The sequence below is a fragment of the Archocentrus centrarchus genome, chromosome 14, assembly GCF_007364275.1.
Source record: "Archocentrus centrarchus isolate MPI-CPG fArcCen1 chromosome 14, fArcCen1, whole genome shotgun sequence".
NCBI classification, from domain to species: Eukaryota; Metazoa; Chordata; class Actinopteri; order Cichliformes; family Cichlidae; genus Archocentrus; species Archocentrus centrarchus.
In genome coordinates, this window is record NC_044359.1 from 324,166 (window position 1) to 468,344 (window position 144,179).

The window sequence follows — 144,179 nt, forward strand, 5'->3', positions numbered from 1 at the left end:
GTTGCAAGTCTCACCCAGACCGGTCTGTAACTTGTGTGATCTTTGGCTGATTAAATTCAAGTTATTGATTTTTATTCCGTTGTCATCTGAATCCTTTTCATTTAAAAGAACACGCACCTGCATCACAGATATAATAAATTACAACAACCTCCACCTGCCAAAGTTCAGCAGAGACTTCATGGAGCTGCCTAGGAGTTGCTTCATGGTCTGACCAACAGAACTTCACAGAGAAGACTCACTTTGGTGGCTCTTGAAACAGATGTTACTCTTTTATATGTTCAACAAAAACCAGCAGCAAAGGCTGCACTTCTGTAGAGACTCAGTTCAGGAGGTCAAATAGAGTCAAAAGCACAAAGTTTGAAAAAATGAAAACAAGTATACAGAATTATTCTCTCACTTTAAATGAAAATAGCATGAGTGGAAAAGTCTTTGTGCCTAAACCAAACATTATTATTATCATGATTATCAATACTCATCATGATGACTCGGGTTATTGTATTTCATTTTTTTTTGTGTAAACCAACAAGAACAGCTGAAGAAATTCTATAATCACAGTTTTTATCATTAATTTATGATTATTTTACTTTGTTACTGATAAAAATAAAAAGCTGAAAACTTCTTTTTGTTTTTTGTTGTTTAATCAAATTAATCCAGGTCCAGCTGCCACCTGCTGACAGATTTGGGTATTACAGCAAATACATTTTAAGATTAAAATCTTTTTTTTTTTTTCTTCACAGATTTGAATCATCAGATATTTCTCAGCTATTTTCTGGTTATTTTACTTAAATATTTTTTGCAACCTGTTATTTGAATGAATCAAAATTTATTGATTTAGAAGCTTTTGTGTTTCCATCCAGTCAGCTGACTCTGCTAGTGTGTCATGTGACTCATTTATAATCTGAACAGAGTTCACAGTGGCTCTTTGAAGTCTGAAGAGGAGGAGCGCCGGGTCTGAGCGATCCAGGAGTCGAAGGCTGAGACTCGAACATAGACGCCGGGTTTCTGAGGAAGTCCACAGCCCACCCCAAACGAGGTCACGCCTGGGAGGAACCAGTCAGAGCACAGCACTCCTTAAAACCTCATGTGAAGCTTACATCTTATATCATTGTTTGTGTGTGTGTGTGTGTGTGTGTGTGTGTGTGTGTGTGTGTGTGTGTGTGTGTGTGTGAGACCGACCAATCAGCGTCCAGCTCCCATCATCCAGACACATCAGAGGGCCGCCGGAATCACCCTGAAAAAAAAAAACACATTTAAACTTTATTTACACAAATCCAGAAACTGATGGACCAATGAGCACTCAGATCACAGCCTGAGCCTCGCCTGAAGTCTGCATTAGATCCATTTTACAGGTTCATTAACCTGACAATGATGTGCAAAAGTTTGGGTACCCCAGCACTCTCACTGATACAAGTACAGCAAACATCACCTCCCTCTGGTAAGATTTACCTGGCTTTAACTCCGGGGTTAATTATTGGACCTCCAGGCAACTATGAGCACCACTGAGGGCCAAAATCCATGTTCACGGTAAAAAGTCCATCATTAGCAGACATGCAGCAAAAAAGAAATCAGGTCCCAGGTTTTAAATGAAGAAAATCAAATACATTCTGACATGATTTAGCTGTTCCTGTCTCATATCGACAGCATAGACATGCAGAGGCTAAACTGTGGCCTCACAGGATGGAAAGTTCTGAGTTCAAACCTTCCTGCCTACTGGGGTTCCTCCTACAGTCCAAAGGCATGTTTGAGGTTTCAGCTTTGTGACTATTTTTAATAGTCTGCAGGACTAAAAACATTATATAAAATAAATTTCATTTCAGGGGAAGCAACCATACAAAGGTGATCTTTTTCCAGTTCGATGCGCAACCTCACAGCCATGGTAACCTCATGGTGTGCTGTGAGGTAAATCCAGGGGTGTCCTGGGATTTTACACCATGATTACTGCAAAACACAACTAGGTTACCTGACAGGAGTCAACCCCTCCCTCAGGGTACCCAGCGCACAGCATGCTGGAGGTAATGGTGTACTCAGGTAACTGATGCTGACACAGATCCTGATCCACCAGAGGAATCTCAGCCTCCTGCAGAACATTTGGGAGATAACCTGAGACAGAGACAGGTGGAGAGAGACTTTGATAACACCGAAAAATATTTAAATAAGATAAACACCGCAGACAGTGATACAGCCACAGTCATGTCATCCATTGTTTGTAAAGCTCAACATTAGGGTTCCACCATGTAGTTGGACATTGGCTGCTTTTTCACTAATTTTCAGTCCAGTCCTTGTACCTGACCATTTTCACAGGAATGATTTTGTTTGTTAAACCACTTAACTCTGTGATATGAATCATTAAGGCATAAAAAAGGCTCCTAACTTAGGGGATGAGCCAGTGTTGGGTCTACACACAACAGACAACTTAGCAAAGAACCCATTTTAAATTGCAGCTTTAAACTCTTTTTTAATAGCAGTCTGTCACAAAAACATAATTTGTATAGCTGTTCAGCTTAGTATAGTTTGTATAATAGTATATTTTGTTAGTCTATATTGATAGCATAGTTTGTATTATTTATATCTCTATTGTTTGTATTCTATTTATTGTGTGTATTAAGCTGCTGGATGCCCTAATTTCCTTCTGGATTGATCGATCTATCTATCTATCTGTCATGGAATGGCTGTGTGGCAGGCAGGAAGTGGACCCCAATGCAAAATACGGGAGACGAGGTATGATGATATTTAGCCTTTATTTGATGAGTGCAGAACAGAAACAGGAGCAAATGCAACAAAACAGGAAGATAATCCAGAACTGAATTCCAAGAATTACAGAGGGACACAGCGGGGGAGCAAATGACAACGACGTATCTATCTATCTAAAATGTTGGACAGTTGGACAGCAAAAAAATATCACTGGTAATCAGTGGCAAGGGGTCTAATGGAATGATCCACATCATCCTCAGTATGTAAGGAGGAGGTCCAACAGTGAGTGTCTGCAACCATCTGTGAACCACGGTGGTGGCTCTGTCATGGTTTGGGCTGCATATCAGCCAGTGGTGTAGGAGATCTTGTTAAAATTGATGGAATTCGGAACACAAAAAAGTAACATCAGATTTTGATCCACCATGCGGTACCATCTGGAAAACATCCAATTGGCATCAGCTACATTTTTCAGCATCACAATGATCCCAAACACACTGCCAGTGCAGTAAAAGCATACCTGGATAAAACAAACAAACAATGGATCTCTATCAGTCATGGACTGGCCTCCCCAGAGCTGGACCTCAGCCTTATTGAGGCAGTGTGGGACAGGGTTATAATAGTTTTGGATTTTACATTATACTTTAGTTTTATTTTGTGGTAACTTTTCCCCTCATTTTTATTTTTTGCTTAACGCTTAGTTTAAATTTAGTTTTCATTAGTTCTAGTATTAGTTTTAGTTTTTTCATATTTTATTTTTCAAGTGCAGGATTAAAGGTGCAAGAGCAACTATTGTGTAATAAGGACTCAACAAAAGATACCATTCCAAAAAAAAAAAAATTCCAGTTCACCCTGCGGGCGGTCTTTGTCCTCCAGGCTCAGGTCCTCTACCAGAGGCCTGGGAGTGTGAGGGTCCTGCAAAGTATCTTAGCTGTTCCCAGGACTGTGATCTTCTGGACAGAGATCTCAGACGTTGTTCCTGGAATCTGCTGGAGCCACTCTCCCAGTTTGGGGGTCACTGTCCCAGTTTTCCGATTACCACGGCGACCACGGTTACCTTCACCTTCCACATTCTCTCTAGTTCTGGCTTTCAAAAGTTCTGGCATAACAAAATTGTTGTTCTTATACAACCATGCTTCATTTTGTTGTGCCTTTTCCACATAGTTATTTTTCCAGGTATTGCTTGTTCTGTTTTGGTATGTTGTCTTTTTTCTGTTTTTTTTGCAGTTGCAGCATTTGAACTGTTTCGGTTAGTTTAGAGATGCTCTGTCCTCTTTTTCTGTTTTCTCCCCTTTCGCTCTCTCTTTTTCTTTTTCCCCAGCCTGTCAACTGGAATTAAATGTATATGTACACAAATAAATAAATAAAATAAAACAAACAAACAAACAAACAAACAAACAAACAAACAAACAAACAAACAAACCAAACCAAACCAAACCAAACCAAACCAAACCAAACAAAACACAAAACATTAACAAGAAAAGCTTATAGAGACTCTATAGAGCTTATCTTGAAAGAAAAAATATGTTTGGCACAACATTTTGTTATTTTCCAATTTGTTTTGATGTTCTTGTTCCCTTTGTCCCTGTCTCCCCTGCATCTATGGTCTTGTGTCTGTTTTGTCATTTTGTCTTGACTCTGACCTCCTGTGGTTTCATATTGAGTTTTATTCCTAGTGTTGTGACTAGTCTGCGTCTCTGTCCCGTGTCTGTGTGCCAGTCCCCCCTGTCTAGTCGGCATGTTCCTTGTTTAGTCACTTCCTGTTTTATTTTGCCAGTCTTGTGTTCCGTGTACTTTGTGTTTAGTGTTGCTTCCCCCTGTGTTATTAGTTTCATTTGCTTCACCTGCTGTGCCCTGCTATTTCCTCTTGCCCTGATTACCTATTGTGTATTTAAGTCCCCAGTTTTCATCTGTTCTTTGTCACGTCATCTTCAGTGTTCCCTCGCTGTGTGTGTCCCAGCACCATAGTTTTCAATTCAATTCAATTCAATTCAATTTTATTTATATAGCGCCAAATCACAACAAACTGTCGCCTCAAGGCGCTTTGTATTGTGGGTAAAGACCCTACAATAATACAGAGAAAACCCAACAGTCAAAACGACCCCCTATGAGCAGCACTTGGCGACAGTGGAAAGGAAAAACTCCCTTTTAACAGGAAGAAACCTCCAGCAGAACCAGGCTCAGAGAGGGGCAGTCATCTGCCGCGACCGGTTGGGCTGAGGGGAGAGAAAGACATGCTGTGGAAGAGAGCCAGAGATTAATATCAATTAATGATTAAATGCAGAGTGGAGTATAAACAAAGTAAATAAGGTGAATGAGAAACAGTGCATTATGTGAACCCCCCAGCAGACTAGGCCTATAGCAGCATAACTAAGGGATGGTTCAGGGTCACCTGATCCAGCCCTAACTATAAGCTTGATCATAAAGGAAAGTTTTAAGCCTAATCTTAAAAATAGAGAGGGTGTCTGTCTCCCGAATCCAAGCTGGAAGCTGGTTCCACAGAAGAGGCGCCTGAAAGCTGAAGGCTCTGCCTCCCATTCTACTCTTAAGTATCCTAGGAACCAGAAGTACTGTAAGCCAGCAGTCTGAGAGCGAAGTGCTCTGTTGGGGTGATATGGTACTATGAGGTCTTTGAGATAAGATGGTGCCTGATTATTCAAGACCTTGTATGTGAGGAGAAGAATTTTAAATTCTATTCTAGATTTAACAGGGAGCCAATGAAGAGAAGCCAATATGGGAGAAATATGCTCTCTCTTTCTAGTCCCTGTCAGTACTCTAGCTGCAGCATTTTGGATCAGCTGAAGGCTTTTCAGAAAGCTTTTAGGACAGCCTGATAATAATGAATTACAATAATCCAGCCTAGAAGTAATAAATGCATGAATGAGCTTTTCAGCATCACTCTGTGAAAGGATGTTTCTAATTTTAGAAATATTGCGCAAATGCAAAAAAGCGGTCCTACATATTTGTTTAATATGTGCATTGAAGGACATATCCTGGTCAAAAATGATTCCAAGATTTCTCACAGTGTTACTGGAGGCCAAAGTAATGCCATCCAGAGTAAGTATCTGGTTTGACACCATGTTTCTAAGATTTGTGGGGCCGAGAACAAGAACTTCAGTTTGATCTGAATTTAGAAGCAGGAAATTAGAGGTCATCCAGGCCTTAATATCTTTAAGACATTCCTGCAGTTTAACTCATTGATGTGTGTCATCTGGCTTCATTGATAGGTAAAGCTGAGTATCATCTGCATAACAATGAAAATTGATGCAGTGCTTTCTAATAATACTGCCTAAGGGAAGCATGTATAATGTAAATAAAATTGGTCCTAGCACAGAACCCTGTGGAACTCCATAATTAACCTTAGTGTGTGAAGAAGACTCCCCATTTACATGAACAAATTGGAGTCTATGAGATAAATATGACTCAAACCACTGCAGTGCAGTACCTTTCATACCTATAGCAAGCTCTAATCTCTGTAATAAAATGTTATGGTCAACAGTATCAAAAGCTGCACTGAGGTCCAACAGGACAAGAACAGAGATGAGTCCACTGTCAGAGGCTCTAAGAAGATCATTTGTAACCTTCACTAATGCTGTTTCTGTGCTGTGATGAATTCTGAAACCTGACTGAAACTCTTCAAATAAACCGTTCCTCTGCAGATGATCAGTTAGCTGTTTTACAACTACTCTTTCAAGAATCTTTGAGAGAAAAGGAAGGTTGGAGATTGGCCTATAATTAGCTAAGACAACTGGGTCAAGTGATGGCTTTTTAAGCAGAGGTTTAATTACAGCCACCTTGAAGGTCTGTGGTACATAGCCAACTAATAAAGACTGATTGATCATTTTTAAGATTGAAGCATCAATAATTGGAAAGACTTCTTTGAACAGTCTAGTAGGAATGGGATCTAACAAACATGTTGCTGGTTTGGAGGAAGTAACTATTGAAGTTAACTCTGAAAGATCAACTGGAGCAAAAGAGTCTAAACAAATACCAGCAGTGCTGAAAGCAGCCGAACATGAAGAATAATCTTTGAGATGGTTATGAATAATTTTTTCTCTAATGTCTAAAATTTTATTTGTAAAGAAATCCATGAAGTCACTACTAGTTAACGTGAAAGGAATACTTGGCTCTACAGAGCTCTGACTCTTTGTCAGCCTGGCTACAGTGCTGAAAACAAACCTGGGGTTGTTCTTATTTTCTTCAGATGTCCTAGCTTTACGGAGGACTTTTTTATAGAGCAACAAACTCTTTTTCCAGGCTAAATGAGCATCTTCTAATTTAGTGAGACGCCATTCCCTCTCCAGCTTTCGGGTTATCTGCTTTAAGCTGTGCGTTTGTGAATTATACCACGGAGTCAGGCACTTCTGATTTGAAGCTTTCCTTTTCAGAGGAGCCACAGTATCCAAAGTTATATGCAGTGAGGATGTAAAACTATTGACGAGATAATCGACCTCACTGGGAGCAGAGTTTAGGTAGCTGCTCTGCACTGTGTTGGCACTGAAGAGCATAACAATGAAGGAATTAGATCCTTAAACTTAGTTACAGCACTTTCAGAAAGACTTCTACTGTAATAAAACTTATTCCCCGCTGCTGTGTAATCCATTAAAGTAAATGTAAATGTTACTAAGAAATGATCAGACAGGAGGGGGCTTTCAGGGAATACTGTTAAGTCTTCAGTTTCTATGCCATATGTTAGGACAAGATCCAGAGTATGATTAAAGTGGTGGGTGGGCTCCTTTACATTTTGAGAGAAGCCAATTGAATCTAACAATAGATTAAATGCAGTGTTGAGGCTGTCATTCTCAGCATCTACATGGATGTTAAAATCACCCACTATAATTATTTTATCTGAACTGAGCACTAAATCAGATAAAAAGTCTGAGAAATCAGACAGAAACTCTGAGTAAGGACCAGGTGGACGATAGATAATAACAAATAAAACAGGTTTTTGATTTTCCCAATTAGGATGGACAAGACTAAGAGTCAGGCTTTCAAAAGAATGAAAACTTTGTCTGGGTCTGTGATTAATTAATAAGCTGGAATTGAAGATTGCAGCTACTCCTCCTCCTCGACCTGTGCTTCGAGCATTCTGACAGTTACTGTGACTCGGGGGTGTTGATTCATTTAAACTAACATATTCATCCTGCTGTAACCAGGTTTCTGTAAGGCAGAATAAATCAATACGTTGATCAATTATTAAATCATTTACTAATAGGGACTTGGAAGAGAGAGACCTAATGTTTAACAATCCACATTTAATTGTTTTATTTTTTGGTGCAGTTGATGAAGCTGTATTATTTATTGTTTTTGAATTTTTATGCTTAAATAGCTTTTTGCTGCTTTTAGCTTTGGTGTTTGGTGGTCTGGGAGCAGGCACCGACTCTATGGGGATGGGGGTTTGGGGGGATGGCAGGAGGAGAGAAGCTGCAGAGAGGCGTGTAAGACTGCAACTCTGCTTCCTGGTCTCAACCCTGGGTAGTCAGTTTTTAGGAGGGTTAATAAATTTGGCCAGATTTCTAGAAATGAGAGCTGCTCCATCCAAAGTGGGATGGATGCCGTCTCTCCTAACAAGACCAGGTTTTCCCCAGAAACTTTGCCAATTATCTATGAAGCCCACGTCATTTTTTGGACACCACTCAGACAGCCAGCGATTCAAGGAGAACATGCGGCTAAACATGTCGCTCCTGGTCTGATTGGGGAGGGGCCCAGAGAAAACTACAGAGTCCGACATCGTTTTAGCAAAGTTACACACCGAATCAATATTAATTTTAGTGACCTCCGATTGGCGTAACCGGGTGTCATTACTGCCGACGTGAATAACGATCTTACCAAATCTATGATTAGCCTTAGCCAGCAGTTTCAAATTTCCATGAATGTCGCCTGCTCTGGCCCCTGGAAGACATTTGACTATGGTCGCCGGTGTCTCTAGCTTCACGTTTCTCAAAACAGAGTCACCAATAACCAGAGTTTGTTCCTCGGCGGGTGTGTCGCCGAGTGGAGAAAAACGGTTAGAGACGTGAACAGGTTGGTGGTGTACCCGGGGCTTCTGCTTAGGACTACGCTTCCTCCTCACCGTCACCCAGCTGGCCTGTTTTCCCTGCTGCTCGGGATCTGCTGGGGGGGAGCTAATGGCGGCTAAGCTACCATGGTCCGCACCCGCTACGGGGCCCTGGCTAGATATAGGATTTTCCAGGGTGCGGAGCAGAGTCTCCAATTCAGAAAGCCTGGCCTCCAGAGCTACAAACAGACTACATTTATTACAAGTACCGTTACTGCTAAAGGAGGCCGAGGAGTAACTAAACATGTGACACCCAGAGCAGGAAAGTGCAGGAGAGACAGGAGAAGAAGCCATGCTGGTAGTGAGTCGGCTAAGGGCTAAGCTACTAGCTGAGCTAAGCTAGCGAATTTCTAAAAACAAATAAAGTGAGTAATGTGAATACAGGTGATTCAGCAAAGAGTATGCTATTTAAAGTAGGTGAAGATTACACTAAAATATGTTATTATCCAGATAAATCGAGTTATACAGATATAACAGCTAACAGACAGCAAAACACTGTGCTCCGAAACAGGAACAGGAAGTGATACAATACCGCAGTGAGAGCCAACACCAAGTGACCATTGTATTTAGTTCTGGCACCAGTCCAGCTCCAGTCTACCTGAGGTTTTGGTTTCTTGTGTTTTCTTAATAAAGCCACCATTAAGTCCTATTTTTGTGTGAGTCTGCATCCTGGGGTCCAATCCTGCCCGCCACACATAAGCCATGACAGAACAACGCGACCAATATAAAGACCCCCGCTTGTCATGATCCTGGGCCGGTGGCCCAGCGTTTTGAGTTCTTTTGTGTAGCTTTCTTTTGTTGTACTTTTCAGGTTGTTTTCTTGGTATTTCTTTTAGTTTCTCTGTTTGTTGTTTGAGTGTGTGGTTTGGTTTCCTTTTTTGTTTCATTTTGTAATGTTGCCTTTGTTACGTTTTCTGTGTTTAGGTTAGTATCTGTTATGTTTAGTCAGTTCCTGTTTTATTTTGACAGTCTCGTGTTCCTTGTGCTTTGTGTTTAGTTTGGCTTCCCCTTTGTCATTAGTCTCATTCATTTTCACCTGTTGTTCCCAGTTGTTTCCCCTCACCCCTCGTTTCCTTTGTGTATTTAAGTCTCAGTGTTGTTTAGTTCAGTGTTCAGGTCCTTGTCAGTTTTTGCCTGTGTGTTTTGTCTTTAAGTTTTCGAGTTTCTAGTTCCTGCTTTCAAGTTTAGAGTTTTGTAATCATTGCAGTTATCAATAAACTGCCCTCTAAACCTGCTCTCGCCGTGTCCTGCACTGGGGTCCTCCCTGCCTTGCCAGCACGCAGCCGTGACACCGCTGACTCAGACCTGTGGGAACGGCAGCGAGTTGTACCTGCAGGAAGAAGTGAGGTGGAAGCCGTGGCTCACCCCAGAGCGTGAGTCACGGTTCCAGGGCACTAGCTGGGGAAAGGAACCTCAGCGTCATCGCTCGCCACGCTCTCCTCCTCTGCAGCCTCAGCTCTGCTCGCTAGCCTCGCCACAGCAGCTGTGCCATGTGACAGCTGCACAGCAGCCACCCGAGCCTCTGGGGATTCGGCTCGGTGGCTTCTCGATATCACTGGACCCTCCACCTTCTGCTGCGTCACTTGCCTGCTCTGCTCCCCTTTCACATCCTACGGCGGGGGCGGAGCTCTCGGCGCAAGAGTAAAAGACGGAGTTAGCAAGCCATGACATGACTCCTGCATCAGCTATTGACAATGTAATCTTGAAGTCAGTTCCAGACACTTCACTTAACACGAACTCCTCCTCTAAATCTGTCCCTCCATACATCGGCTCTTCAGACGCCTCTCATATAGTGACTCACACTGTTTCACCCACCACGGAAACCAGGTTGGACATTTGTGATTTGGTGGCTAAGCTCCGTATCCTGTGGTTCTGGCTACCCTGTGAGGAGCTGGGGAAGACCATCACCCACAGGATACATGATATGTTAACTGAATACCCCTGGCTTATGGACTCCTTGCTCACTCTATCTCAGTGTTATGCTGAGGAAATTCTTCATTCAGCAGCCCCCACTTTTCCTTCTGAGTCTCCCAAGGTGACTGTTTCCAACAAACTGGCCAAGGAAACGACTGTGTGTTTTGAGATTGTGATAACCCCTGAGACTGTGTGATTCGCACCTGGGCTTAACCCCAGTAGGACTGCTGCTCCATCCTCTGTGCCTCATGCTCCGGCAACCGTTTCTGTTCCGCGGGTGGGAGTACCTAAGCCTCAGCAGTCCACGCTGCAGGCAGCAGCGCAGCAGTCGTCCACGCCGCCTGCAGCAGCCCCCGAGCCTCAGCCAGATCCCCCAGTGTCAGCAGTACCTGATTTTCATCAGTCACAGTCAGCTCCTGTAGCTCTCCCTTAGTCACTCCCGTCAGAGCCCCAGCACTCTCAGTCAGCTGTAGCTCGAGCCCCGCTCCACTCTCAGTCAAATCATGTTTATGAGATCCCATTCCTACTACACTGTTCAAATAAGTCTTTCCAATTATTGATGCTGCAATCTTAATAATGATCAATCTGTCTTTATTAGCTGGCTATGTACCACAGACCTTCAAGGTGGCTGTAATTAAAGGTACTTCACTGCAGTGGTTTGAATCATATTGATGTAAATGGGGGGTCTTCTTCACACACTAAGGTTAATTATGGAGTTCCACAGGGTTCTGTGCTAGGACCAGTTCTATTTACATTATACATGCTTCCCTTAGGCAGTATTATTAGAAAGCATTGCATTAATTTTCATTTTTATGCAGATGATACCCAGCTTTATCTATCGATTAAGCCAGATGACACACATCAATGAGTTAAACTGCAGGAATGTCTTAAAGACATTAAGGCCTGGATGACCTCTAATTTCCTGCTTCTAAATTCAGATCAAACTGAAATTCTTGTACTCGGCACCACAAATCTTAGAAACATGGTGTCTAACCAGATACTTACTCTGGATGGCATTACTTTGGCCTCCAGTAACACTGTGAGAAATCTTGGAGTCATTTTTGACCAGGATATGTCCTTCAATGCACATATTAAACAAATATGTAGGACTGCTTTTTTCTTGCATTTGTGCAATATTTCTAAAATTAGAAACATCCTTTCTCAGAGTGATGCTGAAAAGGTAATTCATGCATTTATTACTCCTAGGCTGGACTATTGTAATTCATTATTATCACTCCAATAGAGCACTTTGTTCTCAGCCTGCTGGCTTACTTGTGGTTCCTAGGATACTTAAGAGTAGAATGGGAGGCAGAGCCTTCAGCTTTCAGGCCCCTCTTCTGTGGAACCAGCTCCCAGCTTGGATTCAGGAGACAGACACCCTCTCTATTTTTAAGATTAGGCTTAAAACTTTCCTTTATGATCAAGCTTATAGTTAGGGCTGGATCAGGTGACCCTGAACCACCCCTTAGTTATGCTGCATGCTATACAGCATGTCTTTTGTCCTCTCTCTCTCTCCCCTCTTCCCTCAGCCCTCAGTTCTTGGTCCTCTTCTTTCTCGTGTTTCTGCTGCCTGAGGTACTCACTAAGCACATGATCCTTCGTGGCCATCTTCCTGATGTATGTTTGTTGTTTCATCACTAGTCCTCGGCCACCTTCCTTTCACTTAGCGTACAGTCTCAAGGCGCTTGATTTGGGGTGAAACCTTCCATACAGTGTAAGGAGCTTTCTTGTCTTGACATCAGTGGCTACTTTGTCCTCCTTTGGTCAGCTTATTATCCCAGCAGGGTATCTGACTGCCAGGTGGTAGGTGTTGATTGCCTGGATCTTGTTCTTACCATTCAGTGGTTAAAAAAAAAAAAAAAAAAAAATCCCAGCTCACCCCTACGGGCGGTCTATTTTGCCCCATAAGCTCGGGTCCTCTACCAGAGGCCTGGGAGCTTGAGGGTCCTGCGCAGTATCTTAGCTGTTCCCAGTATTGCGGTCTTCTGGACAGAGATCTCGGATGTTGTTCCAGGAATCTGCTGGAGCCACTCTCCCAGTTTGGGGGTCACTGCCCCGAGTGTTCCGATTATCACGGGGACCACTGTTACCTTCATCTTCGACATCCTTTCAGCTCCTCTTTGAGCCCTTGGTATTTGTCGAGCTTCTCGTGTTCCTTCTTCCTGATGTTCCAGTCACTTGGTATTCCAACGTCTATCACCACGACTTTCTTCCTTTGTTTGTCCACCACTACGATGTCCGGTTGGTTAGCTATCACAAGTTTGTCTGTCTGTATCTGGAACTCCCACAGGATCTTAGCTCTGTTGTTCTCAACCACCCATGGGGGTGTGTCCCATTTTGACCTCAGGACTTCCAGGTCATACTCGGCACAGATGTTCCTATATAGTATGCCGGCCACTTGGTTATGGCATTCCATGTTTGCCCTGCCTGCTAGCATCTTGTACCCTGCTGTTATGTGCTGGATTGTCTCAGGGGCATCTCTGCACAGCCTGCACCTGGGGTCTTGCCTGGTTTGGTAGACCCCAGCCTCTATTGCTCTTGTACTCAGAGCTTGTTCTTGTGCGGCCATGATTAGTGCCTCTGTGCTGTCTGTCAGTCCAGCCTTGTCCAGCCATTGGTAGGATTTCTCTGTCAGCCACTTCTTCTATTCAGGGAAAGTTCACTTTTCAGGGAAAAGTGCCCTCAGAACAGGGTTCACGAGGGGCACCGGCCGAAGTAACTTTCAGGGAAAGTTAGCTTTTCAGGGAAAAGCGTAGAAAACTAAAGTATAAAACGGTACCGTAGGTGTTCTCGCCGAAAGGAGAAAGTAAATTGGTAACTCTCGCCCAACAGAGAGGTTTTAATTTGGCCTTAATTCGGACTTTTGGTGTTCTCGCCGTAAACAAAGATTTAAAATAGGCATCATAAATACGCGTATGTGTGTGAATGTGAGTGACTGAGAGAGTGAAAGCCGTCATTGGAGTGGAAGCAGCAGCATGAAGAAAAACCTCACGGTTTTCACCTTCATGGTCTGTTGAAGTACACAGTGAAGGGTGGATTTGGGTTTAGGTCTCAATAAAGACACATGGTCTGTACGGGACAAAGCAAGGGGAGTAAAATGGGGATTATGCACAGCAAACCGAGCCTGCCCTACAAGCCTGCCCTAGCAGGGGATTTAAATTATATGGAGAGATACTCTCTGGGCAGCACAACATTTTGCAAAAAATGGAAGGAAAAGTATGTTGGAGCTAAGGTAATGTGAAGATTTGGTGAGAAATTTAAAAATAAGTGTGGCAACAAAGGAAGGGAAGAGGAAAGTTGAAAAAAAGACAGTTAATGGTGGCAAAAAACGTGGTTGGAACAGGCACAAAAACAGGGTCGCGGGTAGAGAACAAAAGAAGGGAAAACAAACTCCCTGCAATGTGCATGCTGCTTTGTTAAGGCCTGAGGATGAGACTGTAGGGCCTTTTAGGGTGCAACTCCCCACCTCAACCCCCTCTTCCAGACCAACCACCTCCCCCCGCAGCTACAGGGGGCAGTTGGTGGTTCACAGGTTGAGGAGGAGGGGGAGTCAATGCAGTAATTAAATTTAACACCAGGAAGGATGGGGTGACATCTAAGGATAATATCTATCTTTTTTAAAAAAAACTGTAGCATTATTGAGTCATGGGCCTTGCCATGCCTCAACAGGTGGGTGTCAAAGGGTATAAGGACATTGTGTTTCTGTGTAGAACGCAGAATTCACTCATGCCCTTCTTCTCCTTACATGAGTAATAAACCATGTAAAGGAATCTTGTCTTTCTCATTTAATAAATAGATTTCTATAACAATTTTGGTGATTGTTGGTAGGATCCAGTGTGTCTTCCACAAAGAAGTGATGAGTCACTGGCCAGCTGAAGAAAAAAAAATGCTTCAGTCCTCCTGCATTTGCAAATTATGGAGGAACTCGAATTTTCACTCTTTGCTGGACAGCTGCCTGGATTCAAGGACCCTGCCTTAGAGGCACGGCCATAACACATATCGAGTGAGAAAGATTCCAAATAATTTAGAATAGGAATTGGGGTAAAAGATAAATTTGACAAAAAAAAAAAAAAGGTAAATTACAATTGCAACTGTCACTGTCGGGGTCGAATAGACATTGGGAGTCTCCTTAAAAGGGTAACACCCATCGGCGAATGGGTGGCACGCAGACTGGGTCGCGTGTAAAAGAGGTTAAAGACAAATTGTGTTGTGTAACCTAAGGTGATTAGGCCTCCTTGAGCGTGTCCTTTTTCTCTGTTTTCTTACACATAGAAGAACCCGTGGGAGACGTCTCACTAGGAAAAAATGGAGATGGGAAAGCAGGAGTAGAAAATTAATAGTTAAAGTACTCAGTGGAGAGCGAGATCTTAGCGGAGTTTAGAGCAGCATAACAGCTGATGCCCTAATTAATGGAGTGGCAGTTTTGGGGCCACCTCCATTTGTTGTTACTTGTGATACCTCATCTCTCTATGCCCTTTTTGCAGGCAAATTTATAAGCGCTGAAAATCTCTGAGCCAGATCTGGACTCCTGCCCTCCGATCACACATCGTCCGCACCAGAATCATCGTGGCCAAATACGGGACCCATCACCTCCACCTTTTTATTGAGCCGCTGCTGCACTACAACCTGCAGACAAGCAGACAGCTCCACCCCAGAGGAACCCTCAATGCTGCTCTCCCCTGTGTGGGGACGGACGAGATCGGCTGCTCAGAAGAGAGGCCTGTAGTGTGACAGTCATCACGCTGAAGTGAGCGTCATGTGCGACATGCGCAGGAGACGGTTACTCAGAAGAAGAAGAAGAAGAAAAAGAAGACAAGATGCTGATAGAGGAAAGCAACATTGACTCTGTATTCAGCAGTCGCCACTGGGCAAAGTGTTGCCCATGGGAGAGGACGTGGACGGGGGCAAGGAAAGAGCGGGGTGACTTCTCTCGGATGTGCTGTCCGAGATGACAGATGACAACTGCAGCCTGACGGGTTATTGGCGAAATGAATGCCCATGAATGGTGAAGGGAACATGGACTAACCTGACTGTGTCACACTGATCGGAGAGGAGGACTCCAGACAAGTCAGATGAGGGCGAGTTACCTGATCAGCAGAGAAGGGAAGTGAGATATCACCTACAAACACACACACACACACACACAATTTACACTCATTACTGACGTATAGCGCCTGACACACACACACAGCCTAGCACACATACAACAACCCCATGGCAATGACAGATGTCATACAATGGACAGGAGAGGCTGGAGAAGCTTTCACAAAAGTAAAAGAAGCACTGGTAACAGACCTAGTGCTGCCTCTTCCAATTTACAAAACAGATTTTGTCCAGACTGTAGATTGCAAGGATGGGTTTATGACCTCAGCTCTGTTAAAGTCTTTTGCAGATAAATTGAGGCCAATTGCTTATTACTCCAAACGCCTAGATGCAGTCTCAGGAGCATTACCACATTGCATGCAAGCAGTATGTGCAGCAGCACTCACTGTTGAGGCCTCCAGAGAACTGGTGCTTTTCCACTCACTTACACTTAAAGTACCACATAAAAAGGAAAACCTGTACTTCCTAGGTCACTATTCAAAACAGCAGCCATATTGACACATGGTTTAACACATGTATCAACAGGGGGGGGTGGTGAGTAAGACCTATAAGTAAAAACATACATGCATGTGACCCCCAACAACACAGGGATAACCCCTTATGAGGCATTGTTTGGCTGACCTTTTAGACTCCCGGTGTACACAGAAGAACAACAAGCAGAGGAAGAGACAGACTTGAGTGATTGGATGAGAAAGTTGTTCCAAAGCAAAAAGGTTGTTGCTACAAATAAACGGCCGGAAGGTTTTCTGCTTCTCCACAGGAACATCCAGTAGCAGTGGGAGACTGGGTCCTGGTCAGAGTGATCAAGAAGAAGTGCTGGAACCAACCCCGGTGGGATGGACCCTACAAAGTACTACTGACTACACCAACTGCAGTCAAAATAGCAGATAGATCCATGTGGATACACCTCAGCCATTGCAAAAGTATTGAGCCAACCAACGCTGAGTAGGGGCGGAAGTCGGGGTACAAAGGGGGGGTGAGCCCTAGGCCACCTTCGTCTCAAACCCGTGAAGAAAACAACTGAACCCCCCACTAATTAGGGATGGCTCATTCATGTGCGATGACCACGTGGAACTGGATCTGCACCCTGGGCACATTGATGACCATCGCGACTGCAACATCACTGAACCACCTCAAGTACCCACATGCCTACGCAACTAACGAATGGTGGTGACTGATGAACGCAACAGCTTATAATAGAAACTACAGCAATTGCTATGTATGCTCCCACATGCCGGTAGCAGCCCATAATTCAGGCCTCAGGCCATATAATGTCAGGTGGACAAAGTCGTGGTGCCTGTACGGCCTGTCAACCCACCCAGGAAGTGGTAGACTGTGGCAGAACTCTAACTTCAGTCAACCATTAAAAATCAATTGGGCCAGAACACCGATCACTAGAGCTGAATGTACCCCAAACGAAGATTTGGTAGCATGGCCACAGCTGTCTGTAGCACTACCAGAAGTATTAATGCTAACCCTTCTTCCCGGAATGGCTTTTCCAGCATGCGTGGTTAACAATGGAACCCGAGAGGTGGGGAAGCTGCCTCACACATTGTGTAACAGTACGTTTTCCTACTGTCCACGACAGAACGAGATGAAGTGCATGTACTGCCTCCACAATCCCACGTGTGCAAAGAACAGTACGCTCCAAGAGGCAGCATGTGCGATGACCAACCGTTACCATTACCACTGGAAGATGGAAGTCAGAGTTACTGCTCCCGCATAGCCCCTGGGCCTAAAGGAACCCGGGTACTGACGGACTGGTATTTTGTATGTCGACACAAAGCATATGTCTCCTTACCACCCGACTGGAATGGACTGTGCAGCATAGCATCATTATCAGACCACGTGTTCTTTATGCAAAGAAGAAGAAGAAGAAAGAGCTTTATTTGTCACATACATTTACATGCAGTGAAATTCATTCTCTGCATTTAACCCATCACACACATGGAGTATGTAGTACACACAGCACAGCATGGAGCAGGGGGCAGCCAAAGGGCGCCCGGGGAGCAACCTGGGGGGGTGGGCTTGCTCAGGGACCCACAGTGATGCCAGCCCAAGGATTTGAACCAGGGTCCTCTCAGTGATGAACCCTCTTCTTCTCCCCTAGGCCACCACTCCAGGCCAGCAGGCACCGCCGTGAAGTGACTGAACGGGTCGAGGATGTTCCCAAGGAATGGAGAATATGGGGAACCGGGGAAAAGATAGGACAGAGCCTGTTTCCATGGGTCGGAGTCGGACTGGTTCGGGATCATGTCGAGATAAACAGATACGCCCTACTCCGTCTGATAAACGCCACAAGAACTTTAGGCAAAGGAACTTCACGGGAGTTGAGCGCCTTGCTTGCAATGGTGATGCAGAACAGAGTGGTTTTGGACTTGCTGGTCGCCCCGCAAGGAGGAGTATGTAAGATAATTGGACAGACTTGTTGCACCTTCATCCCCGATGAAAATGGTGATGGGGGGAGTATTCACACTGCTTTGTCTGACTTAGACACCCTGCAGCAGTATATGGAACGGCAGACACCTGGAGGGAGTCAGGACTGGCTCTCTTGGCTGACTACTGGAGCCTGGTGGCAAGTTCTGCTGAAGGTCTTAGTGCCACCAGGGGTCATTCTGCTACTGTTTTGTTTATTTTTCAGTTGTATTGTTCCATGTCTCAGGAAAATGATGATGAATGTTTTCATTTCAGCTTTCTACCAGTATACCCTTGTGCAGGGTGGGCAGGAGGGTGAAACAGAAGACCGAATATGAAACCCCCATTGAAAATGGGAGACCAAGTGATGGGGGTGGATGGAAACTGGTTTTCAAACTAATGTTTAAAATTTGCAAATGTATGTAGGTGTTTCCCCGAGTGAGACTGACTAGCAGTGGCTGCCGTGAGCGGCGGGGCCGTTGAGGAGTTTTCCTGTCTTGAAAGAATAGAGAGTGTGACTTTGGGTCAAAAGAAGGATAGACAGCCGCATGACAGGTTTTTCGCCTCAACCTCATTCAGGGTAGTATGTGCTATGTTCATGATAAACAGGGAGGAAATGTTAGAATAGATAAACGTTTAACTGTTTTTCTATGTATTACAATGTGTTTATCATAAACATGCACATGGAAAGCGGGTAATGCCTGTTTCCTGAGGACACACACACACACACACACACACACACACACATACATGATTACATCATGTGAAGTGAGTGATGTTGTTACCTGAGCTTTGTGTAAACTCATGTGATGCTAAAATAAAAGAGCCAAGCAGGAAGAAGGTTCAGACTCTCCCTCAGACATACACACACGCGTGTTGGCTGACGGAGACTCTCCCTGCAGGTACAAAGATCAGCTACGGGTTTCTGTGTCTTCCTTTATTTAACGGTGGTCTGAACCTAACAACAACCTTGGGTTCATCCTATAATAGCACAAAAATCCTCTCTATCCTTCTGTTTAAGGTCAGCCAACATGTTCCCATACGGCTGCCTTTTTATGTGTATCTTGATAATCACTGCATGAAGTGTCATATAATATAGGAAAGTCAAACACAGTTAAAATGATCCTTTCCTCCATGTTGAAAATGGTTGCAGACTCTCCGCTCATTGGTCAGTCAATGAAACCCTCGGTGAATGGTTTTAGTGGCACGCGACACCGATAAATGATGAACATTTTTCAACTTTGTTGTGTTGCGTCACTTGCTTGTGTGTACATGTCTACGTGTACAAGCTCAAAATTTCACATGCACGAATTTCGCTAGTCGCTTGGCTGGAGGAGGGCAAGCGATTGTCACCTCATCACACACGCTCCATAGGAAATGAATGAGAGGGAGCGAGGTCGCTCCCCGTGTGTCCAGCCCCTTACACACTTACCAGGTGGAAAAAAGAGTTCCCATCAACCCCGTCTCATTTAGGCAAGATCTCAATAATTCTGTTACTTTCTAATGTGTTCTTGTTAAGATACATTATCTCAAATGACTGAAGAATTTAAGCATTGATACTTGGATTTGAGAATTGATTTTAAATGATAAAGGTCTGGTACTGGAAGTATCGATATTTCAGTATCAATTTGCACATCATTACAGAGAGGAGGTGGAGGAGCTCAATTTTTTTCAAAGATTATCTGTCTCATACTGTTGTGACACGGTGACAGTTTTAATAAATATGTAAAAAACAGATTTTTTTTTAATAAAGTTACATACTGCAGCATTAACCTGTATAAGAGACAAACTTGTGGCTTTAGTTCTTGCTGTCGATAATTGTTTGCCATTTTTACACATTTAGCGATATGGTTTTGAAATAGCACCCGTTTTTGCAAAGATTGTTGTTGGTTTAAAAACAACATAATTTTATGTATTGTTTATGAAAGGCAGATTAAAGTTAAGACTACTGTGATGAACTATGAATAATTGTTTTACATTCTGTGATACGTGATGGAAGTCACCCAGGAGTATTAAATAAAGATGGTTAAATTTATTTCAGCTCTGAGTGTTTAATATCCAAGTGTTTTTATGGGAATGTGGATCTTTCAGATCAAATTGAGAAGTGATTTTTATCTTGTTTCACATTTTATTGTATCATTTAGAGTGGGGCACTGGTCTTGGTCTTGTATTGGTCTCAGGTTAGGTGGTCTTGACTACAACACTGATTTTAGGCATGCCAAATTTAATTACTGTGTGATAACTCCTTCTTAGTCAGCTTATCAACTTTTCAGCCCACCCTTGCACTGGAGCCCAACTGCAGTACCTGTGCAGCCCATCAGGGGGCCCCAGATAACACTTTGGGAATCACCGTTGTAAACAAAAACAAACTGAACTCTCAGCACTTGGGTCCGTGTACTTTTGGGTCATTCATTTTTCCGTTTTGAAAACCGACATCAAAAAACAAAAAATAGATCAGTTATTCATTTGATTGGTTATTTCTTATCTGTTCTGATTTCAAAGAGAAATATGATTCATTTGACATTGTTTATATTTACATAGTATAAAATGAAAATTAAAAAATCAATTTTGAAAACGAAAAACAAAATATAGTTAACAAAAAGGAATGAAATAAGGAAAACTGAAAATGAAAAAACATTTTTGTTGACTGAAATAAATAAAAACTATAATTAAAAGGAAAAAATGACAGCTAACCAAAACTGTATTGTGAATTTACAGAACTAACTGTAATCATATATAAAATGACCTTCGTTTTTGTTGTTTCGTTTAAAACCCTTGTGGACTGATATGAAATAATTTTTTTCCGCTCTAGCAGTTAAAGCTGGGAGCGCCATCGGGCAGCTGTGTGTGTGCTCACCGCGCTGGTCTGCAAGGAATTGGCAGAGTCCCACAAAGGGGTCTCCCACAGCGCTGTGATTAACCTGTTCAGTCCTTGTGCATTTCCAGCTACTTTTCACCGCAGTGTTTGAATTTACCAGTCAGAGAATAATGATCAGAAATAATAATCAATGCATCAATATAAGGACTCACAAATGTCAGCATATTCCTGGAGGGAGACTGCTGAAACTGTCGGGATGGATGTGAGGGAATGAAGAAAGTGTAAAAACAGGGACAAATATGTTTGCAGCCAATAAACTGAGCACAAAGGGCGAAAAAAAAAACAAAAAACACCAGCACCAAAAGGTAATTAACACACACAATCCAGCTACACAAGCATAAATGTGGACATGAGGTCAGCCACTTCTGTAGGTTGTACAGAGGCCGCAAAGACCCTGAAGGCTAATTAGAGCAGCTAACCAAGCTAGCTCTCTGAGCAGGTTCATGTGGTGGATAACATCAGGATGCAGCTGGATTTGACCTTTGACTCCTTCAAAGAGTTCAGTTTGTTTTATTTAATTTTTAAAACAATATCTTTTGACTAGTTTCTATTACACAATAGTCACTCTTGCACCTCAGAAAGTATGAAAAACTAAAAACTAACATAAACTAAACTAAAACTCATTCATTTTCATTTTAACCGGTTTAAAAAAGCATGAACACATTACCCCAGTCCTGTCATCCCTTCACTGGCTCCCTGTCCGTTTTAGAATCGATTTTAAGATTTTATTGCTTACTTTTAAAGCCTTAAACGGACTGGCACCTTTGTATCTGTCTGAGCTGCTTCACTGTCACACCCCTGTAAGAGCTCTGAGGTCATCGAACCAGCTGCTCTTACAGAGGCCTAAAACTAGACTAAAACAGAGAGGTGATCGAGCTTTTGCAGCAGCAGCACCAAAGCTATGGAACGATCTACCTCTCCATATCCGCACAGCTCAGACGATACACACATTTAAATCTCTATTAAAAACACATTTCTTTTCCTTGGCATTTGGCTGCAGTGCTACCTCCTTTTAGATGATTGTTTTATGGTATTTTTATGGTACTTGTTTTAAACGTTTTAATTTTTAATTTTCTTATGTTATTTATTGTTCTTAATGTTTTTATTTATTTATTTTTATTTTATTATTTTATTTATTTATTTATATATTTTTATTTTTATTTAGTATAGTCCTTGGGGTTACAGATCTTGTACAGCACTTTGGTCAACGTCGTTGTTTTAAATGTGCTTTATAAATAAACTTGACTTGACTAAAACTAAGCATGAAACCGAAAACCAAAATTAAAAAGTCATAAAAAGGAGCAAAACCATATATATATATATATATATATAACCCCAGCACTTACTGGGGTTAGGTTAATTGGCTACTCTAAATTGCCCATAGGTGTGAATGAGAGTGTGAAAGTGAGTGTGAAAGGTTGTTTGTCTTTGTGTGTTGGCCCTGTGACAGGCTGGCGACCTGTTCAGGGTGTACCCTGCCTCTCGCCCTATGACAGCTGGGATAGGCTCCAGCCCCCCCCGCGATCCTGAACAGGATAAGCGGAAGCGAATGGATGGATGGATGGATATATATATATATATATATATATATATATATATATATATATATATATATATATATGTATAAATCACATTAAATAATTGGACTTCCAGGCCTTGGCTTCATGAAATTTTGTCTGACTGGACCTCTTAAAATTTTATTTAAATACCACTGCCCTGTAGGAATTTGCTGACATTAATGCTTTGATTATTATTCCTTATAGTGAGATGATGATTATTTTTCTCTCACTGATAATTTCAAAAGCTGCAGTGTAACGTAGCTGGAAATGCATATGAGGAATCAGTGGTGCTGAACAGGCTCATTGCAATCGTTGCATGCACGTCAGGTTACATCGATGACATTTTGCCATCATCCACAACAAGACACTCGAGTCTGTGAAAGAAACCCCATATGGCACTCTGCGGCTTTCTCCCAACTTTTACAGCTGCCATTATTTTGCAGCCTGGCGTGGTAAGCAGACACACACACACACACACACAGCGAAGTGCCGGATGGCACTCCCACCTAAAACTGCTAGAGCTGAAAAAGTGATTTCATATCAGTCCACAAGGCTTTAAATAAACTGATAAACACGATCCAGTTTAAACAGGTGAGTTATAAAAAGTTATGAAGCGGACGATTATCCACAGAGACCAAAGCAGTTTCTGTATCAGCTGTAAACATGTTTATTTCTGCTGGTCTATGTGGACTGACTCACTGTCACCCTTGCTGGATGGCAGAGAAACTGCAGCTTTCATTGTAATGAACTTTATGATAAACTACAGGTGGTCCTGCACAGGAGTCTGTGGAGGTCAAAGGTCAAGCAGCATGGGGCTACATTACCTTCAGTGTCTCGTCCCCAGCCAGCAATGAAACATTTTCTTCCTGCTGTGAAACTCTGACCTTCAGGTGGTAAACACACTGGCTGAACCCACTCTGAAACACACACACACACATATGTTCATCAGCACTCTAGTCCAACTCCACTCACACCTTTGTGTTTATGCTGCTACTGACGGGTGAAGTTGATTGGCTGCTGAAGATGCATCATGGCGATGTCAGCCTGTTTGGTCTGTCTGTTGTACTGTTTGTTGAAGACAACGTGATCGACTCGTCGGGTTTGAACACCCTCTGAATTTTGGTCGCTCTGAGCATGAAGACCGAGAAGCACTGACCACGACTCCAGGTGGACGTTCTTCCTGCAGAGACAGAAGTGGGTCTATGTCTCCATGTCCAACATCAACACAACAACTTAGCACCCTCTGCAGGTGGCAGCTGTGGGCTAAGTCTCTCACCCGTAGACGCAGTGAGCAGCAGTCAGCAGCCAATCCCTGCCAATCACTGAAGCTCCGCAGACATGACGCCCCCTCCAATGAAGTGACACGATCCATGGCCATGCCCCCTCCATTGCATTAACCCCGCCCACCACGTAGACAGCGCCTGAGGGTTAGCACAAACACATCTGGCTACAGTCAGACTGACAAGGACCAGGATCATCTGGGATCAGGATATTTATGTTCTCACCTTCATCTCCAGGTGTCCTGTCTTCTGATTGGTTCACCTCCCTCGAGACATTTGTGACCTGACGGACTCCACACGCTGAAACACATCGCGTAAGGTAACAAAAAACCCATATTTACTGAGGCTGAAACATGTCAGTGTGATGCAACCATGAGTGTTTCTGAGAGTACTCACGCTGGTTATCACATGTCAGTGACATCACTTCTTCACTGCGGCAGGTTTCACTGTAACAAAATAACAGCATCAACATCCACACAGAACATCACGAAGAAGACCTGTACCAGGAGAGTGTTACTGAGCTCAGGGGTCAGGGTAGCAGGAGCAGAGTTACTGTACTTTATATTTCATAACATTTCTTTGGACCATTTAATAAACTTTTACTCATTTACAGCTCAGCATTTTCTGCCTTTATTTACATTTTACTCAGTGTTCACACTACTTTTTAAACACAGCTGTACATTTCATTGTAGTTCTTACTGTTTTTCTGCTTCTAGATCTGGTTCTAGTTGTAGTTCTAGTTATGCTTCTGATTCGTGGTACCTGATTTTGGTTTCCAATGTCCCATCACTGGTGACTGTGATAAGTGCAAATGGTGAGTCTTGTGGCCGAGCCGGCAGCACTGAGGCCTCCCCAGACCTGCAGGGGAACAAAAACCAGATCTGAGCCTGCAGAACCCTATAGTTCTTGTTTCTGCTGGAACCTTCAGTTCAGCTGGAACATTATGGGTAAGAAAAACATTCTTCTTGAGGATTTTTGCATTTAAAAGTCAAACTGTACTTATCACACAAACATTTTGGTTGAATTTCTAGAAGTCCAAAGGAAGTAGTTACCTGTATCCGAGATACTGACAGATGAAGTTAGACAGGTGAGACAGGTTCGAGGTGTCACCGCACACAGTGAATAGAGAGGAGACGATCTGAACCTGGAGCTGACTGGAACCATTTCCCTTCCACACAACTGACACACAAACAAAATCCAATGATGACATTCTTCTAATGTAACAAATTCGGATTGATTTACACTTGGCTGCCAGGGAAAAGTTGCTGGTCAATTAGTGTGATCACATGGTGCATCAATGAAAATGCTCTTGAGCAGATTGGTCTTAATTAAGTTTATTTCCTGTTCCACTTCGGGCTTAATGATATAGCCTCCAGACAGTAGCACCTCTAGGCCTTGTTGTTTGTGTGTGGTTCTACAACAATAAAATAAAAATAAGGATATAAACAATTAAACAATGTGCAACATTGTCTGCCATTTGCTGGTCTTACTTAACAGAAGATACTAGCATCTACATGGAATCTACATGCATAACCAACAGTAGCAACATATAGAATCTAAGGTTAATTATGGAGTTCCACAGGGTTCTGTGCTAGGACCGATTCTATTTACATTATACATGCTTCCCTTAGGCAGTATTATTAGAAAGCATTGCATCAATTTTCATTGTTATGCAGATGATACTCAGCTTTATCTATCAATGAAGCCAGATGACACACATCAATTAGTTAAACTGCAGGAATGTCTTGAAAACATTAAGGCCTGGATGACCTCTAATTTCCTGCTTCTAAATTCAGATCAAACTGAAATTCTTGTACTCGGCCCCACAAATCTTAGAAACATGGTGTCAAACCAGATACTTACTCTGGATGGCATTACTTTGGCCTCCAGTAACACTGTGAGAAATCTTGGAGTCATTTTTGACCAGGATATGTCCTTCAATGCACATATTAAACAAATATGTAGGACCGCTTTTTTTGCATTTGTGCAAGGCTGGATCAAGTGACCCTGAACCCTCCCTTAGTTATGCTGCTAACTAACCCTCCCTTAGTTATGCTGCTATAGGCCTAGGCTGCTGAGGGGTTCCCATAATGCACTGTTTCTTTTTATTCATCTTATTTATTTTGGTTATACTCCACTCTGTATTTAACCATTAATTATGATTAATCTCTGGCTCTCTTTCACAGCATGTCTTTTGTCCTGTCTCTCCCCCCTCAGCCCAACCAGTCCCAGCAGATGACCCCCCCTCCCTGAGCCTGGTTCTGCTGGAGGTTTCTTCTTGTTAAAGGGAGTTTTTCCTTCCCACTGTCGCCAAGTACTGCTCATAGGAGGTCGTTTTGACTGTTGGGTTTTCTCAGTAATTATTGCAGGCTTTTACAATACAAAGCACCTATATAATAAAACTGAACTGAATTGAATCAAGTCTGAGGGTCTGAACAGCACCATCAGCTGCTCCCTGTGTGCTCACATTTCTCAGAATCTTTTCATCAGATGACAAACAGCAGATGATGGAATCACTGATTCTTTCTCATTTCATGTTGAAAACCTCTCAAACTGTTTCCCCACACATTCTGTCACAGAGAGCTGAATCCTCCAGATCATTAACTCAGAAACTCTTTTAAGCCAGTCAGACATGACATTTTGAATTCATTTAAAAGGGCCATATCATGCTTTTAAATCCTTCCTTTTCATATGTAAATCATCCACTTGTGGTCTGTATAAAGTAGAACTGCAATGCTTTGGTCTGAATTCCTCGTTATTGCAGCTCCACAGACCCCTTTTTTACACCTGTTCTGAGGCGCGTCTTAGAGCAGCTCGTTTTGGTGCACTCTCTTTAAATGTGAATGAGACATTTCATGCCCCCACCCCTCCAGGTCACAGAGCGTTCCACTCCACCCCGTTCGGCCATTTTTGTAGTTTGATAGCAGCGATACTGTCATGGTGCCAGGCTGGTATGGGGGTTTTCAGCAGTCTGTTCACCTTCTAGGTGACAAGATGGGTGGGATTGGTATCCTCCAAGGCAGCTGGAGTTCACACCTGTGAGTGCTCTGCTCATTGACGGCGAGGTATTTAAGGACCAGCCGGGACAGTCATTCTCCGTCAGTTCGTTCGTCCTCCACGGTGCTCATTTTATTCTGTGCTCTCGTCCTTTTCTTTGAGCTGATTTATATTAAACACTGACTTTAAAAATATATAAAATATTTAAAAATCATTGGATTCTTTGTAGATTTACACAGTGAGAATTTAGGTGCAGTACAGGGGTGGCTGTAGCTCAGTAGGTAGAGCAGGTCACCTACTGATCGGAAGGTCAGCAGTTCGATTCCTGGCTACTCCAGGCTACATGCCAATGTATCCTTGGGCAAGATACTTAACCCCAAGTTGCTCTCCGACCGTCCCGTCGGAGTATGAATGCGTGTGAATGTTAGCCAATTAAAAGCACTTAGCTTAGTAAACATGGAAGTGCTTGTATGAATGGGAGTGCATGGGTGAATGTAAAACATGTTGTATAAGCGCTTTGAGTGCTCATACTGAGTAGAAAAGCGCTATATAAGAACTAGTCCGTTTACCATTTACAAACTCACAGTTGATTGTGTGTATTGATTATTGGCATTAATTATCAGTGACTCACCACATTTGGCTTCATCAGAGCCGTCGGGACAGTCGACCACACCGTCACATTGACTGTTACCATGGATACAACTTCCTATCTGACACTGGAACTGACCTTCAGCACACGGAGCTGTTTACATGTCACATAAACTGTCAGTAATCAATCAATACACCTTTAGTGTGTGTCTTCACTTGTGATGAGCTCACCTGGTGATCCAAGGTTGACCCCAGAGGTGAAGTTGGCTCTGAATCCTCGCCCATAAACTGAACTGTCTGTATAGAACCACACTGTCATCTGATTGGCTGTTGAGAACAAGTCATGGGTGGGGCCATTTCCTGTGAGGACCGCTGGAAAAGAAAAGAAAAGCTAATAACTGGCTCAAAGTTAATCCACCTGCACATTTTCAGGTGAGTATAAAGCTGCAGAAGATTGTGGGTAGCACACATCCTCACCCAGTAAGGTGGAGTTAGGCCCTGCCCCATCCCGCACCTCCACCATGTCACTGGCTGCTTCAGTGTCAAAGTCCAGGAAGTGGAGCTGAATATTGTGACCTTCTACAGCATGCAGAGTCCACAGACCTGCAGCAGCACAGCATCATGGGTAGTTACCACCTACTACCAGGTAAAATGTCACATCTTCTCAGATGAAATCAGGGATCGTGTGTAAATAAAAGGCTTAAAACAGACAGGTGTACGCACATTCTGCATTATTCCCATAGGACTGTGGATAATTTGGTGAGCTGAATGTGGAGTTTGGCTCCCAGAGGTCAAAGGGCCCTCCGCAGTCAGCTGGGGCAAACAGACAACAGAGGGGGAGGAGTTAAAGAGCATCAAGATCACAGGTGTGTGTACAGTTGCGTGAATACTGATCATCTAATTATCAGATTAAAATGTTCAGTTTACATGCTTTGTCTTATCTGAATAGAATAGAATAGAATAGAATAGAATGCCTTTATTGTCATTATACAGGATATACAATGAGATTGGATCCGGTATGAAGGCGTGCTTTGTTTCTCACCTGGTATAGGGGGTGTGGTCGTTGGAGGTGGTACATTGGTGGGTTCAGGGGCGGTGGGTCCACAGGCATCAGAGGTCAGTGTGATGTCATCTAGTGCAATGTCATTCAACATTCCTGCTTTCTTCAGAGCTTCAAACACTACCTTCAGAGGTCAGAGGTCACACCAATCAATTTCTAATTGATCGCCTGATTAATTTGTGGACCCTCTGTGTGATGTCACTGACCGTAGCCTCTAATGTCAGATTAAGGGTCACCTGGCCGTAGTTCCAGGTGTCGCCATAGTTACCATCTTTCTGGAACACCACGGTAACGTCATCAGGACCCGTCAGGAGCAGGACTCTGAGCTGGTGGACATCCAGTCCAAACATGTGGTACCTGCCCACAGAGTTATGAACAGTAATCACACTACACCTGTTCGCTGATGATGCAGTTTTATATGCAGCAGTTTTTACGAATTGTATGGCTGCAGCTAAATTAACAGAATGCTTGGACTCACCTGGAGAGTGAAAAGAAAGTAGGACTGTGAGGATCAGTCTCCAAACCTTTAGGCAAATCAGACACTGCATAACATTTCACATCTTCTACCATCAGGCTGTTCAGGCCAAACCACAACGGAGACTTCTTATAATGTCATTAATTATTCTGATTTAAATGTCTTCACCATCTATCTTAACTGATTTTAATGCTGGTGTAACTGGACTTTACTTTTCTGACATTTACACAAACTGAATGCAAACCCACTCAGCTAAATTCCCAGCTGATACCCTCTTAGTGTTTCAGCCTGTTTACACTCACTGCTGCTTCTGCATGATGCTGTGCAACAGCAAACTGTAGGAATGAGCAACATCTCCTCTGTATACATTTCTACTAGCCTGCTTATTTTGGCTTTGTTAGCTTTTGGAAATCAAGTTTTAGGGGCTTCTGTAATGCAAAGGGTCTCTTTCTACTTAACAGGTTGCCTTTGCATGAAAGAGTCAATGTTATGTTTTCTGGATTGGCCCAGATGATGTGTATGTATGTATATGTCTGAAGTTTGGAATTAGTTTGAATTAGCTGAATCCTTACAGGGTGATTCTGCTACTGCTGGTTCATAAATAAATGTTATCACACGAGTGCCCACCACCTAAACCCTAAACTACTAAACAGAACTTTAATTGTATACTTGTATATTAATTTCCTGTTGTTTACCAGAAACTCAGACACATGGACTGTGTGGATGGAGTCAGAGGGAGGCTGTAGATCCTGAAGCTCTTCTCCCATTGGCCAGGACTCATAGAAGTGACAATGTAGAACCCTGATGATGTTCAATACAAACTGATAAATGGGAATCATTCTTTACCACACTGACTGGTGATTCAGCAGCAATGTCCTCCAGATGAAACTCACCTGAGCTGTTACCCAATGTGTGGTCGACACTGGGGCCGGTTAAAGAAGGAAAAGAGGGGCCTCTGATTCTAAACCAGTCACCATCATCGTCCCGCTGCTGCCTCCAGAAACACATGCCTTGCTCGAAGTTGCAGGTGAGCTTCTCCTCATCTACACACAGACACACATCAGGTAAAGTGAACTCTCCGAGAACACTTCATCTTCTGTTTATCACATCTTACTGGACAGTGTGGAGATGTCGGCAGTGCTGTATATGGCTGTGAACCCTGACAGACTGTTGAAATCATCAGAGGTGAACTCCACAGTCGATTGGTCGGTCAGCAGCCAGACAATTCCAGGAGGGGTGGAGCCTGAGAACTGAGCTGCCAATCATATTAACACAGGAAATGAGTCATCAGATTAAGAGAGCAGGTGAGGTCAAAGAAATCTTTATTATCCCCAGGGGGCAAATATTTTTGCAGCTAGCAACACAACTGCAATCACACATATATGAGGTCTGTTCAAACTGAGTGTGGAGTTCACCTGTGAGCACTTTGTTTGGTCCCACTCCTTCATAAAGCCTCAGAGTGTCTGTGTTTTCTTCAGTTTCAAACTGAGGGAAGGTGACCTGAACCGAAAGGCCATCATCGACCCTAAAAACAACACAACTCTGTTTCTCCCTGAAACAAACCCCCGGTTTTAATGTGTGTTTACAAAGAACCAAACATTTCTGGGTGGCGATATGTCTGTTGCACTCTGTGTGTTACACAGTGTGTTACACAGTGTGTGTTAAGAGTGTGTGTCATGGTCTGACCTGATGATCCAGCGACAGAAGCTGCTGTTGTACTTGTCTGACTTCGATGAACTGAATGAACCTTTCAGGCCTCTCAGCACAAACTGTCCATCACATGCTGTTGCTATGGATACAAGAGTGATGACAGCATCACAGGACGTCTCTGTTTGGGAGTAAACTGGAATGCTACACTACCCTCCAAAAGTATTGGAACAGTGAGGCTAGTCCCTTTATTTTTGCTGTAGACTGAAAACATTTGAGTTTGACATAAAAAAATCAATATGAGACAAATGATCAACATCTAAGATGATACCCATTTCTTGCAATAACAGGATCGAGCCTGTGACCCACTGACATCACTAAACTTTTGCATTGTTCTTCTGTGGTGCTTTTCCAGGCTTTCACCGCAGCATCTTTCAGTTGTTTGTTCTGGGGGCTTTCAGTCTCCTCTTTAGCAGCTAAAATGTTCTGTAGGCTGCAGGCCAGTCCAAAACCTTCCACTTCCTGCCCTTGATGAGCTCTGGGTCTGTGATTAATTAATAAGCTGGAATTGAAGATTGCTGCTACTCCTCCTCCTCGACCTGTGCTTCGAGCATTCTGACAGTTACTGTGACTCGGGGGTGTTGATTCATTTAAACTAACATATTCATCCTGCTGTGACCAGGTTTCTGTAAGGCAGAATAAATCAATATGTTGATCAATTATTAAATCATTTACTAATAGGGACTTGGAAGAGAGAGACCTAATGTTTAACAATCCACATTTAATTGTTTCATTCTTTGGTGCAGTTGATGAAGCTGTATTATTTATTGTTTTTTAATTTTTATGCTTAAATAGCTTTTTGCTGATTTTAGCTTTGTTTTTTGGTGGTCTGGGAGCAGGCACCGACTCTGTGGGGATGGGGTTTTGGGGGGATGGCAGGAGGAGAGAAGCTGCAGAGAGGCGTGTAAGACTGCAACTCTGCTTCCTGGTCTCAACCCTGGGTAGTCAGGTTTTAGGGTTAATAAATTTGGCCAGATTTCTAGAAATGAGAGCTGCTCCATCCAAAGTGGGACACACCTAGTCAGTGTTAATTTTAGTGACCTCCGATTGGCGTAACCGGGTGTCATTACTGCCGACGTGAATAACGATCTTACCAAATCTACGATTAGCCTTAGCCAGCAGTTTCAAATTTCCATGAATGTCGCCTGCTCTGGCCCCTGGAAGACATTTGACTATGGTCGCCGGTGTCTCTAGCTTCACGTTTCTCAAAACAGAGTCGCCAATAACCAGAGTTTGTTCCTCGGCGGGTGTGTCGCCGAGTGGAGAAAAACGGTTAGAGACGTGAACAGGTTGGTGGTGTACCCGGGGCTTCTGCTTAGGACTACGCTTCCTCCTCACCGTCACCCAGCCGGCCTGTTTTCCCTGCTGCTCGGGATCTGCTGGGGGGGAGCTAACGGCGGCTAAGCTCTGCACCCGCTACAGGGGCCTGGCTACATACAGGATTTTTCAGGGTGCAGAGCTGAGTCTCCAATTCAGAAAGCCTGGCCTCCAGAGCTACAAACAGACTACATTTATTACAAGTACCGTTACTGCTAAAGGAGGCTGCGGAGTTAGTAAATTAGTAAACTAGTGGTATATTAAATTGTAGGATCATTTTGTCAGGCTGATAAACAAAATAAAAGTTTTATAATAAAAGCCATTGAATAAATACATCCTTAGTGTCATGACTTGAGTGTGTGTGGCGGGCAGGATAGGACCCCAGGATGCAGACTCGGACGAAGGTTCGAATAAAAAGGTGGATTTATTGTGAAAATAGAAGAGACCAAAACACAGCTACACAGGAGGTGGATAAGTGCCAGAACTAATACCAAACCAGGACACAGGGACACACACAGCACAGGAACACTGACGCAACAACATCAACGACACAACAACAGGCAGAGAAAACAAAGGACATAAATACACAGAAGGGCTGATGAGGGAAGAGGAAACAGGTGGGAACACAGGTGACGCTGATTACCTTGACGGGGGGAAGCAAAACTGAAGATAACAGACATCGACCAAACAACTATCAAAGTAAAACAGGAAGACAGAAGAGGGAGACAAAAACGCAGACTTGACACCAGGAAAACATACGGAACAAGATGACAAAACAGACACAAGACCAAGATATAGGGGAGACAGGGACAAAGGGAACAAGACATCAAAACAAACTGGGGACTGAAACTCAGGAAAAATAAAGCTTAACACAAAATGCTGGGCAGACGGTCCAGGACATGACACTTAGAATATTTATGGGCATTTTGATGTCCTGTCTTAGTTTGTGCAAATTTAGTTACTGACCCACAAAACCTGCAGTTCATGGTATTTTGTTTAATTGAGAGGGAAAAATTTGAACTTTCTTCACTGGACTTTTTCCACAGGTACCTGAGATTATACCTGAGACATTGTGAGCCTTTAACAGGAAACTAACCAGGATGACGGCCAGATGTGAACAGCTGATGTCTAAAGAGGTGCAGGAATGCATCTCCAGAGACGAGTGCTGACTACTGTGGTTTGAACATCCAGGGCTTTGGTGAATATGAGCAGGCTGTGCTGAAGGCTGAAAGAAGGCTGCATATATAACTATTACCTGTGCACTGATCAGTGATCATTTCTTTATGTTTGCAGTAAGATTTTCATCATGGAACTGGATTTGATCCTGAAGGGATGCAATCCACATTTTTTAAATGAATTTGAGGCAAATTATTAGATAGTGACTGTTTCATGTTACTGTTTGTCATGTGGGCCAATTTATATGCAGAATTTACTTTGGACTGATTAAATTTAAATGCTAATCCACTTCACTGAACAACATTGACATATAAAAGAATAATGCTTATTTTCTTTTTGTTTTTCAGGCCATAAGAAAGTATAGAAAGTAGGTACATCCATTATAAATATGACATTATTAAACCCTGTCTATTTTTTTTATTAAATTTACAGTCACAATAGTATAAGATTAGTTTTCACAGGAATCCTCTTCTGGCTCTTAACACCAGTCAAGTCAAGTCAAGTTTATTTATAAAGCACATTTAAAACAACGACGTTGACCAAAGTGCTGTACAAGATCTGTAACCCCAAGGACTATACTAAATAAAAATAAAAATATATAAATAAATAAATAAAATAATAAAATAAAAATAAATAAATAAAAACATTAAGAACAATAAATAACATAAGAAAATTAAAAATTAAAACGTTTAAAACAAGTACCATAAAATACCATAAAACAATCATCTAAAAGGAGGTAGCACTGCAGCCAAATGCCAAGGAAAAGAAATGTGTTTTTAATAGAGATTTAAATGTGTGTATCGTCTGAGCTGTGCGAATATGGAGAGGTAGATCGTTCCATAGCTTTGGTGCTGCTGCTGCAAAAGCTCGATCACCTCTCTGTTTTAGTCTAGTTTTAGGCCTCTGTAAGAGCAGCTGGTTTGATGACCTCAGAGCTCTTACAGGGGTGTGACAGTGAAGCAGCTCAGACAGATACAAAGGTGCCAGTCCGTTTAAGGCTTTAAAAGTAAGCAATAAAATCTTAAAATCGATTCTAAAATGGACAGGGAGCCAGTGAAGGGATGACAGGACTGGGGTAATGTGTTCATGCTTTTTTAAACCGGTTAAAAGACGAGCTGCCGCATTCTGGACTACCTGCAGGTGGCGCACAGATGATTGATCTATGCCAAAGTACAGAGAATTACAGTAGTCCAGGCGGGAAGTAATAAAAGCATGAATAACTTTTTCCAGGTCCTGCTGTGGGAGATAAGGTTTTACCTTGGCAATAACTCTGAGTTGGTAAAAACTGATTTTGGTAACAGCACTTACTTGCTTCTCCATTTTAAAACTACTATCTAAAATGACACCCAGATTTTTCACAGCATCACGACAGTGAGGAGCCAAATGACTCGGAGTGCCAGAGGAGTAGCTTGAGGGGTCAAATTTACCAAAGCATATGACCTCGGTTTTGCTTTCATTAAGTTTTAGGAAATTGTTTCTCATCCAGGACTTGATGTCACTTAGACAGTTCAGCAGGGGTTCCCATGGATCTCTGCTGTTCAGTTTGATGGGCATATACACCTGGATGTCGTCAGCAAAACAGTGGAAACAAATATTATGTTTCCTAAAAATCGACCCTAAAGGCAACATATACAATGAGAAAAGAATTGGGCCCAGAATGGACCCCTGAGGCACTCCACAAGAAAGCTTTGCTGTGGTAGAAAAACAGTCTCCTAGATGGACAGAGAAACTTCTATCAGTAAGATATGATCTGAACCAAGTCAGAACCGTGCCTTTAATGCCAATTTCATGTTCTAGGCGGGATAGAAGGATCTCGTGGTCCACAGTGTCAAAGGCAGCTGACAGATCTAGAAGTACTAAAACTGCAGGACTACCAGAGTCCACAGTTAAAAGCAGATCGTTAAAAACTCTTAAAAGAGCCGTCTCTGTGCTGTGACGCATTCTAAAACCTGACTGAAACTTTTCCCACATTCCATGTTCACTTAAAAATGCTTGAAGTTGCTTAAAAACAACTTTTTCAAGAACCTTGGATAAAAATGGTAATTTAGAAATTGGTCTGTAATTTGAAAGAACATCAGGGTCAAGGTTCTTCTTCTTGATTAGAGGCTGTACAACTGCATGTTTAAAGGCAGCTGGAACACAACCAGATGCAAGCGCACTGTTAATCAGAGCGAGGATAGTTGGTCCCACTGAATCAAAAGCCTCTTTAAAAAGGCGAGACGGAACACAGTCTGTGGGAGAGTTTACAGGTCTCATATTTTGAATTACCTCCTTTAGTGTGGAGAGTGTGACAGGCTCAAACTGCTCAAAGACAGCTCTGCTGTGAGGAGGTGCAGATGAGTCTGTTTCAGCCTGAGGTGATGAAGGCCTGAGGGCAGAAATTTTTTCCACAAAAAATTTCTTAAAGTTTTCGCTCAGTGCAGGACAGACCTTCGCTTGGTTTACATTACAGCGAGGATCAGTGAGTGAATTAAAAACACTAAAAAGAAAATGAGGCCTGTGACTGTTACTTGAAACAATGTTAGAGAAATAAGCAGACTTTGCATATTTTACTGCTTTCTGGTATTTCAATAAACAGTTACGCAGGATCTCTAAGGAGACATGGAGCTTATCCTTTTTCCACCTTCTCTCAGCGCGTCTGCACTCACGTCTGAGAGCGCGGGTTGTCTCATCCAGCCAGGGCTGGGAGGAAGGTTTGGTGCGTTTGGTTGTAAAAGGGGCAATACAGTCCAGTACAGCAGTGCAAGCAGATATAAAAGAGTTAGTGAAGTCCTTGGTATTCAGGCTCAAGCAAAAATCCAAATTGCTTAAGTCAGAGTTTTTAAAAGCAGCTGCAAAATCAGCAGCGCATGAAGAGTTAACCAAGCGCACACGACGTGTAGAGGATACTCTATTTATCCCAGAGCTGGGGAGCGCTGCTGTAAATAAAACAGGAAAATGGTCCGATATACCACAGTCACGTATCCCTGTGATGCAGACTCTAAGTCCATAAGACAACACCAGATCCAGTGTGTGACCTTTTTCATGAGTGGGACCACACACGAGTTGTGTTAAGTTAAAAGAGTCAATAAGCGAGGCAAATTCTTTAACCAGTGGACCACTCTCACAACACACATGAATATTAAAGTCGCCAACAATTAAAATACGGTCATATTTTAGTATGAGACCCGTCAGCAAGTCAGCAAAGTCACCGATGAAGTCCTTCGTGCACTTCGGTGGTCGGTAAATCACCGCGCAGAGCACCGAGGGGGAAGAGTTTATCTCCAACAGCTGCAGTTCAAAGCTGGCGTACAGGTCTGCCGAGACCTGACGACAGCGAAAACTGCATTTAAATATTGAAGCAAGTCCTCCACCTTTTCCAGAGATCCGCGGGGAGCTGAAGAAAGAACAGCCGGGAGGTAAAAGTTCGGAAAAAGGTGCAGACTCACCAGCATGAAGCCACGTCTCAGTCACAAACATAAAATCCAACTGCTGTGCGATGAAAAAGTCATTGAGAAGGAAAGTTTTGTTGGCTAACGATCTAGCATTTAGTAGGGCCATTCGGATGACCAGATCCTTGTTAGCTGAGGCCGGGGCCCGCTTCAACAGGCGAAGGTTAGCATGGTTTACGCCGCCTCCACGATCCCGCATCCTGCGCCAGGACGAGAGACGCCGAGTCTCCAGGATGACAGGTGGGACAATCGGCCTGATCCAGCGCCGCCCGAAATCCACAGGCAGCCCAACAGCCTTGAGGCGGCAAAGACCACCATCCAGGGGGTAATGAACAGATAAACCTAGGAGTCTCAGGTAAGTTTTGACCCGCACCGCGATACCTCCCCGCTTTCCGTGTCTCCTCTGGCGTTTGTTGGGGACCGGAGCACTGGGCAGCCGGCGCAAATTCTCAGGTACATCCGATAGGTGTGGAGGAAAAATCGTTGAGTTTTTCTTTACAGTATATGCTGGTACCAAAACAAACTGGAGGTTTAGAAGTGTCTGCCGATCGTAGGTGATCAAAGCGGAGACATCTGGGCAGATGACTACCAGGAACAGAGCGACAGCAAACAATACACAGAACAGCTGACGGCAGGCCGTACACAGTGGCGCCATCTTGGTTTTCTGTTCCACACAATAGACACACGAGTGCAGTCCTGGCTCACCACCACAGGTCAGGCTGGTGAAGTTGACCTCAGAAAGGTCTGAGGTCAAAAGGGGGATTGAAGGAAATGAGTTTCATGGTATATGTGTCCCCTTACCAAATGTACATTTACTTGCCTGAGAAATTTGTTTTTGATTGAAAGATAAAGATAACTGATTAAAAATACAGAAGCTTATAATATTTTGTGTCATCATGAACTTTGTGTTCTGACTGTACAATGAACCACTCTGATGGAGACACAATGATAGAAATGGAGACGTCGAGGTCACCCTGTTGTTGAAGTTCTCTGTTTTCCACATATTGTTTTGAATAATGATGTAATCAAGATAGATAAACTATAACTATATGAAATTGTAAGTTGAATTAGAATCTTTCAGCACTTCATGTCACACACACATGGCATGCAGTCCTGATCCAGATTAATCTGTAAACTGTTTGAAATGGCTTAATTAAATGTAACAATTGGACTCCTTATTCCGTTGTTTGTGTCATTCCTGTTCGATAAACGAACACGCAGAAACCTAAAGGCTTAAGCAGCACACACTCTTCTTTAAATTCCTTCAACATCACGAGACATCGACGAGGAGAAACAAAGAAAACATAAACTCCCAATAAACTTCAGCATCAGTGCAGTAGATTAACACCTACATGTGCATAACATCAGCAAATGTTTCACAAAAGCAAATTGAACTCTTTGAAGGAATCAAAGCTCATATAATAGCTTTTCTAGATTGTGTGTTTGTATTTGTGTGTCACACAGTGGCATGGACAGCTCAGTCTCAGTAGCATTTTTATTTGTGCATCCTCCCACTCCCACACGATCATCATTGATGCTTCATTATTCCTGATTGTTATTCTCTCACTGATAAATTCAAAAACTGTGGCGATAAGTAGCCGGAAATACACAAGAGGACTCTGCACTGCTGAACAGGCCGATCAGAATCATTCTGGGCTGCGTGGAGCTGACCTGTACTTACGTTTCTTGAGAGGTGCAGGTCAGGTTGGATTGTACGTTACATTGTAGCTGAGAAGTGTTCCACATATTTTGCCATCATCCACAACAGGACACTCGCCTCTGTCTCACTATGGTACTCAAAAAAACCCCAATATGGGACTCTGCTGCTTTGTCCCAATGTTTACTGCTGCCATTATTTTTCACACTGGTGCAGTGAGCAGACACACACGTGCACACACACACACACACACACACACACACACTGAGGTGCTGTATGGCGCTCCCAGCTAAAACTGCTAGAGCAGAAAAATTTCATATTCACAAGGCTTTAAACAAACTGACAGTTTGGTTTCAGTTCGTTTTAGTTAGTTTGTAAACACACAATACAGTTTGTTAGTTATCATTTTTCCCTTTTAATTACCATTTTTTACTTATTTCAGTTATGGAAAATGTTTTTTTCAATTTCAGTTTTCGTTGTTTGTTTTTGTTAATGATAATAACCCTGGTGTGTATCTGGACTGTTTGTACACCAGGTCTTCAGAGTCAAGCAGGAGAGACACCTACACATCCTTCCAAATTTCAAGAGACACAATGTCTTCATTGAGGATGTTGCTTATTTGATCAAAGGCTTCCGTAAAATTTTCAGTCTCGTTCTGCTATATTGTGTCCAGAAGAGGGCTTTGGTACAGACTTCATCTGTACCAAAGGGGCTGATATGAAGCTGGACTACAGTGTGGCTACATGAAGAAGATGGAAGAGAGAGATTCCAGGACACTGAACACTCTGTTTCCATGTCACAGCTCTGCTGCTGGGATTTGAGAAACTTCCCGCTGTAGCTCCTAAAATTTACCTCTGGAGTCACATGCTGACACTCTCACTCACTATCAGTGATTGTTCACCTGCACGGGATCTCTACAGGTAAACCTCAGGGCACACATCAGATCAGAAGAAAAATCACCACTGACCACAGCGAGCGGCAGCTTCATCCGAGGCGTCAGGACAGTCGTCCAGTCCATCGCACAGCTGACTGACCAGGATACATGTCATATGATCAGCACAGGAAGTTTGATAAGGAGGACACACGGCTGAAAACAGAGAACAGAAAAATGGTCAAACACCTGCGAGAACATCTGCAAGGAAGCAGCTGAAGGTGTTGGTCCTATTTTTAGGGGTCTCCTTTTGGCTGAAAATTCAGACCCAATTAAAACCAAAGTTTCCAAAAAAATCACTGGATTAAGCAGGTTCTGGCACAAGCTGTTTATTAGACATCTTTATTTGCAGACAAACAGTTACAAAAGAGACACAGACAGTAACTGTTGACTGTGCCTCGGCTTCCTCGTCAATCTTTCCTCCGACCGAGGAGAGCCCGTGCTAAGATTACGTATGAGTCCAAATAAAATCAAACTGTCCAAATGATACATGGTGATGAGCAAGCTCTGTTGCAAGAAGTTGCTAGTATTCAGAAGTATGCAAACACAAAAGCAAAAAAGCAAAAAGCCCTCCTGGGAGGTTATGCCTTAGCAGTTATTGGAAAAAAGACAAACAACACAGACAAAGACTATCACTGCATCCTCTCCCCTACTACTACTCCTCTTCTAAGCGTGGTATTTATACTCTTCGTCTTTCTATTGTTCAAGATTTGTGCTGAGTCTGCACTTTTTAGAGACATAATCATCCGCCATATTAGGTAGACTGTACGATAGCGGCTCTCATCTACTATCTAGAAGGGCACAAACTTCCCGGTGCGTACACTAGACAAACACTGGAGAGAGTTTAGGGTCAAATTTGCCTAAGGGCTGGTTGTGAGGACAGATTCATGCTTTTCTGGCCACAGTTGGGATAGGTGTCCTCAAACTGAACCCTGATGAAGGCATTTTAACAAACTGCTGAGCTAGGCATGAATTTGAATTAGGCAAGAAGTTCAATCTGCGGCCACGGCAGAAGACAAGTAAGCTTTGAGAATGATCTGTGAGTGCCTGCACAGCAAACAGCTAGCAAATGGCAGCAGAAGCTCCTGAACATGAATAAGAGCAATTCCAACAGGCCTCAAATCCTCCTACCACTTCAAACTCACAATATGGATTTTATTTCAGTGTAAAAAGCACTTTAGTTGCAAATAAACAGAAGTAGGAATAATAACTGTATATATCAGCATTGGGGTAATAAAAATATTTCCAACAAAGGGGTCTCACCTCTTGTAGGGGTGATGCTAGTCCCTGCAGAGGCTGTTGTTCCAGATGTTGCTGCAGTTGTTGCAGGTGCAGATGCTGTTGCAGGTGCAGATGTTGCTGTCTCAGGATTCGTGTACTCTGCAGAAACAGTTTGTTTATGATATCAGATATTAGTGTATTTGAAGCTGTAGCAGAAACTGGTTTAAAGTCTAATTTGTGTTGCTGAGAGTTCAAATCTTATCCTGGACTCATGACTGAGGATGAATACACACATTCAAAAGTTCAGTTGGATCCATTAACCAGCCTTTAAGTAAATCACACTTTCACACAGCTCTCAGGCATCAACCCCTCTGTAATCACAATGTCACTATCACTATCACACTGCACCTTCAGACTCAAGATCATTTGTATGTTTTATCATATGAGATGTTCTCCCAGGTTCATCAAAGAAACAAATACACAACAGAAAATATCATCCTCTTCCTCCTCACCTCAAGCCTGAAGTCCTGAACTGGCGTCAGAGCTCTACCAAAAATAAATGTGCATAAACATGTTTATTATTCCTGATGTTGTAATTACTGATTTTTAGCAGGTTAGACATGGGACCCAAAGTCTCCAGACTGCTGACAATGAGCCAGCTACACAAAAACAACAGCTGGTTATAAGCTAACATCGTGCCAGCTAATGTTTGAGTGTCCTAAAAATCCCACTTTCCTCTGATAAACAGTTTCATTACAGTCTCACATTACGTAAGAGTTTATTCACCGATTGCTCAAAGTTCAATAATGATGGATCCACTTCACTAACAGCAGTGCTTACTGACAGAAAAGTTCACGATATTCTCAAGAACTCACCTCAGTATCAGAGGTGAGCTTCTTTGACCCATATAGACTGCTCAAAGAAGTCCATCCATTAATTAAAGCTTCAATCTTAAATCTGTCTTTATTAGCTGGCTATGTACCACAAGCTTTTAAGGTGGCAGAAATTAAACCATTACTTATTGCTATATAAATAAAACTGAAGTGAAGCAAATAGATAGTTTCCACACACAGCTGGATCACCTCACTTCATCTGAGAATTATTTGTTGAATTGTTTCCTGTTTTGATCCATTTTCTTCTGCTTCTTTAGTTCAGGACTGAGACGAGCTACTGTCACAGTCCTGGCTCTGATGTGAGTTCTCTTTATTATTAAATAAATTATTAAGTATTCTCTGTTAATTCTTAGTTTGTGTCACATTTGTTAGCTGCCGAGGATACTCCCCGGCCTGGGCAGGTCTCCGTCTCCTTTGGTGGGGGGTTTCTCATGTGGTCTGCTTGCGGGGGACGAGATGGGTAGGTGGCTCGGTGGCTTGGCGTGTACCCCCATGTGGTCACAGCCTCCGTTTGCGTCCGTCCCTCAGTTGTCACAAACCTCGCGGCCCAGGATCTACTATTCTGTTATTGTTAAAATAAATGTGCTGCCAGTTTGTGCCATTGCAGTTGTACTGTGTAAATCTATGTCGAAATCTTTTTATCATAGTCTGATATTTGCACCTTTTGCCTTCATTCACACTGGGCAGAGGACGCACTGAAGATTTTTCTGGTTTTACCTCAAAACTAAATATTATTTATAAAAAGTAGGTAAATTACTATATTTACATTTTTGAAAGAAAGGCGCCTCACGATTGGCTGTGAAATGAAATTACTAAATTTATCATAAAATCCACATTAAAAAAAAGCTCTTTTAAAATGTAGTTGATGACCTCTGGATTATAATAACCATCATGAAAACCTTCATTATTAACCTTCATTATTTACTGGTAAACAACAATGGTCATAAACAAAGACCTGTGTGTCATGTTTCTTTCACAGGACCAATGCCAAAGGACGCTGAGGTCTCTGATACACCAGCAGCTTTTACACAGAAATATTTTTATCACACAAACTAGTGACACAAATATTACTAATCAACAGTGAACATAATTTATTTTTCTGGTGTGCTGACAGTAAAATGACCAGTTATTAAAGTTTAGTGTTAGTTTATCATCACTCACTGCTTGATCACGCGCTGCACAGGTTTTAAGTTTCTATCTTTTATCTCAAGCACATTGTACTATATAAATAAGAGGTAATTGGAGCAGTGCACATCTAACACACACGTACCAAACTCATGGCCCACGCCCAGCCCACGATATAATTATATTCAGCCTGAAAGATAATTTCATATAGCTATTATTGATGGCTTGCCTGTAAATAGCACTCCCACCACTTATACTACAAATCCCATTATTAACTCCGACAGCTGCTGCACAGTTTAAGATCTGTGCACTAACCTGTTTTCCCAATGACACACTGATCAGCGCACAGCGATAAGCTAGACTGAGCCCCCCCAAAATGGCCAAACAAAAAGTGGACTTTGAAAACAGGTGGGAGGCAGCGGACCTGTTCACTGACATCAGAGGAAAACTGTCTGTCTCTTCTCCTGGCCTGCTAAAACCAGCGGATTGGTGAGACAGATATGGGAGAAGATGCAGAGGGAGACCTGCACAGGTGAGCTGACAGTGCATCACTGCTCACACAGCAGGAAACGCTGTTGTGTCCTGAAGACACAACGCGCCACAACACAGACAGTGAACTTTATAAGAGGCAAAGGTTGAAATCAGCAGCAGTTTCAGTCTTTCTGGAGGAAACAGCTTCTGAGTTTGGTGACGTGAATCATCACACAGGTGCGATGAGCTGCCTGAGGAAATCTGTCAGTTCATAGAAAGCAAGAAAGAAACTAAACAACTTGATGCTTCTGGTTTCAAGACGTTTTGCTGATTTCACTTAAAAAAAGAAATCTGCAAAATTTCATCAGCTTCAAATTGTCATGGTTCTGGGCCTTATGCCCAGCATTTCGTGTCTTGTTCTGTTTTCACGGGGTTTTGTTATTTTCTAGTTTTGTGTTGATCTTCCTTATTCATCTTAGTTCTGGCCTTATCAGTTGTGGTTTTCAGGTTCCCTTTGTTCCTGTCTCCCCTGTGTCTGTTTTTCTGTATTTTTCCCTGTTCCTTGGTCCATGTTTAGTTTTCTTCTGTGCCAACCCCCTGTGTTAAGTCTGCGTGTACCTTGTTCTGTGTGTCCTGTTTTATTTTGACAGTCTTGCGTTCCCTGTGTGTTGTGTGGAGTTTTGCTTCCTGTGTTTCATTAGTATGATTTTGTCCACCTGTTTCTCCCCAGCTGTTTCCTGTTTTCCCTCGTCATTCCTGGTGTATTTATTGTCTGCGTTTCCCTTTGTTCCTTGTCACGTCCTCCCTCACGGAGGTGTGGTTTTGTTCCAGTCTGCCATCTGAACATTTCTTCAGTTATATTAAGTTACCTAGTTAATGTGTATTTTTGGATCATTTTTGTAAAATCTTGTAAATCTTCACCTACATTCGGTCCTGTTTTGGAGTTCTGCTTTTGGGTCCACCCTACTTGCCACACCACCCAACCGTGACACAAATGTTATCATTTTCCGTGATGTATTTATGAAGAAAAATATTATATTTTATTTAATGTGATGAGGAAAAAGTTGCTGTATTCTGGTCATTCAAATTCATATTGCTTATTTTGAGTTTTAAATGTTAAATAATGGTCAATCCTGTTTGACCTGACAGACTGTGTTTGATGCCTGATCTACACTGTAAAAAAAGTACGTAAAAATGACAATGGAAAACTGTAAAATGGCAACAGTAATAGACCATAAAATTGAAAATGGTGTATCTCTGTGGCAGAAACATGTGATTACCAGAACTAACCCCCACCCTTCAGTCCAGCTTTGAGCTTCTTCTGTTTTTCTTCTGCTACTCCATGTCTCTGACCTAAACAGCTGTTATTACCTGCAGTGCTCACCTTTTCTGAAGTTCTGTGACATCACAGACTCACCTGTGATACTGATGCTGTTTGTGTCGATCACCAAAGTTCCACCCTTGATGTCCTGAAGCCCCGCCCCCAGTTGGTGCTCTGCCTCCTTCTCATCAATCAGCTCATTGAACCAGAGAGAGAAGGTCAGGGCCACGCTGCCCTGACTGATGACACAGATCAACAATGAGCATCAATAAAATCATCAGCACATTTGTTACCAGCAGATCAAAAGAATCAATCAATAAAATAAAGGTTGGATCGATCAAATATCTGACCTGAAGGACTCAACCTGACACGACTTGTAGAGCAGCCGGAACTCACCGGCACTGAATGCCTCCGACACCTGCAGACCAATCAGAGGTGTGTGTGTTATTTTCCAAAATAAAACTCACTAACTGCTACATAAAGCCACTGTTTCACAGTAAAAGCCACTGACTGCTGGTTTTTCAAAATGAAAGCCAGTCTTACACGCCTCTCTGCAGCTTCTCTCCTCCTGCCATCCCCCCAAAACCCCATCCCCACAGAGTCGGTGCCTGCTCCCAGACCACCAAAAAACAACACTAACATCAGCAAAAAACTATTTAAGCATAAAAATTCAAAAACAATAAATAATACAGCTTCATCAACTGCACCAAAGAATGAAACAATTAAATGTGGATTATTAAACATTAGGTCTCTCTCTTCCAAGTCCCTATTAGTAAATGATTTAATAATTGATCAACGTACTGATTTATTCGGCCTTACAGAAACCTGGTTACAGCAGGATGAATAAACACCCCTGAGTCACAGTAACTGTCAGAATGCTTGAAACACAGGTTGAGGAGGAGGAGTAGCAACAATCTTCAATTCCAGCTTATTAATTAATCACAGACGCAGACAAAGTTTTATTACAACATTTTATTACAGAGATTAGAGCATACTATAGGTATTAAAGGTACTACACTGCAGTGGTTTGAATCACATTTATCTAACACTCCAATTTGTTCATGTAAATGGGGAGTCTTCTTCACACACTAAGGTTAATTATGGAGTTCCACAGAATTCTGTGCTAGGACCAATTTTATTTACATTATACATGCTTCCCTTAGGCAGTATTATTAGAAAGCATTGCATATATTTTCAATCTTAGAAACATGGTGTCAAATCAGATACTTATTCTGGATTGCATTACTTTGGCCTCCAGTAACACTGTGAGAAATCTTGGAGTCATTTTTGACCAGGATATGTCCTTCAATGCACATAATAAACAAATATGTAGGACCGCTTTTTTGCATTTGTGCAATATTTCTAAAATTAGAAACATCCTTTCTCAGAGTGATGCTGAAAAGCTAATTCATGCATTTATTACTTCTAGGCTGGACTATTGTAATTCATTATTATCAGGCTGTCCTAAAAGCTCCCTGAAAAGCCTTCAGCTGATCCAAAATGCTGCAGCTAGAGTACTGACAGCTTTCAGGCCCCTCTTCTGTGGAACCAGCTCCCAGCTTGGATTCGGGAGACAGACACCCTCTCTATTTTTAAGATTAGGCTTAAAACTTTCCTTTTTGATCAAGCCTATAGTTAGGGCTGGATCAGGTGACCCTGAACCCTCCCTTAGTTATGCTGCTATAGGCCTAGTCTGCTGGGGGGTTCACATAATGCACTGTTTCTCATTCACCTTATTTAGTTTTGTTTTCTTTGTATTATTGTAGGGTCTTTACCCACAATACAAAGCGCCTTGATGCGACTGTTTGTTGTGATTTGAATTGATTTGCTTGCTGAAAATAAATAAAATAAAAGCCAGTGACTGCTGATTTTTCAGAATAAAAGCCACTGAATGCCAATTTTTTCAGAGTAAAATCCACAGACTGCTGATCTTTCAGAATAAAAGCCTGGGGCCTCACCAGATGCTGCACATCGAAGGCCAGAGATTTGAACTGCGGGGTGCTGGAGTTCTTCAGCTCTTCGGAGAACACGGCTCCCTCAGTGATTACCATCCGACCTGTCAGCCGCACGGGCTCAGCGGTGCCTTGGCACACAAACAATGACCTCAATAGCATCAGACCTGCTGCGATGATCAGCTGTTTGAAAGCAGACTGCAAGTTTACCTTCAGGCTTCAGGCTGAGCCATGTAAGTACAATCAGGCCAATGCAACAGATGAGGAGAAGCGAAGAAGCAACAATGAGGAGGATCTCCAGAGCCGACAGGTGCCTCTTCATCCTGCACGATCGATACACAGTCAAAACCACCAACCCAACACCCACCAGCTCATGAGCCAGCTGTCTGGGGTCAGGGTGTGTTTCACACAGAAAATATTCTTCCTTTCAAAGTAAAACTTATGTATTTGTCCTCACAGTCCATCACAGTCTCACAGCAGTTTGTGAAATCATCAGAACATTTAATCCTTTTTTTAACCTAAAAATATATATCATGTGCAGAACATCTAAAAGGTTCCCTCAGTGAGAGGAAGAGGATATCAGTAACTCCACAATAACTCGGTGTTAATGAGAGAAAGATCTCACCTGCTGCAGACCTCAGATCAGCTGCTGTTTTCTTCTGCTGTTTAGTGACAACTCAGAAGTTGAATCAGGGCGGCTGTCTGTCTCTTTTGACTGTAAATCTGATCTGTGATCTGCTTTTATTGAGCTGGAGGTTCATAGTCAAAACAGCAGCTGATAATTTTAATGATCCTTAATGATACTGGTGCCCTTTGGAGAGCAGAGCACACACACACACACGCATACACACACACACACGCACACACACGCATACACACACACACGCACACGCACACACACAGAGGAAGAGTCTGATCTTTGAAAGGAGAGTGAAGCTCACAGCTTCCAGAGGATCTTAGAGGGAAAACACAAACCTGGAAAAGACTCCAAAATGATTTGTGAAGAGCTCATCAGTGGGACCCACTGTCTGCAGATGGAGAAAGTTCAGGACCACTCACAGTGGTCTGCTCAGCTGCTCCACAGTCATGAAACAGGTGAAGAAGGCACAGGAAACAGCTGGAAACTGTTTGTGTCCAGTTTAAGAGAAAGAAGAATGATGGTAATGGAGAGGCAACACAAAGGAAACCACTGCTCTCCAAAACACGGTCGCCAGGTGCTCACAGGGGGTCTTCTGATTGTTGGTTTTTGTCTGTATTATTGTAGCACCTTGAGAGACTTGATGATTTGGTGCTGCACAAATAAAGTAAAATTGAACTGAAATGCTGCAGCATGACTCGGGCTTTAGAAGAGGCCCAAAGAGGCTCTGCACAGCAACACCATGGCCTGAGCCAGCTGTGAAACACGGTGGAGGTGGCATCATGGTTTGAAGCTGCTGTGTGGATGCCTTCAATCACTGAGGGAATGAAAGGCTCCAAGAGAACATCAGTGCACAAGATGAGGAAACTCAAGAGAGGTCCTGATCGGGTCAGAAACCTACAACAGGAGAGATGAAAGTTCACATCAGTTTAATAACCCTGCAGATCATCAATCATCAATCGAGTGAAATGCTTTGAAGGAGGAAGCCTTCAAACATCCTGACAGAGATCTCAGTGTTAAAGATTTAGTTGGTATTTTCAGTCCCTCATGACTCACCTGACACCAGCTCCCTCCTTCTCTTTACTGATCACAATCCAAAGTCCAGCTGCTGTAAACCTTTCAGGTAATCTAATTTGATCTGGTCCCACCCACACACTTACCTGACAGCTGGAACAGAGACGCATTAGTCAGCGGCGAATAAAGCCATAATAACAGGACGGAAGTGTCATGAAGTCTTTTAAAGTTTAACTTTATTGTTCATTACCTGTTAGCAGAGCAGACTCCACCCATCAACACACCTTAAAGTCAGGGCTGTACTGTGAAAACTGGCTCTGTTTAAAATATAGACACAGGTAAACAGAATCACTGCCTGGACGCAGGCGAGTCTCTGCTGGTTAAAAGTGTGGAGTGTGATCTGCTGCTGCTCTTCATGAAATAATCCAGAACAGGTGAACCAGATTCAGACAAAATCACAGAAACTTTATTCTCTCACAAATCAGTGCAATCACCAGCAGTTTAGTACAGCGGAAATATTTCAGGATACACGGGAACACAGCAGGCTGTGCATAAAAGGAAACAGCACACAAAAAATATAGGAATCTGACTCACACCACACACCACATTACACACTGCTTTACAGACTGCATTACACACTACGTTACACACCGTGTTACACACTGCATTATACACTGCGCTACACACCCCGCTACACACCCCGTTACACACCGCGTTACACACCGTGTTACACACTGCATTATACACTGCGCTACACACCCCGTTACACACCGCGTTACACACTGCATTACACACTGCATTACACAGCACTGTGAGGTCTGAAAAGACATTTCTGAAAGTTTAACACTGAACGTTGTGACACTTTATAAAGAAAACAAAACAAATCAAACTCAATTCAGATTTTCAGACTGAAACAAAACATCAGAAACAGGACAGTTTGTAAAGAAGCAGATTTAAAATCATCGACCAGTAAACGCTCATCATCAACATCAAACGTCCATTTGGAAACTTTTAAAAACAAAAATTTAAATGCATAAAAAGACCCAGAGAGAAATCAGGAAAATCACATCACAGTTTGTTTGGTGGTTTGGAAAAATTCAGGCATGTTTGGAAGCATTTTAAAACTCCACAGTGGTTCTGAACCCTAACCTAACCTAACGTTGTTTAAAAAGGTTTGCTTAGATGCTCTTTACTTATTCATAAACATTGTTCTGTTTCTGTGATGCTGTAAAACAATGGACATGACACAGGGTTTTATGGAGCTGCAGCTTTGTTCATAAAGTTTTCAGCAGTGAGAAGATATGACCATGTTCTCAGCATTGGACAAATCAGGACAGCTGGTAGATGTTCTTCATCTTCGGCTCCGTCGCCTCCTCGTCATCATGTTCTGAAATTTAGATGACACAGGTTCACAGTCAGCATGTAATCATCAAATAATACAAATAGGAGGGGAGAAAACCTTGAAGAAACAACATCAGAACATAGTCAACAAATCAGGAATTGGACTGTAATCCTGAAGGTGAGGTCAGAGGTCAGATATGTGGACTCACTGGAGATGAAGGTGAAGCAGGTGGTTAAACATTAAATGGTTCTAATGACGTGCAGGTGAGCTGTTTCTCACAGATCCTACTGTGGCTTGTTTATTAGATCCCATTCCTACTAGACTGTTCAAAGAAGTCTTTCCAATTATTGATGCTTCAATCTTAAAAATGATCAATCTGTCTTTATTAGTTGGCTATGTACCACAGACCTTCAAGGTGGCTGTAATTAAACCTCTACTTAAAAAGCCATCACTTGACCCAGCTGTCTTAGCTAATTGTAGGCCAATCTCCAACCTTCCTTTTCTCTCAAAGACTCTTGAAAGAGTAGTTGTAAAACAGCTAACTGATCATCTGCAGAGGAACGGTTTATTTGAAGAGTTTCAGTCAGGTTTCAGAATTCATCACAGTACAGAAACAGCATTAGTGAAGGTTACAAATGATCTTCTTAGAGCCTCTGACAGTGGACTCATCTCTGTTCTTGTCCTGTTGGACCTCAGTGCAGCTTTGATACTGTTGACCATAACATTTTATTACAGAGATTAGAGCATACTATAGGTATTAAAGGTACTGCACTGCAGTGGTTTGAATCATATTTATCTCATAGACTCCAATTTGTTCATGTAAATGGGGAGTCTTCTTCACACACTAAGGTTAATTATGGAGTTCCACAGGGTTCTGTGCTAGGACCAATTTTATTTACATGCTTCACTTAGGCAGTATTTTTTTTTTTTCCTGCTCTCGGTGGAGACGGACGCATTTTTCTCTTCTCCCCAGCCTTCCCTATCTACCCCTGCTTTTTGCTGCCTCACTGCTTAGAGCATCTCTTCACACATCCCCGAACTGGAAATTAAATTATGGATCTGGTCAGCTGGCCTCTCAACACTACTGATGGCCAAATTCTCATCACAAGGAGATTGGGAGAAGGGGAACCCTCTTTCCTCTGGTCCGACTACACACCCGGCTGGTTATGTTATGGATTCCTGTGGGGATGGAAGATAACGTTCCTGGCTGCACTGTGTGGACGTGGCATATATATTGATACCAGGATTTTTTTTTCCGAATTGGACCTGGGGATACCTGGTTTCCGGGCAGCTGTTTAGGCCCTAGTAAGGCTGCCTATGAGGGCTGCAGAAACAGTACGAACTCAATCAGACTCAGTAGAGCTGAATCAAAGTGGATTACATCTGGAGGAGTGTTGGAGTCTCAGGTCTGTGTGGCAGAGTAGAACCAAATTTGGATTATTGGATTTCTGAGAGGTAACCAGAAAACTGTAAGTCTGTCAGCAAATAGTTATGACGGCCTGAACCAAAACAATTGCACTATTTGGAATTTGGCTCCCAGACGGCCTTGGATGCTGTCTATCTAAATCGCCTCTTGGAGATGTTTGTAAACAGATGCTCTTCACCCCCGCTCCGTGTTGTGACGCTGACAGCCCCTCCCCTACCCACCCTAGTGCTCTCCAGGCTTTAAATGTGCTGCTGCTTTGCTGAGGTGTTTTTTTGGAAACTCGTACGGTGTTCATAATCAACACAGTACGAGATGATGTTTTTGAACCTACCTATCCCAGTGTATCTCTTTCTGTTTTTCTGCTAAAGGTAGCGCCGGTAAAACGGCTGCATGACCTCAGACACCTGCCCCCCCCTGTTGGTTTCTGTGTTTGTATTTCTTGGATGGGTGTTCTGTTAACTGTAATTTCCCCATTGTGGGACTAATAAAGGTATTTGTATTTGTATTATTAGAAAGCATTGCATAAATTTTCATTATTATGCAGATGATACTCAGCTTTATCTATCCATGAAGCCAGATGACACACATCAATTACTTAAATTGCAGGAATACCTTAAAGACATAAAAGCTTGGTGACCTCTAATTTCCATCCATTCATCTTCTTCCACTTATCCGGGGCCGGGTTTCGGTGCAGCAGCCTAGTGTTACCAGGCCTTGTCTTGGACTCCAGAAACACTGAGAGGACTCTAGGAGTCATTTTAGCCAGGATGTGTCCTTCAATGCAGTGTTAATTTTGATAGCAAATTTTGATTTAGTTTTAGTCATCATCTTTTGATGAAAATATAATTTAGTTTTAGCCATAATTTAATCATCTGAATAGTTTTAGTCGACGAATTATCGTAAGAATATAGTCGACTAAATCTACAGTCGATTTAGTCGACTAAAATATAAAGGGTGTAAAATGTAAATGCTTTTTCTTCAGTTCCCTTGAATTAGTCATTATACACACACAAAATTAAACATTTATTAAAAGTTATGGAATATTATTAATAATATTAACATGAGCGTTTCACCTGCTTCCCCCACACCTGATCATTAACACCACCTTACTGAGATAATACGAGCGTTTTACAGCAGGACGCTCTGAAAGGTACAGGGCAGTGTTCAGGACTAAGATTATAAAGGCTAATCCACCGCGGTGTGGAGATTTTCTCTAAACACAAACTGGGAAAAACACTTTATCCTGCATGACATTAAAATGCTGACCTTTGAATGGAGATCTGGGTGACTGGTTTGCAGATGTTGTTTAAGATTTGTCGTGTTTTTACCCGAGATAGTCGCCCCACATGGTTTACACATCGTTTTGTTTGTTACAACATCAAAGAACAAATGTATCCATACATCGGCTCTTCTCTTTCTCCCTGCTGACATTGGTTACATCACTTAGTTCTATCGGAAACAATGACAAATCACAGGCTAGTTTGGTCTTCCCGGGTTTACAGCAAATTTGTGCAACTGTGTGTTTGATTGGATGTTTTCCTAACTTGTCCCGCCCTTTCACAAAATTAAATAAGTTCTGAATATATGTCATCCCTGTCAAGCATTTTCATCTCATTTTCATTCGTTGATGAAAGTGTCAATTAATTTTGTCATAGTTTTTATCCTTTTAGGTAGTTTTTATTTAATTATCGTCTTGTTTTTGTCATGAAAAAAAGGGCCGTTGACGAAAATATTTCGTCAATGAAATTAACTCTGCTTCAATGCACATATTGCACAAATTAATGCATAAATTTCCCCATTGTGGGACCAATAAAGGGATATCTATTTTAAACAAATATGTAGGACTGCTTTTTTGCATTTGTGAAATATTCCTAAAATTAGAAACATCTTGTTAAAAGGGAGGTCGTCCTTCATATTGTCACCAAATGCTTGCTCATAAGGGGTCATTTTGACTGTTGGGTTTTCTCTGTATTTATTGTAGGGTCTTTATCTTACAATATAAAGCACCTTGAGGTGACTATTTTTTGTGATACAAATAAAACTGAATTGAACTGAATATGTGACGCTTTGATTTGCATGAATTTCCAGAACAGAAATGAGAAAAGCCAGATTCAACATTCAGATGGTTTTCCAATCCCTTCATTAATCATAAGACACAATCAGGTACAGTCCAGTTTCACCATGAAAATCAGACCCATTCAGAATCATGAACAAAATGCTCTGTGAAAACCTTCTGATCATGAACAGATTTGCTCTGATCTGCTTAATTAAAGTGCTGGATCACAAAGTTTGATATAATTTTGTTGGAAAACAAAATTATTACAAATAATTATTAAAATCAGAGGAAAACCTCTGAGTCCCAGCCACCTGTGGGTATTTCTGTAAAATCCAGGACTATATATGGACTTTTTGTGACATTCAGACCTTACTCGGTCACACTTCCCACCCGAGTCTCATTTCTGTAGTTTTAGATGCTTCAGTATTTAACATAATGGATCTGATACCACGGAGAAGAAGCAGATGGCAGATGTGTGTTTGCAGTTCAGTTTCATTTTATTTATATAGCACTTTCATCTCAAGGAACTTGATCCTGTAAAAACGCTACATTATCAGAGAGTAAACCCCAACAATCAGTTGATCCCCATCAGGCACCCCTGACCCTCTGACCCTAACTCTCCATGTTAAACATCAGCATGACTGAGAAGTAGAAGCACATTTGGCTCTGCTGCAGTTGTCCAGGTAAGATCTCAGTGAAGCCCTGCAGGACAGAGCTGAAGCTTTGCATCACGCTCACAGCGGTCTGCTCAGCTGCTGCAGTATGTAAGGCACAAAGTAACATGTGCTCTCCTCTGCTTTAAATAATGGCACAGTTTCATAACACACTGGCTGCCACAAAACCTAGTTAATCATATTTGTATGACGAATTTAAATCCTCTGCAACATCGCTTGGAGATCTGGGGTAGTGCCATTGGATTGACAGACTGGAGTGGTGGTCCCCATCTTTAAGAAGGGAGATCGGAGGGTGTGCTCCAACTTCCGGGGGATCACACTCCCTGAGCCTCCCCGGAAAGGTCTATGCCAGGGTGCTGGAAAGAAGGGTCCACCCGTTAGTTGAACCTCGGATCCAGGAGGAACAATTCGGTTTTCATCCTGGTCATGGAACGCTGGACCAGCTCTTTATCCTCTCAAGGATATTCGAGTGTTTGGGAGTTTGCCCAACCAGTCTACATGTGCTTTGTGGACTTGGAGAAGGCATTCGACCGTGTCCCTCGGGGTGTCCTTTGGGAGGTCCTGCAGGAGTATGGGGTGTCTGGCCTGTTGTTGTAGGCCATTCAGTCTCTGTACAACTGCAGTGAGAGCTTGGTCCGTATAGCTGGTAATCAGTCGGATTTGTTTCCTGTGGGTGTTGGACTCCGTCAGGGCTGCCCTTTGTCACCGATTCTGTTCATAATTTATATGGACAGAATTTCTAGGCGTAGCCAGGTGGCAGAAGGCTTCTTTCTTCGTAGCCTCAGAGTCTCATCTATGCTCTTTGCAGATGATGCAGTCCTGTTGGCTTCATCAGGGGGTGGCCTCCAGCTTGCAGTGGAACGGTTCACAGCCAAGTGTGAAGCGGCCGGCATGAGAATCAGCACCTCCAAGTCTGAGGCCATGGTCCTCAGCCGGAAAAGGGTGGAGTGCCCTCTCCGGCCCAGGAACGAGTTCCTGCCCCAAGTGGAGGAGTTCAAGTATCTTGGGGTCTTGTTCACCAATGAGGGGAGAAGGGAGCAGGAGATCAACAGATGGATCGGGGCTGCTTCTGCAGTGATGCGGACGCTGCACCGGTCTGTCGTGGTGAAGAGGGAGCTTAGTGTAAAAGCAAAGCTCTTGATTTACCGGTCGATCTACGTTCCTACCCTCACCTATGGTCACGAGCTTTGGGTAGTGACCGAAAGAATAAGATCGTGAATACAAGCGGCAGAAATGAGTTTCCTTTGAAGAGTGGCTGGCCTCTCCCTTAGAGATAAGGTGAGGAGTGCAGCCATCCGGGAGGGGCTCAGAGTAGAGCCGCTGCTCCTCCACATCGAAAGGAGCCAGTTGAGGTGGCTCGGGCATCTGATTAGGATGCCCCCTGGCCGCCTCTTGGGTGAGGTGTTCCGGGCATGTCCCACCAGGAGGAGGCCCCGTGGTAGACCCAGGACACGCTGGGGAGATTATATCTCTCGGCTGGCCTGGGAACACCTTGGGGTCCCTCCGGATGAGCTGGAGGAGGTGGCTGGGGAGAGGGAAGCCTGGGCTTCTCTGCTTAGGCTCCTGCCCCCGTGACTTAGCCCCAGATAAGCGGAAGAAAATGGATGGATGGATGGGCATGTGGTCAGAAATAAGTCGGATTTGTTTCAAACAACAGATGAGAAACTGCCTGTTTCTCATCTGTTGATTGAAACAAATCCATAGGAAAAAACAAGGTCCAATGTATGACCGTGGACATGTGTGGGATGAGACACCCATTGTGTCAAATTAAAAGAGTCAGCGACATTAAGAAGTTCATTCACCAAAGGCTTAGTAGGACCGAAAATATGGATGTTAAAATCCCCAAGTATAAGCACACGGTCAAACTCAGTCATAAATCATTAGACTAGATTAGATTCAACTCATTGTCATTGTGCGCACAAGGCACACAATGAAATAATGGTTCCAGATCACTCATCCAGAGACGAGCATCTGCGGTCATGCAGCCAGAGACCGCCGCTACCATTAGGCAATGTGGTTTAAGTGTCTTGCCCAAGAACACGACGCAGCGCAGGGACAGGGGCTCAAGCCTGCAACCTTCCGGCTGCAAGGCTAGCACCTACCCACTGTGCCACTGCCACTAATCATGTTAAGAAGTCAGAAAAGTCACTTACAAAGTCCTTGTCGCATCTCGGTGGGCGATAGATAACGGCACATAGTACCGGATTAGAGCAATTTACCACACATACAGTGGCCTCAAATCTCGACATTGAAAAGGTACATAGTTTACACTTGAAGTGATTTCTGTGGATTATTGCTGTACCCCCACCACGTCTGGAGGACCGGGAGTAGTTAAAATAAGAAAACCCAGGAGGGGGAAGTTCCACAAAGACGCTGGCGTCTCCGTCATCAGTCCATGTCTCCATTAGGCTGAAAAAAATCCAAGTTGCTAGAGGCAATAAAATCCCTTAGGATATAAGTTTTGTTTGCCAGCGATCTGACATTCGCCAAGGCAAATCTAACAAGGGCCGCGGTCAGCGGATTAGCTGATCGAGCCGCCCGGGGAAGAGCCTTCAGGTTCTGCAAATTAATTCCACAGGGGGAAACTGGGGTAGCGCAGCTGAAATCTCACCTCAGAACAGGAAACATGCATCAGAGTGGAAGCAATTGGGTCAATAAAGCGGCGAGGTACAGATAAAAATAATCCAGCTTTAGCCGTGGGAGGAGGAAAAAAACGTGTGAAACAGTTCTTCGGTTTTCCTCCGCGCTTGCCATGGTAGTGGCTGCGTTTACTCTGAGGAAGAAGAATCCAAGTCCGGAGAAGGTAGGTTGGAACAGCCGAGAGGTGTGGGGGCAAAGTCCTATGCCCTTCATAGTTCGTTTGCCGCAGACTTTTGTTAATACAGTAATCCCTCGCCACTTGGCGGTTCGCTTTTCACGGACTCGCTGTTTCGCGGGTTTTCAATCAATATTAGTGTAAAATATTTATCGCGGTATTTTCGCTGTTTCGCGGGTTTTTACGGTACTCGTTCTTCACATGCGTAGTACGTGTTGTACAGTAATGTATATATTTGGTGTATAAGTGTGTGGGGAGGGTTTATAAAAACATAAAATAGTGTATAACTACTAAAATAATATATAAGTATTAAAATAGATATAGCGTCCCTACTTCGCAGATTTTCACTTATAGCGGGTGGTCCTGGAACGTAACACCCACGATAAGTGAGGGATTACTGCATCTAGGAGTGACTGGCAGTCATATACAAACAGAGACTTACACGCCACAAAATACAAAAAAAAAGTATAAATAAAACATAAGATGAAACATATAACAACCGACGGACTGCTGAGGACACTGGCACCATCTTGTCTCTAGGCTTGTGCTCCAGATTTACTAAATTTTTTATCATCATATCAGTTATTAGCTGAGCTAGCATAAAAAGGGTTTTTCTAATGAGTTGATAAGCCTGATAAATCTGCATCATCAGAACACAATGAGCCTCTGAATGTCTACAAATACACATCATTAGTTTTAGTCAACTTCCTGTTCTATAAGATAAAGACTCTAAACATAACTGCTCACAGATATACTAAATTTGTAGTAAAGGGACCAAACTTTCTGTTTGTGATCTTTCAGCCAATCAGGTTTTTGCTGCACACCTGCATGCCTTGACCTAAAACTCCTCAAATAACCATCAGCTATCGACTGAAAGCAACTGGGCTTTTAATTTTTCAAACAACAATCACATGATCTCAGTTTGACCCCAGGCGTCTGCACTGCAGCAGAAGGAGCTGGTTTAGGAACCACCAACAGCCTCGCTGTGAGGTCTGTCACTTATAAACAGGCAAACTCTCACCCGGCCCCTCATCTTCTCTCTTTATTGTTGCTTCTTTGATCTCCTCCTCATCTTCTTCTTCTTCTTCTTCTTCTTCTTCTTCTTCTTCTTCTTCTTCTTCTTCTTCTTCTCTGCACTCATTGATATTCCTGTATGCTGGCTGAGGACAGAAGAAGAAGAAAGATAATGAAATAGTAGCCTGCCAGACAACACCTAGGCCTCACAAACTCACAGTGTCCTCACCTGGTCGCTGTAATGTGATGATGTGTCATTGGTGGAGGGGAGGAATCTGCTGATGAGCTGACTAATGGTTTTGAAGGTGGGTCTGTGGGTGGGCTCCAGACTCCAGCAGAGCTTCATCAGTTGATACCTGCAAAGACAGGTCAGCGTTACCTTCACAATAACTTTATTAACACTAAACGAGCGTCTGTGTACTCACATCTCAGCCGGGGCAAAGTCTGGCTGCTCCATGTGGCCACCATCTTTGATCATCTTATAGAAATTGGTGTCCACTGCAATGTTTGGGTAAGGGCTCTTACCTGGAAAATGAAGAAAAGACTGCCTCAGAGAATGGCGTTTGCACATGATCAGTACTGCTCATCACCAGAGCTGAAATGTGACTGGCTGGTGCCTGGTGTTGCCATGGTTACCCAGAGAGAAGATCTCCCAGAGTAAGACTCCATAGGACCAGACGTCGCTCTGCACCGTGTAGATGCACTGAAAGATGCTCTCTGGAGCCATCCACTTCACTGGGAGGCGGGCCTGGCAAAATAAAAAGCACCAAGTGTCAAAATAAAATCCCTTCTTCTTTGCAGTGGTGATGGACAGGCTGACAGATACAACACAACAATTGTCAAAATAAAGCACACAGCCTACAATATAAACCTATAAAACACATAGACCATCAAAATAAAATGAAAACACTGACGTTTCCTTGAACAATGTAGCTGTCGTCATTGCGAATGTCTCGGGCCAAACCGAAGTCACAGATCTTTGCAACGTGACGATCAGTCAGCAGGACGTTCCTCGCTGCTACGTCTCTGTGGATGCACTGAACCACACACAGGTGAGACACAAAAGATACACAGGTGAGACACTACTGATGTCATTAAAACACTGATCCTGTGTGAGTGTTTTCTTACATTCCTGGTGGACAGGAAGTCCAGACCTTGAGACACCTGGTAGGAAAAACTCATGAGATCACCGACTGAAAGACCGTTTATCTCCACACCTGTGAGAAAGGCGGACAGTGAGACGAGTTTAACTGGACAGACTCAGAAAGTACCTGTGAGTTAAGGTTCTTACCCTGATGTGTTTGCACTGGACTCATAATCGGCTGCATCTCCTGATAATCTGAGCAACACGAGATGCCGCTGTCACTGCAACACATGTGATTGGATGTTAAATGTCAGCTAATGTCTCAACAGGTGATGGTGAGGTGCTGATGAAACCTCACTTGATACACTAACACAAACTGACTGATCAACAATCTCAGGTTTAGTGATACAATCTGAGCCTTTCCTTTCTGTAAATGCCTGCAGTTATATTAAAGTGTAAAGACAGACGCTCTGAAACTCAGAGGCCTCACACCTGCGAAGCCTGGCATGCTGTGCAACCATGTTTTTATAGAAAGCCTCTTCCTGCACTTCATCCACATTCACCATGGATGTCATGATGTCCTGAGCGTGAGCCCGCAGGAAGTTGAGCAGGTCGCCGTGGCTACAGTACTCTGTGATCATCAACATAGGGCCTGGAGGGTCAAAGGTCAGAAGATACCATGCTGAAGTCATTGTCATTTTTTAAAGGCTAAAGTTTTCTTTTATTCTGAGAGTCTAAGAGTTTAAATTGTGTCGACATGATGGACTCAGCTGCAAACAAGAGATCAATTATATTATTATAAATTTATTGATGTTAATAATTCTGAGAGCTTCATTTGAAACACACTTTAGTTTGAGCTGATGAAGAACTTGTTTCACAAACTCTAGACAGCAGGGGGCGCTTCAGTTACTTAGAGTAATATACAGCATAAGCCTCTGAACAATATCTGTAGTTCTTCTGCCATCCTGCAGAGGCACCACAGTGAGTCAGTCCCCATAATCTTTCCAGCAGGAATGAACATGTTTACAGCTGACACAGAAACTGCTTTGGTACAGCACCTGTACGAGGGGTGCTTCTAACTTAATCAGTGATCAATAATCATCATCACCTCCTTGAGTGCAAGCTCCCAGCAGGTTGACAATGTTGTCATGGTAGCCAAGATGGCTGAGGATCTTAAGCTCGGACATCAGAGCCTCCCGTTCCTCCGAGTGAGCGCTCGCTGTGGATGAACAGGTGAAACATTGGATCATGCAACACAAACAGTATGATGATGATGATGATGGTGAAGGCTGGTGAACTAACGTTTGAGCATCTTGACAGCAACTCTGGTGACCTTGTTGTCTGTTCCCAAACCGTACGCTGTGGCTTCAACGACCTTCCCGAAAGCCCCAGAACCGAGGACAGCACCTGAAAGATGGAAAGTTAAGAACATGAAGAACCTGAAGAGAGCCTGGTGCTATTGAAGGTTTCTTCTTGTTAAAAGGGAGTTTTTCTTTCCCACTGTCACCCAGTGCAGCTCATTGGTTTGATTGGTGGGGTTCTCCCCCTAATATTCCTGGGTCTTCACCTTGAGTCCACTGTTGTGCTGGTGTGCTTACATGTGTAAAAATGAATTTGTTGAAAAGGTGTTTGGAATCTGATGTTTCATACCAAGGCGGAGTCTGTCTCGGGGAAACTCCCACTTCTGGTTGTATGGCAGCTGAGTCGGGTCAACAAAGGTGTAGTTGTTCCCATCTGTGCTCTCGATGATCTTCCAGACAATCTCGTATTTTGGTTTCTAGCAGAAGAAAAACAGCAGGTGAGGATCAGTCATCAGGCTGTAAGTCCAACAAAGCCTCTGATTGTCTCCATCCACTCACCCAGCTCCCCGTTTCTATCATCCACCATTAGCTACAGTAGAACAGTTAAAGTTATAAATGTGATGTGGATAAATAGGATCTGTTATTGATCTTTGAAGCAGGAACCCAAACACTCATCAGATCAACACCACAGGAGGATCACCAAATTTACCTGTCTGCACTTGTAGAAGACAACCAATAGGAGCAGGAAGAGGACAACAGCAGCACTCAGAGCTCCAATCAGAGCCGGAGTAAAGACAGTTGCATGCCCTGCAGAAAACAGGAACTCTGCTAAATCTTTATTTAAACCAGTTTGTTAATGACAGAAATCAGAGTTTAACACCTGCATGTCTGATCAAGCTGGCTTTGTTCCTCCAGCACTTACGATGATGGAAGACTAGCCGAGACTGTCCCACGAGGTTGGAGGCGACACACTCCACAGTGACATCCCCATCAGCTAATAGAAGGAAGTGTGATGTCACCTCCTCACCATTCTTTCCCTCCTGTGAGGCCCAACTGACTGGGGAAATCTCACTGGCAGTGATGTGTGCACACCTGTAGGAGACACATTTTTATTTTAAAACACAGCACCCTCCTCTTAAGGACAGATTTCACGTGACTCCTGTAGGGGGCAGCACAGGATACGTACGAGGGCTGGATGCCGGGGCATGTGACCCAGAAAATTGTGGGTCGTGGATATCCGGAGCTGTTGCAGATCAGAGTGTCATTCTTCAGAGTGACAGAAGCAGTCGGAGAACCTGAAGGAATAAAACAGATTTACAAATTTCACAAAACACAAAAAACTAGAAGCACTCAGAGAGCGCAAACCTCTGCCAAGGCCATAGGGTCACTGACGCTGTAATACGTGTATCTAAATGCTGTGAAATAATCTTTCATCTTTCCCAGACAACAATAACCCCCTATCCCGCAATAGTGTGTTACCTCGACCAGATCGCGGCTCCTAACTGTAGTAGGGAGACCTCTGGTTTCTACTTCGCTTGGCTCGTGGCTGGTAACTAACTTGCTCATCCATGTGGGTCACCTTTAGCAAGGCGGAGAAATGCAGCAAGTCGAAGGATTTTAGCAACAGAACTTTTATTCCTTTTTCCACCACCACCGAACACACTTTTTCCCTCACGCTCGTCTCCCGCGCTAGCCCGCATACACACACACACGGGGCAGAGAAAAGTGGGTGGTCTCTCTCAGCCTACAACATGCAACCTGTGGCTTGAAATACATTTCCCATAAGGCTACATTCTTAAAGGGGAAGGCTCTGCCTGTATCCCACAATAGTGAAGAATCCTTAAAAAAATTCCTGGATCCAGATCGTGATCCGGATCACCGCCAAAATTTAATCACTTCTTCCTCTTGTCATTTCCAACCACTCCACAAAATTTCATCGTAATCCATTCATAACTTTTGGAGTAATCCTGCTGACAAACAGACAAACCAACATGACCGAAAACATAACCTCCTTGGCGGAGGTAATGAGGTAAGCTGAAAGTTACTTTTAGGATCATCAGAAGAGAATGAGGATGACGATGCAGTCAAGAATGTTTTTTGGCATCTGTTTCAGAGACTGAGAGACTTCTAGCAAAGTCAGCTAGACTGCTCTTGGTGTCAAAAATTACCACCAAAGGGGGAACTCGTGTATTGCAGTGTCTTTCAGTAGGGCACCTGACCAGGTGTCAGTTTGTGAGAAGCCCGAGGTGAGGAAGAGAGTGATAAAGGTAGTTTTCTTACGGTAGATTTGGAGGTTGATGGTCTGTGAGCCGCTGAAGAATGAGTTAGAAAAATGAAACTCGTATTGACCCCGATCCTCCGGACGCACACGGTGCAGCAGCAGGGTAGCCTCTGACCTGAAAGATCAAAAACACCAACTTTAAAATCTCTCACACCAACACTACCACCTTAACAGATCCTCACATGCTACTTTCCCACTGCCAAGGAGCCGGTGCTCATGCCAGCGCTGGTGCTGGTTTCAATGAGCTGGCGAAACACTTGAGAACGGGCCCGCGTTCCCACCACGTTTCTGTGAACTGCTCCTTTACTCATGAGTGTGGGCGGGTCCTCGTCTGGACACGGAAGCCGAAGCGCACAAACGTGGGAGAAATACGTTTTAGGGTCCAAACCAAACTACTGCAGCATCTGTGTGCAGCACAGAGGGAAACACAGACAGCGGGTTCAAGTCGGGTTCAACTCGGGCCCCGCAAACTAGCTGGTCTTGAACCAAGAACGCGTGAAGAAAGCATCAGAAGGGCGTGACTCTGCCGTCTCAACATCAAGTTTTCTACCATATTACATGTGTATTACATTAGAAAAGCGAAGCGATTTTCACGGCTGTGAATTAGGTTGGGCTCTAAGGCTGAACTTGCTGCTTTGTATCAGTTCATATCACCGATAAAAGGACACAAAGTGCGTACTTGTCGTCTTGCTCTAATCGCTGTCTGTGTTTCCCTCTGTGCTGCACACAGATGCTGCAGTAGTTTGGTTTGGACTGTAAAAATTTGTTTGCAGCACAAGAAAGGGGAGCGTGTTCTGTCATGTTTGTGCGCTTCGCCCACACTCATATGTAAAGGAGCAGTTCACAGAAATGCGGTGGAAACGCGGGCCTGTTCTTAAGCGTTTCGCCGGTTCATTGAAACCAGCACCAGCACTGGCACAAGCACCGGTATGAGCGGTGGAAAAGTAGCAACAGTGTTCCACCTGGGAAATACCACCTTAAACACTGAGGTACTGTGTTGGCACAGTGGATGTGGCCTGTAGCCATTGCTCACCTGTAGCCATTAGCAGTGTAGCTCTCCTGGTATATTGTGCTGTAATTATTGATTATGTGTGTGGGTGTGGTCCAGTGCTGGCTTGTGATTGGAGGATATGCCTCCAGCAGGAAGGTGAGTGCCACATCATGACCTTCATCCACCTCCACTCTGCTGCTGCCACTAACGTTAGCACTGCTAGTTCTGTTAGTGCTAGCATTAGCGATCAGTTCCTGTGACCTGCTGTCAGTGTTAACTGGTCGCTCATCCGCTGCAGACAGGTGTCCTCTGACCTGTACGGGCTCGCTCATCTGCAGGTAGATTTTCAGGTAAGGACGGTCTGAGGAAGAGGAAAAACAATAACTGGATGTGTGTGAATTGGAACTTGCATTCTCACTGGCTAACAATGTGTCAAGCAGTCATTAGCCAATGAGTGTACCACAGGTGATCCTTACCTGTTGGTGTAAAGGCCCTTTCACACCGGATGCGTTGCGTAAAGACGACACGAAATTACGAATCTTTCGGATGCGAACCTGTCGTGTAACCTATATACACACCGGATGCGTTGCGTTTTTGCGACTAAATCCTCCCTATATAACGCACGGTGGAAAAAAAATGCAGTCAACATCAAGTGATGATGTAATGAGGCCCTGATGTTTCTAAACAAGAGAAGGAAGAAACAGAGTTTATGTGTTCATCCAACTCATAAGAAAGCAGCAGCAGGGAGAGTTTCATGGTTTGATCACGGAGCTGAAGCTGCATCACGGATGCTTTCACTCAAATTTCTGGATGTCAGTGGGACAGTTTGAGTTCTTGTTGGCAGAGTTGGGATCACATGTGAGGAGGCAGAGGATAATATCAGAGAGCCGACTGACCCGGAGCAGCGTGTAGCTGTGTGTCTGAGGTAAAATACTATGATTTTATTGTTCCCACATCACTGTATATTCAGTACATCGGTTCGCGTTTTGAGCTATGACCTCGCATGCTGCTAAATGCAGCGCTCTGATTGGTCAGTCCTGTTTGTTCGCTTGCGAAAGTCAGAAAAATCGAACTTGATCCGAAAAAATAAATGCCGCAAATTCGTCCTGTGAAATGACGCGGTCGGTGTGAACGGCTGCATTAAGAACAGGAGAGTCCGAAATATATTTTTAACGCACGAAACATTCGCACGGAATTTACGCGTCCGGTGTGAAAGGGCCTTAAGGATCACCTGTGGAAACAGTATTACGAAAATGACCAAAAGTGTTTACAGAGGTCAGGAAGTCTATCTGCTATCATCCCCTGGTGCCCTTCAGATATCAGAGGTGTAAGGCACTTCCTCATCGGCTTCATTTTTCTCACCTGGAAGCTGCCTCATTGTTTTATACTCTCTGTCTCTATGGCAACAATAGTACTTTTCTCTTGGCAACAATCCTACAACATCGGAGATGAATTAAAAAAACAATCCAGGGATTTCTTTCTCTCTGGTATCGTAGTCTTTGTTGTACTGTCTTTGTTTGACCTGATGCAATTATCCATCCATTCTCTTCCACTTATCCTGGTCAGGGTCGCAGGAGCCTATCCCAGCTGTCATAGGGTGAGAGGCAGGGTTCACCCCATACAGGTCGCCAGCCTGTCACAGGGCTAACATAGACAGACAACCATTCACACTCATGGACAATTTAGAATCACCAATTAACCCAGTGGTTCTCAAATAGTGGGGCGCGCCCCCTTTGGGGGGGCGCGGTGCGATACCTGGGGGGGCGCGTGTGACCCTGGGGAACAGGCTTTTTTTTGGGGGGCCGTACTAGTATAAAGTGTAATTGCGCATCCACTACAGTAGGCGGCAGTGGCGCTGTCATTGTTACTTCTGTCACGTTTGCGACAGTGCAACATTTTACGACTTACAAGACAACAGGTTTGCCTTGGTTAGCAGTGTTGAGTCAACAGAAAGCTCCGACTGCGTTCTGCCTATAGCCTCCGTTATTCAACATAACAACCCCCAACATGAAAAAGTTTTTAACAGGGATGAAAAGAAAAGCGGAGAGAGACAAAGATAATGAGACAAAAGAAAGTCACCCGAAAGCTAAGACGAGGAAATACGACGAAGCGTATTTAGCGCTTGGCTTCACTGTCACTACAGTTGGAGAAGAGGAAAGACCGGTGTGTTTGCTGTGTCTAGTTGGTCAAACATGTTTACAGTTTAAACAAGGATTTATTTATTTTTAATTTCAGGCAATGATGCACTTAAAATCTTTTCTGTTGCAGACTTCAAACACGATTTAATAAAGTTATTCTTTGTAAGTTTGACCATATGTCTTTCTTTTTTTCTTTAATGTTAATAAGGATAAAATGTTATGCAGAGATGGATAGTCACAGTGGGGAGTGGGGGGCGCGAATAGTTTTCTTCTTGCTAGGGGGGGCGTAACAGAAAATAATTGAGAAGCACTGAATTAACCTAACACCACTAACTGAATGTCTTTGGACTGTGGGAGGAAACCGGAGCACTTGGAGAAAACGCACGCAGACACGTGGAGAACATACAAAGTCCACACAGAGAGGTGGAAGGTGGAATTGAACCCAGACCTTCCTGCTGTGAGGCAACAGTGCTAACCACCGTGGCACCACGCTGCAATATAACCTGCTGCAATATAAAATAAATTACACTGAATTGCTGTCATCATTAACTTACCTAGCACTTTGAGCTGTGTGGTTGCTGTGGTGTCCCCGACCTCATTAACTGCTGTACAGGTGTACTGTCCACTGTGCCTTTGGGTGACCTCAGAGATGCTCAGAGTGCTGTTAATGTACAACCGTTTGTTCCAATACTTGCGACTGAGAGTGGCTTCCAGTTTCTGAAATGAATCAAACAACCAATCAGCACACAGACTGTCACAAATGAAGCTGCACAGGTGACCTCTGATCTCTCACCTGCATGTTTGCATCTCTCCAGGTGACGCTGTAGAAGTGAGAGGGGTTATTACTGAGACACGTGACCTCAAAGCGCTCTCCTTCCAGAAGGACAAATTCATCCTGACTGACAGACAGGGAAGGGGGGCGGTGCAACACTGCAGACAGACAAGTGGAGAGTCAGACAGGTGTGACAAGGTGTAGAGACAGACAGGTGTAGATACAGAAAGTTCTTACCGGGAAGCACCAGGAGGTCAACAGGATTGGATCTGAACTGTCTTCCGTCCTTCCAGCCTGAACAAGCATAGCGTCCGTTGAACGACAGCTTCACGTCTCGGATTAGAGCTCCTCTTCGAGGGTCAATGGTCACGTTCATGCCAGATGGCAGGGTACTCCTGTCCTCTGATTGGAGAGTAAGATTTGTGACCGACGGGTCAGTCAGCAGACACTTAAACAGGAAGTCTTCGCCCTCCTTGAGACTGATGATGCTGCTCCGAGGGGTGACGAACATGGTGTGACGATCACTCGGGTCTGAGAGAGGGGGATTATGGGAAATTGGAGATCAGCTTGTGATTTTATGATCAGTTTAGTTTAGCTTTGACTGTCAGGGTTAGGTTAGCTAGTTTCCAGAGGGGCTTTATTTATTTTAGCTCAGCTTTGATTGAAGTCTGTTGTTATTATAGTTATTGTAATAAGGGGCTGTTTGTCAGGGAAGGTTATAACAATCAGAATACAGACGGCACTCTGTGACGATATCTGTGGAATCTGATCAAAGTGCCAAAGACTAAAAAACATCCACAGAGGATGAGGCGAGCAGCGATCAGAGGAAAAGAAAGTCGATCACATTGAGCAAGTTCAAACTTTGATGGGTGAAATGACAGTGGGCAGAGCGAGGAGGGCGGGTCCTTACTTACACCTTTCTCACCTTTGAGGTGAGCACTTGAGGCGATTGACACTCTCACCAGCTTTAGCTTTATTGGACCTCAGCTTCATGAATTCACATCCTCATTTCAGTCAGTTGTTTTTAAGTCTTAAAATATTTTAATAACAGCCCCCTGTTTCAAAGCTGGCTCAAAGGCAATTACATGAGTTTTATAAACCTGTGGGTTAGCTTTGGCATTTCTTCTAAGGAGGGAAAGGTCTGAAGACTCTTTGAAAGCCAAAGCTGCAGTGAAAGGAGGTCTAAATGAAGCACCAAACAGGTCATCAGAGAGAGAGAGCATGAACATCAGGAGAGGAAACAGTTTGGCCCATTCAGCAAAACAAGAACAGAAGAAGCTCTGAACATCCACAGGAGACAACAGAGGGGATGATCCTAGGATCCTTTCCTTTATCACACCATCAAGCCAAGTGAGGAAGACTCTCCAGAAGGAAAACATCTCATTGTCCATGTACAGCAGTGGTCCCCAACCTTTTCTGAGCCACGGCCCAGTTTAGTGTCAGAAAACATTTCCACGGACCGGCCTTTAAGGAGTGGCAGATAAATACGCCACAATGCTCTCTGGTCACCATGGTAACTTTAAACATGCCTTCAAAATAAGATACACCTCAAAAACATGCATACAATAGAAATCTCAAAGTCGGGTTCAAAGGTCCCATGGAATTTCATCCAGCATATATTAAAAAAAATAAATAAATCTGTCTTAAGTGTAAGTCAGATAAAATCAGATTCTTCTAAATATCCGACAAATTGGTGTCACGGCCGGCGATGAAACGGGTGAGGAAGGACAAAATCGCAGGACTCCGGACGTAAGCATACTGTAAAAAGTGTTTATTTAGGCTCGGGGGAACGAACACAAAAACCTTCTGAGTGAGACGAAGGGAAGACACAGGGAGCACAGGAGCACGCAGGCACGGAAACATTAACGACGCGACAACAGGCAGAGAAAACGCAGGACTTAAATACACAGAAGGGCTGATGAGGGAAGAGGAAACAGGTGGGAACACAGGTGACACTGATAACTAAGACGAGACCAGAGGGAAGCAAAATTGAATACAACAGACAGGGGCTGGATGGATATCAATATAAAACAGGAAGTATGACAAGGGAACAGAGACGCAAACCTGACACAGAATACAGAGAGACACAAGGAACTAGAAATAACTGAAGGCAACTATAACAGATAACAAAACAACCTGAGAAAATGGAAACCATACCAAGAAAACAAAACACTGGGCCACCAGCCCAGGACATGACAGTACCCCCCTCTCAAAGGCCGGCTCCCAACGGCCAAGACAAGAAACAAAAACCAGACAAGGGCGGGAGGCGGGGGACCAGGAAGGAGGGCCCGAAACAAAAACAAAACCCAGGCAGGGAGCAACAAGGAAGAAGGCCCAGGGACAAAATCAAAACACTGGGGAAAAAAACAAAAACAAAACCGAGCAGGGGGCAACAAAGTCCGGGAACAAAACACAAGGAAGCACAGGGGCAAGATCAGAACACGAGGGCAAAGAGACAACAAGCAAAAGGAACAGAACAAACAAAAGCAACGGCAAAAGGCTGAAAAACAGTCCAAAAACAAGGACTGGAGGCCTACCGCGCACCAAGCAGCGGTGGCGAGGAGACAGGACAGGAGGCCTACCGCGCTCCCAGCGGTGGCGGCGACTGAGCGGGACACTCTGAGGACTCTGGCGGCTCGGACTGAGCGGAGATCCCCGGCGGCTCGGACTGAGGTTCAGACTGACTGAGAGCCAGGGAGAGCTGGCTGCGCGGAGACTGACTGAGAGCCAGGGAGAGCTGGCTGCGCGGAGACTGACTGAGAGCCGCGGAGAGCTGACTGCACGGAGACTGACTGAGAGCCAGGGAGAGCTGACTGCGCGGACACTGACTGAGAGCCAGGGAGAGCTGGCTGCACGGAGACTGACTGAGAGCCAGGGAGAGCTGACTGCGCGGAGAGCTGACTGCGCGGAGACTGACTGAGAGCCAGGGAGAGCTGACTGCGCGGAGACTGACTGAGAGCCAGGGAGAGCTGACTGCGCGGAGAGCTGACTGCACGGAGACTGACTGAGAGCCAGGGAGAGCTGACTGCGCGGAGAGCTGACTGCGCGGAGACTGACTGAGAGCCGCGGAGAGCTGACTGCACGGAGACTGACTGAGAGCGAGGGAGAGCTGACTGCGCGGAGACTGACTGAGAGCCAGGGAGAGCTGGCTGCGCGGAGACTGACTGAGAGCCAGGGAGAGCTGACTGCGCGGAGACTGACTGAGAGCCGCGGAGAGCTAACTGCGCGGAGAGCTGACTGCGCGGAGAGCTGACTGCGCGGAGAGCTGACTGCGCGGAGACTGACTGCAAGCCGCGGAGACTGACTGCGCGGAGACTGACTGCAAGCCGCGGAGACTGACTGCGAGCCGCGGAGACTGACTGCAAGCCGCGGAGACTGACTGCGAGCCGCGGAGACTGACTGCGCGGAGACTGACTGCGAGCCGCGGAGACTGACTGCGCGGAGACTGACTGCGAGCCGCGGAGACTGACTGCGCGGAGACTGACTGCGAGCCGCGGAGACTGACTGCGCGGACACTGACTGCGCGGAGACTGACTGAGAGCTAGGGAGAGCAAAGGCTGAGGGAGCTGAAGCGGGAAGAGCTGGCACTGGGGAAGTTGAAGCGGGGAGAGCTACAGAGGCTGACTGAGACTGAGACTGAGTGGAGGCTGGAACTACAAGAACTGACTGAGACTGAGCAGAGGCTGGAGCTACAGCTGACCGCTGAGGAAGCGCTGCAGGTGACGCTGACGACTGATGCGAAGGCGTGGGCTTGGCTGCCCCCAACCGCGGAACAGGAACGGGAGCAGAGGCCAGCCCGTCTGGGGCCGCCCCCCCCCCGCGGAACAGGAGCGGGAGAAGAGGCCAGCCCGTCCGTGGCTGCCCCCCCGCGGAACAGGAATAGGTGCAGGGAGCTTCACAGAGGCTGGCGGAACAGCTGCCTGGGGAGATGGAGAAAGAGCTGGCACTACGGCTGATGGAGGCGAGAATGACTGGGGAGGAGTGTGACGATGCCAGGTGCGCTGCTTCCTTCGCGGTCTGTTTGAGTGGGAAGCACGATTCTCGGCATCCAGGATGTCCACTAGCCGAGGTGAATCGATGATTTCCACATCATCCGGCAGCCAAGAGAGGTCCGGGGAGGTGGCGGGCTGTGCGTGAAACGGTGACAAAGACGAGGACAAGGTGGGAGAGGTGAGTTGAACGGATGATGGTGGGTCCTGAGAGCGAGGCAGTGCCCGTGGAGATGAGCTGCAGCGGAGAGGAGGAGACGACGGGGATGAGATGTCTGGCTGCAGAAGGAGTGATTTGGCAATGGAGTCCAGGAAAAAAAAATAATCCCTCCCCTGGACTGGGCGACCAATATTAAACAGTTCGAATTGCACATTTTTTCGGAGCATGATAACTGAGTGGGCAAGGGAGGCAGTATCGGGATGGGTGAGGAGCCAAGGGGAGGAAGAAATAAGTCCACAACAGAAAGCGGACTGCATTAGTCGGTGGTGTTTGTTAGAGGCATGAACAATTTTCATGGAAAAATCCTTGAGCTCCAGGATCTTTTCGTTTTGCTCGGGGAGGGTCCATATGTCCGAGGGGTCCATTTGGTCTTGGTCGCGTCGTTCTGTCATGGCCGGCGATGAAATGGGTGAGGAAGGGCAAAAACGCAGGACTCCGGAGGTAAGCATACTGTGAAAGGTGTTTATTTAGGCTCGGGGGAACGAACACAAAAACCTTCTGAGTGAGACGAAGGGAAGACACAAGGAGCACGCAGGCATGGAAACATTAACGACGCGACAACAGGCAGAGAAAACGCAGGACTTAAATACACAGAAGGGCTGATGAGGGAAGAGGAAACAGGTGGGAACACAGGTGACACTGATAACTAAGACGAGACCAGAGGGAAGCAAAATTGAATACAACAGACAGGGGCTGGATGGATATCAAAATAAAACAGGAAGTATGACAAGGGAACAGAGACGCAAACCTGACACAGAATACAGAGAGACACAAGGAACTAGAAATAACTGAAGGCAACTATAACAGATAACAAAACAACCTGAGAAAACGGAAACCATACCAAGAAAACAAAACACCAGGCCACCAGCCCAGGACATGACAGTTTGGGGTATAAAATCGAATTTCACTGCAATTGCTTCTGCTTCATCTCTGGATTTGCTTTTGCAAATTTTATAATCTCATATTTTTGCTTGTAAGTGTGAGTTTGCAGCTTGCGCTTGCCTCCTGTGCTTTCCATGATTGTCTACGGTGAAATGAACTAGTATAGATACTAATGCGATCTCCAGTGGTTGTCGGTGTGTGTAGTTGTGCATGACCGAGCTGATGCATGGAGGTGAGTGGACATGAGCTGAGGAGGGCTTTGGCGCTAAACTCACCCGACTTATGGATCACATTTAAATGGAAATGTATTACAATGGAAGCAGATTTTTCATCCGAGGTAGGTGAAAATCTGACTGATTTAGGTGATATTTTATTGGAAACTCAGGAAAAACTCAGGGAAAATCGGGACCTGCAGATGCCATCCGACCAGAGCAAAAATCCAATTTGTGATTTCTGTTCCTCCGTGAAAATCTGTTCCCCCTGTGTTGGGAGCACGAACGGCAGGCAGAGAGGTGGATCCCACTGTCTTCTGAGCGATTTCTCTGTAAAATGACTTGCTGGTAAATTATTTGTTCCCATGTCATAGAGGGGGAACACAATATTTTGGATGGCTGAAATATTTGGTTCCCCCCGTGTAACTTTGGCAAATAAAGAGCAAATGTTTTCATATTCACAGGAGTTGTTTTTTTTTTTTGATGAGAGGAATAAACACTGTAAAAGACTTTTACTGAGAAATTGATCAGAAGCGCCATGAAGACTGTCGGATCCGCCTCTATGGCTGTGCTCTCCTGACACAGGGGGAACAGATTCTCACGGGGGAACAGAATTTCGCACAGCAGACTAGTTCCTACATAGTGCTTTTCTACTCTTGTTGAGCACTCAAATATTTAAACGAGTGTAATGTAGATAACCCAACCTATTTCGTTAGACAGGTATGAGAACCGGCGAAGCTTGTGGATTTAATTTTAGCGGCACCAGAAGATTAGAAAAATGACCCCACTCATAATACATCCTGATCAAACAGGTTTTATCAAGGGTCGACATGCAGCCAATAATACATGCAGATTAATAAATGTAATAGATTAGTGTTCCATTAATAAATTAGAAACCACAGTTGTCTCTTTAGATGCAGAGAAGGAATTTGACCGGATTAACTGGAAATTTTTATTAGCAGTTCTACAAAAATTTGGGTTTGGTTCACCCTTCATTAATTGGATCAGAACACTATACAGCTCCCCCAGTGCACGGGTTAGGACAAATGATCTTATTTCCCAAAGCTTTAGTCTGCAGAGGGGCACCAGGCAGGGCTGCCCACTCTCTCCCTCACTTTTTGTCATCTTTATTGAGCCACTGCCAGCAGAAATTAGACAAAATGCAAATAATAAAGGAATTCAAACAAAAAATACAGACCATAAGATAAGCCTTTATGCTGATGATGTATTACTTTTCCTTGGGAATGCACAAGCTTCTCTCTTGAAGACAAATATACTGATAGATAAGTTCTCATGTATATCTGATTACTCTATTAACTGGAGTAAGTCAATATTTTTGCCTCTAAATTGTAATTTTGAGAACATCACTACCACGTCACTACAGTCAGGCAACATTAAATATTTGGGTACAAATTTTTCTGCCAGACTCTCAGACTTGGTTCGATTAAATCACATTCCTCTATTAAAAATGATAGAGGATGATTTCACACGTTGGAATAGTTTACCTATATCACTCATGGGTAGAGTCTCCACCATTAAAATGATGGTTTTGCCAAAAATCCTCTATTTGTTCTCACTGATCCCTAATAAACCTTCTGTTGCTTGGTTTAAGACACTAGATTCAAACATGGTAAAATTTCTGTGGAAAAAGAAACCATCACGAATAAGTTTAAAAACTTTACAAAAGCCAAAACGCAGTGGTGGTCTAGAGCTACCAAATTTTTTATCACTACTTCTTAGGCAGTAGGTTGCAATATGTTTCAAAATGGATCAAACCAAGTTCACTAGACAGCCCATGGTTGGACCTAGAACAAGCACTTTGTGGAAAACTAAACATTTCTGATCTACCTTTCATTAGCTCCTGTGTCAAGCAAGATAATTGCTTTAAAAGCCTTAACATAAACACCTCTCTGACAGCCTGGTGGGAAATTTAAAAAATAACTAAGTCTTCAATTATCCCAAGTAAACTGACACCCATTTGGAACAATCCAGATATATGCCAGAAAAAGACAATAATGAATTTTCTATCATGGCATGAAAAGGGTATTAATAACCTAGAGCATGTTATTCAAGATGGAAACTTTATTCCATTTGAAGAACTTATATCAAAATATGGAATCAGCAGCAGTAGATTTCTGGAATATCAGCAATTGAGGTCCATCATACAGGCAAGATTTAATTTAAATGATCTGAACTTAGAAATGCCTGTATGGGTAACAGAATTTCTAAATCTCTGTACTCCTAAATTATTATCAAAAATATACAAGCTATTGTTTAAAATTAATGATTCAATTTCTCTCCCAACTAAAAAATGGGAGCGGGATCTTTCCATCAATCCAGATGAAAACTTCTGGACACATATATGTTTAAACATCTTCAAAATGTCTAAAAGTCCAAATTTACAACTTATACAATACAAAACTCTGCATAGAATACACTATACAGGACAACGAATGTTCCAAATGGGCCTCAGACACTCAAATATATGCACTCACTATTCAGGCGACCACGGTGAGAATTATATGCATGCTATATGGTCTTGCATGCCTGTTCAAAGGTTCTGGCAGAAGATATGTGAAGACTTATCCACATGGTTTAATTGTGATATCCCAGCCTCACCCAAACTGTGCATCTTAGGTGATGTAAGTGAATTAGATATGGAAGCAAATACATCACATTTAGTTCTTAGTGCCTTATGCATCGCTAAGAAAACTATCCTCATGAATTGTAAATCAAAAACTGATTTATGTATTACTCACTATAGGAATTTACTTTTCGATCACATTAGTCTAGCGAGAATGTCTGCCAACTCTAAAAACCACTGATCCCCACTGATCAATTCCATCATTTAGTGGGGGTGATCGGCTGTAGTCTTGTTTCTTCGCGGAACTGGCAGGTGGCTGGGGGCGGGCCGGCGTGACTCGGTGTCTTATGGCTCTTGGACTGGAGGACTGTGGCCACCGTTTTGTGGGGGTGGCTCGGGCCTCTTTTGCATGGGAGGGGGCTCTGCTGGGTGTTGGGTGATTGTTGGGCACCTGGGGCCTCGGGGCTGCATTCTCGGCTCATGCTGGGGGGGCCGGCCTGCCGGGTGGTGGGCTGCTCATTGCCTCTGGCTCTCTGGGCTCTTGCCCGTTGACCGTGGGGGCTCCATCTGGGGTCTTCCTCCTCTGGGGTGTGCACACGGTTGTCATTGGGATGTGTGGCCTCGAGTCTTCTGAGCTCCTGGTGGGCTGTGGATGACCCGGGTCCCCTGGGTCTTTCCCTGCCTGCCTTTGGATCCGGAGGGGTGGTGGAGAACCACACACCCACCCCAGCAGATGGGAGACGGAGGGCCCTCTCCCATCTGCTGGGGTGGGTTTGCGGTTCTCTTTGGAATGAGTGGCCTCGGGTCGTCATAGGTCTTGATGGGCTGCTGGTGGCCTGGGCTTCCTGGGGTTCTCTTTGCCCACCTCTAGCTTCTGATGGGCAGAGCTGTGGCATTCTGCCCTCATTGGTAAGTACATTTCATGACACAAACACATACACCCACGTAATAACACAAAATGGTTGGCTTGTGTAACCATGCTTCTTCTTTTATTTTGTTTTCCCCACACAATTTTTAATTTTGCAAATATTGTCAGTATCTTATGTTTAACAAGTGATGAACTATTTGGTTTACTTACTTGCACTCTTTCCTGTTTCTTTTTTCTATTTTCCCTCTATTTTCTTTTTTTTTCTTCTTCCTCTTTCCCTTTCTCTTTTCTTTCTTTTCTCTTTTCCTAAGCCTGTCAGCTCCAGCACAATTTGTCACATAGCATGTTAAAAATAATTCAAATAAAATAAAGGGTCACACACTAACAAGAGGAGCCTATAGAGAACCTATAGCGCTCATCTTGAAATGAAATATGTTTGGCACAACAGTGCATTCAGATCACAGTTCTGTTTGCAAGATCTGCCAGACATGACAGGCTTAAAAAAATGGCCTATAGAAAACTTAGAGCATTTCTTGTAAAAGCAAATATGTTTGGTACAATAGTGGCTTCGGATTATCATTCTGATTTCGAAAACTGCCAGACATGACAGGTTAAAAAAAAAAAAAAAATTTAGCGGCGACTATCACGTGACCGAGACAACCGTCTTGACACACGTCAAGAGAGTCATAGACGGATGTAACGTAGAGAATCCACCAATTTTTCAAAATAAAACATTGTTCAGCCGCAGATAAGTAAAACAGAAATAATGTAAGTTGTTTAGTCTTTAAGCGCAGCCCGGTACCAAATGACCCACGGCCCGGTACCAGTCCAGGCCCAGGGGTTGGGGACCACTGATGTACAGCATAAAGTGGAAGCATCACAGAGCAAATCCTGAGGATCCAACCCATCCTTACGCTTTAAGAAGCAACAGCAGTTGACTCATGAAATTAAGATCAACCTGCAGCTGGATGACGAAGAACAGATGATGAAGAAGGTTCTGAGCCACTCTGTGCTTGTGCAGATTTATAAGGAAATACATAACAACCGGAAAATCAGACTGATGTCAGGAACTTCAGGCAGGGGCCTCTACTCATCTTACCTTTGATATAAAGGTGGATCCAAGCGTTGAGGTGTTCCAGGCTCTGGTTGGAGTACCTGCAGGTGTACGTCCCAGTGTGCCTGGGTTTAGCTTTGATCTTCACAGGGTCCGGCAAGTTGCCTTGGTATGCCAGTAAAAATGCAGTGGAGGACCACTGAACTGGCTCAATACCATGGCAGCTGAGGATGAAGGCAGTGCCGGCAGTGAGAACTCGATCAGATTTATTTGGCACAGAGTCGGAGTTTAGATGAATAGATGGAAGCTCAGGAGGTTCTGAAACAAAGGAAAAGAAGAAGACCTGAACACACCAAACAGAGAGGTCACAGAGCAGACAGCTGACCATGAAATAAGCAGCTGTTAGAAAAAAAAATACAACTTTAAAAGTAATGAAGGAAACTTAATATGTGGTTTAGATGTTTAAATCTGTGAGTTGGTTCTACCTGTTGTTTAGCTGCTTGTATTTTGTATTTTAATTAGGTGGAGTTAATAGGCTAACATGATGCCTATGTTGGCCATCAGACAGCTTCCTTAGCTGTTACTGACCACGCAATCCGCTCCCAGAGTTCCTTTGACTCTGCCATTGGCCTCCCGGTCGGCCTCCTGAGTGGCACTGTTTCTGTCACTGGACATTCCCCTGCATTCCCCCATGGCTGGGCAGACCCCAGAGCATCTGTCTCTGCTTTGTCTCGCCACATGAACCTTCTGTTTATGGACTCTTGCACTCCATGTTTTTCTTTTGGTTCTGTTTGAATTCCATCGCTTTTGGGTCTTCACTCCTCCACGCTCCACATGGTTAACCTTCACTGACCGTGATAGTGGGTCAAAGACCACCTCCAAAGGGGACAACCACCATTAGGCTTTAAATACCTGGGACTCTCCACCTCACCACCACCAGTGAGCCAACAGCTCAGACCTTTGACTGCAAACATGCAAACAAAAAGGCAACCAGAGTGTAACCCTGAGATGGGATGATGATGCAGTTCTGAGTCTGCTCAGTGTGAACACTTGCCACAGATATTAACAACATGCACATCAGTTAATAGTGACTTAAACAAAAGTACTGTAAAAGTAAACATCACTGAATGACATTACACTGGGAGGAGGATACAACACAACTTTATTTAAAATCACAGAATATAAAAATCACAGAGGAAACTGATTTAACACAAAGGTCTGTTAACTCACTGATCCACTGACAGCAGGTTAGTTAAAGCATTACTGGTTAATATCTGACATTGTTTAAAGCGAAAATCAAAGTCAGTGGCTTGTTTCATAACAAGACTCTAATTGCCTAGTTAAGAACATGTAATTTCAGCAGAACAGATGGCATCACAAAGGATTGGACCATCTCAGTGGCTGGCATCGGCAGGTTTCTTGGTGATGTCCTGCAGATGGGTGGCGATGCGAGATGTCTGCAGCAGTAAAGCCTGATGGTTTTCGACCAGCAGACTCTGGTGACGAGCCAGGTTCTGCAGATCCTGGATCTGCTGGGACCCCTGAGGACACAAACCAGAGCAAAGCTTATTTCTGTTGATCTGGCCCAGACTGATTTTTCTCAGCAGATAACAAGATAAAGAATGATTTACACAGCTGGCCAGGTTTTCTGAAAGACCATTCAAGACTGCTTTAGCTCAAACCAGATTAGGTTAGGTCTAGATCAAATTAGACTTAACCTGGACTGCTCATTGTATACTTAAAATGTGACCAGAGCTTCCAGTATTCAGACAAGCTGGAAGGCATTTAAATGTATCTGAACTAAACCTTTAATAAACTAAACCTTTGGTAAACAAATCTAAAATCAACTAAACACAACATGAGATAAACTAAAACTGATAAACGTACCTGTTTCTGTAATAACTGCAGCTGAATTGATAATAAACTAAAGCAAGCCTGTATTCCTCTAATCTCAAATAAACTCAACTAAAGTAAACCTAAAAAAAATGAAACCTGTGATAAAGTAAGCCTCTGACATATGAACAGCTATTTTGAAATAGAGTACAAATTGTGATGTGATAAACTCATCTAAAGCTGGGCTAAAGCTGGACTCACCTGAGTTCCCAGAGTGCTGAGCTGCTGGACCACCTGGGTCTGGTGTTTGGCCACCTCCTTCTGGATCTGGACCAGCTGAGTCAGCAGACTCAGGACCTCCTTCCTCCACGTGTCTTCTTGTTGCTGACTGTGGACTAACTCCAGCAGTCTGGGGGTGGAGCTTGGACTGGCGGGATCAATGTCCGATTGACCAGGAGACTGGGCGGCGCCCATCGTCATGCCGGCAGGTGGGATGTCATGAAGGTCACCTACAGTGAAGATGCCTGAAGTCAAAACTTCAGTTTTTACACGACACGTAGAGCAATCCTGTTCGTGCGACTTTCAGAATAAAAGCCCGGTTTCATTAAGCATTAGAGTCTGTGGCAGGACAGGTTTGAAGACACGCCCCTCTTCCTGTGAGCACCAGCGTGTATCATGCTGTGTGAAGCTGTGATGCTTGAGCTGTGTTCGCCTGAGAGCTAACAGTAAAGATGACAAAGGCGGAGCTTCTCACATGACCCTCCCCCTGACACCACCGCTATGAACACCACAGATGATCTCATGCTGCAGTGTGTTTCTGGGTTTAGTCTGAGCCCTCTCACACCTCTGCCATCAGACTTCATCCAGCGCCATCACCAGGCCACCCTGTGCAACAGCAGCAGCCTGTAAACCTGAGCCTGGAACAGCTGATCAGCTGAAACCCAAACAGCTGGTTCAGCGGGTTAACCCCTTAACTGGCAGCAAAAAAATCACCTGACAAAAACTACATAACGCCTTCTGGTTATTATTGGCTCTGAAAAACCCATTTCATAGCCTATTAACTGACCGCGTCTGGTCCGCGGGCCGAATGAAGTGCATTTTTATGGCAGGCTAGACCCGCCCATTTTGACTGACACCTCATTCGGCCAATAATGTTAAGAAATGGGTTTCCCAGAGCCAATAATACTCAGAGGGCGTCACGTAGCTTTGTCAGGTGATTTGGTGCAGCCAGTTACATGATTGGCCGAATGACGTGTCAATAAAAATGGGAGGGTCTAGCCTGCCATATAAAAGAGACTACAAACGGCCCGTCACCGGGCCCTTGCCAGTTAAGGGGCTACACTACACACACACACACACACACACACACACACACACACACACACACACACACACACACACACACACACACACACACACACACACAAAGTAACATACACACGCAGGCAAGCACACACCTGAATATAAACACACACATTTGTGAATGTTTGACAAACAAATGATTTTTAATCCTCTTGCAGAATTAGCCTTACCTGAGAGCTGCAGCTCTGCTCACCTGCTCAGGTGTTATTCACCTTCAGGTTAGAGGCTGTTTATCAGCACACACAGCAGTGTGCACAACCAACATAACACACTGTAGTGTGTAAATGATAAAAATAAACTCTACAATATGAAAAAATTACCTAATGAACACTTTAAATAAAAAAGCACCTGATCAGAGTCTGTTAACACAAAGCATCCAGCAGTCAGTGACTCTGGGCTGTGTTCATGTTGGTGTGTGCAACACACAGATGTGTGTGAGTGTGTAAATGTAAAATCATCACATGGAGTCATTGGAGGGGTCTGCCCTCTGCCTCTGTCTGCCTGATATTTGTTATTGGCTGTAGCTCAGTAGGTAGAGCAGGTCACCTACTGATCGGAAGGTCAGCGGTTCGAATCCTGGCTACTCCACGCTACATGCCAATGTATCCTTGGGCAAGATACTTAACCCCAAGTTGCTCTCCGACCGTTCTGTCGGAGTATGTATGCGTGTGAATGTTAGTTAATTAAAAAGCACTTAGCTTTGTAAAAATGGAAGTGCTTGTATGAATGGGAGTGCATGGGTGAATGCAAAACAGGTTGTATAAGCGCTTTGAGTGCTCATACTGAGTAGAAAAGCACTATATAAGAACTAGTCCATTTACCATTACCATTTATTAATAAAGGTTTACTGCTGATCACTGAGCCTGTGCTCAGCCTGTGCTGCTGCTGTCAGGGCGCCACATGTGCACGAGGCAGGACTGCGTTTGGTGTCCCATTTAAAGGGTTTAATGCTGTGTACAGGTGTGCTCACTAAACCTGACTCTTTCTGGTTTCTGACCCACCACCCAGCACACCCCCACCACCACGCAGCGAGTCAAAACAAAACTGAAGAGCGAGCGAAACAGGACGTGAATCTGCGGCTGCAGCCTCGTGATTTACACGAACCTCACCTTTAATGGCAGCCACAGCCGAATGACGCTCACAGCAGGTTCAGCGTTACTCTCAGATGAAGTTTACTGAGCCTTCTTCATGATGGTTCTGATTAAACTGGAACGTGGAGCTGGAAGCAGAAACTCCTCAGCCTGGTGGAACATTTTTGTCTGTTTCTGCAGACTCACACACACACCTGTGAGTCTGTGACCTGCTGTGATGTTTGTTACCTAAAGAGATCCGGAGGTCTTCGTGTCGACCGGCTGACGTTTGATCGTTTCCACTCTGTGACTCTTTGTTTCATGTTTCTCCTTCTTGCTGCTCACAACTGATTTTTCTGTCTGTGTTTCTGTTTTTCTCTTGTTTTATGACCTGGCAGCGCACACCTGTGTTCACTGATAATTAATCAACAGCTGAAACTATGTTCAGATGCCAGATTATTAGGAACGCCCCTGAAACCTGCCAAGCCTGGTGCAGCAGACTGTTGAGCAGAGCTAATTGATCGGTGATCAATAAACACATGAAGAGGTTTGTTGTGAAGCTTCATGTGACAGTTGGAGATTCACGTCATCGAGTTTCACAACCAGAGCGAGAAAACAAGAAGTGAAACTGTGTGTGTGCCTGTGTGTGTCTGAGGAGCTTTTAAAATCAAACTCTTCTCTAACACTGATTGAACGGCTCTCATCTTAAAGAGATTTTGGTCTGTCAGCTGATCCAAACATCAGGTAATAAATTAAAGATGATAACGAGGTGATGAATAAAAAACAAGAGAAGTTTGGTCTCTGTCTAAAATCTGAATGAAACAGAATGAAATGAGTTGTAAACCTCATGAACCCAGATTTCCTCCACACTAAAAGAAACATATCAGAACTGTGGATACATATCAGCATTTTAATATAAATCTGAGCTCATGCCTCTCTGCAGCTTCTCTCCTCCTGCCATCCCCCCAAAACCCCATCCCCACAGAGTCGGTGCCTGCTCCCAGACCACCAAAAAACAAAGCTAAAATCAGCAAAAAACTATTTAAGCATAAAAATTCAAAAAGAAAAAACAATACAGCATCCTCAACTGTACCAAAGCATAAAACCATTAAATGTGGATTACTAAACATTAGGTCTCTCTCTTTAAGTCCCTGTTAGTAAATGATTTGATGAATATGTGAAGGTTACCAATGATCTTCTTAGAGCCTCTGACAGTGGACTCATCTCTGTGCTCGTCCTGTTGGACCTCAGTGCAGCTTTGATACTGTTGACCATAACATTTTATTACAGAGATTAGAGCTTGCTATAGGTATTAAAGGTACTGCACTGCAGTGGTTTGAATCATATTTATCTCATAGACTCCAATTTGTTCATGTAAATGGGGAGTCTTCTTCACACACTAAGGTTAATTATGGAGTTCCACAGGGTTCTGTGCTAGGACCAATTTTATTTACATTATACATGAGACAGACACCCTCTCTATTTTTAAGATTAGGCTTAAAACTTTCCTTTATGATCAAGCTTATAGTTAGGGCTGGATCAGGTGACCCTGAACCCTCCCTTATTTATGCTACTATAGGCCTAGGCTGCTTCTTTTCATTCACCTTATTTACTTTGTTTATACTCCACTCTGCATTTAATCATTAGTTATTATTAATCTCTCTCTCTCCCCCCTCAGCAGATGACCCCCCCCCCCCCCCCCCCCCCCCCCCCGAGCCTGGTTCTGCTGGAGGTTTCTTCCTGTTAAAGGGAGTTTTTCCTTCCCACTGTCACCAAGTGCTGCTCATAGGGGGTCGTTTTGACTGTTGGGTTTTCTCTGTATTATTGTAGGGTCTTTACCCACAATACAAAGCACCTTGAGGCGACTGTTTGTTGTGATTTGGTACAATATAAATAAAATTGAATTGAATTGAATTGAATGTTGAGGTTGACGCAGCATCACGTCTCTAAAGCTGTCACAGGTTTCCAGCTGTGCAGCCCCCTCTGCTTAAACATCAGTCATCTAACTGAGGAGAGCAGCTGCTGGACTTTGGGAATGCTATCCTGGTCTGTTTGATAGAGGAGTCCAGCTGTTCAGCAGTCCTGGGGCTGCTTTGTCCTGTTTTGGGTTTCCTGCTTCTCCAGATGTTGTCAGCTGGTCAAAGGTGAGGCCTGCAGGCCAGTTCAGCACCTGGACTCTCCTACTATGAAGCCCTGCTGCTGGAATAGCTGCAGGATGCGGTTTAGCATCATCCTGCTGAAATATGAAGGCCTTCCCTGAAGGAGACGTTTCTGGATGGGAGTGCATGTTGCTCTGAAACCTGGATACACCTTTCAGCACTGATGGAGCCTTTCCAGATGTGCTGCCAGTTCCACTGATGATTGATTCTTGGAAGTGTTCGTGAGTCCATGCAGTGATCTCCAGGACAGGATCAGGCCTGTTTTTACTGCAGTGCTGCCTGAAGATCACAGGTTTACAGCATCATCCCCGCACACACACATTCCTCCAGAGTCTCTGATGTTATTACTGTGGAGCAGTGATTCCCTAAGTCTGGTGGGCCACAGTCCCCTGGTGAGCTGTGAAGTTACTGCAGGCAGACCGCAGTACTGACAGAAATTCAGTTTGTTTGTTCAGTGAATTCAAACTGGCAACAGGAGGTCAGATTGTGATCCTCTGACCTAAAGGTACGGCTCTTGTGTTGAAGTTTGTGTCTCAGCGGCAGATGGGTCACATGACTGGGTAGCATTAACAACTTATAGCTAACAGCCTGTTTTGTTTATGTTTTTAGATGATGTCATATTCGCAGTCTTCACAATTTTATGTTACTCTGAAATTGTTCCACAATTTTTATATGCAGCAGACTGGTGAAACTCACACACACACACACACACACACACACACACACACACACACACACACACACACACACACACACACACACACACACACACACACACACACTAAAAGCTGAACCTGACAGGAAGTGGAATCCTTCCTGCTGGCAAACGTGTCTGTATCTTTAAACCACACCAACATCCACAGATTGGGCAACTGCAGAGTTTCTGCAGACGGTGACTCACATCATCATCATCATCATCATCATCATCATCACATATGTACAGTACACATATGTGTGTTAAAAATACTCTGGTAAAAGCACTGAATCAACTTCTTTACTCAAGTAAAAGTGTAGAAGTACTCTGAAATGTACTAAAAGTAAGAAAGTAGCTAATTGAATAACATTTCTTTCAATTTTTGTGCAAAGCTAACTGAACCTCGTGCTGTATTAATATGATAATAAATAATATTTCCACCCCCACACTGACAACAAGTGTTTATACTGTCTTCATACTGACAGCATGCAGCTGGTATAAAGCTGGAATCCAGTGAATGAATCTCAGCATCATCTCTGCTGCACTGATGGAACCTGTTACTCTGAGCATGAACAGCACAGCTGCTCTGCACCAACACAGAGCTTGGTGCTATATAAATAAAATTGAATTGATTGAATTGATTACCTTCATCAAAAACACTGTTCTGGATTGGTCTGTTGTTGGTGTTGGTTTGAAGTAATGGAAGTAACAAAGTATTTGTACTACTGTAAAACAGGAACGTCAGGCTTTTGCCTCTCGATATGAGACATGATGAACGTCATCAGGGCTCGGTCTGACTCCGTGAAACTCTGTGGAGAGTTTTTAAACACAAAGACTGATCAGGGATCAGCAGCTGTGTCTCTGTCTGAAACCTCGTATCTGCACCGGCTCTTTCTCAGGAACAGAAAGTTGAGCGTTTAGGATAAAAGTCGGACAGTCAAACCTGATCTGTCCATTATTGTTGACTGATTGATTTGTTCTGGTCCAATCAGAACATATTACATCCACATCACCAGTGACTGACTGAAGACAGTGTAGAATAATAAAATAAAATAAGAGCTCATGTTTCTGCTCATTGATACTGAGGTCACCGAGGTCGTTCTTCCTGTTCAGAAAGCTTTAAAGAAGAAAAGGTCAGGATAGCTTCTGTGGAGTCGCTGAACTAAACTAAACTGCAGCGCTGCTGAATCAGAACTGGCTCAGCAGATAAAATAAAGAAGCTCTGCAGGGAAAGCTGCACCGAGCAGCCTCTGTGTGGACGGCATTTCATGAGACCGTGTGAGAGGTTCTCTCAACAGGCTCAGAGGAGCTCGTGACGGGTGGACAAACAGGAGGCGGACATCAGGAAGGTCCAACAATAAAATGAGTCTGATTCCAGGAGGAGGAGCCACAGACCAGCGATCAATAACACGATCGAGTGATTAACACCGTCCGCTCAGTGTGCTCGTCGGCTGAGAGGATTTGAGGTTTAGTTTGGAGAAAGTGCTGCAGTTTGGAGGTTTCATGTCGGGGGGAGGCCAGTGTGATGAAACCTCAGAGTCAGGAAACACATTTTCACCACACCCACACACACACACAGGGCAATGTGTGTGTGCTCCAGTGTGTTCCCGTGTGTGCGTGAGGGTCTCTTCTCTCCCACTTCCTCATCTTACTTCTCCTTTGCTGAGGACCCTGTGGGAGTGGGTGGACGCCATGGAGGAAGCGATCACCACATGTTTACGCCGCTGCAGCTCGGACTCGTCTCAGGACGGTTCAGAGCTCAGAGCTGCGCACACGCTCACACGCAAAACAGATCAAACACGACAAAGAGCCGAGAAACGCTCCCCTCACAGGGCGGAGCTACACACACACCTGAAACCTGTTCAAACACACACACTCTCTCTCTCTTTCTCTCTCTCTCTCTCTCTTTCTGTTAGCAAGCATGTTGCTGCACTGAGCACCTCTGCTGTAGTTTAACAGCATCTTCAAATAATCAAACATGGTTCCTTCAGTGCAACGACGCAGTCAGCTGATCTTTGTTTTTGTAATAACATTATGAGGCCGTGCCAGCTTTGCCTGCAGACTGAATATGCTCAGGGCTACGCTGGTCAGAACCTGCAGGTTCAGCTCTCTGATCCCTCATAAACATTTCAGGGCTGACAAACATTCAAACTCTGAGAACCTGAATCAGCATCTGAGCCACAGAGTGAAGAACCTGCTCTTCATTCTGTGAGCACCAGTGAGACGATCCGCCTCAGTGACCTGCAGAGGAACCAGCATCACTACCTGATCATTCGCCGCAAGAAACAAGTGCATTCTGGGAAACTTTTCAGGCTCGTGTCCGCCTGTGGGACAGGTGTGTGCTCAGGACAGGTGAGAGCAGATCAAAGGTCTCCTTTTACCAGTAGTACTTAACACATTTATTAGAGGACCTGCCACAAAAACAAGAAAACACAAATATTTTATAAACCTGCCAAAAACAATTATTTTATTAATTCAGGAGAAAACAAACTGAACTCAAACCTGAGCCTCTGTGAGGGCACATAAATAACTGCAGTCTGGTATTTCATCAATAATAATAATAATAACAATAATAATAGTAATAATAATAATAATAATAATATAACATCCTTTACTCTTTATTGGAGAGGCAGCTGATTATTGATCAGCAATTTATTGCTTTATAAGCATCTTTATGAAGGTGTGGTTGCTCCTCCTTTGAGGACATCAGGGTCTAGATGGAGTTGGTCTAAAGTATCGGGACGCTCGTGTTGGTTTGTGACCACGTTAGACCGTCACTGATTCATGTGTGAACATCAGAGTCCATCAGTGCTTAAAGCTGCAGCTTCACATCTCTTCTTCTGCAGGTTTAATCCCAACAATCATCCTCTCACATCTGGTTCTTCAACCAGTTTTGCTCAGTTATAGGAACCACTGTTCCTGTGGGGGTGGGGCCATAACTGCTGCTTTATAACTCACCTGTTTAAATTAGGGGCGTGGCCTCTCTGACTGGCAGATGGATGCTGACCAGTGTTAATTTTGACAACAAATTTTCATTTAATTTTAGTCATAATTTAGTCACTTGAATAGTTTAAGTTTTAGTCTAGTTTTAGTCGACGAAATTATGGTAAGAATTTAGTGGACTAAAATATAAAGGGTGTAAAATGTAAATGCTTTTTCTTCAGTTCCCTTGAATTAGTCATTATACACACTTACACAAAATTAAACATTTATTCAAAGTTATGGAATATTATTAATAATATTAACATTAGCGTTTCACCTGCTTCCACACACCTGATCATTAACACCACCTTACTGAGATAATCCGAGCGTTTTACAGCAGGACGCTCTGAAAGGTACAGGGCAGTGTTCAGGACTAAGATTATAAAGGCTAATCCACCGCGGGGTGGAGATTTTCTCTAAACACAAACTGGGAAAAACACTTTACCCTGCATGACATTAAAATGCTGACCTTTGAATGGAGATCTGGGTGACTGGTTTGCAGATGCTGTTTAAGATTTGTCGTGTTTTTACCCGAGATAGTCGCCCCACATGGTTTACACATCGTTTTGTTTGTCACAACGTCAAAGGACAAATGTGTCCATACATCGGCTCTTCTCTTTCTCCCTGCTGACATTGGTTACATCACTTAGTTCTATCGGAAGGAACGACCAATCACAGGCTAGTTTGGTCTTCCAGGGTTTAGAGCAAATTTGCGCAACTGTGTTTGATTGGATATTTTCCTAACTTGTCCCGCCCTGTCACAACATTAAATAAGTTCTGATTGGATGTGGTCCCCGCCAAACATTTGTTGATGAAAGTGTCAATTAAATTTGTCATTGTTTTTATCATTTTAGGTGGTTTTTATTTAGTTATCATCTTATTATTGTCATGAAAAAAAGGGTCGATGAAAACTATGACGAAAATATTTCATCAATGAAATTAACATGGATGGTGACACAGGCAGCTGTGGTTGCTAGCTGTCTTCACCTGAGCTGGACCTCTGGGCCGTGTTTGTGCTGTTGGAGCCTTCTGGAGCATTTTTTAATGCAATTATCTAACCAATAATATGACTGCTGTGGTTTCATTGGACTAACAGACCATCCAAGAAGGCGGCGCTCCAGTTTTAGAGTTTTATTTGGATGTTCCTGATCAGCAGGTACTTTCCCAGCAAGGACTTTAGACAAATTTTTGCACTGAAAGCAACAAACGAGATGTAACAGTAAAAGGGAACTGAAGACATCTAATCAAAGCACTCAAACTACCTGTTTCTAATTCTGAAGTGGATTTACTGTACTGGGAAAACAGCAGAAACACAGAAATCACTTCCACTTTCAGCTGAACTTCAAACTGTGGGGAGAACGATGCAGAGCGCCAACAGTTTTCCTGGAAATCTCAGTTTGGTTTGAGATTCATAGAAGTGCTTAAAAAAGGATCAGTGTGACAACGTGCGGTGGCCTTCAGCTGGGATGAGAACGATCAAACATGAGAAACACAGAAACGTCCTCTAACGAGCGCTCTGCAGGTGTGAAGGTGACCGCCGCCCACACACAGGTTAGAAACATCATCATTTACAAAGGAGAAAATAAGACATGCCCACTGATGCTAAAATCCAGCTGTTCGGTTCCAGCTGTGAACCAGCTGTTCTGGTTCTGAATGAAATTCATGTCTTTGCTTCAAAAAGTCATCTGCCTGTTTGCTTCCTGTGGTTCCAGCAGCAGTTTAACTGTCCACAAACTTTTGTCCTGAAAGGAGCGCCTGGTTTCCTGCTGCTGCCAAACTGCACAAAGCCACAACAATAAGAGCCCGACTCTCACACGCCTCACAGACCCGCCACCACCAGGCTGAGGATCACATGATCAACACTGTTTATCACGACCTGCAGAAACCGTTTGGATCCACAGACGCTCGTCATTCAGAGCAGCAAATTATCATTTTATAATTTATGAAACAAAGTGATGGTTTTAACAGCGGGGACTAAATATCTGAGTCTGTGTCTGTCAGAGGAGTCGTTCAGCATTTAAACATTAATCTGAGCCATAAATCAGTCATTTTACTTTTATTCTGTCTCATATTTAATAAACATGTAATAAATAATAAATTATTAAAACAGTTACTGCTCATTAAAATGCAGAGTTGATTCAGGTAACATTAATGTGCCGTGTTTAATAAACACGTTTTTGTTCTGCTGCATCCAAATAAACTCGTTTATTGACTCATTTCCAAACGATTGATCGTGTTTGTAGTTTATTGATCAACACTGATTGATGACATCATTTCACTATGTCAGTGTTTCATGTTTGATTTCCCACACAGATGGATTCCACATTAATATGATCAGTAATACTGATACGACTCTACGAGTAGTTTGTGTTTGTTGTGTTCTGGTCAGTTTGAATGTTTGTGAGATGTTGGGTTTTTTTTGGTTTGTGTTTGTTTTGGCAAACAAAAAGTAAACAAAGAGTAAATATAAACGTTTGCTTTCTTACCTCCAGCAGAGCCACAGCTCAGGGCGATCAACAGCAGCAGACAGTGGAGCCACATCTCTCTCTCTCTCTCTCTGTGTTGTTGGAACTGAAGTCAAACTGAGTCTGACTGAACGAGATGAACTTCCTCCCTGAAACACCGACTCACAGCTCCTCCTCCTCCTCGTCCTCCTCCTCCCTGCATCCAATCACAGCAGGAGCTCTATCCTCTGAATTTGGCCTTCAGGTAACTTCAGGTTTGACGCTGTATTCTCAGGATTATGAAGACAGTTCACTTCTCACCTGGAGCATCACCATGGTAACTGATGCTACAGACCTAACCTGGTCTGCAGCATCAGTTACCATGGTGAGACACCTCAGTAAGAAGTTACCTGGATGAGACGAAATCCTGCTCCTAGTGCAGCCTCTGGGCTACAAAGAGATCCAGGTCCTGATCTGGGAAGCAGAGAAAACCGTTTCCTCACGCTGAGCCGAGGGAGTCAGTTACTATGGTAACAGCCTCTAAACTTAACCTTTGCCGCTGGTGACAGAACGTACTTCAAATGTCCTGCCATTTGCAGACTTCTGGCAACAATTACTGTAATAACTGTAATAATGTGTTGGGTGCGAATCACAATTTCCCAGCTTTCAGAAACCATTTAAATTTTTCCAATAGGACAGATGGTCGTGTAATTATGGTAATTCAAATTTTGTTTGATTTTACATCTCAGTGGCAATCGCCCAGTGTTAGAGGGTTAACCTGTTCACTGTGTGAAATAGGCATCTTACTTCCCCAAGTCCCAAGCAGCCACAGAAACAACTATGTAAAAACCACTGTTGGATTTATTATTGAGTGAGCAGAGGCCAAAACAATGAACAAAACAGAACTAAGTTCCAACACAACTATGATGAACCACCCTGCAGAGCGGCCTCTGATCAAACAGAGGCCGCTCTGCAGGGTGCGTTGGATTCAACCGACTGGGACATGTTTCGCAACAGCGCGGGCGGAGACATCGAGGAGTTTACGGAAACTGTTGTGGGATTTATTGGGAAAGTTGTTGATGACACTTCACTTAGGAGGACCATCAGGACTTTTCCCAACCAGAAGCCGTGGGTGGATAAATCTGTCCGCGACGCCCTGAGGTCCCGCACCGTTGCCTACAACTCCGGCCTCGCCTCTGGGAACATGGAGGACTACAAGGTTGCATCATACAACGTCCGCAGAGCGGTGAAAGAGGCTAAACATCGCTACGGCCGCAGACTGGAACAGCAACTACAACAGTCTGACCCCAGGGGACTGTGGCAGGGACTACGCACCATCACGGACTACAAAGCACCACACACACACCCGGTGAGTGCCGACGCTTCTCTGGCTGATGAACTCAACATCTTCTTTGCGCGCTTTGAGTCGGGAAGCCGACAGCCCGCTGCGCTCCCGGCCGGAGGGGCGGAGACACTCACTGTGACGGAGCGCGACGTGAGGGGGGCGTTTAGACGTGTAAACACCAGGAAAGCGGCTGGACCAGACGGTATTAGTGGACGTGTCCTTAAGACCTGCGCTGACCAGCTGGCACCTGTGTTTACAGTGATATTCAACCTCTCACTGAAACTGTGTGTGATTCCCACCTGCTTTAAAAAGTCCATCATAGTCCCTGTCCCAAAGAAACCACACCCCAGCAGCCCCAATGACTTCAGGCCCATAGCACTCACCTCTGTGGTGATGAAGTGTTTTGAGAGACTCATCAAGACATTCATCACCTCCTCACTGCCCACCACCCTCGACCCACTACAGTTTGCATACCGGCCAGACAGATCCACAGATGACGCCATATCCTTCCTCCTCCACAAGACCCTTTCACACATAGACACTGGTAAGGGGAACTATGTGAGAGTGCTGTTTGTAGATTACAGCTCAGCATTCAACACCATAGTTCCCTCCAGGCTGGTCTCTAAGCTGCTGGACCTGGGCCTGGGCCCATCCCTGTGCAGGTGGGTTCACAGCTTCCTGACCAGCAGACCACAGGTGGTACGAGTGGGTCACCTCACCTCATCCTCCCTCACCCTCAACACTGGATCCCCCCAGGGCTGTGTGCTCAGCCCTCTGCTGTACTCACTGTACACCCATGACTGCGAGGCCACGTCAGAGTCCAACGTCATCATCAAGTTTGCTGACGACACTGCTGTTGTGGGACTAATCTCCCACAATGAGGAGACAGCCTACAGGAGAGAGGTCTCCCGCCTGGAGAACTGGTGCCAGGAGAACCACCTCCTGCTCAACGTCAGCAAAACGAAGGAACTGATCGTGGACTTCAGCAGGAAGCAGCAGAGGGACTACCATCCACTTGTCATCAGTGGTGCTGAGGTGGAAAGAGTGGACACTTTCAAATACCTGGGAGTGACCATCTCACAGGACCTGTCCTGGACTCATCACATAAACATCACTGTGAAGAAGGCCAGACAGCGTCTCTACCTCCTCAGGCGGCTGAGAGACTTCAAGCTCCCACTCAAGGTGCTCAGGAACTTTTACACCTGCACCATCGAGAGCATCGTGCGTGGGAGCATCACCACCTGGATGGGTAACTGCACCAAGCAGGACTTCATGGCCCTAAAAAGGGTGGTTCGTTCAGCTGAACAGACCATCAGAACCACCCTCCCCAACCTGCAGGACATTTACACCAAGCAGTGCAGGCTGAGGGCCATGAAGATCCTAAAACAGCCCAGCCACCCCGGACACTCTCTCTTCTCCCTGCTCCCATCAGGCCGGCGTTACCGCTGCCTGAGGGCTAAGACTGAAAGGTTGAAGAAGAGTTTTTACCCACAAGCCATCCGTCTGCTCAACTCTGAGCCGTAACTGGACCATTATTGCACAGTGTAAATATTATAATTTATAATCTATAATTCCACGTAAAAGTGTGTATAGTGTATAGTATATAGAGTATAGTGTATAGTGTGAATTACTTATTTTTATTTTTATTCTTCTTATTTATATGTGTGTGTATATATATGGTTGCAGGTACAAAATACATTTCATTGTGCGTTGTACTGTGTATAACTGTGCATGTGACAAATAAACACTATCTTAAAATCCTAAAAAATCTTACACACACAATATGTGCATCTTTCCCAAAAAGAGAGAGTTTAATTGAATAGACACCAGAGCACAGCAGCAGTGGTAACCGCTGGCAGGTGTTCTCTCTGACTCCTCCCTGAACCAGCTGACTGGCCCTCAGTTTCATCTGCTCATTCTTAAAGCTGCGAACCCTCACCCTGAAGTCCTGTTTGAGATGAAGAGGCTGGTGCACAGTGCAGCTCCTCATCAAAGATGAACAGCCTGGATTTAAAGTTTGGCCTTTTCATTTCTAAAGCGAGCAGAGCACAGACCATGGCTGGGTCACAATGGCAGCGGCCTTTTTAGTACCCACTCAGCCGGGGTTTCAAGCGATCTGAGGCGATTCGAAAATGTGACATCATAGAACAGCATGCCACTGATTGGCCAATGAGTGTCGTCACTAGCAGAGTCATGAGAGCGACATTTTTAAAACCCCACAGTAAGAAAACGGAGACACGCAAACCAACATCGTGGTTAATTGAGGAGGTGCAGACATTTCTGTTCTTCATGGGAGATGAGACAAGAAATGAGAAAGTTTATCAGGAGGTCTCCTAGCTAATGGCTGCTCATGGGTAGCATCGCACAACACAGCAGACAAAAGCTAACACGTTTTGAATCACATACAAATTACGTCACAAGACTCCACCCACACTGAGGTGGTCCTCATTTGTAATGGAAACAAAACCGTGCTGAGTTGAGTCGACCTGCACTGAGTAGGTACTAATGGAAACACGCCATAATGGTGTGGGGTGTACAGTAGCGCTGTGTAAATAAAACTGAATAGAAAGAATGACAGCTCGAACTAACACTGCTGTGAGGGTCCGATCCATCCAGCCTCTGCATTCACACAAGTTTGGTGTGTCGCTCTCATTAACTCATCAATACACATCATCGTGTATGTGGTGTATTTATTTTATTGTGTTATTCGTTTTTCATGTCCAGCTCTCTGGTCAGCCTCATTGTAAATGTGCTTTATGAATAAATTTGTGTTAACAGGTTTCGTTTTGCGGCAGCTGTCGGAGGTTTGCAGTGACACTTTGTTGTGACACACTCTGTTAGCTGCTGTTCTCTACGTCACTGAGTCAGAGAAGTTGTGTTAATGACCCTTAGCCTTGCTGCAGTCCTTCCTGGTTGAACCAAAGGGTGGTCTGAGGGTGGTTCTGGTCAAAGTAAACGTCTCACAGGTGGACCAAACCATCTGCTTTGACAATGTGTGGGGAAAGTTATTGTTTCCGTGGTTTCCCCTTTTGTATCTATGACTTTGACTTCTGTCTCATTTGGTGCGGTCAGTTTGTTGAGTTTCTTAGGTCTTATTTTCAGCTGCCATTTCACCTGCTGTGAGCAGCGCACCTGTACCTGTGTCCTGTCCTGGCCTGAGTGTTTGCTTCAGTACAGGCAGAGAGTCTGTGGTAATATGAAAAGATCCTGTGATTTCTGGTGTAACTTCCAAAAATAAAGTCCTAACAGTGTGTGTGATTTCCTCTGGTCAGCCTCAAACCTCGGCGGGTGCTAAAAATAAGCAGGGAAACCCTGGACCCTGTGCACAGTTCCTCAGTGTGAAATCACTCGTGTTTTTAGCAGGTTTGATTTGGTTTAATGAACTCCCTCACAGTTCAGTGAGTTCAGTAAACAGTGGTAACCTGGATGCCTCCCCATCCTGTAACCCTCCGCCTGCTGCCTTCACTGAAACCTTGTATTTTTAACCTTTGCACAACAAATGAGGAAGAAGGTGAGTCACAGTTTGAGCTTATTCTTCTTTCAGAGGAAGTGCTTTTGGGCATTCAGCACATTTCTTCACTTCAACACTCCAACAGGAAGCGGAAAAGTCACAGCTGGCAGAGGGGACAGGATTTACAGGGCTCTGAGGTCACCTTTAACCAGCAGCTGTTACTGTACCTGCCGCAGTTTGATTTGTCCCACAGGTCTCACCTGCAGGTGGCACCTCCTCAACCTGCTGGAGCCTTACAGGGGGAGGCTGGGGGTGGACTTCATGTCCTGTGTGGATTTTTAGAGTTTTACTCTTTTTTTTTTTTTTTGCACTCAGTTTAAAGTCAAACTTCTCTTTTTGCTGAAGATAAAAATGTATCCAGTACAGAAAGCTGTACAGCTGTGCACCATCAGGCTCTGAGCCATCACAACCAATTCAATTCCATTTTATTTATATAGCACCAAATTACAACCAACAGTCGCCTCAAGGCGCTTTGTATTGTGGGTAAAGACCCTACAATAATACAGAGAAAACCCAACAGTCAAAACGACCCCCTATGAGCAGCACTTGGCGACAGTGGGAAGGAAAAACTCCCTTTAACAGGCTCAGGGAGGGGCAGTCATGTGCTGAGAGAGGGGGGGGGGGAGACAGAGATTAATAATAACTAATGATTAAATGCAGAGTGGGGTATAAACAGAGTAAATAAGGTGAATGAAAAGAAACACTCGGTGCATTATGGGAACCCCCCAGCAGCCTAGGCCTATAGCAGCATAACTAAGGGAGGGTTCAGGGTCACCTGATCCAGCCCTAACTATAAGCTTGATCATAAAGGAAAGTTTTAAGCCTAATCTTAAAAATAGAGAGGGTGTCTGTCTCCCGAATCCAAGCTGGAAGCTGGTTCCACAGAAGAGGGGCCTGAAAGCTGAAGGCTCTGCCTCCCATTCTACTCTTAAGTATCCGAGGAACCACAAGTAAGCCAGCAGTCTGAGAGCGAAGTGCTCTGTTGGGGTGATATGGGACTATGAGGTCTGTAGCCTGTTATCTGGCCGTGTCCCATCCACAGGATGTATGTAGTGTGTTTTATATGGCAGGGTAGACCCTCCCATTTTTATTGACACTTCCTTTAGCCATTCAGGTTAAGAAATGGGTTTTCCAGAGCCAATAATAATGAGAGGGATTAACGTAATGTTTTCAGGTGTTTTTGGTGATTTTGTTGCAGCCAGATAGCAGGTTGAGATAAGATGGGGCCTGATTATTCAAGACCTTGTAGGTGAGGAGAAGAATTTTAAATTCTATTCTAGATTTAACAGGGAGCCAATGAAGAGAAGCCAATATGGGAGAAATCTGCTCTCTCTTTCTAGTCCCTGTCAGTACTCTAGCTGCAGCATTTTGGATCAGCTGAAGGCTGATCTCATGGACTAGCTCAGGCTCCTTCCCCACCAGTGAGGCAATGTCACAATAGCCAGTCTCTATAGACCGGGATCAGTCCTCTCCCTTCATCCACCGCCCAACACACATTGCACCCGACCCCTACGATGCCTCCTGCAGGTGTTGGGCCTACAGGAGGGTGGGCCTATGTCTCCTCTTCAGGCTGCGCCCAGCCGACCACCACAGGCTAATGCTTGGCCACCAGATGCTCTCACTCGGGTTCCCTCCCCAGGCTTAGCTCCAGGGTGGGGCCCTGGCAACCCTATCCCAGGCAGGGTAAACTGTTCCCTTGGTGACTTTTTCATAGGGGTCTTCTGAACCGCTCTTTGTCTGGCCCCTCACCCAGGACCAATTTGCCTGGACAAAATAGCTCCTGGGATAACTGGGACACACAAACCCCGCCATCATGAAAAGATGACGATTCACAAAGGAGCTTTTTAAGTTGTATTAACACAACTTAAACCAACAACTTAACCATTTAATTCATTAAATGGTGAACACTCACATCTGCATTATACAGAGATGTATAGTAACGAAGTAGAACTACTTAAGTACTGTACTTAAGTACTAAAATGCAGTATCTGTACTTTATTGGAGTACATATTTTTTCCCCTACTTTCACTTTTACTCCACTATATATTTTGATTAATTTAATACTTTTACTCCGATACATTTTTCACGTGCTGAATCGTTACTCGTTACTATTATGAAAATGTTATTAATCATCCCCAAGTCATAGTATCAATGCCAGAGCAGTAGATGGCGCTGTCACGGTTTATGAAGCTGGCTCATCATTGGGCGATTTGAGCGATCAAGCCTATAAAAAAAACGCAGGCTTCGTCTCCGCCTTTTGCGCTGTTGCTTGCAAGTATTGAGGACAGAACACTTACTGTCTGATATCGAGATGGATGACGTCCCAGGAACACCTTGTCCAGGTTTGTCTTTTAGCTGCTCTGTGGACTGCCCCTCTGGCCTTTTGAGATGTTTTATTTGTGTTTGTTTTTTTGTAAACACTTGTATGGCCTTTTATCATTGTACTCCAGCTTCAGCCAAATACATTGTGCCTTTCAAATGTTTGAAATAATATAAACAATGATAATCAAACTTTTGACTGCCTTTCTTTAATTCAATTCAATTCAATTCAATTCAATTTTATTTATATAGCGCCAAATCACAACAAACTGTCACCTCAAGGCGCTTTGTATTGTGGGTACAGACCCTACAATAATACAGAGAAAACCCAACAGTCAAAACGACCCCCTATGAGCAGCACTTGGCGACAGTGGAAAGGAAAAACTCCCTTTTAACAGGAAGAAACCTCCAGCAGAACCAGGCTCAGGGAGGGGGGGTCATCTGCTGCGACCGGTTGGGCTGAGGGGAGAGAAAGACATGCTGTGGAAGAGAGCCAGAGATTAATATCAATTAATGATTAAATGCAGAGTGGAGTATAAACAAAGTAAACAAGGTGAATGAGAAACAGTGCATTATGTGAACCCCCCAGCAGACTAGGCCTATAGCAGCATAACTAAGGGATGGTTCAGGGTCACCTGATCCAGCCCTAACTATAAGCTTTATCATAAAGGAAAGTTTTAAGCCTAATCTTAAAATAGAGAGGGTGTCTGTCTCCCGAATCCAAGCTGGAAGCTGGTTCCACAGAAGAGGCGCCTGAAAGCTGAAGGCTCTGCCTCCCATTCTACTCTTAAGTATCCGAGGAACCACAAGTAAGCCAGCAGTCTGAGAGAGAAGTGCTCTGTTGGGGTGATATGGTACTATGAGGTCTTTGAGATAAGATGGTGCCTGATTATTCAAGACCTTGTATGTGAGGAGAAGAATTTTAAATTCTATTCTAGATTTAACAGGGAGCCAATGAAGAGAAGCCAATATGGGAGAAATCTGCTCTCTCTTTCTAGTCCCTGTCAGTACTCTAGCTGCAGCATTTTGGATCAGCTGAAGGCTTTTCAGGGAGCTTTTAGGACAGCCTGATAATAATGAATTACAATAATCCAGCCTAGAAGTAATAAATGCATGAATGAGCTTTTCAGCATCACTCTGAGAAAGGATGTTTCTAATTTTAGAAATATTGCGCAAATGCAAAAAAGCGGTCCTACATATTTGTTTAATATGTGCATTGAAGGACATATCCTGGTCAAAAATGACTCCAAGATTTCTCACAGTGTTACTGGAGGCCAAAGTAATGCCATCCAGAGTAAGTATCTGGTTTGACACCATGTTTCTAAGATTTGTGGGGCCGAGAACAAGAATTTCAGTTTTATCTGAATTTAGAAGCAGGAAATTAGAGGTCATCCAGGCCTTAATGTCTTTAAGACATTCCTGCAGTTTAACTAACTGATGTGCGTCATCTGGCTTCATTGATAGGTAAAGCTGAGCATCATCTGCATAACAATGAAAATTGATGCAGTGCTTTCTAATAATACTGCCTAAGGGAAGCATGTATAATGTAAATAGAATTGGGCCTAGCACAGAACCCTGTGGAACTCCATAATTAACCTTAGTGTGTGAAGAAGACTCCCCATTTACATGAACAAATTGGAGTCTATGAGATAAATATGATTCAAACCACTGCAGTGCAGTACCTTTAATACCTATAGCAAGCTCTAATCTCTGTAATAAAATGTTACGGTCAACAGTATCAAAGCTGCACTGAGGTCCAACAGGACGAGCACAGAGATGAGTCCACAGTCAGAGGCTGTAAGAAGATCATTTGTAACCTTCACTAATGCTGTTTCTGTACTGTGATGAATTCTGAAACCCGACTGAAACTCTTCAAATAAACCGTTCCTCTGCAGATGATCAGTTAGCTGTTTTACAACTACTCTTTCAAGAATCTTTGAGAGAAAAGGAAGGTTGGAGATTGGCCTATAATTAGCTAAGACAGCTGGGTCAGTGATGGCTTTTTAAGCAGAGGTTTAATTACAGCCACCTTGAAGGTCTGTGGTACATAGCCAACTAATAAAGACTGATTGATCATTTTTAAGATTGAAGCATCAATAATTGGAAAGACTTCTTTGAACAGTCTAGTAGGAATGGGATCTAACAAACATGTTGCTGGTTTGGAGGAAGTAACTATTGAAGTTAACTCTGAAAGATCAACTGGAGCAAAAGAGTCTAAACAAATACCAGCAGTGCTGAAAGCAGCCGAACATGAAGAATAATCTTTGAGATGGTTATGAATAATTTTTTCTCTAATGTCTAAAATGTTATTTGTAAAGCAATCCATGAAGTCCCTACTAGTTAACGTGAAAGGAATACTCGGCTCTACAGAGCTCTGACTCTTTGTCAGCCTGGCTACAGTGCTGAAAACAAACCTGGGGTTGTTCTTATTTTCTTCAATTAATGATGAATAGTAAGATGTCCTAGCTTTACGGAGGGCTTTTTTATAGAGCAACAAACTCTTTTTCCAGGCTAAATGAGCATCTTCTAATTTAGTGAGACGCCATTCCCTCTCCAGCTTTCGGGTTATCTGCTTTAAGCTGTGCGTTTGTGAATTATACCACGGAGTCAGGCACTTCTGATTTGAAGCTTTCCTTTTCAGAGGAGCCACAGTATCCAAAGTTATACGCAGTGAGGATGTAAAACTATTGACGAGATAATCGACCTCACTGGGAGCAGAGTTTAGGTAGCTGCTCTGCACTGTGTTGGCACTGAAGAGCATAACAATGAAGGAATTAGATCCTTAAACTTAGTTACAGCACTTTCAGAAAGACTTCTACTGTAATAAAACTTATTCCCCACTGCTGTGTAATCCATTAAAGTAAATGTAAATGTTACTAAGAAATGATCAGACAGGAGGGGGCTTTCAGGGAATACTGTTAAGTCTTCAGTTTCTATGCCATATGTTAGGACAAGATCCAGAGTATGATTAAAGTGGTGGGTGGGCTCCTTTACATTTTGAGAGAAGCCAATTGAATCTAACAATAGATTAAATGCAGTGTTGAGGCTGTCATTCTCAGCATCTACATGGATGTTAAAATCACCCACTATAATTATTTTATCTGAACTGAGCACTAAATCAGATAAAAAGTCTGAGAAATCAGACAGAAACTCTGAGTAAGGACCAGGTGGACGATAGATAATAACAAATAAAACAGGTTTTTGATTTTCCCAATTAGGATGGACAAGACTAAGAGTCAGGCTTTCAAAAGAATGAAAACTTTGTCTGGGTCTCTGATTAATTAATAAGCTGGAATTGAAGATTGCAGCTAATCCTCCTCCTCGACCTGTGCTTCGAGCATTCTGACAGTTACTGTGAGAATGCTCACAGTAACTGTACACAGTACTTGTACTTTTACTTGTACTTGTACTTTTGGTACTTGAGTAGCAATTTTTGAAATACTTCTACTTGCAATACTTAAGTACCAAAAAAAATGAGTACTTCTGTACTTCCACTTGAGTATGGTGTTGAAAGAACACTTCAACTTTTACTCAAGTCAATTTTTTTATATAGTACTTGTACTTCTACTCCACTCCTCTACTCCAGTACTTTATACATCTCTGGCATTATATAACATTCTGATTTTCAAACAGTTTTTGGTTCTCAAGAGAATGTTTACTCATGACCACTTAGTTTTATGTTGTGTAATTATTATTTTTCAGAAGGCAAAAACACCAATTGTCTCACATTACCATTACTTTCTTTGATCTAAGTCAGTCACATTGAAATAAAAGATTAAACAATGTGTCTAATCAACTGGAACCCAAATGAGTGAAGCACAAAATGAAACAATCTTTTTCAACACATTTTGTCACAGTTATAGCTGTGTGGGGGAAGGGGTAGACCCAAATGCAGGATGCGGGAGACAGAACTAAACTAAAAACTGCTTTATTAGCAGAAGGCACAAAGAACAAAAACAAAATACAAAAAAATCTAAATCTCTACCGAGGCTACGACAAAAGGTAATACACCAAGCCTGGGAGAAATTAGAAAAACAAATCACTAAACTCAAAAACACAGCAAGGACAGGAAAGACTGATGGTAACAATGATGAGACCGCAACAAAGAACAGAGGAAAACTGAGGGCTTAAATACACACAAGGAAATCAGGGAGAAACAATAGGGAACAGCAGGTGAAACAAATGAACCTAATTACACAGGGGAAGCAAAACAGAACACAAGACAGAGACTAGAATACTATCAAAATAAAACAGGAAGTGAAACAAAGGAACAGAGATGCAGAGTGTACACTGAACACCGGGAAACACAAGGAACAAGAAAAAAATAAACATAATCAAACCCCACAAGAAAAGAAAAACCCCAGAACAGACAAATAAAGCCAAAACACAAACTCACAGGGTCACACGGACCCCGGACCATGACACATTTTACTCATTAGCTTCCTAATTGTCAGCCCCACCATCTTTAATGACTGCCAACCTTTCTTCTTCTTGGGACCTCACACCTCTCAGCTCTCAGCCATCACCCACCCCCTTCACTTCTGAGGACTCCATCTCACAACCCCCATCCCCCACCTCCATCTTGTCCCTCTCAACTCATCATGTGAGGAAGGAGCTACGTAAGATCAAGGTGCGAAAGGCTGCTGGTCCAGACGGCATCAGCTCCAGGCTCCTGAGGTGCTGCGCAGATCAGCTGTGTGGCATCATGGGATACATGTTCAACCTGAGCTTGAAGCTGGGGAAAGTACCACAACTGTGGAAGACCTCCTGTGTGGTACCGGTACCAAAGACCAAACATCCAAAGGATCTTAGCAGCTACAGGCCGGTAGCCCTGACATCGCATCTAATGAAGACCCTCGAGAGGCTGGTCCTCAACCATCTACGCCTCATGGTGTCGTCTTCGTTGGACCCGCTGCAGTTCGCCTACCGGCCTGGCATCGGGGTAGATGACACCATCATCTACCTCCTGCACCGAGCTCTGACCCACCTGGAGAAGCCTGGAAGCACTGTGAGGATCATGTTCTTTGATTTCTCCAGTGCTTTTAACACCATCCAGCCAGGACTTCTGAGAGACAAGCTGGAACTGTCAGGAGTGGACCACCACATCTCCGAGTGGATACTGGACTACCTCACTGACCGCCCACAGTACGTGAGGACACAGGGCTGTGTCTCTGACAGGCTGGTCTGCAGTACGGGGGCCCCACAGGGAACTGTGCTGGCACCATTCCTCTTCACCCTCTACACTGCAGACTTCTCCATCAACTCCCCACGCTGCCATCTGCAGAAGTTCTCTGACGACTCTGCCATAGTTGGCCTCATCACAGGTGAGGATGACTCAGAGTACAGACAGTGGACTCAGGACTTTGTGGACTGGTGCCAGCGGAACCACCTCCTGATCAACGCCGCTAAAACCAAGGAGCTGGTGGTGGATTTCCGCAGGCACAGACCCACCACACGGACACCGGTGAACATCCAGGGAGTGGACATTGAGATAGTGGACTCTTATAAGTACCTGGGTGTTCACCTAAACAATAAACTGGACTGGACTCATAACACTGATGCGCTCTACAGGAAGGGTCAGAGCAGACTCTACCTGCTGAGAAGGCTGAGGTCTTTTGGAGTGCAGGGGACACTCCTGAAGACCTTCTATGACTCTGTGGTGGCATCAGCCATCTTCTATGCAGCAGTATGTTGGAGCAGCAGCTTGTCTACAGCTGAGAGGAAGAGGATAGACAAGCTCATCAGGAAAGCCAGCTCTGTCCTAGGATGTCCTCTCGACTCAGTGCAGGTGGTGGGAGACAGAAGGACTCTGACCAAAATAACATCACTGATGGACAAGGTCTCCCATCCCATGCATGAAACTGTTGCTGAGCTGGAGAGCTCCTTCAGTGACAGACTGCTGCATCCTAAATGCACAAAGGAGCGTTACCGCAGATCCTTCCTCCCAGCAGCTGTAAGACTTTATAACCATCACTGCTCCCAACAAAAACCACAATAGCCTACACAATGTAGGATAATATATAATATACTGTAAATAGTCCGGCCTGTTAAGGTTCAACACACAGGCACATCATGTACATTGTATATAGTGTTATTATTATTAGTAGTATTAAGGTTAATCTTGTTTGTTGATTTTATATATATTCTTTTCTTAATAGTGTGAATTATTATATCTTTATTTATATTTATAATAACTGCGGCTGCTGTTACACCCAAATTTCCCCTCTGTGGGACAATAAAGGCTGTTTCTTCTTCTTCTTCTTCTTCTTCTTCTTCTTAAATATTCTGGACACTGAGGATTAAGATCCCGTCATCATCCAGGTGTAAACTAAAATAAAATTCTACTACTAAAACTACAATTTAAATGAACTTGTTGTTTTAACGATGCTTTAATCGCTGACTGAACTGCAGTAATGATGCAAATGACAGCAGGAAGCCAAAATTCACTAAACTTCAACAACAAAACCTGGTGACAACTTACTCCAGCTCATTTCCAAGGCCTGCACCCTGGGTTTGAGCTGCTTTCTCCATCATCAACATCGAAGAGAACAACCAGAATTAACTTAAAGGAAAAACACTCAGCTTTTCAGGGTAGTTCAAATGGAGAGCATAGATCAGTCCAAACAAAATCCAACCCGATCCTCGAGAATGATTGACTCATGGGGACATTCAAAAGGAGTTCCTACAGGCACCTCTTCTTCATTCACCACTGCCACCAATGCTGCTGCTCCCTGCTGCATCACCCCCAATTCGGCCTGAAAAGAGAGTACATGTTCAGTGTGGACAAATAATCAGATTTAGAAAAAATGCTAATGATGGAAAATATAGATAAACAAATACATAACTTCCAGATTTTTATATGCAAGAAGTAGAAATATCAAACAAGCAAATGGGTAGGCTTAGGTTAAGCAATGCAGGACCATATTTCTATATATTATTTGTGTAATGTGCGGTTACCATGTGCTTATACCAAAATAAAGTAGATTATTAAGAACTGTTTTTTTTTTTCTTCCATACTTTTTTCTTGTTACCAGTGTGTAACTCAGACTATCTGAGAAAGTGATCAGTGTACACTTTTGCTTGTATGATAGGATATGTGTGCATATTTTAGGAGTGGTGGCCTAGAGGCGAAGAAGAGGCTTCATCACTGAAAGGCTGCTGGTTTGATTCCTTGGGCTAGCATCACTGTGGGCCCCTGTATGTAACAAATAAAGTTCTTTCTTTCTTTAAAAGTCTGTGTAAGCTGAACGTCACTTAATGAGGTAGTTCAAGTATTTTAAAGTGTGGTTGTACGAGGTCAGACTATGTAGACAATGGTCAGTGTGCCCCCAGTTTGGAGGAACAGAGAGGAAGATCAACGTGGGAACTAACCAATGAACTGCAGTGGATGGGGGCAGCATATTTTCGCTGGGTTCAAATCCACCTTGGCTGGGACCGTTCTGTGTGGAGTTTGCATGTTCTCCCTGTTTCCTCCCACAGTCCAAAGATATGCAGTTAGTGAGGTTGTGTTAGTTGGTGATTGTAAACTGCCCATAGACGTGGATGCGAATGATTGTCTGTCTCTGTGTGTTGGCCCTGCGACAGGCTGGTGACCTGTACAGATGTACCCTGCCTCTCACCCTGTGACAGCTGGGACAGGCTCTGCCCCCCCACGACCCTGAACAGGATGAGTGGATTGATGGAAAAAATTTTAAATCATGTGTACACTATATTTAGAATATGTTTTGCCTTTTTCTTTGGCCCCAGCTGTGTTCTTACTGCATTTTCCCACAGATTAGCTGTGTGGATCAGAATGACAGTGGCACAGCACACATCATCTCTGAGATCTTTAGAAAGCTTGATTTCAGTCTGATCATGAAATCTTCTGATCCAAACAGCTGATTCAGTGTAACGCAGTGCACAGTTGGGCAAATATCAAAGTTCTGTGGTTAGTGCCAAAGAAAAAGGCTGTGTGACAGCAGGTTATTAAAGTGGTGAGAATATGCTGACTATAGTGTACATTCAAACGGATAGAGATTTTCTTTAGTTTATGTGGCAAAAATATTTTTAATATATAAAATATGTTTTTCTGCTAACCCCACCCACAGCTGTGCATAACTGTTTCTCTGTAGAACTACACAGAAAAGTAAGCACTGTAGGAAGCTGCTCAATATAACCAACAGTAGACACACAGCAGGCCTTTTATATAATTTAATAATAAAAGTGATCTCTCTTTATACTAAAAAGGTACTGAGCTATGGATGTGAGAAACAAAGAATACAAAAATAATTGGTAAGTTTAGAAGATTTTTTTTCTGTGTGTGTTCACTTTAGAGAGCTGAGATGTGAAGGTGGGGGGTTATAAATGGGGGGAAAGGGAAGGGAAAAAACAAACAAACTGTCATGAGTACATTGTGTGGCACCATTTGATGCACCATTTTGTCAGTATTATATTGTTAAATGTGTCAGTAGGTGCATATGCCCAATAAGAATTATACATTTGTTGAAATCCGGGGTGGCTGTAGCTCAGGAGGAAGAGCAGGTCGCCTACTGATCAGAAGGTCGGCGGTTTGATTCCTGGCTGCTCTGGGCTGCGTGCCAGCATGTTTGGGCAAGATGTTGAACCCTCACTGAACTCTCTGACGCAAGCGTTGCATTATGAATGTGTGTGAATCCTAGACAGTAAAAGCACTTAGCTTAGTTACATATGAAAGTGCTTTTATGAATGGGTGTTGTATGAGTCCTCAATTAGAGTACAAAAGCAGTATATAAGAACTAATCCGTTTAATCTGGTTGTTTGGCACTGATAAAAATATCTAAAAAAAAAAAGAAATATTCTTACCAGTGATATTTCACAGGGGGTGTGCTTCAGGTTACCTTATGGCATTTTTTTGTAGTGATGTAAGGGCTGCAGCTCCATCTGGTGGCAGATGGCTGCATAACATTTAGGATAAACATTTACCAGCACTGGGTTAATTAAACCTTAATAATTAGGCTAACCGACTAGTACGTCTGGTACTGACTAGTAACAATAGCAACAGTTAGTCGTCTAGTCAAGTAATCGCGCACATCCCTAATGAGTACCTATATCAGAATTACTGACTAATGGCTAATTCTGGAAAGCCCATAGCCTGTTAAGTGGCTGTGTCTCGTCTGCGGGTTCGTTTTATATGGCAGGCTAGACCCTCCTTTTTTATTTATTAGAAGGAATTTATTTTTTAAAAACCCACAGTCCCACATAAATGCATTAATTTCTGTCCATGGTGTCGCTGTGGCTTCAAACAATCGAGCAGCACTCGGTCCTTCATCGACTCGGCACCAAGACTCAGAGTGAACCGGAGGAGGAGGTCAGCGGTAGAAAAGTAAGGCGCTGGCGGCTAAACGGACAGCAGGAGGAGGGCCGGGAGGATTAATCCTGCCTTTATCTGAGATTAGGGAAAGTCTGAGGATTAACTGAGCTCCACAGCTCAGCTGCTTCCCACAGCAGACGACTCAAAAACCCCGCCATCAGTCTCCATCTGCAGCTGCGGGGATTTGAACCAGCAACCTCTCGATCAAAAAAGGGGCTGAATCGTGTTCACATTATTCTGCTTTACGTGAGCTGCTGGCGGCACTTCTTCCACCGGCTGACTCAACCATCTGTTGGTTTTATAAAACAGACGATTAATCTGCAGATTATTTTCTATAAAAAATATATATATATATATATATATATAATATAAACAGTCAGAAAATGGTTTTAATTCGCTGTGACAAAGACCAACAAATCAAATATTTTCCTCCATTTTGACTTTTTTAATGTTTAATTTTTCCTTAGAAAGCACACTGACGAGCCGCTGCTACAACCTGCAGTTCCCCCAACGTCCAGCAGGGGCTCCACAGTGAGTCCACAGACTCCCATGTTAAAACGTTCCAACAGAAATAAACATGTTTAACTTTAGTAACTCATCCAAAGATTCCCAATAAAGATATGATCACGTTAGCTATAGGAAAAAAAATTGTAATAAATCCAATTCATCTTTAATGTTATTGAATATTTTGTGAATGTTGGCAAAAATAATTTGCGCTCAAAATTTGAGTGTAACTTCCATCTAATCTCAGTCTCCCTCTCATATTAGTGATAAAGGTTGTAATGACTTTTTTTTTAAAAGCAAAAGTATTAAAATATTTAGTCTCTCCTATAAATATTTGATGTTTATTTTGTTATAAGTTAAGATAAACTTTAATGATCCCACGACGGGGAAATTGTGCATTACAGCAGCTCAGTACAGAGAAGAATGAAGGGATGAATAAAACAAATGAAATAAAATAGAATAGAAAACACTATATACATAAAATATCTATCAATACACATATACACACATATACATCAAAACACAATATACAGATATCAAAATGCTATATACATTTGTAGCCAGTACGGTACACAGCATACACAGTGTGCATTGTATGGGTGAGTGTAATAAATAAAATGTACCTGTACTGTGTGAATAAAGTGATGGCAGTGGAGGTGAAGTGTGCAGGTGACTCAAGACATTATGATGTGTTATACAGTCTAACTACTGTTGGGATGAATGAGCTCTGAAAGCGCTCCTTCCTGCAGCGAGGATGTTTCAGTCTCTGACTGAAGGAGCTGCTCAGTTCACCCACGGTCTCATGCAGAGGGTGATGGGGGGGTCCATGATGGATGTCAGCTTTGCTAACATCCTCCTCTCACCCATCACCATCACAGACTCCAGAGGACATCCCAGCACAGAGCTAGACCTCCGCACCAGTTTGTCGATCCTGCTCCTGTCCCTTTCGGTGCATCCACCCCCCCAGCAGGCCACTGCATACACAGTAAAAAAAAATTCCGTAAAAAAACAGGACAATGTCCTGGTAATTTTCTGCCAGGACATTGTCCTGTTTTTTTACGGTCATTTCCGTTAACTGAAATACAGATAATTCCGTAAATTTACAGTACCTTTTCCATATCATTCACGGATATTTCTGTTAATTTAATACTGATAATTCCGTAAATTTACAGTACCTTTTCCGTACCACTCACAGACATTTCTGTTAATTCAATATGGATAATTCTGTAAATTTACAGTACCTTTTCCGTACCACTCACAGACATTTCTGTTAATTCAATATGGATAATTCTGTAAATTTACAGTACATTTTCTGTACCATTTTATGGACACTTCTGTTAATTCCACCACAAATCATTCAGTAAATTTACAGATATTCTCTAACCTTAACTGGCAATTTGCTAAATGTTCTGAAAATGTCTTTACAACTGAAAATTCTGTTAACTGAACCTGCACCATTATGCTAAAATACAGATAGGCGTGAGGATTTAAAAAAGTGCCAATAAAGCAACATAAACAAAAGACTAATAACCATTATGTAAACATAAATTGAACAAATTTATTTTTCCTTTTGTAACACCAATGTATTCATAAATGCCTTTAATTGCTATTCTTTCCTTTAACAAAGGTAACTGGATAAAACACTGTAAGCAAGAGTTTTGTTTAAAAGAACATTATACAAAGATGCATATCCATTAAACAATAAACAGAGCTGTTAGAGCTGTATAATACTCCAGAAACAGAATTTGTCATACAAATTCTATACTACTAAAACTATACTACGACAAAACCAGGCTAGCATTGTTATTTCTTTCTTCCCCAGTAACATGAATAAATAACTGAAATGGGAAATTATTTCTGTAAACTGCATAAAATCTACTGTGATCAAGGCCCTGCTACTGATAAAAGTCCAATCAGTGACTTATTTAAACAGATTAACAAACATTTGAAATGTTAATTCATTTGCAACAATGAACAAATCAACATTAAAGTGCTACTTTTTAAATGTTAACCACCACACATACAAAATAGAAAATGGAAACAACCCTTTAAACTTCGAGCAAAAACTTAAAAAAAAAAAAAAAGTGTTTTCTGGCAGCACTAAACCAAAGCTGCAATACAAATGCTACAGTATTTTTCATTATGAACATTTCTTGCTAAGAACAAAGATCTTTTTGTTTGACCTAAATGCAAACTGTGGCATTTCACAATATCAATTGGCATGCTTCTGCAAAATTACTGGATTCCATTTTGTACTCTATGTAAAAAAGTTGTCCAAATAGTCATGCTTGCTATTGATAAAACTGGAGTTTTAAAGGAAAAGCGCAGGGAAGCTGTCCATGCGTATGTAAGTGAACCTTTGTCCATTTGAAGAAGCTACTAAAAGCAGCCCAAAGAGTTCCATTTTGATTTCCAGTTTCATTTCAAATTTTCCAGGGATTTTCAAAGTTGTTGAGTTCAGTCAGGAACTTGAGCAGTCTTGGTGGAATGTGTGGCTGCTTTTTCCCTTTCATCTCAGCCTTTGACCCTCGTTCAGGATTTATTCCCAGGAACACTCTGTGGAATATATAATATTTTTTGTTAAACAAGTGAATGACAACTACAGAGTAATGTGTAGAATGAGAAGAGACTGAAGGAAAACAAATATATCAAAAGTGATCTAGAGACTTGGGAGTATATTTGGGAATTATTCATTAAGATAAAAGGGAAGATCCCACCAAAGTGCTCCACATTGACATACATGCAATTCAAAGGTCTTCCACATTTGGTGCACTCTTGTTATTTATTTATTTTTTTTATTTAACCTTTATTTATACAGGTAGTCCTACTGAGACTCAGTGTCTCGTTTGCAAGAGAGACCTATGTGCGCGCATGCATGGTTTTGTTTTTTAACTGCAATACTGGTAAATTGATATATTGTTAAAAATACAAAATAAAGCTAAGCCAAATTGGAAATGCTAGACCTGAACTCGTGCATCTCCTGCCCAATTCCAGGAAACAAGTTCAACAAACTGAGTTAAAAAATAGCCTGAGTTTATTAACTGAATTTGCTATAAAGGCCGATGAGAGAAAGTTCAATCAACTCAGACTGTGTTCACCTTGAGATAAAGGCATGTGAGTAGATAAAGAAAGCCACCAGCAATAGAGCTCCAATACCACGCATTACCATGATGAGTGAATAAGAGGCAGAGCCTCCATTTTAACCCAGTGGACTGAAGAATTAAAAAAAAAAAAAAAAAAAGGTGCCAGCGTGTTCAATAATATTTATCTCACAAAACAGGAGGAAAGTAAAGAGAAATTCTAATCACCTTGATCCACTCTGTTATCACACAGCATAAAAGTTAAAGTTATACAGTAACAGTCAAAAGTTTGAACACACATTCTCATTCAGTGTTTTTTTCTACATTGTGAATTAATGTTGAACTCATCCAGACTATGAAGGAACACATAAGGAATCACGCAGTAAACTTCAAAGTGTTAAACAAACCAAAATATGTTTTAGAGTTTAGATTCTTCAAAGTAGTAACCTTTTGCTTTGATTATAGCTTTGCACACTTGTGGCATCCAATAGTCTTGAAGGAGTTCTCAGAGGTGCTGAGCACTTATTGGCTGCTTTGCCTTCAATCTGTGGTCCAATTCATCCCAAACCATCTCAGGGGGGTTTAGATCAGGTAATTGTGGAGGCAAAACAGATAGGATGGCATGTCACTGTAAAATGCTATGGTAGCCAAGAAATTAACTCTTGAGGTGTGAGCTGTTAACTGAAAGCCATTCCAGGTGACTACCTCATAATGCTGACTGAGAAAAATGCCAAGATGTGCGAAGCTGTCATCTTAGCAAGAGGTGCCTACTTCAAAGAATCTAAAAATCTAAAACATATTCTGCTTTGTTTAACACTTTGTTTACAAAAGAAGTCTATATGCATTTATTTATAGCTTGGATGAATTTAGTATTAATTTACAATGTAGGGGAAAAAAAAAAATCTGCCACGATGTCTAGAGACTCTTTAATGTCTGTCAGATGTGCTCAGTGTGAGCCTGCTCTCATTAGTTCAGAGAACAAAGAGTCAGTTGTGGACCTGCCAGCCTTGCAGTGTCATATATGGTGCCACCGGTGAAATGTCTCAAAGGTATGAAAAAATTAATACATCACAATCCTCCATTTAACATCAAAATTTTAAGTGCCTACCTTTGGATGAATTCCAGAGTGAGTGACATCCCCTTCGGGTATTTTATGTTCAAGACATAAAATAAAGCAAAAGCGTAGGCCACGATGGGGGAACTGATGTGGTCATTTACAATTTCTTGATCGACAGCTATCTTGAATCGTTGGTCTCCTTAAATCATAAAAACACCAGTATCACAAAAGATAATTGTCATGTCCAAATGCAGTATGTTGTTTACTTATTTATTAATTGTTAAAATTTTGACAAACACCCAGTGCCATTCAGGGCTGTGCTAAATGTTATGCAGCCATCTGCCACCAGATGGAGGTGCAACCCTGAGTTTGCTCTAAAAAAAAAAAAAAGAAAATAAAAAAAAAGAAAATAAAGACAACCGTGTTAATCATGGCCTGATATTTTTACTAGGTCTAATATTATATATTATATATTTAGGGCCCGAGCACGAAATGTGCGAAGGCCCTATTGTAATTGCTTCGTTTATTATTTTGAGTAAGGTGTAAGGTGAGTAAGTGAGTAAGTAAGTAGTAAGGTGTAAGTGTCTTAATTTTAGAATCATCCCTTAGTCACCCCCCCCCCCCCCACCCACCCCGTTTAGTCGGCTAAAATTGGACATTAATTTTTCCTGCTATGGCAGTTGGCAAAGAGTAATATAGGCTACAAACCCATGACAAGTATCCAGGGGGTGCACGGGATGCTCACTCCAGGACTTCTGGAAATCTGTTGTTGTAAAATAAAACAAAGAAACACAATGAATGTTCTATAGATTTCTTTACTGCCAAGCTCCTCCAATTAGTCAACAATTCAGAGATGCTGAAAGATCAAGTTTAAAAAACAGCAAGGAGTGTAAAATAATTTTACTAGGTAGCAAATAATCTTTTCCCCTTTGTTTCCTACCATGTGTCATGTCATTTTAGAACAAAGGTGTTGAAAGTTTTTTTCATGCCTCAAAATGGGCATTTGGGAGGTAAGCATAATTTTGCATTACGTTTAAGGTATTTTGGCCATTACATTCAAAAGTGTATCTTACACTTGAGTAAACTAAACCAGACCAACAAAAAACAAAACAAAACAAAAACAAAAAACAAGACATTTTATTCTCAGAAATAAAATTAAAAGAAAGAAATTAAATTTAAACCCACCTCATTTTGGTACAAAAGATGGTCAGGGTTTTTCTTGAAGAATTTTGCAATCCCAGCAACCAGTGGTAATGGACCTTCATGCATCTCGATTCCTTTTAAGTCAAGAAATTCCTTGATGGCCTTTTCTTTTCTTGTCAGTTCATCTGATAGCCTTGTTTGAACTAGAAAGCCAAGGAGCTTCTCTGTGTGATCAGAAAGGTGGACACATTGCAAGTCAACATAATTTCCTAAGGATTGTGACACAAAAACTGGATCAGATCAGTCAATCTATGTTCTGATCCATTTAATTCAGCCCTGTTCTGAGTTAACCTTGCCACATTTCAGTAGAAGCTAGTGGGAGAGCTAAGGCAGCAACCAAGCAGACAGTAACAGCAAAATGTGATCATTCCCAATTTACTATAACAAAAAATTCTTAATCAAATTATGACAAGCATTGTTTGTGATTCCTCCCCCCTCTTTCACTTACACCAGAGCTCACAATGATGGTAAAGTTTTAAGTGCAAGGAAGCTCAAATGACCACGTTCCATAGTTCCTCTTGTTCTCCGTTGCAGAAAGCATTTAAGACTCTTGCTCCACACATCAGAGCCGTCCTATAAAAAAAGAATAAAAGCTGCTGAAAGATAATTTACTAGATTCAAATGGTTCACGTTCTCCTCCCTCTCACCCACGCCTGAGCTGGCCAACCACACCCTCAAAGGTATGGCTCACATGAAGAGTAAGCTATATCTGCAGTACCAATGCTGCTGAAAATATTTAACTATGATACAGAAGCAAACCGAACTTTACTTCATATATGTAATCACAACAGCTCACTTATGTGTCTTCAAGAATATGCCACATACGTTAAATGACCTGCTAAGCACTACAGAAACCCACTAACATTGTTTTAAAGACAAATATATCTGGTAAACTTTCAATGGATGGATCTCTCTCTCTCTCATATATATATATATATATATATATATATATATATATAATTGACAAACCAAGTTAAACAGCACACATACTAAAGAAACTGTTTTATTAACAAAAGTAGTAAGTCAGTTAGGTCTGCAACAATTTGATTTGATTAATTTGATTAGTTTCAAACTAAACGCGGACAATGTGCAAACACCATCTCCCAACGGTCCTGTTTACACTATATTTTGCGGGGCAAAATAGCGATCAGCTTTACTTTCAGAGGATTGTAACCACAGACTAGAGGAAGCCACAATACAGCATCAAGTCACGTGGTCCAATCAGATTCAGGTGCATTCAATGACCCGTAGGACCAACGATTATCACAGAATATTACATGCATATTATCTAACTGTTCACCGTCCCTGAATTAGCAAACTGGCACTAATTAGCCCCCACTTCCCAACACACACGTGGGCTGAAAGTTTTTTCTGACAGTACCCTAAAACAGTGACACGAAGAATGCGCATTTTCGTACATGTTTAAAACAAACCATTCCACACCAGGCAGGCAGTCCTTTACAGAATGACAGGTCAACAAAGCTAACGTTAGCATTTGTAATCCCTTGAATAAAATATATAAGAATCACAAATGCAGTGGTCAACTCTGTACTACAACATTAGCTAAAGTGAGTTACAAAACACAAAATATAGATATTATATTTGCATTACAAGATTTTACCAAACTCTGTCAAACGATCGTGTATGCCTGAGGATAAAAGTGGGATTAGCAATAAAGAGTCGAATCTAAATGCAATTGTTGAACGTAACTAGCAGACAGAAAAACTTAGTTTAAGTCACAGGCTCCTTCTGACTCTTCTGTGAAATCGTCAGAAATGGGAATCCGCTACGGGCCAAATATCTTGATAATACTCGCTAGTTCATTAGCTGGCAGACATGTATTTAGCAAAGGTGTAGACTATTAGATATGGGGAAACAGACATCTGCCGTTAGCATTTCTTTATACCAGTCCTTGTCAAATAAAAGCTGACGATTACACAGCCACACCTAACATACTTTAAAAATGAAGTACAAATAATGTTAGACTTAAGTCACCACATTACTCTGCAAATTATAATTTTGTTCTCGGTAATGGCAGAAGCGGGCTGGCCATTCTTACAACAAAATAATGTTTTCAACATAGCGCATTTGTAATAAAACATTTTAAGATAGTCATTTTTTAATTAAAATGATATTTACCTGAAAAGCGTGCAAAATTACATCCGACTCTGAATGTCGAAGAAGATGGCTGCTTTGTGTCTTAAATGTTCCCGCTTCTTGTCGATTTCCCAGAATGCAATGCGTGATTTAAAAAATACGGAAAAAGGCCTGTGAAAAATAAATACGGACAATTCCGTCATTTAAAAACAGTAAATTGTACTGTATTTTCACGGATTTTTTTTACAGTGTAGAAAAGGGCAGATGCTACCACTGAGTCATAAAAAGTCTTTAACAGAGTCCTGCAGACACCAAAGGACCTCAGTCTCCTCAGCAGGTGTAGTCGACTCTGGCCCTTCTTATACAGGACGTCTGTGTTTGTACTCCAGTCCAGCTTGTTGTTGAGATGAACACCCAGGTACTTGTAGGAGACCACTGTCTCCATGTCCTTTCCCTGGATGTTCACCGGTGCTGTAGGGGGTGGCTTCCTCCTGAAGTCTATGATCATCTTCTTTGTCTTGCTGGCGTTGATTTGGAGTGCGTTGTTCTCACACCAGCCGACAAAGTCACGATGACCCCCCCACCTCATTAGAGATGAAGAGGGTTTCATCTTATCCATTATACTAGTCAAGTCATTTAATGTAACTGGAGAAAAGGAAGTAAATGATGAGGAGCACTGAAGGTCATCTTCAAAAGGGGAAGAACCAATGGAGAGTTTGGATTTTAAGTCCATCACCTTATTTACAAAATGATTAAGAAATACATTGCAGTCATTATTATCAATGCATGCTGAGGTGAGGGAGAAACAGTGCTATTAATGGTGTCAAATAATATCCTAGGATTATTTTTACTACAGTTTATGAGACTGCTAAAATAAGAAGACCTTGCCTCTTTCACTGCTTCATTGTAAGAGTAGAGCAGTTCTTTATGGACAGTCAAACCCGTGGTCTTCCATAGTCGCTTTGCTTTTCGACAGAAATGTCGAAGACTACGAGTCTGATTATTGAGCCAAGGTGAGCAGGAAATAACAGAGCGATGACTAATTTTGTAAGGACCCTGCCAGCACACATAGGTGGGCCCCATATGGGATAAGTAAGGGCAAACATTATGGGCCCCATAAGGTTTTGTCCGCAGTTTCCATGGTGGCCCTACTGGGGTTTACCCAGTTAGATTTTAACCGGCACTGAATATGGGTTCATTGGGACCCAGATGGTTGACTTACATGAGGCCCATGCATGCATAGACCATGCAAACTGTCTAAGGTAACGCCATAGCTGAGCACCAGGTCTAAAGTATGCCCTGCAGTATGAGTAGGCCCAGATATGTGTTGAGTGAAGCTGAATGAGTCCAAGTGTCATGGTTGTGGACCCGTGGCCCAGGGGGTTGAGTTCCTTTTGGTGTAGTTTTGTTTTGTTTTGTTGTTTTCTGGTTGTGTTTCTTATAGTTTAGTTTCTCAGTTTGTTGTTTGGGTGTTCTGTGTTTAGTTTTCCTTCCTGTTGTTTCTTTGTGTAATGTTTGATTCCCTCTGTCAAGTTTTCTGTGTTAGATCTGCGTGTATGTTATGTTGGTCACTTCCTGTTTTATTTTGATAGTCTCGTGCTCCTTGTGTGTTGTGTTCAGTTTTGCTTCCCCTGTCTCATCTGTGTAATTGTGGTCAGCTGTCATCCCACCTGTTGTTACTCCCCTCATTAGCTCTTGTGTATTTATTGTCTGCTCTCGTCTTTGTCGGGTCCTAATTCTTTGTACGTTCACTGCATGAAAAGTGGGTTTTTCGACAGTTTCTTGTATGTAATATTGCCGCGCGCCTTGAGCTTTAGGGCTCTCAGCAGGAGGCTTTGGTTGGACTCTCTGTGTCAGTGCTCCCTCAGCGGGGGAAAGTTGGTGACGTAATCCACCTCCTCTGTTCAATGATGGTTGTTCACAGTGGACATAGATGGCTTCTTTCACTCCTCTTTCAAACCATCTGTTTTCCCTGTCCAAAATGTGGACATTGGCATCCTCAAAAGAGTGCCCTTTTTCCTTCAGATGCAGATGTACTGCTGAATCTTGTCCTGTCGAGGTGGCTCTTCTATGTTGTGCCATTCGTTTGTGAAGAGGCTGTTTGGTTTCACCAATGTAGAGGTCTGAGCACTCTTCACTGCACTGAACAGCATACACTACATCGCTGATCTTGTGTTTGGCGGGTTTGTCCTTGGGATGAACCAGTTTTTGTCTTAGGGTGTGACTTGGTTTGAAGTATACTGAGATGTCATGCTTGGAGAAAATTCTGAGTTTCTCTGACAAGCCTGACACATATGGGATGACAATGTTGTTCCTCTTGTCCTTCCTATTCTCTGTAGTTTGTGTTTGGCCTTCATTCCTGTGCATCTTAGCTGATTTGATGAAGGCCCAGTTGGGGTAACCGCATGTTTTGAGGGCTTTCTCAATGTGTGTGTGTTCCTTATGCTTCCCTTCTGCCTTAGAGGGAACACTTTCCGCACGGTGTTGTAGGGTCCTGATCACCCCAAGTTTGTGTTCCAGAGGGTGGTGGGAGTCAAAGAGGAGATACTGGTCTGTGTGTGTGGGCTTCCGGTAAACTTCAATGTTGAGGCTTCCATCTTCCTCGATAAGCACCGCACAGTCCAGGAATGGTAACTTGTTATCTCTGGTGTCCTCCCTGGTAAAACGTATGTATTTATCCACTGAGTTAATGTGACGAGTGAAGGCTTCTACTTCTTGGGTTTTGATTTTGACCCAGGTGTCATCTACATATCTGTACCAGTGGCTAGGTGCCATCCCTTTGAAAGAACCAAGAGCTTTACTTTCCACTTCCTCCATGTAAAGGTTGGCTACAATGGGAGACACTGGGGAGCCCATGGCACATCCATGCTTCTGTCTGTAGAAGCAGTCCAGTCGCCTTTTTCAAGCTCCAGAGACTACTATGACCTGGATGACTGAGAAGCTACACAGACATATGTAAAGGAGGTTTCTGTGAGTCATACAAATGCAAATCAAGTACTCACCAGTGGTCACCAGTACTCACCAGTGGTCTACCCCTCCCAACAGTTGTAAGCAGCATATTTTTATTTTGAGATATATGTAATCAAATTTACATTATCATCTTTTAAGCATTTTTCCATTACAATGTGACTACACATAAATTATTATACAGTGAAACATTCAAACAAGACTAAACTCAGAAGAAATCATTCTAATTTATAAAATTAGTATTATCTAGTTGGAAATATACTTTTGGATGTTTTCAGCTTTTGTCCCTTTTTCCAATAAGGCTGTGAGCTTCTGTCTGTGAGCTTCTGTCTGTGAGCTTCTGTCTGTGAGCTTCTGTCATGGAGGTTTTTGTGAACCCTGAACTTTAGTGGACTGAGGGAGATAAACAAAGGTTATAACTTGATGTTGGTGACACTACAAGCATTATTTTCATTGAAAAGCAAACTCAGTTTTCAGTCTAATTCACTGTAACTAAAAGTCTGTCACACCATCATCCTCTCCTGTGCAGTGGCTTCACAGCTAGCATTGAACATTCAGACAACATCCCATGAACGCTGCTATAAACGTTCAGTGAATGTTCACATGCATTAATGACATTAAAGACTACCAAGGCAGATGGAATAAGAAAACATATAAACATATAAAACATATAAACTTTTATTTTGCTATACATGGATGTACATAAGAGATATCAGCAAAACCTTCATGAGAAAAATGTAAAAAAAAAAGTAAAAATTTTAATCAACAGTCACCTTCTCAGTTGTCCTGCTTAGACAGTGGATGTGTGTCTTCCAGCTCATAGGGGGTCGTTTTGACTGTTGGGTTTTCTCTGTATTATTGTAGGGTCTTTACCCACAATACAAAGCGCCTTGAGGCGACTGTTTGTTGTGATTTGACGCTATATAAATAAAATTGAATTCAATTGAAATGAAATGAATTGAATTCCGTGTGGCAGCTTCCTCGCCTGTGATTGGACAATACAGATCACATGCGGGATCACACTGAAGGTCTGCAAGACCAAAGGAAATCAGTGCGGTCGTTCTCTTCCGTTCAAACTGAATGGCGTTCTTTGTCTATGCTGCTTTCCTGGTACAACAATGGAGGTCGTCTATATTTTCAACACCCCAGAAGCTCCTCGTGAAAGCGGGCCTCTCTACCGGCCAGCTTCAACCAGCCCGCTGCAGACGAGAAGACACTGCTGGCTGCGATGAGTGGGTTATCTCCTCAGTTAACTCAAGTTTCTACCAGCACAACTGAAAGACAAGATGGCGTCTATTGTGTAGAGACTCGATGCTCTGGACTCTAACAAAGAAAAGACGGCAGCACAATCCGAAAACTGCGGTAAGACTTGGTTGTTTCTAAAACATAAATACTAAGAGTGGAGGAATGGTCACAGTAAGCTGACAGACGTATTGTGATTTGGTTTCTTATTTTTATTTGGTTTCATCTTATAGGAAGTAGTTCCTGCACAACTCTGAATCCAAGAAAAGCCGCTATGATCCTCTGCAGAGGTAAGAATCAGAAACAAAGCAGCAGTATTCAATGTGTGGAGGAGAGAAGAACTTCAAATGTTTCTACTCTTATTTATTTTCACCTTTATTTTCCACAGACTGTGTTCGCCTCACAACGCGAGTGTGAGTGTTCCTAATGCGTGGACCGTGATATAATTGTGTGTAAGTATCTATTGGTGTTGTTTGTTTGTGTGTTTCTTGCCTGGATATGTTTATGTATACACTGTGTTTATGCTCTTTATTTACAATGTACAAAAATGTTTTCCAGCTTCTTGTTAAACCTACAGACGGTCCGCCGCAGCTTCTGCTACAGTCAGCCTCACGTTCAGGAAAAGGAGCCATTAAAAATCCTGCCCGGTGACGTGCAAGAAGGAAGCCGGTAAGACGTGTTGGATTGTATTGTTGGTCTGCTGTATTTGTGTAGTTAGCTTGTAAATGCAGTTTTATTTCTGGGAAATATTACTTATTGTTTTTTTTAACTTTATATAAAATCTGGCTTCTTTTGAACAACCCAAAATGTCTATAAAAAGGTGAAAATAATTAACACTGAATGTTTATAGTTTTAGCAGCTGTAACATTTTGGGACCTAAAGATAAAAAATGTATAATCAGTTTAAAGGTGCCTCAAGGGTTAATGACCAAAATCACTGAAGTACTTTTATCAATGTTACATTTTTTCAAAGTACTTGTTCATTTGTCTTTTATTCACAGGATGCAGGAGTTGGTACTTTGTCAGATAACCATTGTTTCTGGTGACAAAGATGGGCTGATTAATTTTTTTTTTTTTTGCATTCAGGGTCTTATCTGCTATGTGTACATTCAAAGTCAAGAGACTCAAACTTTCAGTGTAGTTTCCTGATTTTTCACAATGATTCATTTAGTTTCATAATGACTTAATGTGTGCTCTGTGTCAACAGCTGCTGGAGGCGAGGGCGAGTGTCCTGGCAGTGGAGGAGGTTGCCTTCTGGGACGGTGTCACCACTGACCTCATATTGGATGAGGAGGATGGCGTCTCAGAGGGCGTGTCAGGCTGGATTAAGACCCCCAAGCTTCCCCAGCCAGGAGCTCAGTGACCTCTGAGCCAAACTGCAAGACAGACTAGAAGCTCACCCTAAATACAACACTGTGCACCATAAGTGTTTGTATGCTGGATCATGCTCTGAGAGAAAGCCACCACCACATGGCCCAGAAGTAGCAAAGCATTATATGTCATAATGTTTTTCTTTTCTTTATATATAAATATGGGTTATATGATGTGTGTGTGTATGTGCATATTGCTTTGTAAATAAAAAAAAAGAAATTCAAACTTGTTCCTCACAATTTGTTTCTCTTAATTGAATTCCTTTTAGTTGAGGTTATTAGCATGGCATGAATACAACATAACATACAAGGTATATCACAGAAATAATAATTAAAAATAATTTTTATTACTGGGTTATTATTTATTAGGGAGGGGCTTACCCAGGCCTGTCTTTATAAAGGCCAATGGGGGACAGATCTGGTAGACATGTGAGTGCTGAATTGTGATGTCTATGGCAGGCCGTTTTAGCATAAAATCCGATTCACCTCACTTACATTCCAGATATCTGAAATTGATTTATGACTAGACGTATTAGTAAATTGAGATATCTCTAATTACATTCTGACTAGTCGAAATGATGTCAGATTTACCATTCATTTCTATGGCGGCTTCAATTCAAGATATCTTCAATTAATTACTGACTATCTGAAACTCACATTTCAGATATCTACAATTAAATTATGACTAGTCATAAAGTTAATTCAAGATATCTTGTTTTTTATTTTGACTACTCATAATTCTAATTAAAGATATCTTAAATGACACCATATTTCGAGATATCTTAAATGTATTTTTAGATAGGCGATAAATAGTTTTGACTAGTGCAAATTAAATTCTAGATATCTTGAAAGCAAATAATGACTCGGCAAAACTAAATTAGAGATATCTAGAACTGTAATTTTGACTAGTCAAAATTACAGTTCTAGATATCTCAAAATGAATTACAGGTATCTTGAATTAGACGGCTTTTCTATTTAAGATATCTTAAATTAACAGTCTGACTAGTCAGAATCACGTTTGAGATATCTTGAATTACGGAGCGTTTTGGCAGAATGTTTATAAGGCAGTTTGTTAAAACGGCCATAAAATCAGATTCTGTGCAGATTTCTGAAGCAGTCTTTAAGTACACGATTCTCGCACTCTCCGCATATCCCATACTGAGGAGCTCTTTCTATATTGTTGCATTTTATTACATCTGCTGTGACTTGGTGTTGGCTCTCACTGCGGTATTGTATCACTTCCTGTTCCTGTTTCGGAGCACAGTGTTTTGCTGTCTGTTAGCTGTTATATCTGTATAACTCGATTTATCTGGATAATAACATATTTTAGTGTAATCTTCACCTACTTTAAATAGCATACTCTTTGCTGAATCACCTGTATTCACATTACTCACTTTATTTGTTTTTAGAAATTCGCTAGCTTAGCTCAGCTAGTAGCTTAGCCCTTAGCCGACTCACTACCAGCATGGCTTCTTCTGTCTCTCCTGCACTTTCCTGCTCTGGGTGTCACATGTTTAGTTACTCCTCGGCCTCCTTTAGCAGTAACGGTACTTGTAATAAATGTAGTCTGTTTGTAGCTCTGGAGGCCAGGCTTTCTGAACTGGAGACTCGGCTCCGCACCCTGGAAAATCCTGCATCTAGCCAGGCCCCGGTAGTGGGTGCGGACCATGGTAGCTTAGCCGCCGTTAGCTCCCCCCCAGCAGATCCCGAGCAGCAGGGAAAACAGGCCGGCTGGGTGACGGTGAGGAGGAAGCGTAGTCCTAAGCAGAAGCCCCGGGTACACCACCAACCTGTTCACGTCTCTAACCGTTTTTCTCCACTCGGCGACACACCCGCCGAGGAACAAACTCTGGTTATTGGTGACTCTGTTTTGAGAAACGTGAAGCTAGAGACACCGGCGACCATAGTCAAATGTCTTCCAGGGGCCAGAGCAGGCGACATTCATGGAAATTTGAAACTGCTGGCTAAGGCTAATCGTAGATTTGGTAAGATCGTTATTCACGTCGGCAGTAATGACACCCGGTTACGCCAATCGGAGGTCACTAAAATTAATATTGACTCGGTGTGTAACTTTGCAAAAACGATGTCGGACTCTGTAGTTTTCTCTGGGCCCCTCCCCAATCAGACCAGGAGCGACATGTTTAGCCGCATGTTCTCCTTGAATCGCTGGCTGTCTGAGTGGTGTCCAAAAAATGACGTGGGCTTCATAGATAATTGGCAAAGTTTCTGGGGAAAACCTGGTCTTGTTAGGAGAGACGGCATCCATCCCACTTTGGATGGAGCAGCTCTCATTTCTAGAAATCTGGCCAAATTTATTAACCCTCCTAAAACCTGACTATCCAGGGTTGAGACCAGGAAGCAGAGTTGCAGTCTTACACGCCTCTCTGCAGCTTCTCTCCTCCTGCCATCCCCCCAAAACCCCATCCCCATAGAGTCGGTGCCTGCTCCCAGACCACCAAAAAACAAAGCTAAAATCAGCAAAAAGCTATTTAAGCATAAAAATTCAAAAACAATAAATAATACAGTTTCATCAACTGCACCAAAAAATAAAACAATTAAATGTGGATTGTTAAACATTAGGTCTCTCTCTTCCAAGTCCCTATTAGTAAATGATTTAATAATTGATCAACGTATTGATTTATTCTGCCTTACAGAAACCTGGTTACAGCAGGATGAATATGTTAGTTTAAATGAATCAACACCCCCGAGTCACAGTAACTGTCAGAATGCTCGAAGCACAGGTCGAGGAGGAGGATTAGCTGCAATCTTCAATTCCAGCTTATTAATTAATCAGAGACCCAGACAAAGTTTTCATTCTTTTGAAAGCCTGACTCTTAGTCTTGTCCATCCTAATTGGGAAAATCAAAAACCTGTTTTATTTGTTATTATCTATCGTCCACCTGGTCCCTACTCAGAGTTTCTGTCTGATTTCTCAGACTTTTTATCTGATTTAGTGCTCAGTTCAGATAAAATAATTATAGTGGGTGATTTTAACATCCATGTAGATGCTGAGAATGACAGCCTCAACACTGCATTTAATCTATTGTTAGATTCAATTGGCTTCTCTCAAAATGTAAAGGAGCCCACCCACCACTTTAATCATACTCTGGATCTTGTCCTAACATATGGCATAGAAACTGAAGACTTAACAGTATTCCCTGAAAGCCCCCTCCTGTCTGATCATTTCTTAGTAACATTTACATTTACTTTAATGGATTACACAGCAGTGGGGAATAAGTTTTATTACAGTAGAAGTCTTTCTGAAAGTGCTGTAACTAAGTTTAAGGATCTAATTCCTTCATTTAATGATCCCAACACAGTGCAGAGCAGCTACCTAAACTCTGCTCCCAGTGAGGTCGATTATCTCGTCAATAGTTTTACATCCTCACTGCGTATAACTTTGGATACTGTGGCTCCTCTGAAAAGGAAAGCTTCAAATCAGAAGTGCCTGACTCCGTGGTATAATTCACAAACACACAGCTTAAAGCAGATAACCCGAAAGCTGGAGAGGGAATGGCGTCTCACTAAATTAGAAGATGCTCATTTAGCCTGGAAAAAGAGTTTGTTGCTCTATAAAAAAGCCCTCCGTAAAGCTAGGACATCTTACTATTCATCATTAATTGAAGAAAATAAGAACAACCCCAGGTTTGTTTTCAGCGCTGTAGCCAGGCTGACAAAGAGTCAGAGCTCTGTAGAGCCGAGTATTCCTTTCACGTTAACTAGTAGTGACTTCATGGATTTCTTTACAAATAAAATTTTAGACATTAGAGAAAAAATTATTCATAACCATCTCAAAGATTATTCTTCATGTTCGGCTGTTTTCAGCACTGCTGGTATTTGTTTAGACTCTTTTGCTCCAGTTGATCTTTCAGAGTTAACTTCAATAGTTACTTCCTCCAAACCAGCAACATGTTTGTTAGATCCCATTCCTACTAGACTGTTCAAAGAAGTCTTTCCAATTATTGATGCTTCAATCTTAAAAATGATCAATCAGTCTTTATTAGTTGGCCATGTACCACAGACCTTCAAGGTGGCTGTAATTAAACCTCTACTTAAAAAGCCATCACTGACCCAGCTGTCTTAGCTAATTATAGGCCAATCTCCAACCTTCCTTTTCTCTCAAAGACTCTTGAAAGAGTAGTTGTAAAACAGCTAACTGATCATCTGCAGAGGAACGGTTTATTTGAAGAGTTTCAGTCAGGTTTCAGAATTCATCACAGTACAGAAACAGCATTAGTGAAGGTTACAAATGATCTTCTTAGAGCCTCTGACAGTGGACTCATCTCTGTGCTTGTCCTGTTGGACCTCAGTGCAGCTTTGATACTGTTGACCATAACATTTTATTACAGAGATTAGAGCATACTATAGGTATTAAAGGTACTGCACTGCAGTGGTTTGAATCATATTTATCTCATAGACTCCAATTTGTTCATGTAAATGGGGAGTCTTCTTCACACACTAAGGTTAATTATGGAGTTCCACAGGGTTCTTTGCTAGGACCAATTTTATTTACATTATACATGCTTCCCTTAGGCAGTATTATTAGAAAGCACTGCATCAATTTTCATTGTTATGCAGATGATACTCAGCTTTACCTATCAATGAAGCCAGATGACGCACATCAGTTAGTTAAACTGCAGGAATGTCTTAAAGATATTAAGGCCTGGATGACCTCTAATTTCGTGCTTCTAAATTCAGATCAAACTGAAATTCTTGTACTCGGCCCCACAAATCTTAGAAACATGGTGTCTAACCAGATACTTACTCTGGATGGCATTACTTTGGCCTCCAGTAACACTGTGAGAAATCTTGGAGTCATTTTTGACCAGGATATGTCCTTCAATGCACATATTAAACAAATATGTAGGACCGCTTTTTTGCATTTGCGCAATATTTCTAAAATTAGAAACATCCTTTCTCAGAGTGATGCTGAAAAGCTCGTTCATGCATTTATTACTTCTAGGCTGGATTATTGTAATTCATTATTATCAGGCTGTCCTAAAAGCTTTCTGAAAAGCCTTCAGCTGATCCAAAATGCTGCAGCTAGAGTACTGACAGGGACTAGAAAGAGAGAGCAGATTTCTCCCATATTGGCTTCTCTTCATTGGCTCCCTGTTAAATCTAGAATAGAATTTAAAATCCTTCTCCTCACATACAAGGTCTTGAATAATCAGGCACCATCTTATCTCAAAGACCTCTTAGTACCATATCACCCCAACAGAGCACTTCGCTCTCAGACTGCTGGCTTACTTGTGGTTCCTAGGATACTTAAGAGTAGAATGGGAGGCAGAGCCTTCAGCTTTCAGGCCACTCTTCTGTGGAACCAGCTTCCAGCTTGGATTCAGGAGACAGACACCCTCTCTATTTTTAAGATTAGGCTTAAAACTTTCCTTTATGATAAAGCTTATAGTTAGGGCTGGATCAGGTGACCCTGAACCATCCCTTAGTTATGCTGCTATAGGCCTAGGCTGCTGGGGGGTTCACATAATGCACTGTTTCTCATTCACCTTATTTACTTTGTTTATACTCCACTCTGCATTTAATCATTAATTGATATTAATCTCTGGCTCTCTTCCACAGCATGTCTTTCTCTCCCCTCAGCCCAACCGGTCGCGGCAGATGACCCCCCCTCCCTGAGCCTGGTTCTGCTGGAGGTTTCTTCCTGTTAAAAGGGAGTTTTTCCTTTCCACTGTCACCAAGTGCTGCTCATAGGGGGTCATTTTGACTGTTGGGTTTTCTCTGTATTATTGTAGGGTCTTTACCCACAATACAAAGCGCCTTGAGGTGACAGTTTGTTGTGATTTGACGCTATATAAATAAAATTGAACTGAATTGAATTGAATTGAATATTACAATTTTGTCCATAACGGCCAGCGTCCTTGCAGCCACCTGAAAATCTACACAGGCAATTGTTTGGACAGCTCAGTACAGCACAAGGGGGCCTTCACGCAATCGTTAAATTCAGATATCTAAAACGTAATTTAGACAAGTCATAATTACATTTTAGATATCTTAAATTGTAATTAGGGATGTGTGACCCGTCAAATGACGAATTCGGTGACATAATTTGAGATATCTTGAAAGGAATTTTGACTCGTCAAAATGTAATTGAAGATATCTTGAATTATTATAATTACTAGCCAGAATGTAATTGTGGATATCTTAAATTACCATTCTGGATAGTCAAAATGTAGTTTTGTCTAGTCAAAATGCAGTTTTAGATATCTGAAATATGATTACAGATAGTCAGACAAACGGATTTTATGTTAAAACGGCCTGCCATATGATGTCTTTTTTTCATCCAATGACAAAGAAGCCACGTGGGTCTGTTGCTGCTGCTTCGGCTTGCAGCGCTGCTATTCATATGTAAAGTAGTCAATGCCTGCCGGTGTTCCGTCGAGTCGCGTTTCCCCATCAGATATCAGATACAGATACTATCTGATGGCTTTATGTCACCCATCAGATACCGTTCCCCCTATAATAAACTGGGGGAACTGTAACTGATAACCGAATGACAGCCATCAGATACCGTTTCATGGCGCGTGAGCGGCGCGCAGCGGCGAGGAGACGGTGGGGAAACAGTATCTGATGGGGAAACACGACTCGATGGAACACCGGCTCCCCCCGTACCTTTACCCCCCGCTGCTTCTGGTGGTACGTAAACGACCATATCCGTCTCAGGCGAACGAAAATGCGCATCCCCGTATGCTGACGAAAGCTTTCGTTTACTAGCGGCGCCCGCGTCAGTATACGGGACGGATATGCTTCTTTTCATGCAGTGGTTTAGGTTAACGTCCGTGCTGAGTGTTTTTGAGTTTCCAGTTTCCAAGTACTTAGTCTTTGTGTAGCTGGCCCGGTCCAGCTTTGTTCCTTAATGTTTATTTTTCAGTAAAAGTTAAGTAAAGCTCAGCTCTCGCCTCATGTCCTGCTTTGAGGTCCTCTCTGCCCTGACTGCAGCACCCAGCTGTGACACCAAGATGCTCAGGAATTACTTAGCAGTACTGTCAGATGAATCATCAACATGAATGTTGAAGATGCCGATGATGATGATCCTCCCCAATTTAACAGTGGAGGATAAAAAGTCTTGAAAATCTGAAAAGCTGTAGCGGATCCTGGTGGCCGATATATTAAGATACTGTACAAATTTAGTCATAATATCTCAGAAGAGCTGTAAGAGATTATATGGTATAAAAAAGTATTTTTAAAAATAACAGCAGTTCCACCTCCTTGGCCAGAAATCCAAGGAGAACATAAAAATGAACAGTCTCCGGGACAAAGTTCTAAAAGATGAGAGACTTCATTCTCACGCTGCTACTTTTAGAGATAAACATAAAATCCATCGTCTCACAATGAAACAAGTCATTTAAAATAAAGGACTTGTTGGCAACTGAGCGGGCATTAATTACCATCATTTTAGCACAGAAATCCACGGAAGTGGAGAAACCAGGTTTGAGACTGAGTTTGAAGACGGAAGTAAGCTGCGCAGCAATTCTGGGTTCCTGCCACAGTAAACTGTAGCTTTCCACACCTTCAGATGACAACGCGAGAGGGAAGGGGAAGGAAACAACTCCAACTCCAGCCAATCTTAGACGAACCTGCCTGGCGGCGACCCAAGAGCTCAGCTCAGACAAATCCATGCCTCGAAAATCCCTCAGAAGTCGGCGAAGCAGCACGAAAAAGCCCGCTGTCTCGCCCCACTTCCTCTGTCGTGAATTACTAAAAATCAGCATCCTGACAGCGGTGGAAAGCTGACTCAGGATGAGCTTGATTTGTGTGTCTGCTGTGCTTCATTATAAAAAGTAAGGCATTCATTCCCTCAAAAAGAAACACATCTGACATCGAGTGAATTTCAATGAGGAGAACAAAACCAGTCAGAACCAAATAGAACACATCAGAACCCAATAGAACACATCAGAACCCAATAGAACACATCACTCGATCTGATCCATAAATACACTTTAATGGAAGCTTCAGTCCTGACGCGAGTCAGCAGTTTGAGGCTTAAAGCACTTTGATATGCAGATATAAAGACAGAGTAATGCGGAGTACATGGAGGATACTAAAGGTTATAAATGTGAATCAAGACCTGCTGTACACTCTGACCCCTCTGTGACCTAAACCCACAGCCTTACAGTCCACACTCAGGGCACATGAGCCCACAGTCACGGATGTTTGGACCCTGCGGCTGTCTGTCACAGGCAGCTCTCCTCCTCAGGAGGCCCTGCAGCTTCCTGTCTGTCCTCTGATGATGTCACTTCCTGAGAGTCCAAGATGGCGAGGGGATCTGAGAGCAGAGGACTGCGAAGGAAACACAGTGTCATCTTCATCATCATGGTCACAACATGGTGTAGTCATCAAGAGCACAGCTATTTGTACATACAGCATGTTTGTTTTTTATATCAAGGGGTCAAAGGTCAATCTCAGCTTCCTACAGCTGTTTCACAATAAAAGTCTCCAAGGAAAAGGAGACCTTGTTTAGTTCATCAGGTTGGCTCTGAAAGGTCAGCGTGCCTCTCCACTTCCTTTGTTTCTGTTCAGAGGCTTTTATTTTGAAGCAAACGTTCCCATTGATCAGGGTTAAAGTGCAGCTGTAACATAAACGCACTGCACCTGAATGCATCATAGTCTAGACTCTAGACAAGGGGTGTTCAAACTTGCGGCCCGCTTCCGGCCCCGCCCACTTTCGGTCCGCGAATTGATGTAAAAAATAACAGACAATTTGGCCCTTTAAGTTACTTCTTTGAAATTTCACCTTCCCCTCCAATTAAGAGGGTTAAGCAAAATGTCAAAAAAGTAACTTAAAGGGCCAAATTGTCTGTTATTTTTTACATCAATTCGCGGACCGAAAGTGGGTGTGGCCGGAAGCGGCCCGTGGGCCGCAAGTTTGGACACCCCTGCTCTAGACCCAAATGTGTCACATGGTGTCGTACCTGTGTGCGTCCAGCGCGGTGCCACTGCTGCTCTCAATGGTGACTTCAGTAACAGGGAGGACGTAAGTGCCATGGGAGGGGCCTGCCTCCACTGTCTCCCCCTCTGACCTATTCACCTGAGGGGTGGGGGTTCCTGTGAAGGAAAAGAGGGCGGAGTTTATTTTAAACTAAGTTTTCAAGCAGTGATCTGTGTGTTTCTGTGTTTGTGTGTGTGTGCCTATGTGTGTATCTGTGTGTTATTGTGTGTGTGTGTGTGTGTGTGTGTGTGTGTATACGCGTGCGTGTGTGTTACCGTGTGTGTCTGCGTGACTGTGTGTCTGGTCTTCGGCACCTCTGGATAAACTGTGACTGTAACGATGCACAGCTGGATTTCCTCCTTTCAGGAAGTCTTGGGTCAGCTGCAGGTAACGCTGACACACAACAACGAAGTCAGTGTTTCCTAGATTAGGTGGTGTGTGAGGCGTACCTGAGGCAGGTGAAGCAGGTGTTTGCTACCTGTTTGTAGTCGTCGCTCAACATGTTGCCCATGGAGACAACCAGTGAGGAGAAAGAAGGTCTGGACTGAGGTTTCTCCTCCCAGCAGCGTTTCATCAGGTCGTACCTGCAGACGGAAACGTGCAGAGGGTCATACTCAGCACCGTGATAGGAAGCTGATGCGTGTGTGGGCGTGTCATACATGTCATCAGGAGTGTGTTCAGGTCGGGTCATTCTGTATCCTCTCTTCAGAGCAGAGTAGAACTCCTGGGTCACGGAGAGCTCGGGGTACGGTCTGCAACCTGGAACAAAACACAGAAACCCTGCAGTGAGGGGGCGGAGACAAGTCTGACAGGTGTGGTGCCACCAAGAGGAGAAAAGATGGGGCCCTTTTCAGGGCTGTGAGGTTTCTGGTGAGATGATCGTTTGCCTCGATAACAGCAGCTACTGAGCCTAACTGGTTTCCAGTTAATGACCAGTTTACATCTCCAAATTAAAGCTGTGTGTTTGACTTTAGGGTAAAGGTCAGCAAGAAGAATGAATAAACTCCAACTCCAGAGCTTCAGTGCTCCCACCCCTCTGAAAAACATCTGCAGGCTCCACTGATGTGAACACATGTACTGGTGAGACTGGTCAGACTGACTGGTTTACCCAGAGAGAAGATCTCCCACAGCAAAACTCCGAAGGACCAGACGTCGCTCTGCGAGCTGTATATGTTCTGGAAGATGCTCTCTGGAGACATCCACTTCAGCGGCAGGAAGCTCTGAAACAAAGCGGTGGCATAGGTGAACACCTGACCTGATGATGTCATGAGCGCTCAATAAAGTTAATGAAATGGTTAACTGACGTTTCCCCTGGAGATGTAATCCTGGTCCTTCAGCAGGTCTCTGGCCAAACCAAAGTCACAGACCTTCACCAGCTTCCCCTTACAGACCAGGACGTTCCTCGCTGCCAGGTCTCTGTGCACGCACTGAGGGACACGCAACAGGTAGACATGTCAACAGGTCAAAGGGGCGACACATCAGCTGGTCAACACGCCAACAGGTCAACACATCAACAGGTCAACACGTCAACACATCAACAGGTCGATAGGTCAAAGTGTCACATGTGAACATGTTAAAGTTTGCGTTTGTCATGACTTTTTTTGCACAGGTAACACAAATGAATGATGGCATCATCTTCAAACATCTGTTTCTGGCCAATGAGAAACTTGGGTCTGAGGAACTCCTGCACATTCATGAGGAGAGCTGATGAGTTAAAGCATCGAGCATGACCGACTCGTTCCCGTTAAAGGAATTGGCGTGTATGATGATCCTGACAGCATCAGTGGGGACGGGAAGAGTCCCAGTCTGAACTCTCTGAGAGCCAATCAGCTGCTCTGCTCATTGGTGAATTTACAACATTATCATAAAGTGATAATAATCCCACTGCTGTTTTACTATTACGTTTACTTTGTGAATGACAGCACAAAGACTGAGAGGAGGCGAGAGAGGAAGAGGAGGAAAGAGGAGGATGGAGAGACTGGACAGGAGCAGGATTCAGGTGGAAAAAGAAAAATTATAACTTCACATGCATTTCCTGTTTTGTGTGTTTTGCAGTGGCACAATTAAAATGTCAGAGTAGATTCTAGTAGAACATAGTGCAGGGTGAACATGGCTCCATCACATCTGTTCTCCATTCTGGGATCTGGGTGCCAGATGTTGAGTCATCACAATAAAATGTGGATTTGTACTAGAGATGCGCTGATCCGATATTCAGCATCGGCATCGGTCCTCCTGATCTAAATGACTGTATCAGATATCATAAAGGAATATAAAATGTAATCTGATCCATTAAATAGTGTTTCGCGCACATTAGCTGCATTACAGTTCTCTGTCGTCTTCTTCTTCTTGTGGGTCTGCAGGTGACCAAATCAGCTTAGAGCTGCATTACCGCCACCTACTGGAATGGAGGGGATCAGGAGTTAGAAAATAAAAACCCCTCAGATTCTAAAAAGTTCTCCGTCACTGTGACGGATTCCCTTTGACACTGAGTGGATCATCGCTGACATGTTTTCCACGGCTCCACCGCTCTCTGCTGTGGTTGTGCTTTGTGCTCGCTGTGCTGAGAATTTCAGCTGTTATTTTTTCTCTACTTCAGCTCCCAGTTTAACCACCGTTTGTTAGTGAGCACCGCTACTAGCACTAGCGATGGTCCGGTACTGGAAGGACCCCTTCTCAGCAATACAATACAACACAAAAAAATAAACACATAAAAAATAATTATAATTTAAAAAGGATAAACCATAAAAGGAGTACTAAATAAAACTATAAAAGCAGTTCCCAAAATGACTCAAACTAACTAGAGACTGGCATTTTGAAATGTCTTAGAGAAAAGGTGTGTTTTTAAGTGAGATTTAAAGACCTCAATATGGGGCCATCCTAACATAGAGAGGCAACTCATTCCATAGTTTGGGCGCCACCACAGCAAACACTCAGTCGCCCCGGTGTTTAGTCTCAACTTGGGGACAGCAAGAAGTAGGTGGTCAGCCGACCTGAGGGACCTTTGTGGGGTGTATGTGTGTAAGAGGTCTGTTAGGTATGTGGGAGCCAAGCCACTCAAAACTTTAAAGGCAAGCAATAAAATTTTAAAATCAATTCTAATCAATTCAGCCAGTGTAGAGAAGCAAGAACGGGGGTGATGTGCTCACATTTATGTGTCCCTGTCAGGAGAAGAGCAGAAGCATTCTGGACCATTTGTAAGTGCGACAGTGAAGCCTGGTCCATACCGATATAAAGTGCATTTCAATAATCAAGGCAGGTAGTCACATGAAAAGCCCTCTCTAAATCTCGAAAAGATATAAGAGACTCAATTTTGGAAAGCTTAGTGACTAAATATAGACCTGCAGTAGAAACGTATTTAGGAGAATGCTTGTGAATATAAAGCATTAGAAGATTGCACTCACGCAGCCCCCAATTTTTCAACATAAACACTGATAACACAACAGCAGCAGTCAGCTGATTTACTGCAGTCTGTCTGCACAAGCGGAAAGAGGCGGAGCCGGTGAGCTCAGATGGAGCGGACTAAATGTTTTTCTAGCATCCAAAAGAAGCTTTTCTCCCTGTAACTTCCATTAAACCTTTACTGGGAAACAGCTGGAGGTCCTTCATCAAACACCTGATCAGTAAGTGAAGAAACGAGATTTTTGTAGCTGCTCCATCCACCCTGTTTGTTTCACACAGGGAAAAACTGCAGTACGGAAGTTAAAATATGCAGATGAACTGTTAATGTGAAAAAAAGTATTTCTTATCCAGTTACTCAGGTAATCGATGGAATAATTGATAGAATACTCAATTACTAAAATAATCAATAGTTGCAGCCCTAGTGTAATTTGCAACATACCATAAGCCAATGCATCACCTTCTCACATAGGAGCAACAGGATTCAGGTGATAGAGCGATTGTTGTAAGTAAAGTTTATTTATATAGTGCTTTACACAAACAAAAAGCCACTGTACAATAATTAAAATACAATATCAAAAAACAAACCAAAAAATGATAAAACTCCATGTTAAAAACATTAACATTACCATATTACAAGAAAAAATAAATAAATAAAAATAAAGTAAACAAAGCCTGTAGGGCTGCAACGATTCATCGATTAACTCGATTAAATCGATTCTAAAAAATTATCGACACAAATTTACTGTGTCGAAGCTTCGTTTAAACTCTGAGCGCTCAGCTGTCTCCATGTAAGCGGCGCTCCTCACTAGCATTAGCAGCATTAGTGCTCCGTCGTCTTTTTGTGGTTTATTGGTGGCTGGCAAACCAACATAAAACTGCATTACCGCCACCTACTGGACTGGAGTGTGAATCACTCACGTATACACAAGCACACATTCTAAAAAGCTCTCCGTCGCTGCGATGGATTTCCTTTAACACAGAGTGGATCATCTAGAGTTGCCACCTGTAAAATACAGAACCCCGTATGTTACGGGACTCCGTGGAATACGGCTCCGTAACATGCGGGGTTCCGTACTTTACGGGACGGGTGGCAGCTATCGCTGACATGCATTTCCACGCCTCCACTGCTCTCTGTGTGTCTGTGTGTGTGTTGTGCTCGCTGAGAATTTCAGCTGTTATTTTTGTCTTTACTTCAGCTGTAGCTACCAGAACTGGTTTGCTAGCGAGCGCGGGCCATTAGCACTAGCGATGGGAAGGCCCGCCCCCCAGGACCGAGGGGCTCCTTCAAAATATTTTTTATACTTTAATCCCTTATTAGTGACTAAATATAGACCTGCAGTAGAAACGTATTTTCGAGAATGCTTGTGAATACAAAGCATTACAACATTACTCACACATGCGCCATGGCTCCCACAGCCACTAGTTTTTCAAAACACTCATAGCAGGCAGCGGTTTGAACTGCGCAAGCGCAAAGAGACGAAGCTGTTACAGAGACGGTGAGCTCAAGTAGTGCAAAAGGAAACATTTTTCCAGCGTCCAAAACAGCAGCTTTTTCTTTTAGTAACCACCATTAAAATCTTTACTGGGAAACAGCTGGAGGTCCTTCATCAAGCACCTGATCAGCAAGTGTTAAGGTGAAGAAAAGAGAACTTTGTAGCTGCTCCATCCACCGCTGTTTGTTCACAGGCAAAAAACTGCAGTACGGAAGTTAAAATATGCAGATAAACTGTTAATAAAAAAAGTATTTCTTATCCGATTATTAATCGATGGAAAAATTGATAGAATATTCGATTACTAAAATAATCGTTTTATGCAGCCCTAAAAGCCTGGTTAAACAGAAAAGTTTTCAAATGTTTTTTTTAAAAAGACTCCACAGAGTCAGCTAAATGGAGCTGGAGTGGTAAACAGTTCTGGAGCTTTGGCACCACTGCCTGAAAAGCTCTGCCCCCCCCCCCCCCCCCCCGGTCCTTGGTTTTGTATGTGGGAAACCTAAAAGATTTTGATTTTGTTGCATAAGAGACTGTTGACTTATGCAAAATGTATACAGGCATTTGAAATCAATTGTTAAAAAAAAAAAAAAAAGATCGGATTTGTATTGGTATCGGCCGATATCTAAATCTAAAATTTTGGTATTGGACATAAAAGAGTGGTATCGTGCCATCCCTAGTCTGTATGGGGGTCTTACTTGTTTGCTTCCTGTGCAGGTGTGTGTGTGTGTGTGTTGGATCATGCTGCTGTTATGCTTGATGATTGGAGGACAGCCTCTGAGTGCTTTACTGCTCATGCTTCTTTACCTTTGGTAAGTTGTGGCTGATCCTGAAGCTAAGCAGCCTCTACACTGGGTTATCCTGCTAATGAAGGTGAACAGGATCGAATGAGTTAGTGAGCAGCATGTTCCAGAAATATTAACTGCAACATGGTCTGTGGATGCCATTGTGACTGAGGGCTGAGGCCCCCTACAGGTTTGATCCCAGAATCAAACCTGTAGGGGGGTGGGTGGGCACACGCAACCACCCACACACACACACACACACACAGGACTTGACACCACACAAGGAATCACATATGCACTGGGGAAAACAGACAACACGCCACAAGGGAGGGACACTGAGGGAAAACACAGAGAGAACTAAACTCTACTACGGGAGAGGAAAATTAAACAACACACACACAAGGAAACAACAGGAAGGGAAAATAAACACAAAAGGGCCAAGACACGGGGACAAAACAGACACAGGGACACAGACACAAGGCAGATCAGAACCAAGGAAAACTACAAATAACTACAACCAAAAACAGAATACAAAACTACAGCAACCCGAGGAGCTCAACTGTGAGAAAAACTAGTAAACCCAACAGAAATATAACGAAAAACTGAATTTTACCAAAGAACCCAAAACATTCACCTCTTTTACTCTGTTTATACTCCACTCTGCATTTAATCATTAGTTATTATTAATCTCTGTCTCTCTCCCCCCTCAGCAGATGACCCCCCCCTCCCTGAGCCTGGTTCTGATGGAGGTTTCTTCCTGTTTAAAGGGAGTTTTTCCTTCCCACTGTCACCAAGTGCTGCTCATAGGGGGTCGTTTAGACTGTTGGGTTTCCTCTGTATTATTGTAGGGTCTTTACCTACAATACAAAGCGCCTTGAGGTGACTGTTGTGATTTGGTGCTATATAAATAAAATTGAATTAAACTGAACTGAATTGTTTCAGACACTTTGCTGCTTCACTTTTTATTTGGATGATTTGATGTGTTTCTCTGATTTAGTGAAGAACTATCAGAAGCTTTTCATATGTCTGAAAGACTTTCACTGGCACACAAATCTAAATGTATGCAGACAGGCAGTGCTTACAGGGTTCACCCAGCTTCATATCTTCAGCTTCTGTCCTGATGGAGTGAGATCCATTCCTGCGTCCTCAGAGCTCCAAGCCGATTACAGGTTGTGAGTCTCACAACAAACGTCCTCACAGACCAACTTCTTCCAGCAGGCATGGAGCAGCATGATGGAGCTCCACACCACAGACACAGGTGATCACTAAGTAGCTCTGAGATCATCAAATTACCATGCTGTGATTTTAATCCCACTGAGGGTCTGTGGGCAGTCCTTAAATCTGCCACAGACCAAAGAGCTGTATCACAGACACACTGAATCTGTACCCCTGAAAAACTACTGGCAGGACGTTCTATAATTAAGTGAATAATTAAGTAAATGCAGTTCTTTTAAAACATTTACATCATGTTTGTAATGCAAAGGGTTTTTAATCAGCTTTTTGTTTGTAAGTGATTGATTCAGACCTAATTTGAATATCAGACACAAAGACTGGAAATGATTTGTTTGTTTGTATTTCATAAGTGCTGAAAGCAAAGATGAGATTTTTAGGAGCCTGAACTCAGGTGCCCACAGACCAGGTGGCCAACCTGTGGTCATGTGACAGGGACGAACTGATCAGGGTTGATGAGTGATGGTACCTTTCTGGAGGAGAGGAAGTCCATGGCCTGTGAGACCTGGTAGGAGAAGCCGATGAGATCACTGAGGCAGAGGAGAGGAGAGTCACTGAGGAGCAGCGCCTCCTGCTGGTCTGAAGGAGAACAGCATTAGTTATTAGTTTATAGGATCAATAGAGGAAAGGTCACTGAGTCATCAATCTGTCTGTTTTTAAGACAAAGGTTTTCTTCACACTCGTCATTTATTTTAAATGAACACTGAAACACATTCAGGTTCATGAGCTCTTCTTTCACTCTCTGACTTTCAGCTGTTTCTGTCCTCAGCCTCCTCCTCTCAGGGCACAGGTGGAGCAGGTGGAGAGTACGGACTGCTTTTGAACCCTCTGTGGACCTGAGCTCAGGATGGTTGGATGTTCACAGCTTCTTGTGTCTTCACTTTGGCCTTCAGCAGTGAAATGCAGCACCATCAGCTTCATGTCAGTTCTCTGAATGTTCTCCGTGTTCTGGCTTCATGTAAAGCCTGTCAGCAGACAGCATCTGCCTGTACACTCCACAGATCTGTCACATCACCACTCCTCCTTCAGATGCCTCTCCATCCTATGTTCTGATCTCTGTGTTGGAGGTTGATCTTGGTTTCAAAGCATGCTGTCACAGAGCTGCTGATCAGTGTTCCTGAGGCTGAGGGAGGTTTGAACCCTCTGGATTTGCTCTGTGATTCCTGTCTCTCAAACAGCTTCTCCCCCACTCCTGCTATTATCTGCTATTGTTCTCATTTCTACATACTGTATCTGTTGCAAACTTGCAGAAGGCTCAGCGCTCTAACTCCTGTCTTTGGTAACTTTATTGGATCTTTCTCTTTGTTTTATGAGAATTGTTTTGTGTGAATCTGATAAAATAAGAATTTATTGTAAAGTGTAAACTGCTGTCTTGATTTCTATTGTGCATATGACAATAAAAGCTTCTCTTCTTCTACGCTTGGATAATGAGTGATCCTCATTGTGGAGTGACAAAGGAAAGGGTGCTTGGACCATCCCCTCTCTCCTGTTTTTGATGCTTTCATTTCTCTGAATGAACCAAACTCCTGATGTTTACCTGATGTTTGCTCATTTCAATGCAGATTCAAATGAAACACCTGGAATCATCTCCTGACCTTTGACCTGCTTCATCTATGAAGAATTAATGCAGAAATGTCCCACACTGGTCCAAGACACACAGTGACCGTGGATATAAACAACTCTAACTCCTCAAATCAAAGCTGCAAGTTTTAGCTTTGTATTTCTGCTTTATTGAACAGCTCCGATGTCAGTGTGGTGTGTCCACATATTTATGGCTCTAACCATCACCTGCTGGCGTGTACGGCGTCTCGTAGATGGCAGGTTTGATGTCGGCGTAACTGAGCTCCTTCATGGCAACGTACTGAGAGCCCTCTTCATTGTTCATGTCCATGTACCCACCATCACAGTCACTGTGGGCCAGAGACACACTGTCAGCACAGGACAGGTGTGTGTGTGTGTGTGTGTGTGCGTGTGTGTGTGTGTGTGTGTGCGCGTGTATGGGTGTGTGTGTGCGCGTGTGTGTGCGTGTGTGTGTGTGTGTGTGTGTGTGTGTGTGTGTGTGTGTGTGTGTGCGCGTGTATGTGTGTGTTCACCTCTTGGTCTGTGTGTCTCCTTGTAAAAAAGTTTGTTTGTTCCTCTGCAGGTAGTTCACAAGGTCTCCATGACAACAGAACTCAGTGATGAGATAGACGGGACCTGCACAGGTGAGATGTTGGGACAGAAAGACTAAAGACTAAAGAGCCTCAGTTAGCATCACCCCACCCCATCTCACACACACACACACACACACACACAAATATCTGCTGGAACTGATTAGTATTTGGACAACTGCACAATATTGTAATCTCTTCATTTATTCGAATAACCAAAAAATAAGAATCACTGATGTTTGCATAACAATACCTGCTGCCATGACAAGACAATGTTTGTTTGTGTTCCTGTGTTTGTGTTCCTGTCATTTTTTGTATTCCTGTTGCTTGTCTGTGTTCATGTTGTTTATGTTCCTGTTATTTGTGTGTGTTACTGTCATTTATTTATGTTCCTGTTGTTTGTTTGTGTTCCTGTTGCTTGTTTGTATTCCTGTTGTTTGTACTCCTGTTGTTTGTTTGTGTTCCTGTTGTTTGTTTGTATTCCTGTTGCTTGTTTGTATTCCTGTTGTTTGTACTCCTGTTGTTTGTTTGTGTTCCTGTCGTTTGTTTGTGTTCCTGTCATGTTGTTTATGTTCCTGTTCTTAGTTTATGTTCCTGTTGCTTGTTTGTGTTGTTGATGCTTGTTTGTGCTCCTGTTGCTTGTCCGTGTTCATGTTGTGTGTTTGTGTTCCTGTCATTTGTTTGTATTCCTGTTTGTTTGAATTACTGTTGTTTGTTTGTGTTCCTGTTGTTTGTGGTCCCGTTGTTTGTTTGTGTTCCTGTTCTTTATGGTCCTGTTGTTTGTTTGTGTTCCTGTTGTTTGTTTGTGTTCCTGTCATTTGTTTGTGTTCCTGTCATTTGTTTGTGTTCCTGTTGTTTGTTTGTATTCCTGTTATTTGTGCTCCTGTTGTTTGTTTGTGTTCCTGTCATTTGTTTGTATTCCTGTTGTTTTTGTGTTCCTATCATGTTGTTTATGTTCCTGTTGTTTGTTTACATTCCTTTTTGTTTGTGTTCCTGTTTCTTGTTTGTGCTCCTGTTGTTTGTCTTTATTCCTGTTGCTTGTTTGTATTCCTGTTGCTTGTTTCTGTTCCTGTTGCTTGTTTGTGTTCCTGTTGTTTGTGTTCCTGTTGTTTGTTTGTATTCCTGTTGCTTGTTTGTATTCATGTTGTTTTTCTGTGTTCCTGTCATGTTGTTTATGTTCTTGTCATTTGTTTGTATTCCTGTTTTTTGTGTTCCTGTTGCTTGTTTGTGTTCCTGTCATGTTGTTTATGTTCCTGTTGTTTGTTTATGTTTCTGTTCTCAGTTTATCTTCCTGTTGCTTGTTTATGTTCCTGTTGTTTGTTTGTGTTGTTGATGCTTGTTTGTGCTCCTGTTGCTTGTTTGTGTTCCTGTCATTTGTTTATGTTCCTTTTTGTTTGTGTTCCTGTCATTTGTCTGTGTTCCTGTTGTTTGCGTACATTATAATTCATTATAATCTTAGAATTAAATTAGGATTGGTTCAGCTTTAGGAATGATTTTGGGCTTATAAGAAGATGAGTTTCAGGTTAAACGACTGAACACGGATTAAAGTGTGACCTCCTCTCGTGCAGGCTCCCAGTAGGTTGACGATGTTCACATGAGGACCGAGATGAACCAAAATCTTCAACTCTGACATCAGAGACTGGACGGCATCGCTCCTCGCTGCAGACAGACAGGCAGAGAGATCCAGACACTCAGACAGATGGTTAGACAGACCGACAGACAGGCAGACAGACAGGTACGCACGTTTGACCATCTTCACAGCCACTTTTGTAGAGTGAGAGTGAGTCAGACCAGAGACGGTAGCCTCGACAACGCGGCCAAACGCACCTGAACCCAGCACCTGACCTGGAGACAGAAAGACAGACGGGCTGATGATCAGCGGACTGTTCCTCACATTATCTCGACCTAAAGCTGAATCTAGAAGTACACGGACAGTAACACAGTCTTTGGATGGGAAAGGATGCAATCAAAATCTTTCAGCTTTAATTTATGGGACTCTGATCAGAAAGCCAGTTTTTATACCAAATCCTCTCATTTTTACAGGCTCAGCTGTGATTGGACAGATAAGGAATTTCATGGTTGGGTGAGTCCAGTTTCCTGATGACCTCAGAGGAAATCAAAGGTCGGCAGTTTATTCCAAGTGCTCATGGGCACTTCCAACATGCTGTACAGACTGTAGGAGACTGTTGTACTCATAAAGGTTTGAAAAACTGGCCAATCAGAGAGCAGGAGGACTCATTAATTTAACGAAGGGCCTGAAAGCAGTGTGGGAAACAGTGGATCACTTCCTGATTAAGAAAAACTCTTCACAACATCTGAGAAATCACTGTCTACACTCAGTCTACTGGTGTGATGGTGGACAGAGTACCTCCTCATTGACTGAATTTACGTGTTTTCCTGGTGTTACCTAGAACTACGTGGTCCCGCAGTATTTCCCAGGTGGAGCTGTAGGGCAGCTGGGCGGGATCGAGGTAGGTGTACTGCTGTCCATCAGGACTCACAGACTCGATCACCTTCCAAAGAACTTCATAACGAGGTTTCTGCATACAGAGAGAAACAGGCCATGAAGGTGTTCTAGAACCTTCTGTTAGAACAAGCAGTAAATACTTCTGTGTATGTGGTACAGTACAGTACTACAGGAAATACTACTCCTCAGATAAAAGTTCAATTTATGTGAACACTAACTTTCCTCCAGAGGATGATGAGGATGACGAGGAAGATGACAGCAATAATGACCAAGACCGGGACGACTGCCAAGACCACCACCTGAGACAGGAGAGCTACAGACAGACAGACAGACAGACAGACAGACAGACAGACAGACAGACAGACAGATTACTACACGAGCAATGTTAGAAATACACAACAGCTGCACTGGTCCTAACTATAATGGAAAACAAACAAAAACAAAGCCGCATCCTCAAAAACAGCATTTCACAATAGACCAAACCAAACAACACACACACACACACACACACACACACACACACATGGCAAAAACACTAAAGTGTTCTGATGGATGTTCTGTTAAATGTTCAGGTGTCAGGTTCAGACCCAGCAGAAGCAGCTCTGGCCTCAGTTTCCTCTCTGTGAGCTCACAGTATGTTTGAATCATCAGTTCCTCAGTCTTTCTGCTGGAGTTTGAAGACCTGAACATCTGGCAGGAAGTCCAGATGTTCACATGAACAGAGTGTGTTAATCTGAACCACAAGCTGATCTCTGCTCCTCTGCTCACATTTCAAACCTGTCTTCATGACTCCAGCTTCTGCTGTGGCCTCTGTGATGGGTAGGATGGGGAAAGGTGAGGAGCTCTGAGATGATGCCCTTTGTCACGGTCTCCTCTGTCAGCAGAGGTGGCCAAAGTACTGATATCCTGTACTTAAGTAGAAGTACAAGTACTTGTGTCAAAAACTACTCTGGAAAAAGTTGACATACTGGTTCAACTTATTTACTCAAGTAAAAGTAAAAAGTACAGGCTCTGAAATGTACTCAAAGTAAGAAACTAAAGGTAGCTCTTTAGAGGACCTTTCTACCTGATATTTTTGTGTAAAGCTAACTGAACCTCATTTTATATTATTGTAATATTCCATCCATCCATCCATTTGTCCATCTATCCTGAATGAGAATACGAACATTATTCCAATATAAATTTTTATTCTAATGAATGCACTCAGCTTGAATCTGTTCTGTAGGACACAAACTGTGAAAGTTAATTTAAACTCAGCTCTGTTCTCTGTGTCCTCCATAGTAGAGGGTGACTGTGCCTCCACCTAAACACCAACATGAGGATACTCAGGGGTTACAGTGGGATTCAGAAGGTGGAGGAACCCTAAGATCAGCTGTAGTGGCTCTGCATGGAGAGAAGAATCTAGCAGACACACTGTGTGACAAACTGCACACACTTTGTGTGTTTGCTGATATTTGTTGAGCATTCAGAAATGTTGCATTTACCTGCCACACGTTACTCCCTTCATGCTCGCTCCTCTTCAGTAGCGCTAGCTAAGCTGTTTATGTCCCACGAGTACAACTTACAGACTCGGTCCGGCCCGCTGTGACCCCTGATTATAGCGCTATAAATGAGACATTAAGGTTTGTGTATTTAATCCCTTTGTACCCGATAAGCCCCGGGGATGGAGGATACGGCAGTATGATTGTCTCTTATGTGTTATCATTCTTCCGTTTAGGCTCAGATCGTTTGATGTTTGATGGAAATGCAAACTTCTCTCAGACGTGTTAAAAAGTAACGAGTCTGTTTGAAAATGTAAGAAGTGGAAATTACAGACACTTGTTCAAAAATGTAGGGAGTAAAATTAAAAAGTAGTCAGAAAAATAAATACTCAAGTAAAGTACAGATACCTGAAATTGTATTTAAGTACAATAACAAAGTATTTGTACTTCGTTACTTCCCACCTCTGTCTGTCAGCATCGTCTCAGCTGGGCCGTGGGAGATGTTTTAAAGCAGAAATTTGGAGAACTATTTTCTATCTGGATGAAGGTTCTGCCTCGGTTCTTCAGAGGACACGAGAACATTAGAGTTTAAATGCAGCTGCAGGATGGATACGTACAGCTGGAGACGACTCGGAGGTCCTTCACTCGTCTTCCTGCTGCATTTGTGACTTCACAGCGAACGGCCGACAGAGAGCTGAGCGTCTGCAGAGTCAGCGTACTGTGTACCTGCACAGGTGAGATGCACACAGAGCCATCAGCCATCTTCTTATCATCGTACCTTATTGTTTCCCCTCCCTTCTGGTTAAGTCACTCATGATGACAGTGGTTACCTGGGTTACACCTTTCTCTGCCATCACAGTGACGTTCTCCTGCAGAGTCGTGCCCTCTGAGGCTGCTGATTGGCTCTTCCACTCGCCATTTAAACGACTGCATCTGAAGTAGATTCAAGGACAGGATTACCACGGTAACATCAGTACTGTTACTCTGTGTGTGTGAATGTGTGTGCATGTGTACACACGTGTTTACCTGTGTGAGCTGGAACAGGTGTACCAGGTAACAGAGGGGGCTGGAGCTCCCTCACTCACACACAGCACAGTGTTACTCCTGACCTCCGACAGGGACATGATCATGGGTGGGGCTACACACACACACACACACACACACACACACACACACACACACACACACACAGGATCAAATGTATAAACAGAAAGTAAAACATGGCTTCTTTAAAAAGAGGGAGGCGGAGCCTGAGGTCAGGTGACAGCTACACTCGTTACTGAAAGCACAGACAAAAGGTTTGCAGGTAAAATCACATGATGTAGGTACGCTTAGGTGTCTGTCAGTCAAGGGTCTCACCTTGCACCTCCAGGTTGAAGGTAACCTCTTTGATGTCATCATCATTGGAAATGGTTGCTGTGTAACTTCCTGTCTGATCCATCTGCACGCGCACCAACATCAGCTTGCTCACGTACCTGCGACCCATCAGTCAATTAATCAGTCGAGGAGTTCATCTCCTCATTCTTCCTCCTCTGACCTCTGACCTACCGGCTGTCCGACACGTGTGAGGTGTTGATGGCGGTGGTGTCCGTGGCAACAGACTGGTTCTCTCTGGTCCAGATGACAGTAGGGGCGGGGTGGGCGTCGATCTCCACACTTAGCTCCACCGTTTGATGGAGGGGAGACGACACATTGGTCTCACCCGAGGGCCACAGGTACACATAACCTCGGTCTGCAGAGAGGCACACACTTTACATGTGTGTGTGCGTGCGTGCGTGTGTATGTGTGTGTGTTTGTGTGTGTGTGCGTGCTCACCCAGCACTGTTACTGTGATGTTTTTCCTCACAGTTTGTCCCTGCCTTGTCTCCTGCACCATGCACACATACACACCTGCAGGACAAAGTAAAGGCATGAGTTCCCTCAGTGTGGTCTCTCAGGCAGCAGCACACTTTTACCTGAAACACCTACCTGAATCTGCCACTGTTGCTGAGGTGATGTTAACAAACGAGCGGATCCGATTGGGCAGGAAGTCTGTCAGTGGCTCGATTTCCTGCACAGGAAAACACGACTCTAAGTAACCACGGTTAGGTGAGCTCATGCAGACAGGTAGGCAGGTACCTCTTTGCGGGGAAAGTCCCAGGAGAAGAAAACCATCTCCGTGTCTTTGACGGTGCAGTTTACAGTGAGGACTTCGCCCTGCTTCAGCACACTGCTGGACACCGACAGGTCCACCTCCATCTCCTTTGGGACTGAGACACACAGGTGCACAAAGATAGAGTTGGAGGAGGGTGTAGAGGCAGGTAAGAATATGACTTGTTTATGGTCCATTTGTAAAGCATAAATGTGACCATAACCTACATCAGAAAGCAGACAGTGTCATGGTCCTGGACCGATGGCCCAGTGTTTTGGGTTCTTTTTGTGAAGTTCTGTTTTTGTTGTATTTGTTGTGTTTCTTAGTTTTTCTTATGGTTTGTCAGTTTGTTGTAGTTTTGTATTCTGTTTTTGGTTATAGTTATTAGCCCAGGACCTTGACAGACAGACACACACCAATGATGCTGAAGACGTAGTACACCTGGGACTCTCTCTCCTCAGCTCCGTAGGTGGCGACGCACACATACGATGTGTCATTGAGACGACCTGTGAAGCCACGCCCCGGCTCGTATGTCATCCTGCTGACCGGCGTCCTGGCGGGGCGCTCATACAGCGAGACGTTGAGCTTTGGATTGGACACCACGCAGGGAATGGTGTCTTCTTCTGCTTCCTTCATCACCACGCCTGGACCCAATGGGACGAACCATTCATCAGGACCTTCAGGGGGGCAGGTAAAAAAGGAAAAAAAGGAACTAGATCAATAGAGGGATAATTTTTGCATATAATCTAGAAGAGTTAGCACTTATATATCATGCATTCAGTGTGTCCCAGAGTGCCGTTTCCTTCCACTAATGGATTTGCAGAAATCACACAAAAAGCATACACAACAAAACCATAATCCAGATGTTTAATTGACCAGCTGCTAAAAGAAAAGGTGAAATCCTCTGCCCGGCACAAGGTGCAGCGCCTGGAGATCAACCGCTAGCTAGAACACTGGTCAGGTAAGATCCAACCATCAGGAGGAACACAGACTGGTGCAGGTGTGGATTGTTACCTTGCCCAGGAATGAAGACATCGATATTTCGGCTCTGATCAGATGATGGCTCCTCACAGGTGTATCTCCCAGAATTCTTCCAGGTGACATTTAAGAGCTGCAGGATGCTAGTGGAGCCCTGATCATCCACTAGAACCCCATCTACATGAGAATCCTGAGGTAGCAGCCACATCACCTGACTCCACCCCGAACACACCTGAGGAGAAAGACAGGTACCTGCAACACCTGGGGACAGAGACAGGCAGGCGTAGAGGCAGACAGGTGTTACTGACCACAGTGAAGTTTGAGCTGGAGGGGAGCAGCACTTGAGAGGCCGATGGCAGCAGCTCCAGAGACACACCCCCTTCAGGATGAACCAGGAACACACCTGCGGGTAGAGACAGGTAGACAGGTGTTAGTTCACCTGTAATATCTTAGTGGTGCTTTAATGTTATTACTCACCCAACAGGAAGTGCAGAAGGTGGAGGCTTCCTCTCTGTCCCCTGATGGATCCCATCATGGTCACCGAGCCTGAGCACTGACAAGTGGAGGAGAGATTTCAAAATAAAAGCCTAACTTCTGTAAAACATAAAGACTTCCTGTAAGAAGCTCTGAGATTTAGCAGAAGCTTTAATCAAGTTGAGTGTAACTCGCTGGGTTTTACAGAGAAGTGCATCATGGGACATATTCTGAGTGTTGCACACCAATCTCAGGAGATCATCAGAGGAGTCTGTGTATTGTGTGTACAGTTACTGCAGTTTTGATTGTGTACATTTACTCCTCTACAGTCCAGAGAGAGTTTTGACTGCACGCTGCACAGAGAGGCGTCTGTGTCAGCTCCTTCACTGCTCTTGTGTAACTGAGGCTTCGTGAGTACATTCCTGTGTGTGTGTGTGAGTGTTTTCACAGAGCCCCTCCCCAGGGACCTCAGCCAATCAGAGGCCTCGTTGGTCATGAGTGAGGGAGGAATGC

General features: G+C 43.3%; 3 protein-coding genes across 4 annotated transcripts in view; all 3 read right to left on the reverse strand.

Annotated features, from left to right (window-relative positions):
• Window positions 1-909: 909 nt before the first annotated feature.
• Window positions 910-46,539, reverse strand: tmprss15 (transmembrane serine protease 15). The gene is made up of 27 exons (XM_030747138.1): window positions 46,428-46,539; window positions 46,224-46,348; window positions 44,616-44,683; window positions 44,362-44,504; window positions 40,498-40,614; window positions 39,271-39,390; window positions 30,702-30,804; window positions 30,431-30,540; window positions 30,130-30,270; window positions 29,909-30,058; window positions 29,711-29,816; window positions 28,747-28,897; window positions 28,523-28,664; window positions 28,204-28,293; window positions 27,958-28,083; window positions 27,712-27,852; window positions 27,524-27,634; window positions 24,948-25,074; window positions 24,658-24,753; window positions 24,292-24,341; window positions 24,121-24,195; window positions 23,892-24,036; window positions 23,614-23,795; window positions 23,440-23,532; window positions 1,961-2,100; window positions 1,177-1,231; window positions 910-1,040 (listed from the first exon to the last, which is right to left on the reverse strand). Exons 1-27 carry the CDS (start codon window positions 46,537-46,539, stop codon window positions 910-912), a joined length of 3,150 nt encoding a protein of 1,049 aa, XP_030602998.1.
• A 1,773-nt stretch (window positions 46,540-48,312) lies between these two features.
• Window positions 48,313-76,264, reverse strand: csf1rb (colony stimulating factor 1 receptor, b). Its single transcript, XM_030746131.1, has 22 exons — window positions 76,156-76,264; window positions 75,617-75,889; window positions 66,000-66,293; window positions 65,784-65,920; window positions 65,545-65,707; window positions 62,895-63,213; window positions 61,861-61,976; window positions 60,767-60,875; window positions 60,503-60,672; window positions 60,290-60,387; window positions 59,930-60,056; window positions 59,582-59,686; window positions 59,388-59,498; window positions 58,772-58,931; window positions 58,487-58,560; window positions 58,324-58,412; window positions 58,110-58,232; window positions 57,832-57,943; window positions 57,621-57,720; window positions 57,425-57,551; window positions 57,203-57,341; window positions 48,313-49,255 (listed from the first exon to the last, which is right to left on the reverse strand). The coding sequence occupies exons 1-22, from the start codon at window positions 76,262-76,264 to the stop codon at window positions 49,197-49,199; spliced, it is 3,114 nt and encodes a 1,037-aa protein (XP_030601991.1). The 3' UTR covers window positions 48,313-49,196.
• A 49,812-nt stretch (window positions 76,265-126,076) lies between these two features.
• The window catches only part of LOC115792622 (platelet-derived growth factor receptor beta-like), a 23,247-nt gene continuing 5,144 nt past the window's right edge, over window positions 126,077-144,179 (reverse strand). Inside the window, exons 3-28 of one of the 2 annotated variants that reach the window (XM_030747231.1) lie at window positions 143,670-143,745; window positions 143,501-143,595; window positions 143,229-143,424; window positions 142,631-142,891; window positions 142,202-142,332; window positions 142,052-142,133; window positions 141,899-141,973; window positions 141,632-141,815; window positions 141,443-141,558; window positions 141,110-141,221; window positions 140,914-141,016; window positions 140,701-140,809; window positions 138,821-138,915; window positions 138,543-138,675; window positions 137,879-137,980; window positions 137,690-137,794; window positions 136,079-136,181; window positions 135,774-135,895; window positions 134,455-134,564; window positions 128,389-128,511; window positions 128,193-128,304; window positions 127,744-127,843; window positions 127,563-127,668; window positions 127,399-127,477; window positions 127,068-127,200; window positions 126,077-126,435 (exon numbers count right to left, since the gene is read on the reverse strand). In XM_030747231.1, the coding sequence (XP_030603091.1) occupies window positions 126,330-126,435; window positions 127,068-127,200; window positions 127,399-127,477; window positions 127,563-127,668; window positions 127,744-127,843; window positions 128,193-128,304; window positions 128,389-128,511; window positions 134,455-134,564; window positions 135,774-135,895; window positions 136,079-136,181; window positions 137,690-137,794; window positions 137,879-137,980; window positions 138,543-138,675; window positions 138,821-138,915; window positions 140,701-140,809; window positions 140,914-141,016; window positions 141,110-141,221; window positions 141,443-141,558; window positions 141,632-141,815; window positions 141,899-141,973; window positions 142,052-142,133; window positions 142,202-142,332; window positions 142,631-142,891; window positions 143,229-143,424; window positions 143,501-143,595; window positions 143,670-143,745 (3,069 nt within the window). In that variant the 3' untranslated portion in view covers window positions 126,077-126,329. Of the gene's footprint in view, window positions 126,436-127,067; window positions 127,201-127,359; window positions 127,478-127,562; window positions 127,669-127,743; window positions 127,844-128,192; window positions 128,305-128,388; window positions 128,512-134,454; window positions 134,565-135,773; window positions 135,896-136,078; window positions 136,182-137,689; window positions 137,795-137,878; window positions 137,981-138,542; window positions 138,676-138,820; window positions 138,916-140,700; window positions 140,810-140,913; window positions 141,017-141,109; window positions 141,222-141,442; window positions 141,559-141,631; window positions 141,816-141,898; window positions 141,974-142,051; window positions 142,134-142,201; window positions 142,333-142,630; window positions 142,892-143,228; window positions 143,425-143,500; window positions 143,596-143,669; window positions 143,746-144,179 lie in introns of both variants that reach the window. The other variant, XM_030747230.1, reaches the window with a different exon arrangement.

Bases quoted from the DNA above. Each gene is read 5' to 3' on its own strand.
- csf1rb (XM_030746131.1), bottom strand. From the start codon at position 76,264: ATGGGGGAATGCAGGGGAATGTCCAGTGACAGAAACAGTGCCACTCAG. The intron at 75,890-76,155 runs GTAACAGCTAAG...CCTTTGTTTCAG, and splicing joins GGGAGCGGATTGCGTGGTCA to AACCTCCTGAGCTTCCATCT. The intron at 60,388-60,502 runs GTAAGTGCTGGA...TGTTTTCTGCAG, and splicing joins TCGGCTAGTCTTCCATCATC to GGCATGCAACTGTCTTTACT.
- tmprss15 (XM_030747138.1), bottom strand. From the start codon at position 46,539: ATGAAGAGGCACCTGTCGGCTCTGGAGATCCTCCTCATTGTTGCTTCT. The intron at 27,635-27,711 runs GTGAGCTCATCA...ACATGTAAACAG, and splicing joins GGTCAACCTTGGATCACCAG to CTCCGTGTGCTGAAGGTCAG. The intron at 24,754-24,947 runs GTAACTACTTCC...GTTCCCCTGCAG, and splicing joins TGTCAGTATCTCGGATACAG to GTCTGGGGAGGCCTCAGTGC.